At 52.9% G+C, this 120938-nt stretch overlaps 4 protein-coding genes, 1 long non-coding RNA gene and 1 pseudogene across 24 annotated transcripts; all 6 read left to right on the top strand.

Annotated features, from left to right (window-relative positions):
• The first annotated feature begins 2083 nt into the window (after positions 1-2083).
• LOC141570170 (uncharacterized) lies at positions 2084-14692 on the top strand. Its single transcript, XR_012494122.1, has 3 exons — positions 2084-2414; positions 9594-9800; positions 13722-14692. It is a non-coding gene; the product is annotated as an uncharacterized LOC141570170 (long non-coding RNA).
• Positions 14693-24344: 9652 nt separating this feature from the next.
• Positions 24345-39625, top strand: RAC2 (Rac family small GTPase 2). Of its 2 annotated transcripts, XM_019753013.2 has the most exons (7): positions 24350-24519; positions 26680-26751; positions 33037-33154; positions 33931-33993; positions 34467-34626; positions 38158-38290; positions 38871-39625. In XM_019753013.2, the coding sequence occupies exons 1-6, from the start codon at positions 24485-24487 to the stop codon at positions 38286-38288; spliced, it is 579 nt and encodes a 192-aa protein (XP_019608572.1). In that variant the 5' UTR covers positions 24350-24484; the 3' UTR covers positions 38289-38290; positions 38871-39625. The 2 variants fall into 2 exon arrangements, with proteins under 2 accessions (XP_074182462.1, XP_019608572.1); XM_074326361.1 differs by lacking the exon at positions 38871-39625 and having other exon boundaries at positions 24345-24519; positions 34467-34633; positions 38158-38265.
• A 142-nt stretch (positions 39626-39767) lies between these two features.
• Positions 39768-56432, top strand: SSTR3 (somatostatin receptor 3). Of its 9 annotated transcripts, none has more exons than XM_074326358.1 (6): positions 43752-43841; positions 45244-45388; positions 46125-46339; positions 46771-48371; positions 48588-48736; positions 52871-56432. In XM_074326358.1, exon 6 carries the CDS (start codon positions 52907-52909, stop codon positions 54176-54178), a length of 1272 nt encoding a protein of 423 aa, XP_074182459.1. In that variant the 5' UTR covers positions 43752-43841; positions 45244-45388; positions 46125-46339; positions 46771-48371; positions 48588-48736; positions 52871-52906; the 3' UTR covers positions 54179-56432. The 9 variants fall into 9 exon arrangements, with proteins under 9 accessions (XP_074182454.1, XP_074182452.1, XP_074182455.1 ...); XM_074326352.1 differs by having other exon boundaries at positions 46443-48371; XM_074326356.1 differs by having other exon boundaries at positions 46125-46625.
• Positions 56433-56587: 155 nt separating this feature from the next.
• C1QTNF6 (C1q and TNF related 6) lies at positions 56588-72356 on the top strand. Of its 4 annotated transcripts, none has more exons than XM_074326359.1 (5): positions 56588-56819; positions 57258-57318; positions 60694-60962; positions 67345-67603; positions 70057-72356. In XM_074326359.1, the coding sequence occupies exons 4-5, from the start codon at positions 67351-67353 to the stop codon at positions 70602-70604; spliced, it is 801 nt and encodes a 266-aa protein (XP_074182460.1). In that variant the 5' UTR covers positions 56588-56819; positions 57258-57318; positions 60694-60962; positions 67345-67350; the 3' UTR covers positions 70605-72356. The 4 variants fall into 4 exon arrangements, with proteins under 4 accessions (XP_074182460.1, XP_074182461.1, XP_019608566.1 ...); XM_074326360.1 differs by lacking the exon at positions 56588-56819 and adding an exon at positions 56901-57010; XM_019753007.2 differs by lacking the exons at positions 56588-56819; positions 57258-57318 and adding an exon at positions 57542-57983.
• Positions 72357-73145: 789 nt separating this feature from the next.
• LOC109458918 (small ribosomal subunit protein eS6) lies at positions 73146-73903 on the top strand (annotated as a pseudogene).
• A 19150-nt stretch (positions 73904-93053) lies between these two features.
• On the top strand, positions 93054-111312 carry IL2RB (interleukin 2 receptor subunit beta). 8 transcript variants are annotated; one of them, XM_074326346.1, is made up of 11 exons: positions 93054-93269; positions 95674-95733; positions 96378-96498; positions 96943-97057; positions 97852-97951; positions 100631-100736; positions 102220-102368; positions 103513-103678; positions 104238-104355; positions 105718-105802; positions 108780-111312. In XM_074326346.1, exons 3-11 carry the CDS (start codon positions 96411-96413, stop codon positions 109533-109535), a joined length of 1683 nt encoding a protein of 560 aa, XP_074182447.1. In that variant the 5' UTR covers positions 93054-93269; positions 95674-95733; positions 96378-96410; the 3' UTR covers positions 109536-111312. The 8 variants fall into 8 exon arrangements, with proteins under 8 accessions (XP_074182447.1, XP_074182445.1, XP_074182446.1 ...); XM_074326344.1 differs by having other exon boundaries at positions 96940-97057; XM_074326345.1 differs by lacking the exon at positions 95674-95733 and having other exon boundaries at positions 93055-93269.
• The last annotated feature ends 9626 nt before the right edge of the window (positions 111313-120938 follow it).

Raw genomic sequence — 120938 nt, 5'->3', positions numbered from 1 at the left:
CATGTGCCCATCTCTGGACCAATCACTGCCACAGTATGGGAGGAACACCATGATTGGTCAGGCCTGGGTCCCGTGCCCAGCCCCAGTGGTCAGAAGGGAGGTGAGGGATAGACATCCCCACCAGAACCACCAGGAGAAGGGCAGTTCCTTGAAGGAAGAAAAACTGAGCAGATAAAAACAGATGTTCACTCTTATTATTTTGGGGTAAATTTTTGTCTTTTCTATTTCTTTTGTTTTTATTATACAGATGACCCTAGACTATATTGATTGATATGGAAAATTATTCTCAACATCGAACTGAGTGTATGTGTCTATAGCAGAGGGGTCAGAGGCAGACTCTGGAGCCAGATTGCCTGGGTTATAATCCCAACATTGCCACTTATCATGGTCTTGGGCAATTGACATAATCTCCTGGAGCCACAGTTTCCTCATCTGTAAAATGGGCATAATAACAGTGCCTCCCTCATAGTGTTGCTATGAGAATTAAACAAGTTAACCCATATCAAGCATGTTTGAATGGTGTTTGGCATGGAGTGGCTTTTTGATAAATGTTAGCAATTATAGATGCCTACAGCAGAAGTTATCAACCTGAATTCTCACAGGGGTCAGGCAGGTAAGTAAAGGGAAGTGGAGACAAACAGGGAATGGTAGGGACTGTGGCAAAACACAGAGGCTTGTCCCATATGAAGTGGGCAGCTGGTCCTCAGCTTTAGCCGACTATTGCCATGAAGACACAGGAGCCCAGAATGGCCAGATCTCTGTTTTGCAAGAATAGCTGGATTTATCAATTTTTGTATGATATTAATAATCAATTCATTTTCTGTGTTTTTTATTGTAAAATGCTGAGCTGGAGAACAAGGTGAAAGCTAACAAAATGGGTGGATCGGCTTCTGGCTCACCCATTTGATGCTTGGGAGGTAAACACACGATGGAAGAATGGTCACCAACATAACAGACATCGCCCCTGTGTGTGGGATTTAAGGTGACGTGAACTTTCCTTGTATTTGAATGTTTGATTCAACAACATCAACAACAGAAGAGCTGGCAGGAGCTGTAGGAGGCGGGACGACGAGCACGTGGGAAGAGAAGGTAAAGACGATAATGGCCAGATAGGTGTGCTTGGGGCAGCCCAGGAAGGGTCTCTGCCTCCTAATGGGAACCCGCCTTCATCATGACAGTGAAGTGGCGGAGCAGGGGGGGCCCAAAGCTGTACTCTCAATAATGGGGGCCCAGGAAGGTGAACTCTTCTCTTACTTGAGGAGCCCTGGACATGGGCTCAAATCCCAGTCCTACCTGTGTGGCCTGGGACCTGTGACCTTACCCTGTGAATCTGCTTCTTCACCTGCAAAAAGAAGCAAGAATACCTCCTTCTTTCCTCTGTGGCTGAGGTTACCAAAGCACAGCTGTGAGTACCGTAGTCCAGGAGGCCGGATCACAGATGTGCCGCCCACATCTGAGAATGTCTCCCTTCTGAGAATTTGCCCTTTTGTGCTGGAGATATGTGTGCTCTCCAGATCAGGAGTGCTTTTACCTGAGCATGGGACTTGCGTGGTGGGATTTCAAGGGGAGGGGAGATTTTAAGTGAGAGCTGTCATTTCACGCTGAGTGGGCAGGCAGGAGTTCTTGAGTGCAAACTTTGTGCCAAGCCAGGTGCTGGGTGCTGGGGACAGAAAACTGAACAGCCACTGACAACACTCAGTGATAAACCCGAGGGGGCAGAGGGTCTCTTAACCCATTCAGCGAGGGCTTCGCAGAGCAGGGTGACTACCTGGGGTCTTGGATATTTGCACAAGGAAGGAAAGACTCCTGTTGAAGGTCAAGCAAGAGTCTGTGCTTTGGAGAAGGGGAGGGGGAGGGTGTTCCAGGTTCAAGGAACAGCCCAAGCAAAGGCTCAGAGGCTTGAGATGGAATGGCGGCTGGGATTTGGGATGAATCCAGACCTGGATCTAGTTCTCCCTCCTCTGCCCCTCCTCCTCTTCCTGGGTCTCCACCCTGCACTCCGCTGTTCTCTGACTCCCACTTCCCCTTTCCAACCCAGGCGGCAGTAATTTCAGAACAGCAGTTTCTGCTAGGAACAGGAATACACCCTGGCACTTCAAGGGCATGTGTACACATCACATGCACGAGGAGGTGGCCCCAGGCTCTACCTCTCTCCCAAGCTCACTGGAGTAGGGGTCTGGGGGAAGCAGAAGGTCTCCAGGGGGCCCATGTGGCTAAGTCAGGGGGTGGGGCAGGGCTGAGGTCTGAGACAAACCAGAGGCAATGGCTCCCTCGTGGTCACCAGATATCTGCGCAATTCCAGGAGGAGTCTCATACCTACTTGACCACCTACACCTGGATGCAAGGGATCCCGGGAAATGATGCACCTGGTCTTTGCAGCATCTAAGTGGGAGGTGGAATGAAGGAAGCTGCAGGTAGGAACCAAGGCACAGGCCTACGGGGCCCTGAAGGCAGATTCCCCCCCAGGGGCCGAGGGGGAGCAGCCAGAGGTACAGGAGTGGTCAGAGACCCTAGATGAGGGGCCTTCGAGAAGTGGTCAGCGCGTCCCCTCTGTGGGGGAGGCGGAGGTCTCTGAGCATCCCGTGTACTAGCAGCCAGGCGCCTGGGGGTGGGAGTTGGTGAGGCAGGGGTATCAGGCAGGGGGCACTGAGGAGTGGAAGCAATGTGGCAAGGAGAGAGCAGAGCTGGGGTCCACCTGAGTGGAGGGGCAGGCTGAGGAGGGTGTTTTAAAGGAGAGAGTGACTTGTCAAAGCATCAGAGACCCAGGGAATATGTGACTGGAGAGGGTCGCTGGGAGAAGGAGAGGAGGGCCCAGAGTCGAGGGGCAGCCTGGGAGAAAGGCCCAAGGGCATCTCTGCTCCCCACTTCACAGACCAGGAAACCAAGGCCCAGAGGTCTGCGGCCGCTGTTCACAGGGGCTGCCCGCAGGCAGGGATCCGGCCTGGAGCTTGGTTCTGAGTTTCTCGCATTATTGTGGTTAAGGCTGACTCATCTTTCTGGGACATGAGTGCTTGTTATTTTGGAGGCCACTCCTCTAGAGTTTTGTCAGTCCTTCCAAAGACTGTAATCTGACACTTCAGTATTTAAACTTGTGTCAGGTTTGGTCTACTGTGGAATCTCATTTTTCGCTCAAAAGTGTAATTACAGAGTTTGAACAAAATAATCTTTTTCTATGTGTTGTCTTGGATACCTCTGGTCCCTTTTCTGTTATTTTGGTCTCATCTCTTCAGCTCCCATGTCCACATTCATGGGCCCTGCGGTATGTGGGAAGATGAGGGCTACCAGCTGGGGTTGCCATGCCATCCAGGATCACCCCCATCCCAGGGCCATGCTGGGGCTCCCTGGCACTTCCTGTTTTGGAAATCAACTGGTTAGAACCATGTCTGTGGGCTAAGAGGGCAGGGTTGGGCGTTTTTAAATGTTCCCTGAGATTTCGGTTTTATTCAGGTGTGGTGAGGCCAACTGAGAAGATGACTACCATGGAAAGGATAGTTTGTTCCTCACAGTTCCTGAGAGGAGAGGACGTGACAGCCTACACTGGGCCACACAGGAGAGCACTAGGGTCTGTCAAGAGCAGAAGAGTGAGGGGAAAGCGTGGACAAGAACCTTTACTGTGCTTTTGCAGGGAACGAAAAGGCGAGGCAGAGTAAGCAGCTGAGCAGCTTTAGGATTGGCTAGTTGGAATAATTCAAGGTGGGAGCTCTGGGCCATAAGGGTGGTCCCCCGTTGCCTGGTATGTGGCCCTGGGATAACTAGAGCAGAGGAATATTGCCTCCTGGAGTGTAAAGCCAGACAGAGGAGGCAAGATGGGGGTATGGACCCAGAGTCGGTTGGTTTGCATATGAAACGTGTGCTGGCAGGCCAGTCATTGGCGACCTCTAGAAATTAGCTCGCCCTGCGAGGGGCAGCCACTCCCCGGCAGTGAGGCGCCTGATGTCTGAGCATCAAGAATACAGAAAATAAGGAAATATCGTTAATATATAGTTAAATATAGTTAATACGCTGGGTTGGTATGGTTCCCTGTTGTATCCCCGGCAGCTGGAAGAGATTGGCACACAGTAGGTGCTCAATACATGCTTCTTGAAGAAGTAAATATTACACTGTCACATGTGAGACTTGGGCTGTTTGTGAAAGGCTGATGTGTGTCACAGCCAGGGGCACCGGGCTCTTCTTGGTGTCAGCGTGTAGCTCAGTGGATCCTGGTGGGTCACCCTAGCTTTGAACCTCAGTGCCTGCACCTGTGAGCCGTGGCAGCATCCTCCCGGACTCAGCATTCTCATCTGTAAAATGGGATACTGCGATGTGTCTCACCAGCTTGTGAAGATCAGAAGGCGTGGTGATGAAGCCTCAGGCCTGGAGAGGGCCTCAGTGGAGCCAGCCACTGCTCCCCCGTCAGTCCCTCCACTGCTTTTCCAGTTTTCAACGTGCTCCAGGGCCCCGGTGGACAGTAGGGCCTTGCTTTATTGTCTGTTTTCCTGAGGTTTAAGAAAGATGGTCTTAGGCAGGGGGCCCCAAGGCTGGATGTGCACCCCCGTCACCCAGGGTGACTGTTAAGAGACAAACTGTCAGACTGCTGACTCCTGAGTCCGTTCGCTGATGGAGGGGCCTCACATCATTATTTTAAACATGTTCTTAGATGCCTGTGCCCTGAGCAAGGGAGATGTTGTCCTGTTTTCTCCATAAAAATGTCAGGATACGCTCTGGGCTTCAGAGCTCTGGGATCAGCCTTTAGCAAAGAAGTTAGTACAAGAAACAAGGAAACGACATCAGTGCTTGCTTGCTGTTGGAAGCATGAGGTCACTCGAGCACCCCTTACACCAAGGGCACACAGAGCTTTCTTCTAGCTTGGTGGCAGGGAAATCTAACTCACCGGGGAACTGGCAAGGCTCCACTTTCCTAGTAAGGAGAACTGAGTCACTTGCTTTGTTTCTCTTTTTACTTCAGATGCCAGGAAACTTAGGCAAATTTGAAGCTTAATGATTGCAACCCATCATCTGGCATCTTTGCTTTCTTTTCTCCTTGGTCCTGATTTTCTACTTTCAGATTCCCAGCTTTTTGTGTGTATGTGTGCTGATCTGGGAGATATAAATTTCTCAATATAAAAGGAAGGAAGGAAAGAAGGAAGGAAGGAAGGAAGGAAGGAAGGAAGGAAGGAAGGAAGGAAGGAAAAATAAAAATCTGAGGCAAAGTATGAGTGCAGTGGACAGGGGAGACCAGACTTAAAGTTTTGGCCACCAGCCTGCTGTGTGCCCTTGGACCACTCACGCACACTCTCTGATTCCCTCCAACCTCCTGACCACTCCTCGGTCTCCTCTGCAAGCTCCCCTTTCTCTTCCTGCCCTGAAATGTTCATTCAATACATTCTTATGAGTTGCCTTCCTGTTCTGCTGTTCCAAAAACTTCTTAGTGGATTAAACAGCATGTATTTTGCTCACAGATCTGAAATCCAGGCAGGGCTCAGTGGGGACAGCTGGCCTCTGCTCCACTTGGTGTCAACTGGGGTGGCTCAAGGCTGGGCCTGGAATATCTGCAGGCTCACTCCCTCACATGGTTGGTGGCCGGTCTGGGAGGACTCTAACAGCTGGGGCTCCTCAGGCAGCTCTCTCTTGCTCTGTGTGACCTCTCCACCTGGTCCCTTCAGCATGGTGGCTCCAGGGTACCTGCTAGCCTTGGAAGCCAAGGTGCATGTCCTGAGACAGATCCAGGGGGAAACCGTGTCACCTTTTGTGACTTGGCCTCAGAAGTCTCTCAGTGTCACTTCTACCAGAGTCACAGGGTCACACTGTAAGAAGAGCATGTGGGATGGCAGATGTTGATGCTGCCATCTTTGGAAAATACCTCCTGCCTCTGTCCCTCAATGCCAAGGAACTTGCCAGGCCCTGGGGACACGGACATCGTGGTGTGTAGGACGCTGGGGTTCCCCTAGGGGCTATCACGGGACCTCTTTCTTTATCATTCAAGGCCTACATTGCCACACTGATGCCCCCACATCCTTCTTCTGCCCCGTGTTCTCTTCTGACTCCTGACCTACATTTACAGTTTCCTACTGAGAACACGTGAATGTCTCTGTAGCTCTGAGCTCAGTGGGTCCCAAACTGGCCTCTCATTTCTCTCCTGTGTCCTCCAGCTCAGCAAATGCAGCCCTGTCTCCCCAGTCACCCAAGAGGAGCCCCGGGGACTAATGTGGACTCCTCTCTCCTCCCTGCCTAGATAATTACTGTCTCCTAGTGTGTGATGTTTCAAATGACTCTCCAAACCATGGAATCCTCAGGCACCCTTGCTGCCACCTCCCTATTTGGGCCACCATCATCTTTCCTCTTGTGACAGCCCCTGTTGGTCCTTTGACCTCCAGCTTTGCCCCCTTTCCACTCAGACTCTTTCCCCTCATAGTCCAGACAGATTTTTCTAAGACGTGAATCATCACTCTACTCTTCTGCTTAAAAACCTTCAGTGGCTCCCCATTGCCTTCAGGAAGGCATTGAGATTCCATAACATGACTCATGCGGCCCTCGGGAAGCTGACTGCTGCCTGCCGCTCTAGCCCTTTTCTCCCTCCCACTCTATGTTACAGCTCAGTGGGCCGTCTTTCTTTGCGTTGATCAGACCATGTTCTCTCATGCCCCAGGGCCTTTGCACATGCCACGCCTTCTACCTGCAGTGCTCTTTCTCCTTATCATCTCTGGCCAACTCCTGCTCAGGCTTCAGGTCTTGGCTTAATCTGTTTTCTCCGGGCAGTTTTTCCTAACCCACGTACTCCTGGCTCCTGGTATACCTTACCAGAATCCTAGGACGTATCACCTTAATTGCTTATCAAATATTTGTTTTCATTTTTTGGATGATAAACTCTATGAAGGATGGGGCCAGGACTATCTGGTTAGCCTCAGGACATGGTGATGCTAAGTATTTCTTGAATAAATAAATGGCTGGGGTGGGGGACAGGGTTTGACCAAACTGGCTCTGAGGACCTTTTGACCCCTGACTTACTATGCCCTACAACAGTAAAGTTCTGTCTAACCAAAAAGCAGATGACCAGCAGGTTCAGAATTTGGCATCTCTGCCCCACCCAGTAACCAGTTTCGGAGGTGGTAACATTCCCAACCTGGCCTGGGATAAAATGAGAGCTGAGGCCATCAGCCATTGTTACCCATTTTCTAGTGTTAAGCTTGGGTTTCTCACCCTCATTCTGACATTGGTCATCCCCATACACAGAGCACATGGCAACTCTGTTAACCAGAACCTTCAGTTATCCAAAAGCTGGGTTCCTTGGCCAGCCTGGTCCATGGAGTCGTGTCCAGGGATGGCGAAAGAGACCGACTTGTCACTGCAATGAGCTTGCAATCCCTGAACCCTGGAGCATTCTTCTGGAAGGGCTCATAGAGTGTCTGAGATCTCTCCCCTTATGGTTACAGGAGAGAAAACCATGGTGGGATGGGAGGTGTTCCCAAGCACCCCAAGTCCTGGTTTTCATTCTCTCCCTGTCTCTTTTTTTTTTCTTCAAATAAATTTTATTGGGGAATATTGGGGAACAGTGTGTTTCTCCAGGGCCCATCAGCTCCAAGTTGTCCTTCACTCTAGTCGTGGAGGGCGCAGCTCAGCTCCAAGTCCAGTCGCCGTTTTCAATCTTTAGTTGCAGGGGGCACAGCCCACCATCCCATGCGGGAATTGAACCGGCAACCTTGTTGTTGAGAACTTGCGCTCTAACCAGTGGAGCCATCTGGCCGCCCCTCATTCTCTTTTCCTACTGTCCTTTCTATTCTCACTCGCCCTCAGGCTTTGCGATCCTGCCCATACCAGGCTGTCAGCATGCTGGGGAGGAGGCCACATCTGGTTCTCTGCCCAACCCCAGGCCCGCAAAGCCCTGAAATAGACCTGGCACAGACAGGGGTGCAGTTTGCCCTAAGTCAGCATTAGGGGGGAGGGACAAAGGGCTCCTGACTCCCACCTGCTCGAGTTTCCTCTCCAGCCTGACTGAGTCTGTCAGACCAAGGGGCCTCAGGTGGGAGTCACACGGGGTCGGCTAAGGACATGGAAGGTACAGACAGCCTGGGGCTTGGGCTCAGGCAGGCTCCGGCTTCCCCCACTGCCTCTGTCTCTCCCTGCTGTGTGACGGAGCTCAAGTACTCAGCCACTCTGGGCCTTGGTCTCCAACTTTACAAAACGGGACTGGAGGCGCATTTCTTCCTGACACCTGCCCAGAATGCTCTCTGTGAGGCCCAGGGACCATGGAGACAGAAACAGAAGTGCAGAGCTTTAGAGAGGTGCTTCCTCTCGCAGCCAGCTGCTGCCCACAGGGACTTTCCCTTTCTGGGCCTTGGTTTCCTTTTCTGCAAAAAATGGGATAATGACGGATGTGAAGGGTTTCCTGATTGAATCCATGTAAAGCAGCTGGCACAGACCTCGGCCACAGTCAAGGCTCAGAATCCCTCTGGCTGAGTAGGAGGGCTCCATCCGGGAAGACAGGGAGGCCCAGGATGGCCTGGCCCCTTCCCTCACCCCCTTCCAGCGTTTCCACAGAGACCAAAGCAGCCCGCGGGCTCCACCCTGTGGTGGCCTGAGGGGACACCGCTCATAGAAGCCACAACTTAAGGCTCCCCTGTGTACTGGGGTCCTCAGAGGGCCCTTCACCCTGACACCGAGGGATCTGTGGGTGGTGATTGTAGCGGGGGTCAGGGCTGGATGCTGGGAAGAGCTTGGCAGCTCCGTCTCCCTGTCTTGTTTCTTATTCTATCGCATCCTTCCTGACTCTCAGGTTCGGGGTGGGGTGGTGATGAAGTGGTGGGGTGGGGGCGATGAGTGGGTTGGTAGGGAGGTACTGGGGTGGTAGGTGGGGCCTGGACCAGGGTGAAGCGGATGAGATCATGCAAGTGCTGGGTTAGATCTGAGCTTCATTTAAATTTAAATAAGTAAATCTAACTTTATTTTTGATATTTTGTTCATCATGGTGTTTTGCATTAATTTTGATTTATAAAGATATCACATAAAGTATTATTTGTCCTGATTAGTGAAGTTTGGGCCTCCCCTTAGATTCTGTGCCCGAGGCGAGGTGAGTGCTTCACTTGCCTCACCCTAGCCCAGCCCTGTTTGGGGAGTAGGTAGGGAGTAGCTGGGCTACAGCTGGAGTACATGGAAGGCCCCTCAAGGAACCCTCCTGACTCCATCCAGTAACTGTTCATTTGTCCGTCCTCCCAACCTGCCGCCATCTTCCATTCTCCATTCTTCCATCTATCCTCCCTACCACGAGTCCTTCTGCCCATGGCGTTATGGACTTGCATTCTGCACTTGGATGGCCTGAGTTTCCATCCTGGCTGCCCTTCCTGGGTGACCGATGACGTCCACTCAGCATCCATACTTTCCATTTGATACGCTTCCACATTTTAAAGTTATTCATATAATACTTGAACACATTGTTTAGAAAATATTTACTGATCTCTAATCTCCACACATTCAGCGACATACATCTGAAGAACTAAGGCCCAGAGGGTAAAGTGTTTTGTCCAGGGTCCCACGGTCTATGAGTATAGGGATGTGAGGCCTGGTGCGTGTGAGTCACAAGGCCGGCCATGTCCATCTTTCCACATCACTGCCTCTCCACAGGGTGAAGTGACGTTGGCCTGGGCTGCCTCCACCCGACACCTTGCTGAACAAGGCAGCAAACCCCTGCCTGTTGAAGCCCCTGCTGCTGGGTTTCTCGTACCTGCAGTGGAGTGGAGTCCGCTGACACACAGAGCCAGGCAAAGGAGCCCAAAGCAATGCAAGAGGCATGTTTAAGAAGTGCTTGAAAGGGGAGTGAGAGGCCACCAGGTAAGTGATGCGGAGAGGCTGGGAGACTGGGCCTGTGATGGAGCCATGGGTCAGCTCACTTAGCTTCCATTCCATCCGCCCTCTGCTGTGCTTCCTTGGACAGTGGAGCCTGGAAAGCTAAAAATACCGTTTCTCCCAGATCTGGTTCTGGATATAAATTGGATTCTGCCTGTGAGAACTGCTCATGTGAGGTTTGGAAGGTGGCTCTCTTCTTGCTGCTCCGGGTGGGTGTGGGTGTTGAGAGCAGCTAGCCGCAGCAGAGGAAGCAGTGGCTGGACTCTGTGTCATAGCGTCCAGGCACCTGCTTTCTAAGGGGCGAGGGACGGGTGCAGTGGTGGCTGTAGCTTCCTGAGCCCTGGTGGCAGCCACAGAGGTGTGTTTGGGGCTGGCCTCTACATCTTCATTGTCCTGACCGTAGCCTTGGCAGCAGCAACCTTGGTCAGTTCTGTGGCGTTCTGGGGACTCAGTCACTCAGCGTGTACTTCCTAGGATTTTGTAAGCGCCGAGTTCCCCATGTTAAATCCCTTTCTGCTTAAGGTACCTAGAGGGGGTGTTACTTCCTACAGTGAAGCATGCCTGACACAGGATCGAGATGGCCTTTGGATTTGGGGATCTGGAATTCACAAGTGACCTTTGAGAGAGTTGTTTCAGGGGAGTGGTGGGGAGGGCCCATCAATTTTGGAGTCTTACTGGCACCCTCTAAGAACTTGACCTAATTCACTCACAGAAGTGGGCTGAGCCCCAGAACTAGATTATATAGATTTAGCTCCCAAATGTATCCTTAGCTCTCTGGGGTCCCCGGTCCCCAGCCCTTCTTGGATCAGTCCCTGGATGCCCCATCTTTGTGTATTGATGTCTGGCTCTGGTCTTGCCATGAAGGAAACCAGATTGCAGCAGGTGAGGGGTTTCCTGGGAGGCAAGGGTGAGGAGAGGGCACGGGCTGGGAGGGGAGGATGCGTGAGTGGCACTGGGGTAACAGAGAGACCAAGTCCTGGGCTGTTTCTTTGTAAGATGTGCGAGACTCAATGTGGGAAGGAGTCGATGTGAGAAAGAAGATACCTGAGAAAGCAGAACAAAGTGCTAGAGAAGGGGAGCAGGCTAGAAGAGGCAAAGGGAAAAGCCAGCCCCATGACCACAGTAACCCCGACGTGACCGGGTGTTTGCCTCTCTTTGGTCATGTTCTTGGTTCGTTACACGTATCACTCACTTGGCGCTCACCGCTCTCCAGTGAGAAGGTAAAGCTCTTGCTGAGGCCATGCGGCCAGCTAGTGGAGGAGGCGGGGTGTGAGCACACAGTTGACTACAGGATCCACGAGTGGGAGAGGAAGGAAGTTGGAGGAGGACCTGAGCCATCTCTAGACAGGTCTGGGTGGACGGAAGCTGAGGTCACCTCCTGAAGGACAGGGTTAGTGGTTCCAGAATGGCGATGGCAGCGGGGAGGGGAGTGTTGAGAAAGCGCCCTCTAGGGGTCAGCAAGGGGTGGCTGAGAGCTCAGGCCTTGCTGAGCTGAAGGCGGAATTCATAGAAGTAGACAGGGTGGGTCTGGAAGTCTAGGTCCCAAAGAAGAAAGGAATTAAGAGTGCTTTGATTAACCTGTGCAGGAAGAGTGATCTGAGCATGGGCTGCTGGTTGGGGGTGCAGAGGGAGGGAGGGGATGGGGGGCCTGAGCATAGGGCCAAAGCGAGTGCAATGAAGCTGGGTAAGGGGTGGGGCTGAGAGCAGGGCCAAGAAAACCTGGAAAGGGAACGGATATGACCCCAGATATGCGGTAGGAAAGGGTTTCCTTGTCCCCTGTCCCTCCTCCCAGTTCCTGAGGCAGTCCTTCCCCGGTGACCTCCTGCCACTTTAAATCTCATCTACATCTGGACAACTCCATGCTTATGTCTGTACCCTAAGTCCTTCCCTTTCCTCCACACTCACCATCTAACCAAACACTTGACATCCCTATGTCCAAAAGGCTTCTCAATGGAAATGTCCAGAACAGAAGCCTCAGTATCCAACTGTGTAAACCCTCTCCTGCAGTCACCCACTTCCTGCCATCTCCCAAGTTGCTGGGAATGAAACTGGCACTATATTTGACTCCATTAGCAAATCCTACAGACTCTGCAAAGTATATCCTGGATCCAGCCACTTCTCACATCCTCCACCATCACCTCTCTGGTCTAAACCTCTGTCCCTTCTCCCTGGACACCTCAGTGACAGCGGGGTTTCTCAGATTCTGCCTTTGTCCCACTACGGTCTATTATTCCTTGCATGGCCATCAGAGGGCACCTTCTAGATTTGGATCTAGTAGTTTCCCTGCTCACAGATGAATGCAAAGTCCTACTGGTGCCTCCAGGCCCTCCCAGCCGCTCTGCTGTGGGCACATCGTTCAAGCCCCATGGGCCTCTTGCTGCCCCTGAAAGCACTCTGAGCTCCTTCCCACCTTTGCCCTTGGTGGGTCCCTCCACCTGCAGTGCTTTTCTCGTCTTTGCAGAGGCAGTCTGGTTTCTAAATCAACATTCTCCATCATTCTTCATCATTCTCTTGTCCTCAGCCTCCTTTGTTATTTTTTCGTGGCACTTTGCACCCCCTGTATCATCATTCTATTTATTATCTTGTTTATTGTCTGTGTCCCTGTTGAGAAAGATGTGAGCTCTCTGGGGGCAGGACCACCACTTGGTCCACCGCCATTTCCCCAGGGCCGAGCGCCCAGGACCAGCTTATTAAATATGTGTCGAGTGATGAATAGTGCATGCCAGCCTAATATGGCATAGGCGATTTTCAGGTAGGAGGCCATCCTCCCCATGCCACAGCCAAGCCCCTCTGAAGGTGTCTTCCCCTCTCTGCTCAGCATCAGAAGCCCCTGGCCCAGCCAACATTGAAGAAGGCAGAGCCAGAGGATGGACACCCATGGCCAGGGCACAAGGAGAAAGGCAGGAGCGAAGGGGTTAAATGGCCTGGAGTGGGGTGGGGCTATGGAAGAGGGAGGGGATGGTGAGAGTCACAATGCAAGCCCCACCCAGTGGAGGAGATGGGGGAATGCACTGGATGGAGGGGGAAGCTGCCCTGTGCTCCCCGCCTGTCTGGCTAGAGCAAAGGCATGTGCACACCTTGGCTTGTTCTGTCCAGTTTGTGTGCGTGCGTGAAGGCGGACGGGCAGGCTGTGGTGGGATGTCTGCTGCTCCCCTTCCATGATAAGGATAGGGCTGGAATGAGGAGTGGGCAGGTGAGCGGACAGTTCTGGGGCCCCAGGGGGAACACCCAATACTTGGAGGAAAAATGGGATGTGGTCAGGCAGTAAGGGAGGATGGGGATGTCTGTGTTGAGGGAATGGCAGATACAAGGACATACTAAGTGTGGCTTTCGAAGACCTTCCAGGGCTCTGGCCCCGAGCTGGGAGAAGGAAGCAAGAAATGCAGTGGGGAGGGTGGAGAGGGAAGAGCCCTGAATGAGAGGGGCCTTATCCCAGGGTAAACAGGGTCCCACTCACAGCCCTCCTCCCCCGGCACTGACACTTACATACTGTATATTCCTGGGGAGAAGTGGTGAGTTCTGAACCAAAACTGTGAGGTGGAAAGTGAGAGAAGGAGGTAAGCTCAAGAAATAATGAGGGAGAAACCATGGTGCCTGGGGGGCACCTGGGTGCTGGGACTGAAGAGGGAAAATGCCAGGAATGCTGCCCCACCAGGAGTAACTTTTAATACAGCTGTGCATTTAGTATGAAATAAAGGTAGCTTCTCAGCCAGGGGGGAGAGAATACAGTATTAGGGCAAATGGTGTCAGTCGCTGGGTAGCCATTTGGAAAATAATAAAGTAAGACCTGTACCTCACCTTGTGCAAAGGGGTCAGATGAGAGGTATCAAATACCAAATGTAAAAAATTACGCCATAACACTACAAGGAGAAAACATAGAAGAATGCTTTAAAAATGTGATTTCAGAGTGGCGGAGGCCTACGAATCACAAAGAGGCTCGTAGCCGTAAAAGAAAAGACTGATGAACTAAACGACACAAATATGAAGAAGTCTGCATGCCTCAGGCCACTCTGAGTAAAGCCAGTGACAATCTGGGGAAACATGTTTGTAACTTGCGTGATATTCAAAAAGCTTATTTCCCTAATATGGAAATCAATGAACAAGACCAGCGCCAAATAAGAAAATGGGCAAAGGGTGAAAACACAATTCACAGAAAAGGGAAATGCAGATGGCTTTTAGCTCTCTGAAAAAAAGTGCTCACTCATACTAAAAGAAATGCAAATCAAAACTCCATTGCCGTATCATTTTTTTGCTTACTGGAATATAAAAAATAAAAGAGTTGTCTAAAAGACTGTGTTGGTAAAAATGTGGGACATGAGCTTTCATGCATTGTTGGTGGGAGAATAAATGGGTGCAGCTGCCGTGGAGGGTTTTTGGCACAAATGTCTCACCCTATTACCCAGAAACCCTCCCAAAGGGAGGCAGCCTTCAGATACTCACCCCTGGGAAAAACAGTGTGTGTACCCCGTTACTCATGGCTGTGCAGTTGGAGGAGCAAAGGTGGGGAAGCACCTAACCTTCTCTTCAGTAGGAACTAACCAGATGAATTGTCAAAGGCCCACACAATGGAATTCTGCTCAGCAGCAAACATGAATGAGGAACCTCTGTGTGAATGAATAAACTTCAAGGTAAATAGTAAATGAAAACCAGCGCTGGGCAGGACACCTGGCATCGTGTGTTTCCTTTTGGGGTGAGAGAAAGGAAACAAAGAATGCTTTCTTCTGCTGGAATATCCATGGAGGGACACAAGAAACTGGCACAGGAGATGGCCTCGTAGGAGGGGCCTGGGTGGCTGGGAGATGGGCTGGCAGGCGTACTTGTCATGACAGGCTCTTTTGTATGTTTTGAATTTTGGACCATGTGAATGTATTCTTTGTTCCAAGGTAATATGAAAATATTAAAATGTAATAAAAAAACTTTTAAAAAATGTTTGCTGTCTAGATCCCCGTTTAGAGGAGTGGGATGGTTGTATCGTATTAGGATGGGAGGTGGGGAAGACTGTTGATTTCAAGGGGCCAATGGGTGTTCAGGGTGGGGGTGGGGGCATCTCTAGCAGGACTCAGGAATGGCGATGGGAGCCACGGTTGGCTGAGATGGCCCCTGAGGGTGTAAAGGGAAAGGCCAAGACCGTGTCCGAGGAGCAGGTGTATGAAGGAGAGGAAGAGGAAGGTGCGCCTGCGTGGGGACCAGGAGGAGCAGCTCTTGTCAACCTGTCATTCAGAGGGTGGCCTGTGGGGGCTGCAGGGAGAGCTCCCTGGGGTCTGAAAGTGGGAGCCTTGTTGTGCTTGGTTTCTGGGTATGTCTGGGGTACAGAAGCTGACCCAGGGACAGAAGGAGAGCCCCTGTTGAAGACAGGGATGGGCACTCTGCATCCAGGGCTCCCTGGGGATCTCCATGGGGAAAACCCCCTCCCTGAGCCCTGCATTTGCCCCATGGAGCTTTTGGGCCCGAGTTTGCTCCTCTTGCAGGAAGGAGAGAGGTGACTGAAGTGAAGTGTGGCCTGAGGCCATCAGTCCAGGGTAGGGAATAATCATCAGGGGCTGTCTGAATCAGCCCCCCAGGAATTTGTCCCCAGAGCCTAGTCACTCTGGGAAGACCCTGCCAGGCTGGGGACCAGACTGCAGCCACTGAGGAGTGCCTGGAACTGACCACTCCTCTTCTGATACCTCTCTTGGTTGTGACACTGAGCGTGGGACTGACCCAAAGCAGAGGGAACCTCTGCCCAAACTGGCTCCCAATCCACCTTCCCGGGGGCCTGCCAGAGACCCTGAGAGCACCCCCACACCCAGGGACTTTTTTTTTTCTTCAAAAAAGCTCTTGTTTCTATAAAAATTTATTAAGTATCAGCTCTTTGCCAAATCTTAGAATATAGAAAGGCCATAAAAAACGTTGGCTGCTGTTTTAATAAAACGTTAAAATTTTTAGGAAGCTATAATAATTCTAAAGTTGTACCCTTTTAATGATAGAGCTTAAAGATTTATAAAGCAAAAATTAAAAGTGACTGAATTACAAGGAGAATTGACAAATTCACCATCATGATGGGAGAGTTACAAACCTTTCTCAGTAGCTTATAGAGCAAGCGAGACAAATGAAAACCATTTGTAATGATATAAAAGATTTGAGCAGAGTTAACATCTTTGATTTTATTAGACATTTATGGAACACTGGCTATCAACACATTTATGAAAAAATGAACCCCATACTAGGTCATACATAAAACAAGTCTCAACAAATTTAGAGGAATCAGGGCAAGTTTTCTGACCACAATATCATTAAAAAAAAGTAAAAAGATAACAATCCCATTTCCCAACATTTGAAAATTAATAACACACTTTCAAATAACTCATTGATCAAAAAAAAATAATGAAAATTTAAAATACTTAGAATGAAAACATAATAAAATATTGCATATCAAAATTGTAAGTTGTGGTGAATTTTATGTTATGTATATATTTGCCACAATTTTAAAAAAGCTGTAGGTTGCAACTAAAGTAATATTTGAGGAAAATTAATAGTGTTAAAACAAGGTTGAAAATTCATAAAGCTTAAGTATTCAAAACTGAGAAATAAAATAAGAACAATAGAAGAAATCCAAAGGAAAAAGAAAAAAGGAAATAATAAAGATAAGAACAGAATTTAAATAAACGGAAAAAATTGTATAGTAGAAAGGATTAACAAGGCCAAAATTGGTTCTTTGAAAAGATTATTATAATTAACATTTCAAAACAAATGTTGGAGGCAAAAATAATTAATATAGGACGAAAAGGAGGAATATAACAAATTAAAAAAGAAGAAATTAAAAAAGAAGTATGATAATACTATGAATAGTTTTATATCAATGAATTAAAAAACCTAAGCAAAATAGAAAAGAATATAAAATATTTCTAGAAAAATATGGCTAAGAAGTAATAGAAATTCCAGGTTGTTTTATATCCATTAAAGAAGTTGAACTAATAGTTTAAAATCTACCTCTCCCTCCTTTCACATAATTCCAAAACCAGGCCCAGATGGCTTTACAAATGTTATAAAATACTCAAGGAAGAGATAATTCTATATTATCCAAACTTCTCTAAAAAATAGAAAAAGAGATAATATTGCCAAGTCTTTTAATGAAACTAGTATAACCTTGATACCCACCTGCCCTCCAAAAGAAAGAAAAAAAGGAAAGAAAGAAAGGAAAATTACTGACCCTCTCATCAATGACCATGGGAACCCCACCCCTACTCCACCCCCTATTTTGGCAATTCGAAGCCAGCAGTATATGAAAAGCAACCATGATGACTGCATTCATTAGGGCAGAATCTAAGTTGTTATAACAGAAAGACCCCATAACACAGTGCCTTCAAGAAGACAAAGTATATGTCTCTCTACCATCCAGAGGGGAGTGGTCCTGACCTTCCATCCCCCCGACACCCAGGATTTCTATTTCCTGGCCAGTAGGGACAGGGAAGAAAGATGGACAGGCTAAATGGCTTCGCATTCACGGAGATGATATGCTCATATCACTTCCATTCACCCCCTCTCTCCCAAACTTAGTCATACGGCCACACCCTGCTGTAAGGAATACAGAAATGTGGTCCATTAGTTGGAGGAGCTGGCTGGCTACAAGTCTTGGAGCTCTTATTAAAAGAAGCAGAGAATGGCGACAGAGGGTTAGTCAGTAGCATTGCCCGGAGTGACTAAGTTAGGTTTCTGCAGGAATGCACGACATTAGAAAATGTGTTAACCTTATTCACAACATCTCCAGAGATATAGAAAAAAGCACTCAGCATTTTATGAATTTGACTCCAAAGGCAATGGAAGTAAAGCTAAAATAAACGAATGGGACTATATGAAACTTAAAAGCTTCTGCACAGCAAAAGAAACCATCGACAAAATAAAGAGGCAACCAACTGAATGGGAGAAAATTTTTGCAAACAGTGCCACCGATAAGGGGCTAATATCCAAAATATACAAGGAACTCATGAAACTCAACAACAAAAAAACAAACCACCCAATTGAAAAATGGGCAGAGGACCTGAAGAGACATTTCTCCAAAGAGGACATACAAATGGCAAATAGACATATGAAAAAATGCTCAACATCACTAATCATCAGAGAAATGCAAATAAAAACCACAATGAGATATCACCTCACCCTAGTCAGAATGGCTATCATCAACAAGACAAATAGTAACAAGTGTTGGAGAGGCTGTGGAGAAAAAGGAACCCTCATACACCGTTGGTGGGAATGCAGACTGGTGCAGCCGTAATGGAAGGCAGTGTGGAGGTTCCTCAAAGAATTACGAATAGAATTACCATATGACCCAGCAATCCCTCTCCTGGGTATCTCCCCAAAAAATCTGAAAACATTTATACATAAAGACACGTGTGCTCCAATGTTCATTGCAGTTTTGTTTACGGTGGCCAAGATATGGAAACAACCAAAATGTCCTTCGATAGATGAATGGATAAAGAAGTTGCGGTATATATACACAATGGAATACTATTCGGCGGTAAGAAAAGATGATATAGGAACATTTGTGACAACATGGATGGATCCTGAGAGTATATATAATGCTAAGCGAAATAAGTCAGACAGAAAAAGCAGAGAACCATATGATTTCACTGATATGTGGTATATAAACCAAAAACAACAAAAGAACAAGACAAACAAATGAGAAACAGAAACTCATAGACACAGACAATAGTTTAGTGGTAAGGGGGTTGGGGGGTGGGAGATGAGGGTAAGGGGGATCAAATATATGGTGATGGAAGGAGAACTGTCTCTGGGTGGTGAACATACAATGGGATTTATAGATGATGTAATACAGAATTGTACACCTGAAATGTATGTAATTTCACTAACAATTGTCACCCTAATAAATGAAAAAAGAAAAAAGCACTCAATAAAATCAAACACTTATGATAAAAATAAAAGCAAATCTGTGGTTACTAAGAATAGTGGGGAAACTTTTTAACTGATAATAATATCTGCCAAAGCCTACATCATGTTCAATGCTGGAACAGAGGCACACTCTTTTTTATTTATTTTTTTTGAACATTGAAAGCTACGTTTAAAAAATTTTATTGTTTTAGTTTCAGGTGTGCAATGTAATAGTTAGACATTTACACCCCTCACAAAGTGATAACCCCCCCAATCTCCTACCTCTCTGACATCAAATACAGCTGTTACAATTCCATTGACTATATTCCCTATGCTGTACTCCACATCCTGCATTTGACATTCCATGTTATTCAGCTTCAGGTGTGCAGCATAGTGGTCAGGCACCTACACAGTCTATGTATGAAGTGGTCTCCGTAATAAATCCAGTGCCCATCTGGCACCCTACATAGTCTTTACAACATTATTGATTATATTGATTATATTTCCCAAACTGTGTTTCATATCCCTGTGCAGACACACTCTTTTTAAAATCGGTGATAAGACAAAGATGCCCACCATCACTGATTCTATTCAAGTCAGCAGTAAAGGCTCCAGACAACCCAAGGAATTGAAGCTATAAAAATCAGGAAGGAGGAAATAAAACTGTCATTTTCCACAAATGATAAGACTATCGACAAAGACAGTCTCAGACTCGTTAGTAGCAAAATCTCTAGATAAATTATGATAAAAATTTCCACCTGCGTTGCCATATATAGAAGTCCAATATGCAAAATTTGACATTTTTCCCACATGTAAGCAACAAACAGAAAATGCAATTTAAAAAAGCATTTGTTACAATGACACTGAATGTAATATGGTATCGCGCAATAAATCTAATGAAAAAATGTGCATGACCTTCCTGGGGGGAAATTATAAAACTTGATTGAAAGATATAAAGAAGAAATAGAACACATTAATGGGTAGGCAGACTGAATTTACAAAGATGTCAGTTCTCCTCAAATTCCTCTATAAATTGAACAGAATTCTAATCAGAATCCTGGCATCGTTTTTCTTGGAACTTGACAAGCTTATTCTAAAATTTATATGAAAGAGCAAAGGGTCGGCGATAACTATAAGAATTTTGAAAACGTTTGAGAGAGGAGAATTTTCCCTGCTGGATATAAAGACCTGACACAGAATTTAGGTAATTAAGGCAGTATTGTTCTGGCTCCAGGGCAGGCAAATAGACCAATAGTCAGAGAAGCTAAGAATAGACTACACACAGAGACCCTGGCCATGCGACAGGCAGCTCACCCAAGATAGGGCATGCAGAGCTCCTCAATAAATGATGTCACAGCCATTGGTTATGGAGACAATGTCATTAAATCTACATCTCACAGCATTTGAAGAAGTCTGTATCTCACCACACCCTAACATCCAGCCGAAGTATGTTAAGACCTGATTATGAAAAGCAAAACTTGCAAAGCTTTGGAAGAAAATGTAGGAGCACATCTTTATGAAATTGGAAGTAGGAAAGGACTTCTTAGGCAGGACTCACTCCAAAAGCACAAGTCATTAGGGAAGACATTTAAATTAGACATTCAAATAAAAGTGCTGTTTATTAAAAGTCACAGATGATCAAAAGATAGCCCAAAGACTGGAAAAAAGATTTGCAGAGCAGGCACCAATTTAAGTTTGGAAATCAGAATATATAAAGAACTTCCCCAAATAAACATAAAAGAACAGGGAAATGGACAAAAGATATGAAAAGACATTTTATGGAACAGGAAACCCAAATGTCCAATACATACTTGCAAAGACGCTCAGCATCACTAGAAATCAGTCATGTAAATTAAAACCACAATGGGATTCCAATTCACACCCATGAGATTGGCCAAAGTATAAAGTCTCACAAGACCAAGTGTGGGCGAGGGTGTGGACTGGGAGGACCCCGCAAAATGACTTCTCACCCTCTATTGAGGTGACAGATGGGTGTGCCTACGGTTCTTCCAACCCCCTTCTGGAGAAACCTCACACACCAGCTCCAGGATGCCACGAGTGTTCATAGCAGAACTATTTGCAATGCAAAGATGGCCAGCCTCCTACATATCCATTAACAGGAGATTAGATAAATACATTTTGATAACATTCATTTCATGGAATATTATACCCCAGCAAAAATCACTAAACTACTGTATTTCCCCGAAAATAAGACCAAACTGGAAAATAAGCCCTAGCATGATTTTTCAGGATGACAGCCCCTGAACCAATGCATCTTTTGGAGCAAAAATTAATATAAGACCCGGTCTTATTTTCGAGTAGAGATATAAGTTAAACAGTTATCGGCACGTTGCTGGGTGGAGGTTGTGCCTCCCGAATTCTTAGGCCTGAGGTGGGGAGGAAGAAGCCGAGTGGCCCTAGGGCAAGAACTAGGACCTCTGTGGGGACAGTCTAGGGAGGTGGATTTGGGCTGAAATGAAGAAGGGTTTTCTAACAGGCTCACTGTCCAAGGATGGAAGGATCTGGCTCCTAAGGGAATGAGTTCCTCATTATGTAAACAAGGGCTGGGCGGCTACTTCGTGGGCAGTGAACCAAGCATTGGATTCCAGTGGTGCAGGGCAGGCTGGTTCAAGATGGCCTTCACGGTCCCTCTACGCATGCCCAGGAACCCCGTGGTTCTGTGATTCAGTGAGTTTGCCAAGTGTGGTTAAAAGAGGACAGGACTGAGTGAATAACCACGCTGTGACTCATTCCCCTCGATGGATCACAGCTTACTAATGAGAGGGACGCACCTGGCACATGCAACAACATGGATGAATCTCAAACACACATCGAGGGAAAGAAACTACGTGCAAGAAGCCACATACTGTGTGATTCCATTTATATAAAATTCTAGAAAATACGAAGTGATCTATCATGACAGAAAGCAGGTCAGAGCTTCTGTATGTGGTGGGGGTGGGGGAATGGACTGCACGGAATGGGCGGGTGAGAGGAAACTTTCCATGGTGATGGAAATGTCCTGTGATCTTCTGTATCTTGGTTGTGGTTGAGGTTTCATGGGTGTGTATCTCTGTCAAAACGAATGGAATTGTACACTGTTCTGTTCTTCCAGGTTTTGTATCCACTGCAGTACCAAGCCCAGAGCTAGATATTCAGAGTGTCTAATCGATGCATGCAGAATGGAGGGAGTCAGCTGGCCCTACGTCGGGGAGACGACTTCGCTTGGGCTTTTTTTTGGAGAGGTGATTGTCTCAGGATAGAGGGCAGGTGCAATTTTAGGGCTGCTATGGCCAGGTGTGGTGGGGCAGGTTGTTTACTGTATAAGGGAGCCCCACCCTGGGGGCGAATGGGGGTAAAACCCAGCACATACTCCCATTCCAAGTCATGTACTCATTGGCTGTGACTTCCCAAAGAGGTGATCATTCTGTTTTCTTTTCTTAAAAAATAAATAAATAAATAAACGTTTTATTTTGGAATGATTTTAGATTTATAGAAAAGTTGCAAAGATAGTAAGAGAATTCATGTACATTTGTCCCTCAGTTTCCCCTATGTTAACATCTTTCCCGTAACCGTGGTGCATTTGTCAAAACGGAGAAATTCACTTTGGTACAGTGCTGATCATTGAATTTTGATTTGTTTTGGATTTCACTACTTTTTCCACAAATGTTCTTTTTCTACCCCAGGACCCAATCCAGGACAGACGTTGCATTTAGCATACTGTTTTTTTGTTTGTTTGTTTGTTTTTAAGATTAACACAGAGTTTGCCCTACAGGATAGCAGTGGTTGGGAAAAGAATGTGGATATGGGGGAATAGCCAGAATAAAGTCCTCAGGCAGCCTTGGTGGGAGGGAGCCCAGGCTGGGTCCTGCGGGGCACACTGGGCCTTCCTGAGCCAGGCTGGGTGCCATGAAGTGCTTTTCACCCGCTCAGCTTGGCCTGTGCAAAGCACAGAGCAAAGACATTGAAGTTCATTGGCTGGTGTTAATACCATGTTTCCCCGAAAATAAGACCTAGCCAGACAATCAGCTCTAATGCGTCTTTTGGAGCAAAAATTAATATAAGACCGGGTCTATAATATAATATAATATAATATAATATAATATAATATAATATAATATAATACCGGGTCTTATATTAATTTTTGCTCCAAAAGACACATTGGAGCTGATTGTCTGACTAGGTCTTATTTTCGGGGAGACACAGTAAGACACGGTCTTATTTTATATAATATAAGACCGGGTCTTTAATATAATATAATATAATATAATATAATATAATATAATATAATATAATATAATATCATACCGGGTCTTATATTAATTTTTGCTCCAAAAGATGCATTAGAGCTGATCGTCTGGCTAGGTCTTATTTTGGGGGAAACACGGTAACTGACTGACCAAGTGTGGGAGCGGCTGCATTTCCCTTTCTGCAAAAGCCATTTGTGCCAACCCTGTAGCTTGTGTGGACAGTTCTGGAAGGGTTCAGCCTCTGGGTGCCTGGGGGAATCCTCAGCTCTGTCCTCACAGCGGGGAGTAGGAGGGAAGCTGTCGCCCAGCAGAACCCCCGCCCCCCTCAGCTCCACACTCTCCCCCAGTTTCCTGGTTTGTCCCGAGTGAGTCCAGGCTGGATGACCAGTGGCTCTGCCTATCTCCTCCCTACCCCTTGTGCCTGGAGCGGGAAGGTGCTGTGTGTGTGGAGCTGTGGCAATCAATATTATAGTAAGGACTAAGTGAACTTGGAGCCCATTGGGGAGTCCCAGTACTACTCAGATCTGAGTCTTCCACGGCTTAGGGGGAGCACTCCATTCAAGAGCTGCAGGACTCAGCCATTGTCCCCCCAGACAGCAGCTGGGGTGCCAGGAGAGTTTGGAGTCACCTGACTTCTCAGACCCTCTGTTTCTGCATCTTCAATGTGGGCCATGATTCCTAGTTCCAGGGTGCCTGGTCCCACAGGACTGTCCCTCCAGCCTAGGGCCTGGCTGGCGTGGGGCCCTGCCCGTCACTTCCCTCCTATTTCCCCTTATCCATCAGCTGACCCTCGTCTTCCTTCCTTCCTCATCTTCCTCCTCCCATATCTCTCATCCTCCCACCCTCAGGGTTTCCCACTCTGCCCCGTTTGGAGGAGTGTCTATATCGCGCTCACGCAGTCGCTCACCCGGAGTGCCCCCTCTCTGACACCACATTTAAGTGCCAGCTTGAATGCCACCGTACAGGCCCCAGCTCTCCCTCTGTGTAACTCTAGGTCTCCTCCCTGTAGATTCCCTGTGACTCCATCACTTTCTGTCTTGTTTTATGGACAACCGTGATGAGGTCGTATCTTCCCCAGGGCCAAGCTATAGCCCTTGCATCCTGGACTCCCCGGTACCTGCCACTGTGGCTGGCACACAGTAGGTGCTTACTAAATGCTTATTGCTTAGAATTGAGGTGAACCGAATTCTTGGAAACCTCAAGTTCTTGGAGAACAACTCTGGCCATGCCCATGGAAGTGAGTCCCCAGCTGAGAGGGTCCCTAGGTCTCCAGCTGGTGCCCCAGAGCAGGGATGCTCACTGGGGCGGCCAGGACCCAGCCTAGTACCTGAGGCCCCCCCCCCGCCCCCCGCTGGTCTGCTAGACCGCATGCTCCGCCTTCTGCAAACGGCTGTGAGGGCAGCAGCTTAGGCAAGTTCCGCTTCCGCTTCCTCCTGCCTCCTGTCCCCCTGCTGCTGGGCTCTGGGTCCCTCACCAGGCTCTCCACACCCCCGGTGCCCGCAGAAACGCTCCACACCCTGAGCTGTCACCGCCGCCGCTCCCCAGGCCCCAGACACGATGCAGGCCATCAAGTGTGTGGTGGTGGGAGATGGGTAGGTACCTGGCTGAACTTGCTCACAGCCCCCTACCAGGAGCCCTGGTGTCCCTGGGGAAGCCCCCTGCCCCACAGGAGTCCCTGGGAGGCAACCAGGAGGAACTGTCCCTTCTTCTCCCAGGAACCAGAGGTAGCCCCCGGGGGTACTGAGGACAGCTTCACTCTCTCTGCCCACCTCACCCTGGAAACTTCCTGGGTGGAGGGTACAGGACGGTGGGTGGTGATGCCTGGGGTCCCTCACCTGCACTCAGAGAGCTGGGGCAGGTCTCCCATGGGACCTCAGTCTTCAACTCTGTGGATGCAGGTGGGGGTGGGGAGCCAAAAATCTGCCCTTTGTCCCCAGGCTGACCTGGACCCTAGTCACTGGCTTATTCCGCTGTGTGGCCTTGGGCAAGTCACAGCACATCTCTGAACCTCAGCTTGGCCATCTGGGAAAAGGCTCACGTCCTCAGGGTTGATGTGGGGTCACTTCAGGCATTTTCAGGGGCTGTCCTGCACATAGTGTGTGCTCAATAAATGTTAGCGTCCTCACCCCTCCCCCTCACAGCTGCCTGGTTGGGGAGGATGTGGGGGTGTGTGAGTGATGAGCAGAAGTAGAGGACATGAGAGAGAGAGGGAAGGAGGAGGGACGGAGAGATGGGGGTGACTGTGGGGGTCAACGTGGGACCGGCTAGGCTGAGACACCTTCTCAGCTGTCAGATTTAGTGACCTCAGGTTATCCTGTCACCCTGGAGGCCTCAGTTTCCTCATCTGTGAGATAACAGGTCTAAATGCCAATCTCTCATGCCTCCCAGCAACAATACCTCAGGGTCCAGCGCACGGGTCTGTCCTGGGATTTTCCATAGGTGCAAGCCAGGACATCCCAGCATGTTCTAGCTGGGCAGGCCTCTTGTCCACCTTTCCTGTTCTATAGATGGGTAGTCTGAGGCCTCAAGAGACTCAGATCCTTCCTGGCCTGGGTCCCTGTGGCCCCTGCTTACTTTGGCTCTCCTGGGTCGGTGGGGGTGGGCGGCTGATCAGGCCACTCTCAGCTGATGCTGATGCATGGCTGGCTGTTATCTGCCTGCCTGCCCACTTCTGCTTTGTATCTGATCTGAGTTGGGGAGGGCGGAAGCCAAGAAAAACGTTCCAGCATTCAAAGTTACCTTGATGGCAGGCCCTGGGGAGGGCAGGGTGGGGATGAGAGGCAGGCCAACTCCTCAGAACAGGAAGTGACGAAACAGTGGAGCAAGCAGGGAGGGCCAGGGCTGCCCCTTTGGCCTCCACCTGGGCCCCATCCCAGCCCAGCAGGCTGCGGGGAAGAAAGCACGAATAGCATGTGATCACAATTTATTTAGCACTTACTATGTGTCAGGCAATGGGCTTAGCCATCCTCTGTTTTATCCTCCTACCAATTAATACTAGGACCATTTTACAGGTGGGAAAACTGAAGCTCAAAGCAGTTAAGTAATTTAACCCAAGACCTTATGGGCTTTGAACCCCAGTCTCTCAGACTCCAGAGCTCCGAGCTCTTAACTGCTATGCTCTCTGGTGAGGTAGGATGGTAGAGGAGGGACAGGCTTTCCCTGACATCTGCTGGCGGCTATGCTGTGCCCAGTTCTTTTATGGACTTCATCTAATTTACTTCTCAGTACACCTCTCTGAGGATGGACTCACCTTATACCTATCTTCTAGACAGGGAAGTTGAGGCAAAGGGAAGTTAACTGGTTTGCCCCAAATCGTGCCACTGGCAGGTAGATCTGGTGTCTGAAGCTTAGGCCTATGGCGGCAGAGCCCCGGTCAGGCGCCAGGGGCCCTGCAGCATTGGCCAGTCCAGTAGGTCTCCTGGGTACCAACTGCCCTTTACCCTCTGTCCCACATCAGTGGCACCTGGGAAAGTTCTTTCAAAACAGATTTCCAGTTCGCCCCACACCCATGGATCAGCATCTCTGGGGTAGGACCTTAAGTCTGCTCTTTAACAAACACTCCAAATGACTCTATGGCCCTCAGGTTTGAAAACACTGCCACGGGGATCTTCAGATGGGGAAACTGAGGCCAAAAGGGTGGGCCTGGGTCTTCCCTGAGGGCTGGGCTAGGGAATGGGGCAGGTGCTCCGAAACCTTTCCGTATCTCGGACAGGGCCTGTGACAGCTGTCCTTTGGAATGTCTTGTCTTTCAGAGCCGTGGGCAAGACCTGCCTTCTCATCAGCTACACCACCAACGCCTTCCCGGGAGAGTACATCCCCACCGTGTGAGTATCATGGGCAGGTGGGGTGCTCGGAGGATGGCCGACATGCATCACCAAGCCCACCCTCTTTTCAGGCACTTCCTGTGTGGGCACGTGGGGGTCGGGCAACCAGGAGATGCCCCAGCCGGTCTGCCTGGCAGAGCTGCCTGATGATCTGGCCACGGAGGGAGGCCGAGATGAGATGTCAGGCTGAGGCCTGAGGGCTCCCCAAATGGAGAGAGAATGAGTCAGAGTGGGGTGGTGCCGAAGGGGAGCAGGTGGCCTTCAAGAGGGCCACAAGGAAGAGGGAACTGGAGAAGGCTGGCCTGAGCAAGAGGAGCAGGGTGGGAAGAGGGGCTGGGTCAGAGAAGTAGAGGTGGGGGACAGGGTGGGTGGTGGAGGAGGCAATTCAGGCCTGGGTGACAGGAGCAGAGACATCAAGACATATGTGTTGTGGGGGAGACGTCAGTGCCATCTGAGGCCCCGTCCTCTTGTTGGATGTGGAGGCAAGGTTGTCAAACTCAGGAGGGAAGGATAAGGGGAGAAACACCAGCTCCTCCCCCCCCAGCCTCCAGTGACCCCCATCACTCACAGGACAACTCCCTAACTCTGTAGCGTAGCACTCAAGGCTGTACGTGGTCTTCTCTCAACCTTCCCTTTTAGCTTCATGGCCACCTTCTATTCACCAAACATTCCAGGAGCATTTCCAGCTCAGGACCTTTGCTTAAACCGTTCCCTCTGCCTGGAGTGCCTTCCTTTTCCACACCCACAGGTCTAAGACCTCCAGGCCCAGCTCCAGTGCGTCCTCCTCCAGGAAGCCTTCCTGATCTAGCGTGAAGGGGTCTCTCGCTCTCCAGAGTAATGTTATCTAACCTTTGAACATGGGCCTATGGAGGGCAGTGAACCTTATCCTGTTCATTTCAGGTCACTTCCTGGTCTTAGTGCGGTGTCTATGCACAGTTAAATCTACAGGTTGTCTTAGACACAAGATCTAGCATGTGTTTAGAGTTGACCTGCATTGAACTTCCTGGGGAGGTCCTACAAAGATTGATCATAGCTACCATCTTTTGAGGGCTGTGTGCTGGCCCCTGTGTGAAATGTCACGCATCTGTGATCTCACTTGATCCTCACGGGGAGCTGGGGGGCTCACAGCCACTAAAGGTTCTGCCCCCAAGCTCACCGATGCCCTGTGCTACCTCTACTGATTTTATTCCCTGCAACACTGACCTGGCCCAGGCATCCAGGAGAGGGCAGACAAACCTGGGTAGCAAACCTGGAAAACCAATTTCTACCCCGTCTTGGTCCCTAATTTCCCATATAGCTTGGTGTCAATACACACCCCTCTCCAGACCTCCTCTTACCTGCCCGTTTGCCATCAATCATCAAATGTTTATCAGTACTTCCTAGTGCCGAGGGAAGGCTGGCTCTAGATTTGAGCAGTGAGGCGGGTGTGGACTCAGGTGAGATAGCGCCTGCAGAAGACCCTTGGCACCAGGAGTGTGCTGGCCCTGCCTGTGTTCCTGAATCTTCCTGTCCCAGTTGGGCTGGAAGGCCCACTTGCTGAGGGACCTCAGACCAGTCACTGCCTCTCTCTGAGCCTCAGTTTCCCTTTCTATAGGAGGTGGGGGCTGGGTGGGAGATCCCAAGCTCACTGCCTGGGTGCCTCCCCTGTGCAGGAGAGGGTAGGTGTGTTCTCTGGTGCAAGATGGCGGGACCTACAGCCAGTTGTTCTCAGCACTTTGCAGAGACTGGGCCCTGGTAGACTTGGCTATCCTGGACAACCCTGCAGGAGGACAGACAGAATGGACCAGACAAGGTCTGCCTTCCCAGGATGCTCTGAGGAGTTGGATCAGAGACTAAGCTGGCTTCAGGGGTGTGCCGTCTTTGCAGCTGCACAGCGACCCACGCTCAGAAGGGTCCTGGACTTGATTTAATGCTCTCATAGCCCCATCTTGAAATTCTTCATTTTTGAACAAGGGGCCCTGTGTTATTATTTTGCATTGGACCCTGTGAAGTGTGTGGCCAGTCCTGCCTGCCACCCTTGTCTTCTAGTACAAGGCTGCTCAGCTCTGGACAAGCCCCAGAGTGGCTCCTGCTACAATCTCTGCACCTCTGTGACCCGGAGGGGAAGATAAGCTGCACTGAGTCCTTGACATTGGAGGGTGGGGGCAGCTGGGGAGAGTGGAGTTGGGGCAGCCCAGATATCCCAGGAGAGCTTCTGGGGCTGGGGATGATAGGGTTTGCTGGGCCTGGGAGGCACATGCTGCCAGTGCAGGATCAGATAAGCAGAGAGCAGAGCTCTGCTTACTGCCAGCCGATGGGGGTGGGTAAACAGCTCAAGGTCAAATCCCCGTTTCACAGATGGGGAGACCAAAGCCTGCTCTGTGGATGGTTCTATGCTGGGTGTTGCCGATACAAAGACACGGCAGAAAGGCCTTGCCCTCGGGTGCCTGTGGCATAGGGGTCTCCCCCTTCCAACAGTCCTTATAGCCATTTTCAAACGGAAGCCCAGGTGAGCTTTCAAACACGGAAATTAGATGGAGCCACATTGTAACTCAATCCCTTCCCTGGTTCCTCTTCATACTTAAATCCCACCTCCTAGCCTGGCATTTGTTCCAAGCCCTGAATGACATGGTCTCCTCCCCAATCATCCCAGACTCACTAGCTTCCCCCAAGCTTCTGCCCTCCCCCTTCCCCATCATTCAGTTCCCAGCTCAGGTATTATGTCCCTGACCCCCTGTCTAAAGGGTCCCCTCACTCCACCCAGGCCCCCACCATCCCACTACTCTACTTGAGGTAAGGTAGCCTGTCCTGATCTGACTTTCCCTGCCAGGATGGGAGCTCTGGGAGGACAGGACTCTGGTCTGTCCAGTTCACTGCTGTCGCACCAGCTTCTAGAACAGAACTAAGCATATTGCAGGCAAGGGATGCTCTGATCTGCCCCGAGAAGGTGCTAGAACTTGGGCACCCCTTTCACCGGCCCCGATTTTCCTCCTCCACTTTATTCCAGGGTCAGGGCTGGGTTTGCAGCCCTGGGGAATGCAGAAAGAGGCCGCCCAGACTCTGGGTGAAAACACGCCAGCTGTGTGACCTTGGGTCGGTCACTCCTAGTCTCTGATTCTTAGTTTCTTCATGTGTAAAATGGGAACAGTGGTAAAATCTACTTCCTGGGCCCACTGAAATGATCTAAGATTGAAGGACCTGAAATAGCACTTCACACCCCGGGTGCTCAGCAAATGTGAGCCCCCTGCCCTTCCCAGATTTCAGGGTCAGCCCCACACTCCAGCTCAAACTCCACTGAGTCTCCAGCCATGAAATCGTGGTGATGCTTACCACATGGGCTCTGGATTGGGTAACAGGATCTAATCCTGGCCCTGCCACCAACTGACTGTGAGATCTTAGGCAAGTCCCTTCCTGCTTGTGAGCCTCAGTTTCCTCACTTGGAATTTAGAGTGAAGGTGGCCCCCGTGGTAGTGTAAGGTCCTCTGGTCCTGGCTGCCTGTGGGACTCTGAAGAAAGGGAACCCCTGAGAGCTGCAGAGCACTGTGTCTCTACAGCAATCCCTCGGGCTCTGGCAGCTGGTCCTCTGGGGGGGGGGCAGTGTGTGGGGACATCAAACATGAGATCGCTCAGCTTCTCAGCATTTCCCTGTGGGGGTGGCTTGAAAGTCTCTGTCTCTTTGGATCCTACTAGCGGCCCCTACAGATAGGGCTTTTCTTCACAGTGAAGAAAGTGAGGCTCAGGGAAGCTAGGTGACTTACCCAGGGTCACACAGTCAGGACGAGTCTTCACAGGAACTCTCTGTTCCCTCTCAACTCTGGGTGGCTGTCCCCAGGTTCATTTTCCCATTCGCTTGCTCACTAATGGGTGGCATGGAAGAAGCAGGGCTCAAATCCCAGCTCCTCTGCTTATGAGCTGGCTGGTCTTGGAAAAGTTACTTAACCTCTTGGGGCCTTGGTTTCCTCGTCTGTCTAATGGGAGTAACTTAAGGTCCTTTGGCCTGGGTCACATGGGACTTTAAGACCTAACATATGAGGAACCGTAGCCTCTGCCTGGTCCCAGGGTAGATGCTCGGTGCTGCCATAAGTCCCGGGACACAGCTTTTTCCCCATGGCCACAGCCCATAAGGACCTGGGAGTGGCTCAGAGAAGATAGTCACCTTTGGCTCAAGGAATTTTAGAGGATTTTGGCACCAGAGTTTCAGACTGGACATTAGAGGAGAGAGTATTCCAACACCCTAAGGTCATCCGAAAGGAGGGTTTCTGGCCAAAGTCAAAGACAACACAGATCCTTCTTTGCCCATCATGCCCAGTGGTGTCTCCCTGGACCTGAAATCCTACGGTGGTATGCGTGGTGCCCAGGGTAGGTGTACAGAGCACCTACAATATGCCAAATGCAGTGCTGGCCTCAGGGTGCAGTGAAGAACAAGCCAGGCTTGGTGCCTCCCTTTTGGGGTGCTGAATTGACCACAGATCGCTGGGTTGGGAACCCAACCTGGCTGGGCATCAGAGACTAAGCTGGAAAGGCTTCCCAGAGGAGATGACTTTGAGATGGGGCTGGAGGAAGGATTGAGGAAGAGTCAGTCTGGCAGTGGGAGGAACAAGAGTGGGAAGCTAGGGACGGGTGTTTGCAGGAGCCTTCCAGGCAGGAAGGAGCAGGGCCATCTACGGAACAGAGAGGTGACAAAGACACGCTCCAGGGCTGAACAAGAGCAGTGTGTTAAAAAAGTCAGGCTGCAGAGCTGAAGTGGGCACGGCCCTGCCCACATGGCGGGACAGGGGCACACTAAGTGTCTGCTCATGGTGAAGGTACAGCAGTTGCCTGAGGGACGGACTGATGAGCTCTCTCCTGGAGGTGGCCCAGAGGCTTCCCCACAAAGGAGGAACTGTCTGGGCAGGGTTTTGAAGCATCACTAGGGGACAAGTGTGAAAAGAGGAGGGAAGAGTATTCCAGAGAGAGGCACAGATAGGAGACTATGGTGGACCGCATGATCAGGGTGGGTGGGAATATTTGGATAAGGAGAGGTGGGGAGGGAATTCCAGGTGGGGGACACAGCGTGAACAGGTGCAGGGAGGCGGGCAGTGTGCCCAGGAAACGGCCTGGCTGGTGTGTGATGGGGAAGAGTACAGGGAGAAGCTGGAAGAGCCTGAAGTCTCAATGGGCCAGGTCAGGGGATGCAGGCCTAAGTGGGTGACCTCAATGAAGACAGACAAGGTGGTGTCCCTAGCCCCCAGGGACAGGGTGTGGGGGCATCTGAGGAAGCACAGCTATGGCACGGGGCAGTGAACACTCAATGTGGAATCAGATGGAAATGACTTCGCATCTAGTTTGGTCACTCATTGACTGTGTGGCCTTGGGCAAGTCACTATACCTCTCTGATCCCAGTTTTCTCTTCCACAGCATGAGAAACCAGAATCTTGCTCTCAGGGATGTCTGTAGTCAGAAATGCTATTGGCCTGAATTTTTTAAAAATCTGGAAGCTCATTTGATGGCTCTGGAGGCCTCTCTGAGGGCAAGGAGACTTCAGCAGTCACTTAATGTCCCACCCTATTCCTTCCACTTGTGTGTCTCTAGTGTGTGCTGGTGGTATTTCCCGAAGCTCCTGTGACTGACGGCTTTCAGTGTGCACTCGGGGTGGGCTGGAAAACAAGAATTAACACCCAGGACATCCCTCTGCCAGTGGAAGATGGGGAAATAGCCCAGCTTCCTGCCCTCTTTGGGGAGCACCCTGAGCATAGCCCACACTGTCTCTCAGGAGGCCCGCAGGCTGGAGCCCCAGTTGCCCACAGTAGCAAACGCTCACTGGCATGCCTTATGTTGGCTGCTGTCCCCTCTCTCCTCCTGTAGCTGTCAGGGCTCACTTCCCCAATAAACCACTTGTATCACCTCCTAATTGCATGGGGGACCCAACCTAAAACGGGGAGAAACACTTGTTCAGCAAATACTGGGTGACCAGCCTCAGTGTCCTGCACAGGAGGTAGGTACCTCTATTTTGATCAAGCTTTGGAAGGAATGTTACACTGCTTTGGAAAATCACCTCTCCCAAGGCTAGGTGAGGGCTGAAACCTAATCATCGAGGCAATGGTTTCCTTTTTATGCTTACCTGCATTTACAATTTTGTGTGTGGTGAATCAGTAATGAAAAAATAAAATAAAAGGCAACCCAAGTGCATAGTGCTGTGTGACTTTGGTTCCATTGCAGACCCTCTCTGGGTCTCAGCATCTGCCATGAAACAACTCAGGCCTGGCCTGGAAGGGCCCGAGCTCTGGGTCTGGAGACTGACCCTTCCGTCTTGCCTGCTTCCCATAGGTTTGACAACTATTCAGCTAATGTGATGGTGGACAGCAAGCCGGTGAACCTGGGGCTGTGGGACACGGCCGGGCAGGAGGACTACGACCGCCTCCGGCCGCTCTCCTACCCGCAGACGGTGTGCAGCCCCCACCTGCCTTGTGGGCCTGGCCTCTGCTCGCCCTGTTCCCTCTGCGTCGGGTGCCCTTGGACCAGCTTGGCTTGGTGCACCCTGACCCTCTCCTTCCGGTCCAGCTCGAGGACTCTGCCTTATCCTCCCTCCTTGGGCACAGCCAGGGACTCCTCCCGTGCCCGCAGCCCTCCCTCAGGCCCCAGTTATCTCTGCCTGTCTTCACAGGCCCCCACCTCATGGGCTCTGGCACCACCTGGCTCCCTGGGGGTGGGGCAAGGAGACCTGAAGCCTCAATAGGGAGTCCAGGCCAGTGAGCCCCGGGTGTGCTGGGTCAGGGGAGAAGAGATCGGGTAAGCCTGCAGGAGGCACTGGGGCTGTTGGGCACCCCTGGGTCCTTGGCTCACCCTCCAGGGCTGGGGTTGGTAACCAGACATTGGACCAGTGAGTGCCTGGTTAGGAGTATGGATTCTGGAGCTCCAGATGGCAAACCCTTTACCTCTGTAGCCTCAGTCTCCCCATCTGTGGAATGGGGGTGACGGCAGCACTGCTGTAGGGTGCTGTGTGAGGACGAACCACTAAGGACAGGCCCTGGCCTCTGGGAGGTGCTGGATAAACTAACAGCAGCCTGGTGGAAGGGGAAGGCGGGCATCCCTGCTCTGACAGACCCTAACCTCAGCGTCCCCTGGGCTGCCCCACTGCTCAGTGCTGCCTGGTGTGGGAGGGGCCCAGGTGGGACGCCCTTGGGCTTCCCCGATGGGTAACACTTGCCTGCTCTTCCCCAGGATGTCTTCCTCATCTGCTTCTCCCTTGTCAGCCCAGCCTCCTATGAGAACGTCCGTGCCAAGGTGAGCTGGGCAGAGGCAGGCTTGAGGGGCCTGGGGAGTCGGGCGCAGGTGACCCTGAGAAAGGTAGGGAGGGAAGGAAGGACCCATAACTTGAAGCCTATCTCTGGGGGCAGCAGAGGGTGTGAGCAGAGAGGGTCCCCAGTGCCAACTCAGGCTGGGGGGACTCAGGGGATGAGACTCAAGGGAGTCTCAGGGGGGCCTGGGAGTGTCCACTTTACTCTGTGCCCTGTCTAACCTTGTTCTCTCGCCTCCCCGCACAACCTCGTGCCCCTCTTATCTCTGTACAAAATCATGCCTCCTCTTTTCCTGCAACCATGTGCCTTCCCCTCGCTGCACAACCTCATGTCTCTCCTCCTCACACCTTCATGCCCACACCTTATTTTCTCACAACTCGGTGCCCCTCTTCTTCCCCGCTGTCATGCTCCCTCTGCTCCCCTCACAACCTGTCTTCCCCCCACCGCCTACCTGCCCAGTGGTTCCCCGAGGTGCGACACCACTGCCCCAGCACACCCATCATCCTGGTGGGGACAAAGCTGGACCTGCGGGATGACAAGGACACCATCGAGAAGCTGAAGGAGAAGAAACTGGCGCCTATTACCTACCCACAGGGCCTGGCACTGGCCAAGGAGATAGGTACGGGGCTCGGGCTCAGAGAGGGGAGCTGGGTGCGGGGGTGGGGGTGGCGGTGGAGCCCTGACTCAGCCTCATGGTGATTGCAAACACGGGCTCCAGGCCAGGCTGTGCAGTTCAAACCCTGACTGTGTTGTGTACTAGCTCTGTGACCCTAGACCAAGGACTAAGCCTCTCTGTGCCTATGTTTCCTCATCAGTAAAACCTGGCAACAGTAACAGTTCTGGGCAGTTGGGAGAATTAAATGAATTAATACACATGAAGTTCTTAGAGCAGCACCTGGGAAGCAGTCTGTGTTAGTTATTGTTAGTAGTAGTATAATCCATAATCAGATCTTGAAATAAAGTGTTTTGCACAGACAGAAGCGTGGGGTGTGCTGTGGCTGCTTGGAAGGTGAGCAGCCAAGTCAAGTTTAGGTATTCCAGGAAGGCTTCCTAGAGGAGGTGCTTCTGCCTTGAGTTTGAAGGGTGAGGCCTTCACTTCTGTTTTCACCTCCTTCTCCTCACCCCCAAGGCTTCTCAGCCCAACTTCTCTTTGCCTCCTGATCACTGCACCAGAGAAGTAAAGTGACTTCTCAAGGTCACACAGCTAGTAGGTGGCAGAACTGGGATTTGAACACAGAACAGCAAATTGCTGGCTGGGGTCCTCCTCGTGGTGGATCGGGCCTGCCTGCACTAGGGAGGCGATGACTGATGGGTCTGGCCTCTCCCATGGCATTGGGACCTGCTGTCCTTGGTCAGGCCCTGACCTGCTTGCAGCCCACGGATGGCGCACTTGCCCAAGAGCCCGGGACTACCAGCAGGTTTGGCCACTATGAGCAGTGACCCAGCTGCCCATTGTGCTCTGCCTCACTCCAGGGTCCTGCAGGCCCAAAGTTTGGCCCCCGAGTCTGTCGGACCTCCCCATCCTGTCCCTGCCTCAGCCCCACCACTCTTCCTTCCCCCGGAACTGGGAGGGCCCTGGGGACTCACATCTCTTCACAGGAAGAGAAACCGCAGCCACCACCTCCCCCTTCCCGTGACTAGCCTAGTGACAGGGCCATCTTCCCCACGGGACCTCAGGCTGCTGCTTAAGCTGAGAGTCCCATGCCCCATCCTGGGGGCTCAGGCTCACAGGCACACTGGGCTAGCCTCACAAATATCGGGGATTGCACCCCTGCTTTCTCTTCTTTCTCACCAGCCTGTCTCCCTGGACTCCTTCCACCCAACATGGACGCTCCAGCCTGCAGCTGACCCTTTCCCTTTTAAGGCACATATTTTGGGATAAGAAGGGGTCTGAAACTCTGGAGTCTGGTCCTGGCTCCGGCAGTGACTGTCTGTGTGACCTTGAGCCAGTGGCTCCTCTCTGAGTCTTGGTCTCCCTATCCACACAAGCCAGCCTGCACAGTCCCTTACCATCCTTTCTCCTCTATAAGGAGGTGACTTGGGGGTCCTGTCTTGGCCTCTAGCCAATTCCTTCTGAGGCTGATCTCAGGTGGTAGTGGGGGCAGGGGCAGGGGCAGGGGCTTTGAACTTGTCTTGGACCAGCCCAGGTCAAGGGGGAGGAGGCCTGGTGGCCTTAGGCCTGCAGAGCTGATGAAGAAGACAGCAGCTGCTGCTGCCCACCTGAGCCTTTCCCAGCCCTGGGGTGACCAGTTGTGGAGGCAGCTCTGATCCCAGCTGGTAATCCCAGCGGACAGATTGAGTACTTCCTGGGTGCTGGGCCCAGGCATTTTCCCTCTTCATTCTTAGAGCAACTATGAAGGAGGGACTCATTACCCTCACCTTACAGAGGAGGAAACTGAGGCTCAGGGCGTGAAATCACTGGCTCAAGGTCACCCAGCTAGGACATAGCAGAGACCAGATTCTAACATTGGATGCCTGGCTCCCTCGATCATGAAGATTAGGGTCGTCTGCTGTCCCCTGGCCTGTCCCCATGCCCTCTCTGCAGCTCCCCTGCCCCTTACCTCAGCTTGATAAGTTACCACATGTCACCATGTCCTGGACCGGTGGGCGACTGAGGCACAGAGAGGACTGGCAAAAAGTCCTAGACCAGACCAGAGGCAGAGCTGAAGCAAGCCCAGACCCTCCAGCTCAGGATCCTTGCTTTGGATACCACTGAGCCGAGAAGAGCAAGAGGGTGGTGGGTGCCAAGGAGACAGTTGGGTGAAGACGAGGTAGACACTGGCTATGATCCCTGGCAGAGAAACAATAGCCAAATGCCCAGTAACGCGCTTCTAGGCACAGAAGGTTATGGTGACAAGACTCCTGGACCGATCTCAGGGTGCTCCGTTCCTGCCAGCCAGGCCCTGAGACCACTGCCTAGGCTCCCTGGGGGGAGTGTGCTCCCACGTGGGGGGGAAATCAAGTGTGTGACTCTGGGCAAGTGGTATCCTCCCTGAGCCTCAGTTTCTTCACCCCTGCCCCACCCTTTTGTTCTCCCCAGCCTTGGGCATTGGCGGGCTTCCTCTTTCTAGGGGCTGCCCCTCCTGAAATCCTGGCTCCCCTCCCCACTGCTGTATGTTTCTGGGCCTGTGGCTTCCCCTCTCTGGGCCTGTTTCCTCACCTGGAAGTGGGGAATCACAGCAAGTCTTCATAGGGTTTTTGGAAGCGCCTAGCTTGGTGCCTGGCACGGAGCAGGTCGACCATCAGTGTCTGTGTCCTTCCCTCTCCCCAGAAGAGCAGGCTCCCCCAGTGAGGAGGCGAAGTTCCCCCTTCCTGGTCCTCGCCTTCCTCTTGTTTCTGAAATTGACCTCAGGCCTCTCGAAGAAGAGGTTGGCAGTTCCTCCCTTCAGGGCAATAGTGGACACAGGTTCCTTTGGGTTATAGTGGACACAGAACGCACACAGGTTCCTTTCAGAGGTTATAAAACGCTGGCCCTGGGAGTGGGGGCTCGGCCTGCCCTTGTTGTTGTCTGTGCCCCAGGCCCAGCCCTGAGTAGTCACGTGGGAGGAGGCACGGCTCCTTATGAGAGAAAGAGGAGCTTTCCAAGTCCCATTCCTCTTGCTGAGGGCCCCCTGCTGCCCAGAGGTGGAGGACAAAGGTCCAGTGTGTGACCTTGGACAGGTGGCCTCCCCTCTAGGATCCTCAGTTTCCTCATCTCTAAAATGGGGTGATGCTAAGGAATGGTCAGATGACATTTGGAAGGTCCTGGTGAGTGGGCTGTGAGTGCCTCAGGCTCATGGGGGAAGCATGGAGGCAGGTATGTGGCTATTTTCTAGAAGAAACTAAGGTGTGCAGAGATTCGGTCACTAGCTTGAGCCCTTTTCTTCCCAGGAAAGTATAAAACTGCCTGCCTGCCTTCCGCAAATTAAGGGCTTATGTGTCCCAAAACAACAACACAGACTTGCTCTTGTGGGTCTTAACTCCTCCCACTGAATTCAAACTCCCCATTTCAGATATGAGGAAACTGAGGCACAGAGAGGTAAATTCCCTGCTCTGAGTGACAGAGCCCAGGTGGCCCCCACAGCCTGGTGCAGTTGTGTGGTTTTGAAAGGGGTTTTGCCCAGGACCCTCCCCTGACCTAGGCCTCCGCCCTTTTGCTTCCTCACCCCAGACTCAGTGAAATACCTGGAGTGCTCGGCCCTCACCCAGAGAGGCCTCAAAACCGTCTTTGACGAGGCGATCCGGGCCGTCCTGTGTCCTCAGCCCACGCGGCCGCAGAAGCGCCCCTGCAGCATCCTCTAGGGGTAAGAGCCCCTCCCCCATGGCTTTAAGACCCCATCCACCCCACACCACCACCACACTGTAGGCTCCAGCCGGGAGGCGTCATCCAGCCACTGCTCAGTGGCTCTTGGTTTCACTGGGAGTGGCAGTTAGGGCAGGAATGGGAAGTGAAGTGGCCTCAGTTTCCCCATTTGCCTGAGCCAGTCCAGCTCAGTGAGCCCAGTCCCCAGAAGGAAGGTGAAGGTCTGAGAAAACCCCAGGTTACTGAGCTCCTACTCTGCGGGCCCTGCAGGAAGGCGGGAGGAGGAGGGATGGAACGATGCCTCAGTCTCCATCCCTAGGAGGGCCCAGTCCAGCCAGGGAGACCTGACACCCGCATATAGGGGCAGAGGCAGGAAAGACTGAGTTGTGAGACTGTTGGAGCAGAAGGATGGAGAGTACTTGGTGTGGCGAGACTAGCGGGGGGCGGGGGGGGGGGCAGTCCTAGGGGGAGGGACAACCTTGAGCAAAAGCCCGGAGGCGGGAACGAGCCGTCTGCCAGGAAAGCTGGCTAGAGATCTTGCCTTTCCCCAAATTCTCACCCCCTGCCTGTCTGCTTTCCAGGTTGCAACCAGTCCTCCCAGCCAGATGGTTCTGACCCTCCAAGGCCTCCACTCAAAGCCTGGTGGTACCCTGGCTGGCCATGCTGTCCCCTCCCTGTGGCGTTTCTTAGCAAATGGTTGCAGAGCTTGGTTCATCATCTTCTCTGTGCTGGACGCCCCCTTGGGCCCAAAGGTGTGAGTTTGTAGGTGCCGCGTGCCCATCCCCTCATGCTACTGCCTTCCCAGGGGCAGGAGGGGAGCCCCAGGACTCAATAAGCCACCCTTGCATTACTGTGGTCAGTGCCACATGGCAGCGTTTACCCATTTACTCCTGTCTCACCTGACACCTGAATCCCCTGCAGAAACCTTGGTCCAGATGGTTGTTGGCCACCATTTGTATAACTTCAGGAACGGGTCTCACTCCTACTGAGACAGTCTACTCCAATACTGATGGCCCAGCTTGTCTGGACGTTCTCCTACTGAGCTAAAATGAGGGTCTCAGAAGTTTGTCCCTCTGGTCTTAGTTCTTCTTTCGAGACAAGATCAAAACAAACCAGATTTTTCTCAATCTCTGTGGGCATCTGCCCAGCCAGTCAAAAGCCTGGGTCCAGCCTGACTCCTGCCGTCTCTCAAGTCTCTTCTCCACTCACAGGATCCTGAGCTGCATTTACCTGTGAGAGTCTTAAACTTTCAGACCCTGCCAGTCAGGACTTTGGCTACTGCAAACAAAAAACCCAATTCAACCTGCTTAAGCAGAAAATAAATGTATTGATTTAAGTTTGGAAATATCATGACTTTAGGTACAGCATAATCAGGGGGCTCAAATGATGTCAGCAGGGCTCGCTTTCCTGCACCTCTTTATTTTGTCTTCTGCTGTCTGGTTCATTGTCAGGAAGGTGACTCTCAGGACTCCACCCTTCCAGGTTCAAGTTCAACAACAACAAAAAAGAGCAAGTGTTTGCCCAGGCAAAGTTCTAATTAAGGTTTGCTCTGATTGGACCAGCTCAGGGTCTGATCGGACCCTTTCAACCAATCATATTTGGCAGCGAGATGCTGTGCCCTGATTGGCCAGGCGGGGATTACTTGTTAGCTAGAGCAAGGAGTGGGGACAACCCTGACAAATCACATACAGCAGGGTAGAGGCCTTGGTCTCCAAATGGAGACCCAGAGCCATGCTGGAATTTGGGAATATGGATGGTTGGCATCCAGAAATCCCCACCTCTACTCCTGGAGGTCACAGGAGAGTGTCCCAAAAGTGTAAGGAAGCATTGCCAGTTCCAGCAGGTACTAACTAAAGGTGAGTTTCTTTAGATGAAAGATGGGGCCATTGAAAAGATTTAAAAAGTTCATCCATAAAGCACAGTGGTTCCTGGTATGGAGTTGGTCGCCTTAGTGTTTCTCAATTTACCAATGCCAGACTCGCCACTCCAGTGTAGAATTACGCACCTCTTTCTAAATTTCATCCATTTATTCAACACACAATTATTGAGCACCTAGTCTGTGCCAGGTACTGTTCTAGGTGGGGGGTAGGTGGCACCCAGGTGTGGGGATTCAGTTCCTTACCTAGTGTGCTGACACTCTAGAGAGGCTAAAATAAAGGAATAAAAAAAGAGATACAAGACCTTGTCCCTTGTCGCTGACAGCTCAGAAGTGCCCCTATGCCCAGCCAGTGAAATGCTTTGGGTTTCTGTTTTCTGCTCTCCCAGTGTCCCGGCCACCCCCACTGCCCCCAAAGTCCTGAAGTTCTGAGGCAGGACCTTCCAGCTCACTGACTCCCAGGAGCCTCACCCTCTTGAAAGGGCCCGGGTCGGGGGGTGAGGGTGGAACCCTACGGCCTTGATTACTTTTAGCTCAGATGAGTCTGTTATGTTTTAAAAGTTACTTCTATGAAACAAATAAAAAACACATGAAAACCAACACATACATGACATAAACACAGATGTGGTGGGTCAGAGCCCACACCTGAATCCATTCAATGTTTAAAAGCCCTGAGGCGACCCCTCCAGTCAACTAGAGTCCAAGGGGAGTCTCTTTTTGCGCCCTGCTCTTCTTGTGTCCTGTAACCCATGGCCTGAGAAGCCTGGCCACACGCCGCCCCCCTCTCTCCTCCTGCACTCACATCCCCATTGTCAGACTGAACTCTCATTTCCTCAAAGCCACATTCACCCTTCTTGCACTCTGAGGAGTTTGCACAGCTGTTCTGGTCCCCTTTCCTAGAAAAACTTTCTCTGCTCCTCGAACTTCCCTGCACGCCAAGGGTTGGCTTCTTCCCCCGAACCTACCCCAGTGGACACAGTCCTTGTTTTATTTCAATAATAACGTCAGTAAATACATTCTCTCACCATTGTGGGGGGCTCACCTAGCACATATTATCTCATTTAATCCCCCTAGTAGCCTTCCAAGGTAGGTATAAACAGCTCTTTTTTTTCAGAGAAGGAAATGGAGACACAGGAGGGCACAGGAGTTAGAGAGCTCAACCCACTAAGGCAACACTCTGCTTTTCCACCCTCTTCTACTACACCCATCCTCCTTGCTAGTAGACTCCTAGCTTCATGCAAAGCAGCAATGTATCTAGCCCCAGACAAAAATACTTGTTTTCCCAGCCTGCTTTGCAGCTGGGGGTTCTAAGATCGCACAGTTCTAGCCAACAGGACATAAGTGAAAGTCAGCTGGAGAGGTAACATCTGTGAAAGTTTTTGTTTTCTTCCATAAAAAATGATAGACCCAGCTGAACTGCCCTTTGTTTTGTCCCCTTCCCTGTCTGGAATACTGATAAGATGTCTGGAGCTGTAGCAGCCATCTTGCAAACTTGAAGCACAACCATGAAGATACAAGCTAACATGCTAAGAATAGAGGAACAGAAAGATAAAAGGAGCCTGGATCTTTGACAATTTTGGTGTGCAGCTGAACCAAAGCCAATGGCTGCCTTATTATGGGAACAAAATGAAAATGAAACTATTAATACCTATTTGTTTACTCGCTGTTGGTCAGGACTTCTGTTACTGTCAGCTGATGGCATTTGTCACAGGTCTTAGGACTCCTAGCCTTGTGCTCTTTCCAACGTATCACTATGCCCAGCGGTTACTGGTTACGGGGTGAGTCACTTGTTTCTGCTCTACAAATTGGCTGAGGACCAGAGGCTCTTTCGATAGGAAAGAGTAAACTGTTTTGAAACAGGAAGAACTGTTGGTTGTGGGCAGGAGCTGACAACATGGTGATTCGACAGCAACCACTCCCGAGCACCCACCCACCCAGTCCAACGTGGCCCCTTGCCATGCAATCATCACCTGGCAGGCGGGAAGGCACTGGCCAGATAAGACTACTTCATTTAGGGCTCTCCATCACGGAGCCTGGCTTCTCCTTGTTTCTTCTTCCAAAGCAGAGGTCTGGGGGTCCCCCTGGCTCCTCCCATTCCTTCAACCCCACACTCACTGGTCACCAAACGTGGACAAGTCTGCCTCTTCAAATCTGTTAAACGCATCTCCTTATCAGGCCCACCACTGCTGCTGCCTGCTCTAGGCCTTGCATCTCGTCTCTGGACAGTAGTTACAGCCTCCTTTCTGGCCTCCTGCCTCTACTCCCTCTGCTGATACTCCAGCCTCCACTAGGCAACTGGGGGATCTTCCTCATTAACAAACACATTTGCCACTCAGATGCCGCAATGGACTCCTGTTGCCCTCAAAAATGCTTATACAGCATTGATTCATTCGATCATGTAATCATTCAGCAAACAGGTATTGAGACTATGTGCTAAACACAGGGTTTGAGGGTGGGTTAAGCGTGGGTCTGCTCTTAGGAGCTCACAGCCCAATGGGGAGCTGCCAAGTCTTCAGAGAGCCCAGAAAAATGTCCCTTCTGCTTGGATGGCTCACCATGACCCTAGCAAGTACCTGATACATGCTGTATAAATGTTTGTTGTTAATGTAAATAAATAAGCAGATGAAAGGATGGACTTTAATGGAGAGAGAGAACCAACCCTTCCAGTGACCCCGCTGAGCCCAACCTTCCCGCCATCCTTGCCAAGGCACCAGTCGTGGGCATGAGCCATCTTGGATGTGCTAGCCCAGTCGAGTCCGAGAATGAATGCAGCCTCAGCCAACGTCATGTGGAGCTGAAGAGCCACCCAGCTGAGCCCAGCCTCCCACAGTCGTGAGAGATGATAAAATGGTATACCGAAACAATTTTCCAACAACAGTTTTTTTCTGACTTTTGGGGGCCTAAGTTCCTGCTGTCTTTTCCTTTGATCTTTTACCTCTCCTTCTTATCCTCTTCATTCCCACACGGCCCAAGAAATGTTCACCTGTGGGGTCATTTGACTTCAGCCGGGCTTCATTGGTTGTGGGAAGCAGGGCACGGTAGGCTCAGTGGAGGGAGATAGAGATCTAGGATTGTTCTAGAAGACTTCTGAAAGCCTCCAGGGAGGTGACACAATGAGCAGTCATCTGTATAATCTGAAGTTCAACTCAGTTACCATGTACTAACCATGCTCTGTGTCAAACTGTGCCAGCAGCTGGAGGTAAAGAGAGGGGTGAGACCCAGCCCTCTGCTCCCCAGGGGCTCAGAGGCCAGTGGGAGAGACAGACGTGTAAGTCAACACCCGCCATGTGGTGTGATCCACATACCACAGAAGTGTATTCAGTATAGAAAGGAAGAGACTCTGGCCTCACGGTGCCGAGGTAGAGAGGTTTCCGCTCCCTCCACCTTGCTGAAAAGCAGCCACCACGATAAGCAGAACATGAAACAGAAACACAAACTCTCGTCTTTAAAGAAACCAGGCGACACCTGTGAGCCCAAACCACAGCACCCAAGCAGAAGAGCAGATGGAGGTGTGGTAAATGATTTAACAGAGCCTCTGCAAGGCAAACGGAACTGCCTGCTGTTCCGTGACGAGGTGGGTGGGGAGGTTTGGAGATGGAAGAGATGCAAATCAACTGGCCTTGCAGAACCCCAGGGAGTCTCCCGGGTTGGGGACCCAGACACCCCAGGTGCCAAGGTAGGAGGCTGAAAGCAGGGGCTTTGTTTGGAAGGCTGTTTAAGGAGCTGTTAGATTCCAGGTCTTCCCCTCTGCACTTTGAAGCTGTGGGACCATTCCTTTCCAACGCGGGCAGGAAAAATCCAGCCAGAGAGCTCTGGACCCAAGGCCACTGGCTACTGAGTGGGCGGGGGTGAGGCTCTAGACTGATTATTGGGGGTGTCGCAGATTTGATGATGCTTAGCAGGTATTACTCCCTCCCAATAAACACTCACCAGGGGAGGAGCGTACTTCTGTTCTCCAATGATGCTGGCCTTGGTCATGTGACTTGCTTTTGGCCAGTGGGTTGTTAGCATATGTATCACAAGGAGAGACCTGAGTGTGTCTGTGCCCTTGGGCATGCTCTCTTGTGCTGACAAAAGTACATGCCCTGATAAGCCTGCTGGCTCAGAGAGTATAAGAGTAGTACCCCTGGGAACTGCTGCTGTAGAAGGAAATTAACTAATTCCATTCTTGCAGCAACCCTATGTAGTAGGTATTTAAAATGGGGGACTAAGGCTCAGAGAGGTTAAGTCACAGATCCAAGGTCACACAGCAATAAATGGCAAAGCTGAGGTTTAACCCCAGTAGGGACTGACCCAGCAGGGACTGATGAACCAGAGGACACCCTTAAAGGGGACTCCAGTGACAAAGCCCCAGGAGCTGGGCTGAGAACACATTTTGGCTCATCTCATCTTATTTGAGAGGACAGACCACAGCATCTGTAGTGGAGGCCTCCATCCTGCATTGTGGTTGGCTCTGGCCTAAGCACTGCAGGGCAGAGGAGGCTCTGTCCTGGCTTTCAGGGACGGGAGGAGCCTGAGTCCCAGCTCCTGGAAAACCACCTGTCTGATGGTGGAGGCCCACTTTCTGCACTTGGGGTGACTTCCAGTCTGAGGGTGGAGACATGGCCCTAGTTTTGAGGAAGCCAAGGTGTGATGGGAGAGACATAGCATTGTCCTATCTTGGGGAGTCAGGCCAGGCAGCCCCTCCAGGTTACAAGACAGACATGACAACACTGAAGTGCCGGGTTCAGGCCTGAGGTTAGAGGCACTCACACTCCAGGAACTCAATGCCGAGCAGGGCTGGGCCACCCCACGGTTCCCAGACACCCAGCATCCCCTGATCCCCAAAGCTCACAGGTATAAAGTTGCACTTCCTCTTTCTGCCCTGCCACTCCCAGGAGGAGGGGCTGGTCAGGGTCACTTCTGCTCTGGGACGGCCCCTGGCTGGGAGTTGTGTTGGTGTCTAACTCAGGTCACACCTGCTCCCAGCCTGGTGCTCAGAACCCCTCCGGCCCCCAGCAGACGCTCAGTCTCCCCTCCTTTCCACCATCCTGCCCACTAACCATCTATCTCTCTTCTTTTCCTCATTAAACATGCAGCAAATGCCTACTGTGCCAGGCTGATGCCAGGCCTGGGGACAGAGTGAGGAACCACAGTCTTCCCCTCCAGAGCTCACAGACCAGCACAGAGGACGCAGGTCCCTGAGCTGAGTCTTGATGAGCTCAGATCAGAGGCCATATGGGGGTGAGAGCTCTGGGAAGTCTCAGGGAGGGGCCTAGTTAACCCAGGGCAGGGATGGCTCAGGAGGAGGCACCTGAAGAGGACTTGTCTTATATGTGGGGATGAGCTGGTGTGAGACACAGTGTGCGTGGGGGTCAGGTGTGGGGTGTGGAACAGCCTGTGCAAAGGCCCTGAAGAGAACACACACTCACTGGGTCCTGACTGCTGAGCCTTTGAAAAACATGCATCAGGTCACCAACTCCTCTGCTCACACCTTGGGAGGCTCCCAACCCAACCAGACTCAGACAACAGGCCCTACATGGTCTGACATGGTGGCCTCCCCTGCCTCCCTCCTTTCCAGCCATACCAGTCTCCTCCCTATCCTTCAAACACACAAGCTTGTCCCCACCTCCCCTTTCCTCTGCCTGGGGCTCTTCCCCACACATTTGCTCAGTCTCTTTCACTGCTTCAGAACGGCCTTCTGAACTCACCCATCTAATGGCGAATGAAAGACTGAATGACTGACTGAACGAACAAATGAATGAATGAATGAGGCTGGGTGTGCCTGGAGCATAGGTAGGCAAGGGAAATCAGCAGAGGAGGAGACAGGGGCAGGTGGCAAGGCTGGAATGGTATAAAGCCTGGTGGGTGAAGAGAAGCCACAGGAGGCCCTGGGCAGGGAAGGGGCAGTGCCACGGAACCCCTCCCTCACTCCCAGGAGCTGCCTCAGAGCTCTCATACTCCTCATGAACTTATACAGACAGAAGACTGAAGCCTGGAAGAAGAGCCTTGCCCTGGGCCCCCGGGGCGAGTGGAAGGACAGCGTCAAGGGGCTGGGGACTCCAGGCGCAAGCAGATGTGTCCTGGGTCCCATTGTGCGCTGCAGCAGCCAGGATGGCAGGCACTTCTGGAGGAATTGGATTCCTGGTTCTTTGAAGACCTGCTATATATCAGCCCTGGGGACCTAGTGACCAAGTAGGTGCAGCCCTGGTCCTGAGGAATGGGGCCTGGATGGTGCCTGGCACACAGCCGATGCTCAACACAGACTCATTTCCTTCCTCCTGCTCTTCCCTGACAGCTACCCGCTTGCCCTCCTGAGAAGGGGTCAGGCCGCTTGGTGGCAAGGTGCTTGGGAGTACACCTTTGGCACAGGCTGTTGGGTTTCTCCACTCCCTGGCTGTGTGATCTGAGTAAACTGCTCTCCCTCTCTGACCCCAGCTTCCTTATCTGTAAACTGGATGCACTAACTCTGCTTACCACGGTGGGTATGGCTGAGAATGTGCGTGAAGCAGCGGCTATAGTATTAACAAAAATAGCCTTCATTACTGATTGACCGTTAGGGGTTTGTAATGCTCCCATTGAGACAGGATCTTAGGATTGATTTAGTCTAACCTCCCGTGACCCAGATGAGGAAACTGAGACCTAGAGTGGGGACATCATGCCCAACGTCACGTGGCCAGTCAGCACAAGCCGGGTGCAGTGACAGGAGCAGCCAGGCCTGTGCTCAGGCCGCAGGCAGAGCATATTAAACCCAGGGGCCAAACCTGCCTGCCGCTTGTATGCAGCCTGCCAGGTAAGAATGGCTTTTACAGATGACCGCTTGCAACTGATTTGATGAGGGGAAAAACGAACTTTGAACTCCAAGAAAGCCAAATGTTATCCCCTGCAAAAGAATTCTGTTCTTCTCAGCAGTAGACCTGTATTACAAAAGCTTGTTGTTGTCAATTATTATTATTCTATTTTGAATTTTGTCAGTTTACAAAGGATAGACATTTGTTTTCTCCTGTATCACGTCTTTGATTTTGCCTCCTGGACCTCAGAGCCTGCCGTGTTTATTCTTTACCTTGTCATTCCACGCCTCACCCTGCCTGGCGCCTTCCAGACTCAACCAGTCTCACGACTAACGACCCCCACCTGGCCTTCCTCTGTGGCTGGTGTCTAGCTTGTGGCTGCTGAATAGGACTTTGGACTCCCAGTTCAGTGCTCACCCCATACTCCCAGGCCTCTTGGTGACACTGCTCAACCCCACACCCACCTGGCCTCTGGACCCAGCTGTCACCCTGGGGGATGTGTGCCATGGTGGTCTCAGGGGGTTGCGTCTGGCCCCTGGCTCTCAGTCCCTAGCTCCCCTGAGCACCACACTTCTCTCAACCCCCCGTGGGAGCCAAGGCCAGCGTGGGTGGCTGAAATCTCCCCGGTAACAGGGCCTGCCCCCCACCCCCAGCCTCCTCCCCTACCCTGCTGTCCCTCCTCCCTCACCCCAGCACCTGCTCTCCAGCCCCTCAGCCCCTCCTCCCAGCCCCTCCCTCACCCCCATTCCTGCTCCCTCGTTCCCTGGCTCTCCATGTCACCATCTGTGGCACAATCCTTCTCTGTCACTCTCCCTGCCACCCCCTCCTTCTCCTTCCTCGCTCTCTAGTCCTGCCTCTCTCCGCATCTCTCCCTCTCGCCCCTTCTCTCGCTCTCTTTCCTCCTCCTTCTCTTCTCCCTGTCACGCATTTCGCATCACTCCCCCTCATTCTGGCTTTCCACCCACTCACTGTTCTCTCTCTCTCTCTCTCTCTCTTCCTTTTTCTCTCTCTCTCTCCCCACCTCCGACTGACACCCCTTTTCCCTCTATCTCTATTGGCTCCTTAATAGTCCTCTGGTCCCCATTTTTCTTCTTTCCTTGGGAGGCTTCTTCCTCCACCCTGACCCCGGGCTCCTGCTTGCAGAACCCCCATCTGTGCCCCTACCCTCCAGGAGGAGTCCTGGAGATGGGGGGGTGACGCACCAGGCGCTGGTGGGAAGTCACGGCCGGAGACCAGATGGGAGAGGCGCTGTGGGCAGACGTGGCTACCACAGGCCTAGGAGGGGGCCCGGGCCGCAAGCGGTATAGAAGTGGGCATTGTGTGGGGATCCCAGCTACGGGGTGCTCTGGGGGCACCTGGGGACTGGGCAGGGAGACGGGGCAGCAGAATGATAACCAGCTTGGCAGCAAGGAGGGGAGCCCTCACCCCACGGGCAGGTAAGGAGGCTGGGGCCGGGGTGGGGTCCTGGAGGGTGGGGTCCTGGAGTCCCCCCTCTGTCCAGAAAGAACTTGGGAGGTTGGAGCTGGGGGCTGGGAGAGGGTGGGAAGGCTCAGGGTAAAAGGCCCTCCTGTGACCTCTTGGTGGGCTGCAGGGGTTGGGGGGACATCCATCTTGGAATTTGATGCCATGATTCTAGAATCTTGGATTCACAGCACAGCAGTGTCAGAGCTGGAAGAAACCAGAAGCATCATGTTACTTGGCCCCCTTGGCTCACCTGCCAGGCTTCCTGACTGAGCTCCCTGTCTGTGCTGGGCACTGTGCTCAGCACATTCCCGCGTAATCTTTACAGCAAACCTGGGAGGTGGGTATGCTTGTCTTCATTTTAATAGGAGGAAATTTGAGGTCCAGAGGAGAGAAGTGACTTGCCCAAGGTCACACAGCAATTTGGCATGATCGCTCTGTGGCAGAGCCCAAGCCCCCAACCTAGGGCTTGTGGTGTGTCCCTTGGGGTCAGATTCCAGGCCTGGGATGGGAGGGAGGTCGTTGACATTGACTAGCACAATCTGGGCCTCTTGGGGGAAGGCCCAGGGGAGCAGAGGGCCAGCAGAGTGCAGAGTCGGCCAGCAGAGTGCAGAGTCGACCAGCAGCCTGCATTGTCCAGAGCTGCTCCAGTCCCTGATTCCTCTCAGCAGGGTCAGGAGTTACTGATGGTTTAGAAGGAGGCACAACTGGGTTTGAATGCTGGCCTCCCACTCACCAGCTGGGTGACCTTGTGCAACTTACTGAACCTCTCTGAGCTTCAACTTCCTCCTCTTGCAAAACCCTCCCTCGTGGGCTCTGTAAGGATTTCATGATGTGAGTTTGAGGCCTCTACCCAGGAGCAACACCTCAGCTCACTTGGAGCTCTACTCTCTGAACTTCTTGGTCTGTCCATGACTCTCAATGTTCTGGGTATTGAGCTAGGTGCTTGGGTTAAAGAAATAAATAGTTCAGGATCCCTGCACCTGAAGGCTAGCACTCTAGAGGGGCTGGGGGCAGACACAGGGAGAACCACTGGGGTGTCTGGTGTCCCTGAGGTGCCATCCTAAATTGCTGTGGGGCTCAGAGCAGCCACTCACCCTCTCTGGGCCTCCATCCTCTCCCTAACCATTCTCTGAGGAGTCCGCCCCCAGCTTTCAGGCAAGCTTGTGCCAAAGATAAACCAGACAGGGAGGAAGAGTCCTTCCTCCCCCAGGATGAACTAGATCATGCACAGTATGCCAGCTCCTTAAAGACAAGGTGGCACCAAAATTGCAGGTCTGGCTGTCGCCTACAGAAAAATGTCATTTCCCTGTTTTTGGCACCCTGGCCCTTTGAACCTCAACAGGGAAGATGAGCCCAGGTAAGGGTGGGGGCAGGGCATCCGTGGGGGAGTGCCGGGCTCCTGGAGGGGCTGGGACAAAGCCAGGGCCTGGTGGGTCTGCTGTCCCTCCTCCATCAGGGCCATGTGTGCTTGTGTGAGGGGGTACACATGTATGTGCTCGGTGGGAGGGGGGCCGTCCTCAGAGCTCACGTCCAGGCTTCCGTGGGGGAGGGTATCTGTCCCTACCGCCTGGCAATCAGGTTTGCCTGCTCACTGCTCCTCTCTTGGGAACGAGCACTCTCCTTCCTCCTCCAGCGCTGGGTTGGATTTGGCCACCCTGTGGGGATGCTATAAAGAGGATCTGTGCACAGGGAGACAATTGGATGGATGGGTGACTTAGGGCTCCCTGGCCGAGGAAGCCAGGATGCTAAGGTCCCAGAGTCTGCAATCCCAGGTCTCAAAAGGGCTAATTCCAGCATTTTGGAACTCTAATATTCCCTGATTCAAGGACACAGAGTCTAAAGATCTATGACTCTACAACTCAGTTCTAAGAATCTAAAATTCTATTTTTAGGTCTCCAAGTGTCGAGGGATTTGGGTCCATGACTCTAATAGTTCAAGCAAGGAGAGCTCTGAACAGGCTGGTGGGAGAGCTGGATGCCAGCTGGGTGCCCTGAGCAGCAGTGACTCTTAGGCAAGTGCATTCCCAGGCCTGGCCTCGTTCTGCCGGCCTGTGAATTGGAGGTGGATGGGGAGAGGGCCCTCCCAGTGCTGCCCCTTCCTAGCTATTTGACCAGAGCATGTGGCCTCACCTTTGTTCCCTGTATATGCAGTGGCGATGACAGACATTAGTGTCTTCCTCGTAAGACCCCATAAGATGCAGCACGTCACCAGCTTAGTCTGGAACCTGGCAATCTGGATCAGTGACAGGGAGCTGGCGGCACTGTTACAATCCCATGAGCCCACTGATCAGATAGCCTCTCTGTTAGTGCCGCTGTCCCCAGCTCAGGAGAGCTGACGAGGGTCTGAGTGATCAGTGGCTTGAGGACAGTCTGGGGGTCTCCCCCCAGGCTTAGAGTAACAGGAAATAGGGGTGCTCTGAGACCAGCCTGGGGTATCATTAGGATGAGCCACAGCCAAGGGTTTCTTTGCCATTCTTGGCATTGCTTGCCTGGTGCCCCAGGTCATTGGGCAGGGGCACCCAGGCACCCCTGCCCACCCTGAGCTGTTTGCTCTGAGTTAGGGTCCCACCCCTTTCCAGGAGCTTTGCATCTCAAGGTGATGTCCTTATAGGGCAATGCGGTCCCCAGTTCCCTCTGGAGGCATTTCAAGCCCAGTGTTGGGATGGCAGGAAGATATTGGGCCTGGGGGGAGATTATTAGGAAGAAGTGGGAGGTCCAGGAGCAAAGTAGACGCCAGATTTCAGCTCTAGTCTGTCACTGGGCCTCCTGAGAGCCAGGAAGTGCTGCGGAGGGAGGGTAGCAAATCCTGAGGTAGGGGGCCTTTCCCAGCGGGACCTGAATTTCCACTGTCAGCCGTTCATCCCCCTTTTGCATCAAGATTTGTCCACTCTGGTTCCTCTGATTCATTTCACGCCTCCAACACTGATGCGGAGCTTATTCTTGTGTGAAAGGGACAGGAAGGAGCCGGGAAAAGGTTCAAAGCTGAATAAGAGCGTCTCCATACTGCAGGAGAGTCGAGTTTAGCAGGGAAGGCAGGAGTCCTCTCGTGTGTGGGAGGCACGACAGGTGCTAACAAAGTAAGTGGGGATGCAGCTTCCCACGGCGCCATTGAGCAGCTCTTACTCACACTTCAAGACCCATCTGAAATGCCCTCTTCTCAGGGAAGCCTGGCCTGCTGGTGCAGGGGCAAGAGGCTATTCTTGTGCTGACTTCCAGTGTATTGTGAATTTCTCCACCACAAGTTTCCCTCTGTGGGGAGAAAGGGTCCCAGCCACTCAACCCCCAGCAGAGTCACAGCCAATCATCCTGGGCAGGGCCTTTGCGGGCACACATTGGATGGGCCAGACTGAGAAGGTCCCCAAGGGCTTGGACCCCCAGGAGAGAGGGTACCCCTGAACCTGTGGTTCTCAATCTGATGAAAGCTCTGGCCTCAGCCCAGAAAAGACGCGAATACATTAACTTTCATCAGAGTTTTAGGGGGTCACGGATGCTCTGAAGTTCATCTAGAGACCTGGGTTCAAGGTTAAGGACCTGTAATCTGCAGCAGTATTTTCAGATGTGAGGGCTGAGACCTGTTGGTGGGTGTCTTAGTCTGTTCAGGCTGTTATAACAGATTACCACAGACCGGGGGATGTAAGAACAACAGAAATTTATTTCTCACAGTTCTGGAGGCTGGAAGTCCAAGATCAAGGTGCGGGCACATTTGGTGTCTGGTGAGGGCCTACTTCCTGGTTCATAGACGGCCATGTTCTCATTGTGTCCCTACAGGGCAGAAGGGGCAAGGGAGCCCTCGGGGGTCTCCTTTAAAAGGGCACTAATGCCATTCACAAGGGCTCCACCTCATGATCTAATGACCTCCCAAAGTCCTACCTCCTAATACCATCACACTGGGGGTTAGGATTTCAACATGAATTTGGTGGGGGGACACATTCAGTCTATAGCAGTGGGTGATTCAGTTGGGCCTCAGCCAGCTGGGACCATCATATATAAAAAGGGCAAGTGAGATTTTATGAAACACTATGACTTCATTGGGTTGCCATGTAAAATGCACTGGCACCAAAAATATTTGAAAAACATGGGTGTACAGAAAAGGGCCTATGATGTCATCGGCCGACTGAATGATCAACTGATCCCTTTATTGGACATTTGTGGAGTACTCACATTGTGCACAGGCAAAGGGACACAGTGGGGCACAGGCCAGTGCTGGTCCCTGCCCTTTGGAGCCAGACAAGCTTACATCCCACACCACACCCTAGCTGTGTGATACAGGGTGGTCACTCCACCTCTCTGAGACTCAGTTCCCTCATCTGAGAAATGGGGCTACCTTGCCAGCCCGTGCACAGTGAATGAGCTGGTGCATGTCAAACTCTGTCCGGATGCACAATAAGCCACCAAGTTCAGTGTGATGGGGGAGGGGCAGCTGAGGAAAAGCCATCCTTTTTTTTGACCCTGTTGTTTCCTCCCGCCTCCAGGCTAATAGCTGGCTGCTGACTGCCCTCCCTTCAGCCATGGACACAGCCAGCTATCCTTCATTGGTGCCCACAACCTTGGAAACTGGGAATGCCTCTTCCGCCTGGCCCCTGGATGCCCCCTTGGGAAACATGTCTGTGGCCCCAAGTTCGGCTGGGCTGGCCGTCCGTGGTGTCCTGATCCCACTGGTCTACTTGGTGGTGTGCGTGGTGGGTCTGCTGGGCAACTCACTGGTTATCTATGTGGTCCTGCGGCACACAGCCAGCCTGTCAGTCACCAACGTCTACATCCTCAACCTGGCGCTGGCCGATGAGCTCTTCATGCTGGGGCTGCCCTTCCTGGCTGCCCAGAATGCCCTGTCCTACTGGCCCTTTGGCTCCCTCATGTGTCGCCTGGTCATGGCCGTGGACGGCATCAACCAGTTCACCAGCATCTTCTGTCTCACTGTCATGAGTGTGGATCGTTACTTGGCGGTGGTACATCCCACCCGCTCAGCCCGCTGGCGCACGACACCGGTGGCCCGCACCGTCAGCGCGGCTGTCTGGGTGGCCTCAGCAGTGGTGGTACTGCCCGTGGTGGTCTTCTCGGGCGTGCCCCGGGGCATGAGCACCTGCCACATGCAGTGGCCTGAGCCGGCGGCGGCCTGGAGAGCTGGCTTCATCATCTACACGGCTGCGCTGGGTTTCTTTGGGCCACTGCTGGTCATCTGTCTCTGCTACCTGCTCATTGTGGTCAAGGTGCGCTCAGCAGGAAGGCGGGTGTGGGCACCCTCGTGCCAGCGGCGGCGGCGCTCCGAGCGCAGGGTCACGCGCATGGTGGTGGCCGTGGTGGCGCTCTTCGTCCTCTGCTGGATGCCTTTCTATGTGCTCAACATCATCAACGTGGTGTGCCCGCTGCCCGAGGAGCCCGCCTTCTTCGGCCTCTACTTCCTGGTGGTGGCGCTGCCCTATGCCAACAGCTGTGCCAACCCCATCCTGTATGGCTTCCTCTCCTACCGCTTCAAGCAGGGCTTCCGCCGGGTCCTGCTGCGGCCTTCCCGCCGTGTACGCAGCCAGGAGCCCCCGGTGGGGCCTCCAGAGAAGACAGAGGAGGAGGAGGAGGAGGAAGATGGGGAGGAGGGTGGGGAGCAGGGGGCGGGGAAGCAGGGGGAGGGGAAGGAGATGAATGGCTGGGTCAGCCAGATCACACAGCCTGGCACCAGTGGGCAGGAGCGGCCGCCCAGCCGGATGGCTGGCAAGGAGCAGCAGTTCCTACCCCAAGAGACCTCAGCTGGGGAAAAGTCGGGCACACTGCATATCAGCTGTCTGTAGGGGTCTGTGGAGGGCCAGCGTAGCTTGAGGACAGGGCAGAGGCTGTGGGTGCACCTAGGTGCCCCAGGTGCCAGGGGCCCGTGATGGGATGTTCCGATCCCATTGCTACTGAGACTCACCACGTGATCTCGGATAGGCCATTTCCCTTTGCCGTTTCCCTTCTCTGAGCCTCGTGTTCTCCTCTGTGACTCAGGGATGGAAGCAATTGGCCTAGACGAGCTCTGCTGGATGAAAAGACTGGAGGAACGTCATGGCAGGGCTGACCTTCCTGAGCAGGGCCCAGATTAAGGCACAGGTGCAGACTGGCCATCCTCTTCAGCGACAGAGCATCCTCATGGATTGATCTGAATCTTGGCCCTCAGAGCGATAAACCGAGGCTGGGGTGTCCTGGGCTCAGAGTCAGGTTCATAGGAAAGGGACTGGGGCCCGGTTCACAGGGACCTGGACCAGGGCCCCAAATAGATGAAAGTCTTACCCCATGGGGAGGAGGGGTGTGAGATTTCTTAGGCCCCCATCAACTCTCCCCTACTTGCTACAAGGCCTCGAGCCAGCTCTTCTCTCTGGGCCACAGGCCTCACCTGCTGAGCAACCCAATATCCTCCAGGCCCTCTTGGCACAGTCAGGCCAGGACCCCTGTGCTCCTGGACATGAGGTGAGGAGGTGGGTTTTCCAGGAAGCTTATTAAGTCCAGGTGCAGGGTCCCTTACTGCCCTTTCCAAGGCCTGAGTCAAATTTTGTACTTGTAATTTTGTATTGCTTTTCTTAAAGAGGGACCCCAAACTGCATAAGCTTAGGCCACCCCAAGCCTAGCTCAGCCCCTTTGGAAGCCAGCCGACCAAACCCCAAAGCAGCTCACTTTGTGTCCTGTGGCGGGAGTAGGGTGGGGGAGGGGGTGGAGTAGAGGGGAGTGTGTTTCTGGGTCTTTGAGAGCTCTGGAAACCTCCTCAGAGAAGAAATCATCCCGGTTCCTCCCTTCACAGTGACCAGGGCAGGGACCTGGCCCAGGCAGACTGGCCTGGAAAGGCAGAGGGTCTAAACAGTGCGGAGAGGAGAAGGGGGAAGAGGAGAAAGAAGAGATGGAAGGCGGAGGAAGTGGAGGGAGGAGGAGGAAGATGGAAGACAGTTCTGTTCCTTGACATTGAGCTGTCCTTGGCCCCTCTGGGCTGAGCTCAGTTGCTGAATCGACGAAACTGAGTTGCCAATGCCAGGCCCAACCAGTGTCAAGGAAAGGATGACATCAGGGTAGAAAAGCAAATGCTCTAAAAGGTACAGGGCCAGCCCCCTTGAGGGCCTGACAATGTTGGTCAGAAGCGCTTGGCTTTGACGGCAGCCGGAGGGTAGAGCTGAGACACAGGGCCTGACAGGCCCGGAGCAGGCCTCCTGTCTTCTAAGTTCTCCAGGGCTATAGGTTGGGAAGGCCCAGGGAAAACAAGACAAAAGGCGGCTGGAGTGGGACCACAGGCTAGGCCTGGACTAGCCTGGACTCCATCCCAGAGACGAACTCTTAGAGCAACAGTGAGACCGGCCCTAGGGAGAGTGGTACCTCTGGCTAAATCCCCCAACCCTCCACCCCACCAAGGGCAGAGGGTCCTCAGGGAAATCACATGAACCACAACTTGGGAAATCTACATCTTCAACTCACTTCTAGATCTTGGCTAGCCTTGACCTCTCTGGGCCTCAGTTTCCCTCTCATAAAAGGGAGGTGATAGTCCCAGCTTGCTTGCCTCCTGGGACTGAAGAAGGAAAATGGGTCATGCTGGATAAACTGCCGCGCACACTGCAATGGGTGGGGATAGGGTGTATCAGATTACAAAGTAGAGGTGGTCCTCTTGCCAGGCTTGACCTACACCCCCTTCTCCTTCACCAGGGACCTCTTTGTGTCTGGCCCTTGGGGATGAGAACACTTCAGGACATGACAAAGGGGGAGTTGGGGTGTCAGAAGCCAAGGATTAGGGAGGCAGGGCTTAGGAGAGTGTGCGGCCCCCTCAGGGGGAAGTAAGGTCACAAAACCAGATCTTGTGTGGAGGTTGGAGGCTAGAGGCCCAGCCCTCAGTCTGGGATTCCCCTGAGCAGGATCTGCGGGTCTGAGGGAAGAGGGCTCTCTGGCATTCCAGCACTCCCTGGGCAGCCCTGCCTTCCTGATTCCTGGGGCAGGTGAGCTTGTTCTGCAAGGGTGGCTGGGAGGCCCCTAGGGAAATCCTTTGCTGCTTCTACCCCTAGCTCTTGTCAATAAAGACAGTGACACCTGACAATAGCAATGGCCTGGGGCAATTCCTTTGTCAGGTGCTGTGTGTCTAGATCAGGGTGCATGAGTGGGCGTGTGTATGGCTGTCTACCTTTCTCAGGATGCTCCCTCTATCCATCTCTCAGCTCTGTGTGCCCAGGCCTCCCAGAGTCCCAGTCCTCCAGGTGACATGGAAGATACCCCTGACAAGCCTCAGCCTACAATCATAGGTCTTGATCCCAAAGAAGTAGATATACTCTCTTCCCTTGTCCAAACATCAAATTTCATGGAAGAAAGTTGATTGGCTCCAACTAGGTCACATGGTAGCCCCTTGGGTCAATCACCAAAGACAAGGTGATAGAGTGCCATGATTGGCCAGGTTTGAGTCATGTGACCATCCTTCCAGCCAGAGAGAAGGTGAGACACTGATGGACAGTCTGGTCTGACCAGTAGTGTGGGAGGTGGGTGGGGGACAGATGCCAATGGCAAAGGTTGGTGAGAAAGGCAGTAACAACAACAAACTGGAATGGGGGTGGGGTGGATTGTGAACACAGTGCAGGATACCTAGTAGGTACTCAGGACATCTCAAGCCATATCCATGAGCAAGTGTATGTTGGTGCATTAACACCAAGGGCCTGCTGTGCATGTGGCAGGGGTGAATGGGGTGGGAACAGAGGACTGCTGAGGGCTAAGGGCTGCATGGGAGTGTCCTGGGCCAGGGTCCCCCCCCACCCCCGCCCCGCTGATCCCCAGCCCCCAAGCTTCCCCGCCACACTGCACAGGCAGTGTGTCACCGCCTGTGCATGCTCATGTGTATGCACATGTGTGGGGGTCCTGATAGCCTTGTCCCTCCAGGCAGGGCCTGTGCCTGATGCATCTGTTTTTCCAAGGCCTGGCAGCACTACGGGACCTTCATGTGAGTATTTGGAATAAATGAATGAATGAGGAGAATTCTCGGGGGCAATTTGCACACTGTGACTCTAGCTTCCTTTGGATTTGTACAGCGTGGTGACTGCATAAACAGGGGGAAGAGCAAGCGGGATGGAAGGGCATTGGATGGGGGTTTGGGGCTGGAATCTGCGGGTTATGGGAACCTTAGGGGCTGTAGGGCGAGGGGAGGCTCTGGGGTTGTGAGGCTGAGCATGCAGGAAGGGGTGGTGATGACCCTGTCTGCCTGACTCCTCCTCTCCAGACATCCAAGTTGCTCAGACCCAAGACCTTCCCTTGAACTTGTCTCTCAGAGGCAGTTGCTAGGCAACAGCCTATGGCCACCAGGCTCTGGACCAGGACATGCATCAGTGTCAGCATCAGAGAGAGGAGTCAGGAGTCCGCAGGGCCTGGCGTAGGGGTGGCCCACAGTCCAGGTCCTCAAGCCCTCCTCATCTACAAGGAGGCCACTGTCCCACGGGGAAGTGACAGCCTGGTCTCCACAGGACTCCAGACACAGAAGAAAACACTCTAAAGGTGGCGAGCATGCCAGGCTGTGATGTGAGGGGTTCTCCCTGGAGTTATGCAAGACCACTGTCCCTTCAAGTTCTCAGGGTGCTCCCCTGTCACTGGAAGGCCCTGGTGAGACACTTGGTGAGTCCACTGGAAGGCTGTGGGGAACTGCATCTCCTAAAAGTCATGGGACCCAAAGTCAGGAGGCCTGGACCCTAGGCCCACTCTGCCATGAACCTGCTGTGTGGCTTTGAGCCATTTACCTCACCTCTCTGGGCATAGTTTATTAAGTTAATATTTTCCTAAACACTCACTGTATACAAGTCCCTGACACTGAGCTGGAATACAGTGGAGGAAAACAGACATGGGTCCTGTGTTCTTGGCGCTCACAGGTGGCCATACAAGTAAATGTATCACCATCCAGTGGGGAGGGAAATGAAGTTTGTTCTGGGGGAGCATAATTGGGGGGGTCAGTGGAGGGGCTGCACTGGGAGCAGAGGGTGGAGCATGAGCATGCCAGCACAAAGACCTGTGTGTGCTAAGGTCTGGAGGCTGGAGGAATACAGTGAATGAAAACGAGAAAGGCAGAGGTGAAGCCCAATGCAGGGATAGAGATTGGGTCAGACAGGACCTCTAGGAGGTTAATTACTGTTGTGGGTTGACTTGTGTCTCTACACCCCTCTTCACAGTTCATGTGTTGAAGTCCTAACCTCCAGTGCCTTGGAGGAAGTGACTTTATTTTGAAACAGGGTCGTGGCAGATGTAAGTAGTTAAGATGAGATCATACTGGAGTAGGGTGGGCCCCTAATCCAATAGGACCGATGTTCTTAAGAAAAGATTTGGACACAGGTTCACACATAGGGAAAATGCTGGGGCGATGCTTCTACAAGCCAAGGAACACCAAAGATTGCCGCAAACTACCAGAAGCTGGGAGAGAAGCCTGGAACAGATCCCTCTCTCCACTCTCAGGAGGTAGCAACCCTACCTGACACCTTGATCTTGAACTTCCAGCCTCCAGAACTGACAATAAGTTTCTGTTGGTTAAGCCACCCAGTCTGTGGTGCTTTGTTACAGCAGCCTGAGCAAACTCATACTATAAGTTCCCACCTGCAAAACGGAGACAATGGTCCCTCCACTCCTGGTCTCCAGAAGAACGATGGACTAACTCCTCGCTCTTTCATTCAACCAGTATTTATCGGTCAGCTGCCAACCCCACCAAACTGAAGGCAGAGAAGCACACAGCCTGTCTTTCAGGAACCGAGATAGGAGATAATGAGGCAGCGATTAGGCTCTTGGATTCTGGAATTGCCTGGGTTTGAATCCCAGTTCATTCATTCACTGCTTGTTTGATCTTGAGCCAGTTAATTAAATTTTCGATGCCTCAGTTTCCTCCTCTCTAAGATGAGGATAGGAGCAGATGTCTCTATTGTTAGGAGGTTTACATTAGTTAATATTTATAAACAGCTTAGAACAGTGCCCAGTACATTGTAAGTGCCATGTGTTAAATAAATGTGAGAAGTGCTTTAACGATCAAGAACCCATCCACGGGTGGGGGTGGAAGTCTCCACAGGAGGGGTTATAGCCTAGCTGAGTGTAAAGAGGGACTTGAAGTCTGTGCACAGGGAAGGAGGCATGGGAAACCTTCAACGTCCTGAGAATAGCTATGATAGCCATCTTGCAGCTGAAGACAGGGAGGCCTGGGGTAGTCATGTGACTTGCCCAGTGTCACAGCACCAGAGGCAGGACCAAGAACCCTAGTTTCCTAGCCCCCAGTACAGGGTCTGTAGTTTTTCAGAACCACAAAAATGAGGGCTGAGGTGTGAGGAGTGATGCTAGGGGTAGAGCGAACTCTGAGGCCACTGGTGCCAGCTTCTTAGTGGGTACTGGGCAGTGGCAAACAATGCCCTCAAGCAACACCAAACAGGCATGAGGGTCAGCCCATTGGGGACCTTGGTTGCCTCCTAGAGGACCAGCCACCCTCCAGCGCCTTTGGCGGGCCAGGGCAGTGTGCACACAGGGGTGAATGACGGGCACACACCTCATGCGCATGTGTGTGCTTGGAGGGCAAGGTCAGCCTTCATTTTTTCACTGGCTCAAAGAAAGTGCCCAGGCCACACTTGGCATGTTTGAGGGTCCCAGACACCTCAGGACCTAGCTAGCTTGGGCACTTGGGGACACAGCCTGTAGGCAGCCAGGAGCTCATATACTCTAGAGCAGGGGTGTCCAAACTTTTTTCAACGTTTTTCACCAAGGGCCATATGCGGTAAAATACACAAACAGCCAGGCCACTCACTCGAGGTGAAGTACGTACTGCTTCACCTGGTTTATTTAAGTAAACTAAATATATTTTTGGAATTTGCTGCAGGCCAATTAAAAGTGGCCCACAGGCCGCAGTTTGGACACCCCTACTCTAGAGCCATCTTGTTAAAGCGGGGGAAAATTAGGCCTGTGGTCAGACATGGCCTCTCTGACCTGCTATCTGCTTTAATGACCAGGAAATATGTCAATATTTGCACATGAGAACTGCTGTCCCTGCCACACTTGGTCAACACGCCCAGATTCTGTTTGGTTTCTCCCCCTGTAAGAGGAAAGGTTGTCTCTGTGCTCTGGCCTTCTTTCTGCTTGTCAGACAGGGCGAGTCTTTCCTCTCTGGCCATAATAAATGGCAGCAATTAGGAGGAGGACAAAACAAACACAATGCCCACCACAGCGGCAGGAGCTCTTAGCCATACAGTCAGGTTCAAACCCCAGCGCCACCACTTCTAGCTCTGCATGCCTTTGGGCCAGCCTTGGAACCTCTTGGAGCCTGTTTCCTCAACCATAAAATGGGCTCCATACCCCCATGTCACAGGACTACTGCAGGATCAGGAGGCAGCGGATTGGCCACGGAGTGGCTGCGGCCCAGGCCAGCGTGTGCTCCGTGTCCGGCAGGGGGCGCCGGGAACCTCCCCCTCGCCGCGTGGCGCCTGTCTCGCTGCTTCGCTCGGCACTCAGCTCTAATCGGCCCCTTTCGGTCAGACTCGACTATGTTCGTCTGGACACGCTGGGCTCGGCCAGACTCGGCTCTGCTCGGCTCCTCGGCGGCACTCAGCTCTGCTTGGCCAAGATCGGCCTGATCCGGTTAGACTCGCTACGCTCGGCGCTGGACGCGCAAAGGCCCCTCCCCCGCGCCACAGCGGCTTCTCCCTCCCACCCGCTCATTGGGCTTCCGGGACTGAGGACTGGAGGCCGGAGCAGGAGCTGGGTGGGCTTTGTGCCGTAACGCCTGCTAATATTCCCGCAGCGGGGGCCCCGATTGGTGCCGAACGTGGCCACCACCGGTGGCAGTCGTTCCCCAGTAGTTGAGGCCGGAGCGGGTGGGGCTGGAGGGTCTCCCCGGGCCTAGGTGGAGGAGTCACTCCCCTTAATTTTGCCGATTGAGTTGGGGGGAGGAAAGGTTGGCTTTGGCCTCCCACGCGCTTTGGCGACTCCATCATCCTGGCTCTGCCACTAGTTGGCCGTGGGGAGGGAGCCAGTTGCTTCACCTGTTTCCCTGAGCCTCTGTTTCCCCCTGTGTAACAACAGGGTCCAGAGGGCCTGAGACAACACTGACTGTTTCCTTCTCTGGGCCTCTTGGGGCTTCAGTTTCTCCTTGAAGTGGGATAAATCCAACTCAGATTAACACTTTGGGTCATGGTTTGCGGAAAGCACAGGATGGAGAAACTGAGTCCAGGGAGCAAAATCCACCTAGCTAGTCAAAGGAGAGGCCCAGTGCAGCCTGGAAGCCCGAAAGACCGAGCTGCTCACAAGAGGGAGGGTCGGGTTGGATCCTCTGTCCACTTTGTGGAGAGTGAGATTTGGAGGAAGAAGTGAAGGAATTGGTGCCGCTAGGGCGTCTCAGTGGGCTCTTCTTTCTCCTTCCCCCTAGTTTCCTAAGAAGGGGATGGGACGGGTGGGGGCATCACAAACCGTGGGTGGGATGGGGGTGGGTGCTGGCTGGGATGCGGGCATCACAGGCCTCCGGGCACGATCGCTCTTCCCAGTAGGTGGCGCTCACGGGTTCTTTTGTTTAGTTTCTTAATTGTTCTTGGAACAATTGGCTCTGTGACCTGACATTCACAACTCGCATATCTGACTCCAGATATCCGTGTTTTCTGTTCTCTCTCACATTTTGACAGGCACATATTTTATTTTTTAAATACACGCAGGGTTCCCGGGGCTTTGTAAGCACTGACTAAATGTCACTATTTTTATACCTTCTCCAAACTCGGAACTCGAAGGTAGATGTGGCTAGGAGCTGGGTTTCGAGAGCCAGTGAGTTTGTGCCTCATTTTCCTCATCTGTGTGCATGAGGAGAATAGGTTCATGCCCGCCCCGTATTCAGGGTTTAGGCAGGGAGAAGCACTGATGGACGGCCAGCAGAGCGTACTCACCATTGGGTGTTCCACCAGGCTGCTTAGATGGCCTTTGCCTCCAAATGTCTCTCATGCCCAGAGATACCAAGGCTCAGAGGTAGAGACATGCCCAAGGTCACACATTGAGAAGGAGGTGGAGCTGAGACATCACCCAGATTTGTCTGCCCCAGGGCTGGAGTTCTGTCTCCAAGCTACCTGGCCCGCTGGGGAGGTCTCGGAATGGCTGGGAGACCACGGGATCATGCACAAATGGAGGGATTTTAGGCATGTGAAAAGGTGGGAGGAAAAATATTAAAGTACAATACTTCTGAGTCCTGCTCTGTAGTCTGCCCTGCTTCTAGCCAGCTGCCCTGGACCAAGGCGGACAAGGGGCTCTTTTTCTGGATGTCGATGTGTCTGGGGGCCAAAGGAGCTGGCCCTAGAAGCTGGCGAGTCAGGTGCCTTTCCAGGGCTCAGCTTTCTCACCTGTTAAGGGGATGACCAGCCTTCTCTTGCAGAGGGGCTGTTGAATGAGACATGGAACAGAGTGCTGGCCACATAATAGGCCCTGACAAAACCCTTCCTGTGTCCCCACCCTGCTTCTCTCCAAAGGGAAAACCTCTGTCCACTTTCCCTTTCCTCACATGCTAGTCTTTTTAAGCCAGAGAGCTCAGAGACAGCTAGCTGTCTCCCCGCTCCAATGTTGCTGACTAGGCCCTTTTCCTGGTGGCAGCAGAGTCGGGAGGCTGGGAGGGTGGCTCCCCTTGGCTCCTTTCCTCTGCAGTCATGGCTCTGTGCCCTGGGAATGCTGCCTGGGGCAGGGCCACATAGAGGGCACAGCCAGTGTGGATTAATTTTCCAGCAGCCATAGTCCTTCCATCTGCTTTCCTTTGGGCCCCCTTGGGCCCCTAAATAGGCCCGGGGGGCTCCAAGTGGATTTGGGAGGGGGACACAGCACAAAGCTAGAAGTTGGGTGTCTGGCTGTCATCCCAGCTTGGACTCCCATCTGCTGTGTGACCTTGAGCCAAAGACTTGTCCTCCCTGGGTCATAGTATCCTTGTGGGACAGATTAAGGAATTGGATTAGATCATCTCTAAGGGTCCTTCCAGGCCTGGATATTCTGTGCTTTGATTATCCCCCAAGCTAATAGGAAAACAGGCCCAGAGATGAGAGCTGGTCAAGAACACACGGAGGCTGTTTCATCCGCCACACCTCGCCCAGCTGTGAGTGGGGACTGGGTGGGTTTAGTGTCCAAACCCCCAGACTTTAGTAAATTCCCTTAGGTCTCTGTACTCCTGCACCTCCCGAGCGCCATCATGTCACCTCTCTCCAGAGGGCAGACCCTGAACTGCAGCCTTTGCCCACAACCATGCCCATTGTGCCATTGTGGGAAGTCCAGTGGGATGGAGAACATTTCTATCCTGTAGGGCGTGGTTCCTCTTCACTAGCTGTGTGACCTTAGGCAAGTCACATCAGCTCCCTTTCCCAAGGCTGGGGTGGGATTTGTTGAAATAATGGATGTAGAGAGCCTTTGGGTACCAAAAGCCCCTGCAAAGAAGGTCCAGGCAATATGTACTCAACAAATGTAGAATGAGAGCGTGCTGGAGGGCAAGGGACATTTGACAGTCTTTGCACAGGGGCCTCTGGCTGCAGAGAATCAGGGCTACGGCCCTTGCTAAACCTCCCACAGCCCAAACTGAAAGAAGCTGAGGCAGGTCGCTGCCCAGGCCAGGGGCACACTCTACAGGCTGCCCTCCTGTGAACTTCTTGGGGGTCATTTTCATAGGGCAGTTGGCTCTAGAAGACCAGGAGGGTGAATCAATCATGGCAAAATTCCAGGCAGAGGAGGAGGACTTTGGCATCCATTGAGGTGGGGTTTTGACCTGGCTGCCACCCTTACCTGATACGTGAGGAGGTAATACCTTCACTGGACAAGCCTTTACTGAGCCTTCCATGAATGGCAGGAATGGGACTGGAGACTGGAGTTCTACAGATACCTAGGGTGTCACTTAACTGCTGAGTGGCAGTGCCAGGATTTGAACCTGAGGCTGCTAGACTCCTGCCGGTGCCCTCTCCACTCTTCGGCTTAAACTGGAGCCGCACCCCCACTCCACCCAGCAGCAGGATTCCAGCCCAGCCTCTCCCTTCCTGAACAACTTAAGGGGCTCCTGCCCCTCCCCCACCCCACCTCAATTTCCCTGCAAGCATATCAGGGGCCTCGGACCCCTTCAGGCTCTGACTTTATTGGGCCTCTGAATCAAACAAGACCCCACTGGACCACCAAAGAGTTAAGCAAAGAAAATCCAGAGCTCCCTTTATCTCCGGAGAACCTAGCGGCTAGAGGGGAGGGAGCAGGGAGGAGGGGAAGTGGGAAGCCAGCTCAGCCCGCTCCCTCAGCCGGCCCTCCCTCCCACTCGCCCTGCCTCCATCCCTTACTCCCTCCTTCCTCGTCTGGGCCTGGGGGTCTGGACCAGCAACAAGTTATTATTGCAGACATGGGCCAAGGAGCCAGAGGCCGCCCCGAGGCCCCCGGTCCGTGAGCCGCTGTGCGAGGCTGCAGGACGCAGGGTGAGTGATGGGATGTCCTGCAATTCCCATGGCAGGGCGGCAGGGCCGAGGAGGCTGGGGTCAGAGTCTGGAATTCCTCTCCTCCCTCCTCTCTTCCCGGACACGTCGCACATCTCAGGCCCTGCTCTAACCCTTTGGCCCTGGCTAGCTCCTCTAGACTCTCCACGTCCCATTCCCTCCTGTGACTGAGACCTTAGTCCCTGGAGAAGGGCTGCCCTCAGCTGCTCCTGGCTTGTGCCCACCCCTGCTGGGACACAAAGCAACTCAGTGCAGCAGGCCCTGACCCCAAAGAGGTCCCAAATAGAAGCTCCCAAATGGAAGCAGCAGGGACCCCTAAATCACCCCCAGTGACATGGCCCCTCATACTGGATCCCTGCCTGGCACTCTTCCCCCAAGGCCCATGATGATCCTGGCGGTCCTTATTATTACTTTTGTTCAAAGCTGCTTTGCTTCCTGCTTCCTGTCCCTCAGGCACAGTTTATGTCTCAGAGCTTTTGACTCCCAGCTGTCTGGGCCAACAGAAATATCTTTAAAGCGACCCAGTCCTCTGAGAGAAGTTCGGCTCTTCCCATTCCTTGTACTATGCTGGGCAGGCACTGGAAAGAACTTGTGCTGGGTGGAGGAAGCAAGAAACTTTTTATTGAGTTTTTCACAAGACAGGCACCTTCCCTGCATTTAATTATTCCCAAACAACCTGGGAGGGAGGTGGTGGTGTCCTCTCCTTGTAAATGTCTAGGAGCAGAAAGCCCAGAGAGGGTAAGCCACTAGCCCTAGGTCACACAACTTGTAAACTAGTCTAGGATCTCAGGTCTGACTAAGACCTCACCTTTTCCCATGAGGTCACATTCTGACCAGGAAAAAGGGGATTTTTTTTTTTCTTTTCTTTTTTTTTTTTCTTTTCTCAAAACCACTGGGATGTGCAATTTACAAATAAAAGATCAGGGTGATTGATAATCCTGAGCAGAGAGGACTTGGTCTGTGAGGCTTTGACCTGCCTTATTGAGCAGAACCAGGAAACCCGACTAGGGTGGGGAGAGAGGAGCCAGGTAGTAGCCCCAGGGGGAGGGAGGTGTTCAGGGGAGGGCTTCTGGCCCTTTAAAACCTAGCTTTTACCACAGTGCTCAGCAGAGATAGGGTGGCATTTAAAACAGTAATAATTTTACCTTTTCTACATGTATTAACCACAGAAAAATATTTTTGAATTGTACTAAATGTTAAAGGAGAACAAAAGGAAATAAACAAAGAAACGCCAGAAGTGTAAAAACCAGTCTGGTTTCAAAAGCTGAGTTTCTGATCGTGTGATAACTTGGTGCCAGCCCCCAAAGACTGTCACCACTTCAAAGGCTTTTTGCCCAGCTTCCTGCCCACCCAGCCCCCTGGCCTGTCTCCAGCTGCTGGTGTCCAGGCTACTTCCTGCCCCTCTCCAGGAACTCTGGATCCCTTCTTGGCCAAGCCCAAAACACATCCTCACAAACCCTTGGACTTCTCTGATCCTTTTGAATTTTCCAGACTTTCTAGTCCAGCCCCTTAATTCCAATTTACCACCTTGGCAGCTGATTGGCAGGTCTATGATGATTGACACAACCACTGTCCAATGAATGAACTCTCCTGAGCCTTCTCTGCAGGGAGGCTGTGTAAGGTTGAGTTGTGGAGGTTGTTGACTGCACAAAGATGCCTAGAGGGGAGGTGGGCTGACACCAGCCCTTGCCAAGCTCCACACCCTCAGTGGTGCATTCTCTTTTGTTTCTAATTTGCCTGTCCTGAGGGGTGCCTTCTCCTACCCTGCACAAAGGCACTGTATAAGCCAGCAGTCGCTTGTAGCCCACGACTCAGCCTACCTACTCCTGACTTCTCAACAATATAATAACACCAACACCACACAGAACCCCATGTGTTTTCTCAGGTGGAAGTTGCTACCTTCCTGCTAGAATAAATTAATTTTCCTTTTTTTTTTTTTTGTCAGGACCATGGTGCTCACACGTCAGACCATGGGTTCAGTCACGTGTCCCCTCTCCTAAAGAAAAATCCTGCAGAATCCTTTGTGTTTGTCCCAAGGGCTTACTAGCCTTCCTCAGGCTGTACCAGTGGCATGTGCTTGTAGGACATGGTGGAGTCAATGGCAAGAAAACAAACCAGAGGGAGGTGGGGGGAGGGGGAACATTTTACAGTCTCAGTTGTATGACCCAGGGGCAGCTGGGGCATCTTCCTCACCTGCCCCAGCACATGCCTCCCAGGACCCTCCTCTGCTCTTGGCTATGGCTCTCTCAGAAGAACTTCCTCCTTCGGGGTACTTGTGTGACAGAGCCTCCAGGGACTAGGTTTTTTCTGGGAGGTTTTTCTCAGCCTCCAGGCCCTACCCTGCCACAAGTCTCTGTGACCTTGAAGATCTTGCTTCCCTGGGTGGGTCTCAGAGTTCTTGTCTGTTCAACGGGGGCACTGATGCTCTCTCCCCGAGTTATGTGAGGAGCTCACTTGCTATGGGTGGCAGCCTCCACGTTGGGCCTGTGCACAACAGAGATGTGAAGTTAAATGTGATTTCTGCCCCTCCTTCCCTGCTCCAGGTCGCCATGGGGGTAGCTGGCCCAGACCTCTTCTGTGCAGTGCTTCTGCTCCCTCTTCTGGTGTTTGGAGTCCCCACTGAGGAGCCCACCTCTAGGGAAGCGGTGGCCTCCAGTACACCAGGTTACTGCCAACGGTGCTGTGACTCTGAGGATGCCCTGGTCCCTGCTGATGCTGCTGATGTGTCCTCGGCCTCTCCGTCTGCCCTCCCGTACGTGTTGCCTGAGGTCAGGCCCTACATTAACATCACCATCCTGAAGGGTGAGTAACCACATGCAGCTTGGGCTGGACTGGCCTAGTCGGGCACAGGGAGGGCCTGGGGGGGGGGGGGTCTCTTCCTGGGCCAGGGAGGTGAGGTGGAGGAAGCAGAAGAAACCAGAACAGAAAATTGTCCCAGACCCTTTCTTTCATTCAGTCTTTAATTGAGCACCTGCTATGTGCCAGGACGGTTCTAAATTCTAGGGCCTGAGCATGAACAAATCAGACAGACATGCCTACCACCATCAAGCTTCCATTCTAGGGCTGGAGGCAGACAGTGAGCAATACACATATTACCCAAGTCAATGAGACAGAATGTTCAATGGTGATAAATGCCATGGAAATGACAAGGTGGGGCTGGGTAAGGAGCTTTGGGAGTGCAGGTATGGGGGCAGGTTGCCTATCAAATAGGGTGGTCAGTTCTCACCGAGAAGGTGAGGGAGAAGCCATGTGTATCTGGGGAAGAACATTCCAGGCAGAGGGAAAAGCAGGTGCATAGGCCCTGGGGTAGGAAAGGGCCTGGAGTTTTGTGTTTGTTTATTTATTATTGGAGAATATTGGGGAACAGTGTGTTTTCCCAGGGCCCATCAGCTCCAAGTCATTGTTCTTTCAATCTAGCTGTGGAGCGAGCAGCTCAGCTCCAAGTCCAGTTGCGGTTTTCAATCTTATTCGGCAACCTTGTGGTTGAGAACTGGCACTCTAACCAACTGAGCCATCCAGCTGCCCAAGGCCTGGAGTTTTTAAGGAGCAGGGGCAAGGGGAGAAGCTGAGGTTGGAGACAAAACAGGGCCCGGATGAGACTTGGGTTCTCCTCTGAGTGAGATAGAGGCAGGGGAGGGTTTGAGCAGAGGAGGGACCTGATCCAACTTAGGTTTCAAATGGATCCCTCTAATGTCATGTGGTGAATATATGCCAGGGGACAAGGTGGAAGCAGAGAGAACTACGGGAGGCCACTAGGGCCATGCAGGTGAGAGCTGGCTCCCTGTCCTTTACAATCAGACTGAAGAAAACTACTTCTGCTGCTAGGGACTGTGATTGGCTGGGGCTGGGGCCTGGCTCTCGAGATCCTTGACCTCCATCTTTGCTCACAACGACCCCAAAGTTGGTACTTTGTCATTCATCCCACTTTGCAGATGGGGAAACTGAGCCTCTGAGAGGGGAGGAGGTCTCCTGGAGTCACACAGTTGTCGGGGTGGAGCCAGGATCTGTCTCTGTGGTCTCCGCAGGGCCACTCTGTCCCACAGCCAGGGGTGGGCTGGCGTCTGAGACCCTCCCACATTCAGATTTCGTGGGTGAGGATGCCTCCCTTCCTCACCCCTCTTCCCCGACCACCTCACACATCACACCTTCTCCAAGGCCAACGGAGCCCTCTGGGGCAAACCGAGTGCTCTGCAAACTGTAAAGTGTGGTGCACACAATGAGGCAGTTAGTTCTCTAGTGAGGCTGTTGAACCAGATCTCCGAAGAGCTGTGGGCCGCCTCCTCCTCTTCTCTCCAGGCTTCTCCCCCAAGGGCCTGCTTGTGTCTTCCTTTTGGCTCCTTTCTCCACTCTTCCCGTGGCAATAGGGGACCTCCAGAAAACACAGGGCCATGCAGTTCATTCAAAGGGCTCACGGTGCCATTTCAGGCTCCGTGACAGGCAGCAGAGAAATATTTGGGATCAGGTCCCGCAAGACATAGATGTTTACCTGCTTCTCCTTTGTTCAAAGTCAGCCTGGAATAAGGGCTGGGCAGAAGTGTCTGCCTGGGGACTAGGTTAGTTGCTGCCAGGGCAGGTGGGTACTGGCCAAGCAGTGCTGGGTGAGCCATTCTGCTTCATATTTGCAGTTTGCAGAGTGCTTTCCAGTGGGGTACTTTGTTGAGGGCTCATGAACGCCCTTGTGAGGTAGGCATGATCCTTTTCAAGATACATGCCAAATAAAAAACTCAGCCATGAAATGGTCAAGGTCACACAGGGGGGCGTAATGCCAGCCAAGGGCTGCCTGGCTCCTTGCTGGGGCATTTCCTTGGGTAGGGGGAGGGGGTGGCAGAGGTATTTTCCTTGGTTCCTTCTCTGGGTCAGAAATGCAAAGTGCATCCTGCCATGCCCACATCCCCACAGGAGTTTGGCTGGGTGCAGTGACCCCCCCACCCCCCAGGGCCTCACTGAGCCCACAGTAGGAGGGAAACTGCCAAGGAGGGGAACACGTGGGCACGGAGACACTGCAGTTGGAGTCCTGCCTCTTCTGCTCCTGAGCTGTGTGCTCCTGGGCGAGTCACTAATCTCTCCGTGAGTGGAGAGGGTCATGGTGTCTTCTTTAGAGGGGCACTCAGGGGGTATGCCTGACATGCAGGAGTGCTCAATAAATGCTGGCTCCTTCTCCAGGCAGGGGCAGAGCCCTCCACAAACAAGTGTAGATACCCCCTTGGTTCAGGCCCCGGTGCTCCCCCTGACTTCTCCCCTTCTTGCTCCCACAGGTGACAAAGGAGACCGAGGCCAGCTGGGCATGCCAGGGAAGCTGGGCAGGGAGGGCTCCCGGGGAGAGCGCGGTCTGCAGGGCACCAAGGGTGCCAAGGGGCAGGCGGGCAGCCCTGGTGGCCCGTGCCAGATGCGCTTCTCTGCCTTTTCGGTGGGCCGCAAGACGGCCCTGCACAGCAGCGAGGGCTTCCAGCCGCTGCTCTTTGACACGGTCTTCGTCAACCCAGATGGGCACTTTGACCTGGGCGCCGGCCACTTTGTCGCCCCCCTGCGTGGCCTCTACTTCTTCAGCCTCAACGTGCACAGCTGGAACTTCAAGGAGACGTACGTGCACGTGGTGCACAACGAGGAGGCAGCCGTGATCCTGTACGCGCAGCCCAGCGACCGCAGCATCATGCAGAGCCAGAGCGTGATGCTGGCCCTGGCGCCTGGCGACCGCGTCTGGGCGCGGCTTTTCAAGCGCGAGCGTGAGAACGCAGTGTACAGCGATGACGTGGACACCTACATCACCTTCAGTGGCCACCTCATCAAGCCGGAGGACGATTAGTGCCTCCAGCAGGCCGGCTGTGGTGTGGGGTGGCTGTGGGCAGGTCTCCTCCCCGGTGCGGCCTCAGTGTTCACCTCTGTAAAGTGGGCCCACCGGGCCTGGCATTCCAGGTAGCCCTCCTCTCCTTTCCTTCCCTCCCAGCCTGCTCTCCTCTCTCGGACATATTTTAAGAAGCCATGTAACCTAATATTTTAGAACTTTCCCAGTCTTTTCGACCAGTGTGTCTCAAACTTGATTGTGCGTATGAATCACCTGGGGATCGTGCTAAAATGCAGGTTTTGATCCAGCAGGCGTGGAGTGGACCCAGGATTCTGCATTTCTAATGAGTTCCTGGGTGACACCGCTAATGTTGCTGGTCTATGGACCCCACTGGAATAACCAAATTCTAGAACTTTCACAACATTCTAATACTTCCTGAACATTCTGCAATCCTCCAAACATTCTAGAATCTTCCTCACATCCTTAAATTCTCCCATTTCTCTAGGACTTCCCCTCCTTTGTTCTCTTGTCTCTTCCTCCTTCTCTCTTCCTCTCATCTTTACCCCCTCCTGTGCAGCTGATGCTAATTTGTTCTTCATCCAACGCTCACTGAGCGTTCACTCTGTGCCAGGCCTTGGGAAAGCTGGGGTGAGTCATACACAGGCCCTGCTCTTGGTGAGAGTATGCGGTCCAGCTGGGTGGGGAGACACAGAGGATTCTGAGACCTGACCCAGAGAAACGCATGGGGCTCTTATTACATAAGTCTGGGTTCTGAGCGTTCAGAAACTATGGCCCCTCCTTACCCACACTCCCCACGGCTAGTGGGACAGGGTTCTGAGGTGTGGGGGGATGTTTCCTGCCTATTCCTCTCTTGCCTGCCCAATGCCCATCATTACAGCAAACCTCTGAGGGGCCTTGGTCAGGGCAGGGTGGTGTGAGGAGAGGACCCAGGGCCTTGGGGGTATTTGGGGGTGAGAGAGCGAAGGAAGAAGGGAGCAGACCCGTAGCTCCCCACACAGCTGGTCCGATCAGCTGTGAGGACACCGAACCTCCTGACAGCGCCCCTCCCTGCCCTGCTCTCAGGGCTCCGTCAAGGCCTTGCTCATCCTGCCAAAGGTGACTGGGCCTCCGTTCTCCCAGCTTCCCAGCCACTGTCAGACACTGACGTCTGTTCCCAGGTGCTCCCTCATCCCCCTTGGCCCCTCTCGCCAGCCCAGTGCCCTGGCTCTTCAGGCTTTAAGGTGCTGAGGCCCTGGTGGGCAGCTCCTGCCCAGCAGCGTCTCCTCTGGCCTGTGCTGCCTCTAGAAACTCCACTGGGCAATGGGCCAGGACAGAAGGCACCAGGCTTTGGACCCCTCAGCAGGTCTGGGGAACTGAAGTGAGTAACATTTCAGGTTGGTCAGGGGGACCCTCCTCTGAGCCATGATGCCAAGAGAGGTGTTGGGAGAAGCCCAGGCCAAGTAAGGGACCTCAGGCTTTCTGTCCCTTCTTCCACTCCCAGCCTTCCTCTCCCAGGACCCAGGTGGCCTGACCCTCTTCTCAGAGGGAGGCAGCCTCCACCGGTTCTGGTTGGTGCGTATGCAGCCAAACTGGGCAGAAGGGGCCCGGTTTGTGGCCTCTGGTGCTCACTCCTAGCCCAGGCAGCCACGGTGCATGGCTGGGGATGGCAGCAGGGCCTCCCAAGGGCCTGACGAAGGCCGGTGCTATACAACCACTCCCAGTCCCCTGCTCCCTGCCCTGCTTGTCCAGCGTGATTAAAGGTTTTGTGTCTTCTTGGTGACTCAGCCTGGTTTTTTTCTGCTCAATGTTCTTTGCCCACCTTGGGCGGGCAGCTGGTCCTGGTTCCCTTGGGGTCCAGATCCAGAGCTCTGGAAAGACTGAGGCAGCCCCGAGCTCCACTCTACGGGTTCCCCACCCATAAAGAAACCAGCCCCCTGGGTTACTCAGGCAGCCCGTGCATCTTGATGTTAGCCTACTCAGCTCAGCGTCTGCTGTGCGACACCTGGCTGTGACCTCAGGAAAGTCCCTACTCCTCTGAGTGTCAGTTTCCTTGTCTGTAAAATGGGATGACGATAATCTTCCTCACAGGGCGGCTGTCAGGACTAGAAGAGAGGCTGCCTGGTGAGCGCCGTGTTCATCCTTTGAACCACACCTGGTGAGCACCTACTGTGTGCTGTTTCCCACTGGGCATGGAGGCTGCAGTAAGGAGCACAACCCACCGCCTCCCCTTGGAGAACACCCGTGGCGCTTACATCTGGTCAGACACTCAGGCGCTCACCTGGGGATTCTGTCTCATGTTTTGTGTATAATATTTACAAGAAAATCGTTGATATTCAATGGAGGAAAACACACTACGTTGTACAGTGGGCTGACTTTCTAAGCTAGCATGGTGGCTACTCACACACATGTATTTAAAGTAATCCACGTTGACTCCCCTTGATGCAGGAGCACCCCGCATTACCATGTTTGATGGCTTCCTGGGCACCATGTGGAAGGACATTCTGTAAAGAGCAAACCACCACTCTTTTTCATGTCTCTTTGGAGACAGTCGGCTGCTTCAGGATGCAGCCGAGCATCTCTTTCCCAGCCACTGGCTGCCAGAAACTCATTGAAGTGGACGATGAACGGAAACTTCATACCTTGTATGAGAAGTGTGTGGTCACGGAAGTTGCTGTTGACGCTCTGGGTGAAGAATGGAAGGGTTGTGTGGTTTGAATCAGCAGTGGGAACGACAAACAATGTTTCCCCATGAAGCAGCGTGTCTTGACCCATGGCCGTGTCCGCCTGCTCCTGCGTAAGGAACACTCCTGTTACAGAGCAAGGAGGCCTGCAGGAAGAAAGTGCAGATCTGTTGGGGGTTGCATTGTGGATGCCAATCTCAGTGTTCTCAACTTGGTCATTGTATAAAAAGGGGAGAATGGTATTCCTGGTCTCACTGATGCTACTGTGCCTCGTTGCCTGGGGCCCAAAAGAGCTGGCAGAATCCGCAAACTTTTCAATCTCTCTAAAGAAGGTGATGTGTGCCGGTATGTTGTGAGAAAGCCCTAAACAAAGAAGGGGAGAAACCTAGGACCAAAGCACCCAAGATTCAGCGTCTTGTTACTCCACGAGTCCTGCAACATAAACGTCAGTGTATTGCTCTGAAGAAACAGCGTACTAAGAAAAATAAGGAAGAGCCCGCAGAATATGCTAAATATGCTCAACTTTTGGCCAAGACAATGAAGGAGGCTAAAGAAAAATGCCAGGAACAGATGGCCAAGAGACATAGGCTGTCCTCTTTGAGAGTTTCTACCTCTAAATCTGAGTCCTGTCAAAAATGAGATTTTTCTAAGAGTAACAAATAAATAAGATCAGACATAAAAAAAAAAAAAAAAAAAGCACCACTATAACTGCCCGCCGATTCAGTTGTTAAGCCCAATGGCTGGCCCAGGCCGGGGTAGATTTGAGTGTTTCCTTGGAGCCCACCTGGCCACTGCAGGAGGCTGCCCACCAGCCCTGAATGCCTTCCAGCTCTCACCCGAGGAGCCCCTAGTGGGTTAGAGGCTGCCCAGGGGTGAGATCTCCCAGCATGCTTTTGGCCCAGGCCTGATCAGCACCCTGCCCTACCCTGATGGTAAAGGGAAGCCTTTGCTCATGGACATCATGCAGACGGAGGAGGGAGGGAGGGTTTGCTGATTGCTGAGGCAGCAAAGCTTTTGAAGCTTTTTGCCAAGCATCTGCAGGAGGATTGAAGTCTGTCCTTCTCCAAAGGCCTCAGACATTTCCAGGACACATTAGTTCAGGGCTCCGAGACGGGCAGCCCCTCTGTTGTCTGGTCTGACGTGCTGCAAACACTTCTTCCATCCCGGGTTCAGATGCAGCTTCTGGACTGTCTGGGATCCCAGTTCTTGACTTGGTGGCACAGCCTAGATGGGTGGTCAGAGCCATTAGATCTTTGGGATGGAGACTCTCAACAAGCAATGTCTTGGGTGGGGTTGGGGGCGGGCCCTATAAAACGGGAGGCCCTCAAGCCTGCTGCCAGGTGGGGACAACACCCCCATGACAGCTGCATTGCTTAGTCCTGCTGACTCCAGTGAAATGCCCACGTAGCCACATCCCCACGCTGGGGCCATCCTTCAGTTATATAAATGACATTTTCGTGTGTTCTCAGTGGCCAGCACATAGTAGGTGCTCAAAGAGCGTGTCCTGGATGAATGATTTGCACTGAGCTGCAGGGGGAGAGGAGCATCGGAAGGAAGAACCAGGAGTTGGAATCATGCAACTCTCTTTCCTGCTCCCCGTCCTCCTGCCAGCTCCAGGCCCCTCCCAGTAGCCACATACTGCCACGTGTACATCTGGAAGAAGGGAAAAACATAGGCAGAAACTCAACAAGACCCAAAACAGATGGCAAGAACATTATGGGTGGGGCCGAATCTGGGAGAGCTAGGGCCAGCCAGAGAGGAAAGAGGGATTTCCATGACACGAGTCAAGAGTGCACAGGGCCAAGCCGCATGGCTGGGAGCTCCTAGCCTGCAAATTCAGCAGGACTGGAGTCTGGGGTGGCCAGGAACCAGCAGGGTCGTCGGGCAGGGTGAGGAGGGGGTGCATAGTTGCAGCCTAGAAGTGGTAGTGTGAGCAGGAGGAAGTATTAATTGGGCTCCAGGCACAGGGAGGAAACAGGGGACCCTCTTCAGTGCAGCAGCAGGGTGGGGGTTGGGGGTGTGGGTGGCTGACCTTCAATGACCTGACTGCTGTTCATCACTGAAGGGAATGAATTAAAGCCACAAACTGAGATGTGCATGACATACAACTTGCTTTATTTCTCCGCGACGAAACTTAACTTCCATTAGGCACTTCCCTTCTGCTGAAGTCAAAGAAATGGACTTTTGGCCAGCTGGGGCTCCTTTCCCACCACATTTCCCGGGGGCTGCATCTAGGTGCCCCTCCCTGGCAGTGTCCACTGACATCTGCTGACTTTGTCAATGTCCCATCTGCGTCAGACTCCTGGTTCCGCCCACATACCTGCTAAATCATGCTCATTCCTACAAAGCCTCCTGGGTCCTCAACCCTCTTGGGACATCCAGGTCCTCCCTTCACAGGCACTTACCTCACAAGTTCTGTGTCCCTCAGTGGGCTGTCTGAGCCCAACCCCATTTACCTGGATACAGGATGTGGCCATTTTTTCCCCGGGGTCTCAACCGCCTGCCTCCTCAGGGTTCTGCCTGGGGAGAGAGGAACAGCTCCTCTGAATCTCAGATGCCCCAAACCTGTGGTGGGTCTTCGCTGCACCCCCCACCCTTCCAGGCTCAGTTGGGGTGGAGGGGCTGCAACCCCAACATTGACACATTCTTTGCTTTCCCTCAGCTCACCTCTCTCTGGGGGCATCTTGGGTGTTGGGAGAGAGGGGATTATGTGTCTACTTGATTCCATCTCCCAAAGATTTCAGCTAGGCACACAGGCTCTCTCTTTCTTATTTTGAAACTTAAGAACCTGGAAAAGACTTGCTTTCTGCTACATATCCCTTCTGTATTTGTTAGGATGCTTTTGGGTGTAAGGAACACATGTCATCCCCAAGCAGCGTAAAGGAAAAATAACCCAAGGTAGGGCAGCTGTAGGGCTGGTTAATTCAGCAGCTCCACAAAGCATCCAGGTTTGTCCTGTATTTCTACTCAGCACATGATGAAACAGCTTTGCTCTTAGGCCAGTTTCCTTCAGGGCTACAGGACAGCAGCCACAAGATGGTGGCCACAAGATTGCTGTCCCTGTCCAGGTGTCACATCAGGCTTGATGAAGGCCAGTGAAAGAAGAATCAGATTCTGTCATCCAGCAGCTTCCCCTCATTTTTCATTGGCCAGAACTGGTCACATGACCACCCATAACCCAACCTCTGGGAAGGAGAACAGGGTTATGCAAAGCAAGACTTAGCCCTGAACCCCCAGGGTCTGCGCTGAACCTCCAAGCAAGATCAGAGAGATTGTGGGGGGAGAAGTGGTTACCAGTACAGCTGCTTCCTTTTTTTATCAGAGTTCTTTGGCCACATGTTCAGATGTGGGTCTCTGACTCAACCATCATATGTTGGTTCTAGGAAGACTTCCCAAACTTAGAGGGTAACCTTGGCCCCGAGTGTCACCTGATTGTAGTGCTTATCAGTTGTCAGCTCTGCCAATTGGGCTTCAAGCTTCAAGGGTATGGGGGGGGAGGCTAGAGCAGCACCAACCCTCCCCAACCCTCCCAAGCAGAGTTGAGCTTTTCTGTGTTCAACCCAAGCCAAGGGAGGCACTGCTGGGTTTAAATCTAACTAGGTAAATGAGGGCAGATCACCTGGCCTCTCTGTGCCTCAGTTTCCTCACCTGGAAAATGGGGATGATAATAACAGCATCTACTCCATAAGGCTGTTGTGAGGATTAAAGGAGTAAGTATAAAAGACTGGCGCACAGTAGGCTCTCTATAGGTGTTAATATTATCATAAGGTAGATACGTTATTATACTATTTTCCAAAAGAAGAAACTGAACCGCAGAGAGATTGGATAATTTCCTTCACGTATCATTGGTCATTCATTCACCAAGGATGGATGGACTGTCTATTATAGGCTCCGCACTGTGCTGGGCACAGGGGGCAAAGCAGCAAACAACACGTCCACACAGCCCCTGCCCTCATGTGGCCTAGAGCCTAGTGGGGGAAACAGATGTTATGTGCAGGCCATCCACCAGGACCTCAAATTATGGTAAGTGCTCTCAAGGCATCATGGGAGCAGCTAATTTGGAAGGTGGGGGTGGGGGAGGCAGTGAAGGCCTCTCTGAAGAAGACGTGGTTCAGCTGAGACCCAGAGGGTGCTCGGGGGAAACGGGATGGCAGGCAAAGGGATCAGCATAGACAAGACCTGGAGGTAGGAACCTGCTCAGCACTTCCCAGGAACTGAGGGAAGAGCCAGGAGGTGGGAGGAGCCAGGTTTGCATGACCTGGGATTTTGCATCCATCCAGTGGGCAGCAGCTGAAGGAGTTTCAGGTCATTGGATCAGAGGTAGACCCAGGGTTCAAACCCAGGCCTTTCTGACAAGTGTCCGGGACCTGAGCTATTGTTTCTCAGAGGATGGCTGCAGGATGCAACACCTCTTGAAGTTCTTTTGATCGGTCTCGTGATAGGGCAAGACTCTTACAGGAGTCTATGGGGAGTGGGTATCCTTGGAACTCGATCCCCGCAACCAGTGGTGTGCTGGAGCAACTGGCACCAGCTGGCAAGAGCCGATCGCGTGCATCTGTTCCCAACTCTGAGTTCAGAGACATCAGGATGTTAGCTTGAAACTGGCCACGGGGGCGGTACTTACACTGTAGAAATCGGCAAACGTTGCAATTTTAATTTTTACAAAACAAGCCCTTCATTCAAAGTGCAGCCCCTGCTCCCCAATGGTGAAAGGATGTTCCCTGTTGCGTTTATCCCATCATGACAACCATTCCAATGAGGCTGGAGTCCTGGGCCTCTCATAGGTGGGAAAGGTTATGGGTGGGAGCGGGTGGGGGCAGGGCCTTGTGAAGGAGGTACTTTGGGTGTGGTCCCCAGTCTCAGTGACCGCCTCTTTCCCTGGGACCCCTCGCCAACCCTCCACCCTTCACCCTACCCTCCAACTCTCCCAGGGCCCATCTCTCTACTTTACCCTGTCCCCTGGTGGCCAGGGTGGTGGATGGTTCCAAGGCAGACCCCAGACGCAGTAGGGCCAGCCTGAGTCCTACTCCTGTCCTTTGAGAAGCAGAACCACAATATTTGTTGACTGGATGAATCTTAAAATTTGGGGAGGTTAAAGGGGTGCGTGGGGGGGTCTTCTCTTTTGCTCTCGCCAAACAAGGCCCTGTTTTGTTTGTTTGTTTTTGTCCCTTGTGTGTGTTTTGTCGAACTGGGCACACTCTATGTCTCTTACACGCATTACGATCACATTTTCTAAAGACAGATTACCTATATAGTCCGAAAAATTATTTTTTCTGTCTTGTTAATTTATTTAGCTAAAGGCTTAAGAGGGTTAGAATGAAATAACTTGTATTTACTCTAACACTTGATAGCAGGACTGTCCTGACAATGCAGGCCAATGGTCATTGGACTGACATGCTCCCTCAGTTATAATTACTTGCACTTGTCCTGCCCCCTTACTAAGATAAGAGGCCTTGAGTTAGGCAGACTTCAAGTCCCACATGTCCTAGTAACTCCCACAGCACCCAGCCCAGTACTGCCCGGAGGAACTCAGTAAATCCCTGTGGAATTAATGACAGGATGAATGGATACCTCCTCATCCCCACAATAAGACCTTCCTTCCTTCTTGCCATCTTTCCGTCTACCCATCCACCCATCCCTCCATCCTTTCAACAAATACAGTTTGCGTGCCTACCCTGAGCCACACATGGCTTTAGGTGCTGGAGAAGCCATGGGACTCCATGGACTTGACCTGTGACCTCGAGGAGCCATAGTCCAGCCAGGAAGACAGACACCAAGCAAATCCTCCACCAATGCCCAGCCAATTACAAATGAGAGCAAGTGCTGCTGGGGGGAGAAGGGCAGGTACAGGGACCAAACAGTCCCATCTCCGCTTTAGATGTGGAGGGGCTGGCAGGGAAGTCCTCTCTGGGAAAGTGACGACAGGTTTGTGACCATGAGATGGCAGCATGGGTGAAAGCCAAGGTGGGGAGAGCTTTGGAGCCTTACAAGAACTGACAGGCACCCAGGGACTGGGGTGGCGGGGCTGGGTCTTCCAGGGAGAGAAGGAGAGGTTGTATCATGATATTGTGTGATTTTCATTTTAAGAGGCCAGTGCTGGGTGAAACGAGGCAGAGTGATGGACAAACAAGGGGGAGGGGGGGCTGAGAATGTGGGTCAGGGATGGGGGTGCAGGACTGTGAGTCCTTGGCATTCAGCAGCACTTGGGGCTGGGGGTGGGGGTGGATACCCTCATCTGACAGAGCTAAAGAAAAGGAGCTGAGGGCTGGCGCCAGGTGTTGCCTCAGGAGCCCTAATGGTCGGGGCCAGGAGAAGGGGGTAAACCCATTTCTGACCTGCATCAGATAAAGTGAGGAGCCACCTGGGTTAAGTTCCCTGCTCTATTTGGAGGTTAAATGGGATGAAGGGATCTGGGAGGCCGGAGGCCAGAGTTCAAGCCCCCGCCATGCTGTGTGGCCTCAGGCTGAGAGCTGCCCCACTCTGAGCCCAGACTCATCATCTGTGCAGGGAGGGAATGGACCCGAGAGCCTCCAAGATCCCTTGCAGGTCACTGGTCTTGGCTTTCTTCTTCCTTGGGCTCCCCTCGTTCTGTCTTTCTGGAATCCAGGGGCCCTGCTTGCTTCCCCCTCTTGTCTTGCAGGCACCTGGAACTCCCAGTCTGGGCGGCAATCCTTGCCGTGGCCTCCACCCTCCTGCAGAGAGGGCCTGTGTAGAGGCGGTGGAGAAGTAAGCACTGCCCTCTGGTGGCAGCTTATGGGCCCACATGTCACTGTGCTTTGCCGCGTTTTAACTCAAGTATTTTTAAAGCAATGATTGAGCATCTTTTGTGTGCAATGTCCGGGGAAGGCACGTAGGAAGTGGGCAGTGAGGAGAAGGGGGCCTCATCTCTACAGTGAAAATCATGGTAGAGGAGCTCTTATGGCTGCAGTGGGGGTTAACTACCGTGTTTTCCCGAACATAAGACCAGGTCTTATGTTAAGTTTTGCTCCAAAAGACGCATTAGGGCTTATGTTCAGGGGATGTCATCCTGAAAAACCCTGCTCGGGCTTATTTCCCGGTGAGGTCTTATTTTCGGGGAAACACGGTAGGTAGCATCATGCACGGCGTGCATTTCAGCCTTACTCCTGGCCCAGGCTGCATTTATCACACACATGTGCTCAGTGCCTTCCAAGGAGACCACCAACTGGAGGGGCACACCACCCTGTGTGTGGACGCACCAGCGTTGGGATTCCTTCAGGCAGGGCGGGGCTCAGGTGCCAAGGGGCTTTTTCCTGTGCTGTCCTTCAGTGCAGTGGAGGATCCCCCAGCAGCTGCTCCCGGTGGGGAGAGCCAGCAGTGCAGGTCGCCTGCAGATACACTCTGATTCATGTGGCATTCCAAGGGCCTATGTGTGTGCGTGGGAGCCCATCCAGGGCAATGGAGACCTGGGGTATGTGAGCAGTCTCTCACTCTCCAGTTAGCAGCTGGGCAGGCTGGATCAGCATGGCTCAGGTTTGCTTGACAGCGGCCCACAGACACACAAACATACCTGTGTGTATACCAGAGCTGGAACGGGCTCCCTCCTCTTGTAGGGAATGACTTCCTCATCACAGGGGGAATTCAAGGGAGTCTGGGCACTCTGGGTGAGATGCTACAGAGAAGAGTTGGGCATCGGATGAGCAGTGGACTGATGGATGCTTAAAGCTTCAGGCATTTGCTTCGGGCACACAGGCTTCTTTACATCTGTGTCCACAGCTGCCTCTGCCCCTTTGCTCAGACTGGTCTCTGCTCCCTGCTCTGTGTTAGCCATTACCTATCCTTTAAGGCCTGGCTCAAAGCCTCCTTCTTCATGGAGCCTGTGCTGAAGACACACCTGTCCAAGGTCTCTGAACACCTTATGCAAATTCTAGCTATTACTCCAGCAGGCGTACAGACGCCATTACCATTTCCTCCGCTAGGCCCTGGACCCCGTGAAGCTGGGTTGGGTCTTGAGCATCTTTTCTAGCCACCATAACTCGCAGCCCAGAGCTGGATGGTACAGATACCTGACAAATATTCCATGGTGACCACCAGGTGTTCGCTTTCTACATCTGGGAAAAGCATGATTCAGACTGTCCCTGGAGAGGCGGGAGTCAGAGAAATAGGGGGAAGGCCGTAGTTGGTTCTGGAAGGCCAGAGCAGCACAGTCAGCACAGGCCCGGAATGGCCAGCAGTGCCTCCAATTACCATGGCTCTCTCATTCTCAAGGCAGCAACAGCCCAGCACTTAGCAGCATGGCCTCTGGAACCAGACGGCCTGGGTTCAAGTCCCAACTCTGGCACTTACCACCTGTGTGACCTCAGGCAACGTACTTAACCTCTCTGTGCCTTAGTTTCCTTATATGTAAAATAGGATACTCAGAGTACCTACCTGAAAGTATTGTTGCCAGGATTAAATGAATTTTAATACAAGGTTTCTCAAACTTCCATGTGCACACGAATCACCCAGAGATCTGGTTAAAATGCAGATTCTGACTCAGCAGGTCTGGGGGTCCTGCAATACTGCATTTCCAACAAGCTCCTGGGGGACCTCGAATCACACTTGGCATATTCAGGAGTTAATACGTGTAAGGTACATAGAACAGGTCCTTGCACATAATAAGGGCTGGGGGAAGTATTGTTAACTACTATTACCTGGTACCTTTCAAGGAAGGGTATGGCTTCCAGAACTTTCTGCCCCCTCTATCCTTTATGGTGCTCTGTTCTCTGGGGCCTTGGTGATGCTGTAACCTCTAATGTCTGCTATACTGAGGTAGGCTGTTCAGAACCTCTGTTGTCTCTCCTCTGAGCCCCGAGGAACAAGGAACGACAGGTGTTGGGGGCAGGCAGAAGTGATTTGGGGAGAGCTGAGAAAGAAACAGGAAGAGAGCTGTTGGCAAGAGGTGGCTCACAGGCCTCTTCACTCAAGTGTCCGTGCATGCACTGGTGTGAGCTTCACAGCCTAAACCACATACCTCACAGCTTCCCCTGCCCCCTCCGCTCCTGCCGCCCCCTGCTTCCTGCAGGAAAGGCACAGGTGACTTCAGCCAGGGTGCTTTTAGCATTTCTGGCCAGAAACCGCAGGCCAAAGCCATTGGCCACATCCTCCTGATCTAAATGTCCTGACCGCCGCCTCGGCCACCAGTACACTGGTCAGGTCTAGTTTGGTCCCTGAGGCCAGGCGTAAGCAGGGGTGAGGCTGGGGTTCCTAGGTATTTTTGAAGAGGTGAAGGAAGATGGGGGTAGGTGAGTGGAGGGGCTGAGGGCAGGGGGTATGGAGGGAGAATCTTGCTGGGGAAGCTGGAGGGTCGAGTGTCTGTCCTCACCACCTCCCTCTCTCCGAACAACCTCGTCCCATAGTCTTTGTCTCCCACCTCCCCGGGTTGTTTGTACGGGTCCCATGTGGTGACCTGTGAAAAGTGGTCTTGGAACACAAATCACATTCATCCGTTAGGAGTGGGCGAGAACCTTCTGGCAGATGTAGCTGGTTGCTGCCTTAGCTCCATTTAGAGGTCATTTCCCGGAGAGCAGCCCCAGGCTTCCAGGTGTACGCCAGTCATAGTGTTCCTCTGGTCTTGCCCCAAGAGAGGGTGACACAGCCTGGGGCCCTTCACTCTCTGCTGATTTCAGATGGGCTGCTGAGCTCTGGGAGGCTCGTGAGATCAAGGTCACTGGTTCAAGTCCCACCTTGGGGGTAGAAGTGAAATTCCCTTTTTTTCCACTCAGGTGGCAGCACTACCCCTGCCTGGTTCTCTCCTAGACCGAGGCCTCAGGCTGGGAGCTTGAGGCATCCTCATACCAGGAGGCCCTCCCGAGGCCCGAGGGAGGCAAGGTGTCCAGTTCAGATTCCTCCACTCAGAGGATGCTTTTCCTGGAAGAACTTTCAGGCTCATCGACCCGATCCCATCCTTGCAGGGTTGGGGAGGCTGGGCCCAAAGAGGAAGGCCTGGCACCTTCGGCTCTTGCTTGCCCAGAGTCATCTGGTCTTCTGTTTCTGGTGGCAGTACCATTTCCCTTTGGAGATCTACCTTCCTGTAATAGGTGAGGACGTCTTCGTTAAGCTGTCCACCAAACTACTCCATCCTCTCTAGACAAGGGGTGGTCATTTGACCCCATCCCATCTTAGCCAATGAGACTCTTTGTTTTCTAGTGGGATAAAGCCAAGAAATACCCAGACATACCTGCCTTGAGGGGATCTTGGCAGTTAGGCCCTTGCAACTGGTCTGGAGTCTGTGCCCCCTGAGGTCTGGGTCTTTATCTGTCTCCAGAACCGGTGAACTATTCAAGATCCTTCTAGCAAGTTCTGTTGGACTCAAGTTAGCTACAGCCCGTGTCTGTGGTCTCTAGACCCAGAACAGCGATTACTGCAGGGAGGGACATGAGAACATGAAACTAGTAAGCTGGTGGCACTGCTGGAACTCAAACCCAGGTTTCTAGACTCCCAACCTGTGCCCATGTCCCCTGGGAGGAATCTCTGGCCTGAAAGGAGCAGTGGGACTGAAATAAAGTAGAATCGAAGAGAAGAAATGAGTGTGCTTGTCTATGGCAGGTGTTGGGTGGGAGCTGTTGGTGGTTTGACTGCTGGGCAGAGTGTGAAGAGGCACATAGAAGCCGGGCAGGCGGGGGGTGGGGGTGGGAAGGGGTCACCAGCCAGGCCCCCTGTGGCCTTCACACGTGCCCTAGCCCCTGTCCAGCTCTCCTGATATGTGGTAGGAAATCAGCACTGGGGTGGGGGTTGAGGGGTGAGGGCGGGGTGTGGGGCAGGGAACACAGATTTGGTAAACAACGTGCATGCGGAGCTGGTTCAGACAAGCCATAGTGGGAATGTGACTGCAGTGGGAGGACTCGCGATGGGGCCATATCTAACTCACTCTGAAAGTGAAACCAGCCACCCACCAAACACGGGGCCTCTGCTAGTTCTGAAAGTTCTGGCAGCCTGTCTCTTTATTAATCGTCACCAAAATGGAAACCAGTCAGCAAGACAGATTCAAGGTCAGCCAGCCAACTGGGATGTATATGGGCCTCACCAGGCCTTTGGAAGTCAGGCATTCAATGTTGTGGCCGACCAGGAAGACACCTGGCTGTGACTCCTTTTTCAGAGTACACTAGGCAGCCGGAGGTTTCTGTCTTAGAGCGTCCTGTGTTGGCCCCTAAGATCCAGGGCTCACACCTGGCTATGTGACAACCTATTCTGAGGGCGTCAGCAGAGAGAAAACCGGGGGCACGTACACTTCTCTTGCTGCCCTCTCATTCAGTTCCCACCTCACCATCACCCAGGCTGGTCAGCCATCCTTGAAGGGCAGGGAGGGGCGGGGGGGAGGGGGGGAGGGCTGGTAATTAAAGACGACTTTAAGCCTTAATCTGTGTGTTAGGTGCCTCTTCCTCCATGCTGGGCAAAGACATCTGTGTTTGCCAAGAATCTCAGTTGCTAACCATAGAACCCAACCTGGTTACTTTCATTAGAAAAGGAATTTATTCAGGATATTTTGAACCGCAGGAATCTTCGGCAGGATTGGCAAACCAGGCTTGGAGGGGTGCAGTATCTGAGATGTGATGTTCTGATGCCACCTTCACCAGCCTCCTAGATTCCTCTGCCTCCTTATCCACATCAAGCTCGCGCATACTGAGGTCTGCAGCATAGACTTCTGATTGGGGAAGCCTGGTCACGTGCTCACTGCCTCAGCTCCTAGGGAGTCTGGAAAAGTAGACTTTTGGCTTATTGCTTGGGGCTCCTAAAGAAACAAACAATACAAAAAACACAGGAAAGGTTTGCAAAGCTATGTGACCACAATGTAAGATAAATATCTGGCCAGCACTTGAGAAGAAACATTCCTGACAGAGGGTCCTGTGTCTGCTTTAGCCCTCAGCACTACCCTCTCTCCAAAAGTGGTCCGTTCTGGCACCTCACTGGGCCAGCAGGCCTGGTGGTGGTGTTTTGTTAGTTTCAATTAGAATGAATGACCAATATTTTAAATAAGAGAATTTCATGTGTGTGTTTTTCTTTTTTAATCTCATTTTTTTGCTCTTGAAAATTCAGAATTTTCTGGCAGTATTGAGTCAATATTCCCATTTGCCGTCTCCCCTGGAGATGGAGTCTCCAGTTTGCCCTGTGGGCATCTTAGTGGGGGACTCCCACCCAAACCCACCCTGAGGGAGAGACTGGGCCTCTTCCCTCCATGGAAGCCATTGATGTTGACAGGCCAAGAGAGTAAGGTATATTTTAGCTAATTGCTGATTGTCCAAAAACACCATTTGGCTCATGGTGTCTTCAAAGTGCAGTTGGGGTGGCCCTTGGGGTGTCTCTTCAAACCTGAAAACATAGAAACAATGTCAAGAAAATCCTGTTTTAAAGTTGGTGGTGCACGTGCGTGAGCACACAGGTGGAACAGGCTTTGGGCTGCAAATTTAAGGTGCCATGGGAATGATGACCAGGGGCCCACACCACCATGCATCTCTGAGTGCTGTCCAGAGGGGCCCTTGTCCACAAATCCTTGTCGCTGGACATTCTGAAGCTTTGCACTTGGCTGGAACTCCCCTTCCTCTGGCTCATGTTGGTCCCTTTATTCTGGGGAGGAAACCCATGGTCTTTTCTGTATCCTCACTGTGTGTGGCCTGTTTTAGGATCCGCCAAAATATAGTTGTGTGTCTTCTCTTGGTCCCACCTTATTTAGATTCTTGAGGTGGCAACGAGACTGATGTGCCATGGTGCCAAGAGTCAGGGTCCAAGGGAAGATTTTATGGTTTCAGGAACCACTGTCTGAAGCTGGCATTTTCACCAACCAGGGAGTTCAGGGTCCCCTGTCCCTAGAGTCAGGCTGGACTGAAGGTGTCATTCTAGAGCTGGGGTAGATGTCTGACCCCATGAACTGCTTTCCTCCAAGCAGACACTGTCGGCAGTGGTGACAGCCAGAGGGACATTTAAATTTTTTTCCGATTTTTAAATAAAAACACTAAGAAAAAAATGCAAGCAAGCATAACTTCTAGTTAGAGAGGAACTTCTCACAGACACTTGGCAAACATCACACGTCGTCTTTCCTTGCTGCAAAACCTAGATAGTCTTCTGAGAAAGATCACAGGTCTTGGTGAAACCTGCTAAGAATAAGAAAAAACAAAAAGATTCTTTTCTACATGATTCCCACGGGAAAGAAGGAAACAGTTGCAGGTGCTGTCAGAGGGTCTTTGGAGATTTCCTGAGTGTCCCTACGACAAGACTCTGGATTGGCAGTCAGGAAACAGGAGGGAATTAGGAGTCGGTGTGACTGTGACAAATGCTTCCAGCCCTGGGTCCATCGGCACAGGGAGGTGGTCCCACAGGCCTGGTGACTCAGGACACTTTCAGGTTCCCCGGGAGAAGTTAGAGGTAATGAGGGGGGCTGGTGTTTGGGTAGCACCGAGGGGCACTCCATTTCCCACAAAGGGTCCCACACTTTTGATTATGATTTTGGCTCCAATTTTATTTATTTTCTTAAGTAGGCATTATGTTCCCATGAAACAAAGCTCAAATGGTACAAAAGTTTATTCAGGAGAGTTCCGCTCCTCTGCCGGCCACGTCTCCCAGCATCCTTCCCTAAAGGAAAACGCTGCTACCAGTCTCTAGGCATTCCTTCCAGAGCTACTCACTGCACATACACGCTAGTTCATGGACACACACATACACACACACATGTACACATGCACACTCACCCCTGCGCATGCACATGCAGCTCACATACTTATGCCCACCTTTGCAAACTCACATACCTAGATTCTCCCTCACACATGCACCCACAGTCACACATGGAAGGCTCACCTTCACACCCTTACATATATCCTTACAAATGCACACACTCAGGCTCACTCTCTCACACCGTCACACACACCCCTTCACATTTACACACAGTTGTCCCTGCTATACAAGTGATAGCACACTACACACTTTGTTCTGAACTTGGTTCTTTGACACTCTGCTAGACAACTTGGGGATGGTTCCATGTCAGGAACAGAGAGCTGTGCCTTCCTTTTGTGTCAAGGCTTGTCATGCAGGGTCTCTGGCCTAGCTCGCAGGACACGGTGAGGCCAAAAAGGAACATCCACGGAGCCATAGGTAGGGGAGTCACACCACTATATTCTCGCTGGCGGCTGGGTTGGAGACACAGGAAGCAAGAGACACATGATCCGCAAACTGCCGTCCACTTCTCTGCCAACCAACCCTACCTGCTAGCTGCAACCCGCCGTGCTAATTACAATCCGCTCTTGCTAGCTCAGCCACCATCGTCTTGCTAGCCCCCATTTTTCTGCTAGCATAGCCACGGCAGTTATAGTAGTGGCCAATGGCTCACTGGTTACAGCTGACGGCCAACTAGCCACAGCTGATGGCCATCCAATCACAGTTGATGGCCATTTACTACCCGAGTGAGCACCTTTCCATGTGAGGGCGAGAGCCTGGAAACTGCACTCCTGGCTCTGTCCCCACAAGGCTACAGATGTTCCCTAACTTAATTTACTTCCCAGCGGTCCTCTGTTGGTGCACATTTAGGCTGCCTCCAGTCTTGCCACCGCGTGAGTCCCTTGGCACACACATTTCTTACACAGCGCACATCTCTCTATAGCAGGGGTGGCCAAACTTTTTTCAACGTTTTTCACCAAGGGCCATATGCGGTAAAATACACAAACAGCCGGGCCACTCACTTGAGGTGAAGTACGTATTGCCTCACCTGGCTTATTTAAGTAAACTAAATATATTTTTGGAATTTGCTGCAGGCCAATTACAATGGATTGCGGGCCGCAGTGTGGACACCCCTGCTCTATAGGATGAGTTTGAGCCTGTGCCGGAGATGTGACTGGTGTTATCAAATCGTCTGCCTGAGAAGTGGCACCACTTTGAATGCACGTCAGCAAGGTGACCCACCCTTTTAGACCATTCTTGGTGACAAACCTTTTGAAACTTCAAATACATTGTTCCCAGTGTTGTTTTCAACTTGTATTTTCTAGAATCTTTAGGGAACTAGAGCTTTAGCACCTCTGATTCTTTCTTGTTTCCTTTATTCCTTCCATCCTTGCATCTGAACACCTTCTGTATATCAGGTAATTTTCTAGGCTCTGGAGATGTCTGGATGGATCGCACACAGGTGCTGTTCTTAGGGAACTCCTAGTGTAGGCATGTGAACAGAAGGTCATGGCTAGATGCAAGAACAGGCGTGTGCATGAATCTGACCTGGCTGGAGGGGGAGATCAGGGAAAGACTGGTTTTAAATCGGGGAGCTGAGTTAGTTTGAAAAGAGTAGGGTGGGCATGGGCTGACCAACTTTGTTCCAGTTTTGGCACCAATAGTCCCGTGCCTTGGAAACCCCTTCAGGCCCAGGCAAAGCATGACAGCTGGTCTTCCTGGAGCAGTCCTGGCAAGGTGCCAAAAGGAAGAGTGATTTCTACACGAAAAGCATGGTTTGCACGAGACATGAGCTGCTGGAGAGGCTGAGTAGGACTCATATCTGGTTGCCAGTAAAGCCTGGTGCTATGGAGGCAGGATTTTCTCCAGGTGAGGCCTCAGCTACCTGCTGACTTTCAAAAAGTCAGTCATAACCCCTGGGAGGGGTAGGGAGCAAAGACTTGAGGGTGGGTGTGAGAGTGTCTTCTGGATGAGCAACTGTGCCATCCAGGCTGAGCAAGGGAGGGAGGCCAGGAGGGGTGGGTGGCCTGGGAGATGCTGGAGGTCTTTGCGATGGCAACAAGAGCTAATAGTCCCTTCAAACCTCGCTCCTCTGCCTGTGTGCTCTTTACTTATAGCTAGGCCCATTGCCCAGCCTCCTTTGCAGCTAAGCTGCTCATGTGACTCAGTTATAGCTAATGGGATGTAAGTTAGAAGAGGCAAGGGCAACTTTGGGGAAGGGTCCTTAAGAGGAAAAGGCGTGCCTTTTTTTCTCCCTTCCTCCACCTTCCAGCTGCAGGAATGCAGGTATGATGGATGGAGCTTGAATAGGTCTCTTGGTCTATGAGAAAGCAGAAAGAGACTGAAGATGCCCCAGTAGCAAGACAGATTTAGTTCAGCATCCTGGTGACATCATAAAGGGCCTCCTCCAAGCCCTGGACTGCCAGCCTCTGGAGTCCTTTTATGTAAGAGAGAAATAAAGTCCTCTCTGATTTTAGACCACTGTTACCCTCTTCTATTCTCTTTGGACACACACAGTTGGACTTCACCCTAACTGGGACACTGTTGTAGGTGGAAGAGGGTGGCAGCAGCAAGGGGGTGAGGTGGCAGTTTGAGGGTCCTGGGTTGGCACAAGTCAGAGTGATGACAAGGTCCCAGTGTGGGCTCGGCCTGGGCACTGATGTGGACTCAGACAGAAGACCCCTGGGGAGACGATGGTGCAGGAATCTAGAGGCTGCAACATGGACCCTGAGGTCTCCTGGGAGTTGGAGTGGAGCAAAAGGGGGAGTGGAGAGGGAGGGAGTGTTTTGTAGGTGTCAGTGCTGAGGAGGGCATGGGGGTCTGGCGGCCTGACTTGACCCCCAAAAGAGGCAGCCCTGTGATGGGGAAGTGGAAAAGTCATGGTCAGGCAGGGACATGGAGCCAGAAGATTCTGAGCTATGCTTGTCCTATGGGACCTATGAAAGTGGGGTCCTTGAGCTGGGCTGGGTTCAGTGGTGGTTGAGCTCCTGGGGCTGTGTCCACAGAGCTGAGGTTGCAGGGAAGTTGGTCCACAAAGGGGCCCTGTGAGGATGCAGTGGGGAGGGATGGGGGATGGAGGGGGCAGCAGGGGCAGTTAAAGAAAGGAGGGTTTGATGCACTTGGTCGCTTGGGTCCTGGGGGGCGGGGGCTGCTGGAGGAGGCTGGTTCTGATCCAGAACTCCTGTGTCAAAGGTCTGGGCAGGCCTGAGTAGACACTGCAGGCCCCTGCCTTCAGAGAAGCTTCTGGATTCCTCTTCAGGTTACCTCAGAGAGGGTCTGATGTGCTCTGTCAGACAGACCCCGGTTCTGATCCTGGCTCTGTCACATTCTGGTTGGATGACCTGTGAGCCTCAGTTTCCTTGCCTGAGGAAGGAAGGGACTGCTCTGTAGAGAGCAGTCTGGGCAGGAATCAGCGTGTGCAAAGTCCCCGGGGCATGGAGCGCTTGGCGTGTTTGCTGAACTGCAGTGAAGCTTGAGCTGGTGGAAAGTTCAGAGATGACGGCAGGGCCAGCTCCTGCGGAACTTTGAAGCCAAGATGACATATCTAGATTTTATTATAAATGCACTGGGAACTCCTGGAAGGTTTTAAAGGGGGTGGTGCTGTGAAATGACCTGATTTGGGTTTGGGAAAGGTTGTTCTGGCTGTTGAGTGAGGAATAGACTGGAGGGGGTCAGGTGTGGAAGCAGGGAGGCCAGTCAGGGGCCCCTGTGGACCTGGCTGCGGGGAGACGCTGGCAGCTGGGACAGGGGTGGTGGCCGCATAAAGTGCTTGCGCTGCAGGGTGCACCTGTCACCACCCCAGCCTTGGGGCCTGAACCTGGCATACCCTTCTCACCCCCCTTACCTGGGGCACCTTCTCTATTAATCAGGGTAGTGCCCACTAACTGCCGAAACAAGAACCTCCAAGTCTCAGAGGCTCAGCACCATGTAAGTATATTTCTTGATCACATCTCAGTCAAGTGTGGATTGTCCAGCCTTCACATTATTGCTCCAGTGGATTCTTGTTGGAGTGGGGAGAGGAGGCAGAGGAAGGGAAGGCGGTGGAGGAGAGAGAGAAGAAGGAGAGGAGGAGAGAGAGACACAGGGGAGCATCAAAGGGTTTTCAGGCCTGGAAGTAGACTCGATCACTTCCACCCACATCAAACTGGCCAGACTCAGTTCATGGCCCCATCTAACAGCAAGGGAGGCTGGGATGTGGAGTCTGGCAGATGCCCAGTGGGGCGGGGGCACAATAGCCTTCTCTCTGCGCCATGATGCACGCCCCCATGTGCCCCACAGCTGAGGTTTAGGTGGATGATGTGAAGATTGTGCAGTGCTGAGGTTCTCCTGGCTCGGCATAGGCCACCCTCTGCTTTTCCACCTGAGGTGTCCTGCCTTGGGACCCTTGGCAAAAGCAAGTCCCACCTGGCCTGGGGTGGGGAATGCTGAGTGTGGGGACTGTCTCCTTCCCTGCTTTCCTTTCCTTGTTCAAGAAGCCTCAGCTGGTGCAGGCTACACTTGTACCCCCTCCCCCAGGATATCTGGCTGGTTACAGCTGCCTCTTCTCTCTCCCCTGGTCCTACCGTGGCCTGTGTCACTAATCAAGGCAGGGCCTGTGCCAGCCACCTCAGGCTTCTCTGCACCTGGCCTGGCCACTGGGACATCTTGGGTGCTCAGCAAATGTGTGCTGAACGAATAAAAGAAGGAAAGAGGGATGGAGGAGGGAGCCCCCCAGGAGTACACGCAGGGCAGGCCAACGGCATGCTAGGGCAATACTCTTGGGAGAGGCTGCTTATTACAAGCTGAGTTTGTGATTTCTGGCTTTGCCTGAGGATGTATTTTTTTTCTTTACTTGTGTTTTTAAGTTTTAACTGAATTCATATATGTTGGGGCAGGAAATATATTCATGCGGTACAAAAGGGTCTACAGTGAAAAAAGTCCTTCCTAGCCCCCTTGCTTGCCTGGCTTTCTTTCCCGGGAGAACCAGTGTTCCTGGTTTCTTGAGAAGCTTCCAGAAATATTCCAGGCTTAATACATATTGGCTAGTATTCTCATCTTTGTGGTGGTTGCGTTAGTACCCTTTCCTGCAGCCAGAAAGTCTTGCTTGAGGGGGGAGGGGAGGTCAGGTAGGGGAGGAACTGGCCTTCAGTGCAGCCTGCTCTCTGGTCCGGCCACTGTTCAGTCCTCTGGACACACCGGGTGGAAACTGCTTCCCCCCGCCACACTCCATAGGTGTGGACATTGAAGCAGAGGGAGGCAGGGTCCCTGAGCTTCAAAGAAGCCTTGAATCTGGTCTTTTCCACAACATGGACAGCCCGAGTGCTCCTTCCCACTCAGAGGGATGTTGGCCTGAGTCTCTTTTCAGGGTCTTCAATTCTGCTTTCTCACTTCTATGCAGATGGGGGTTCTGCAGACCTGCCCTTCCCACTTCCCCTCCTGCTTGTCCTTATTCCCGTTTTCGAAAGGGATGGCAGCTTCCAAGACCTCCCCCTCGCCCCCAAGCAGGGCCATTAAATCAGGGGAAACAGAGAGAGACTGGGTGGAACTTCACAGGGTCGCTGGGCCTGTGACCCTGCACATAAATAGATGTGCACTTTTCTAAAGAGGGTCCATAACTTTTCATCACTAAAAAAGCCCTGAGCTCACCTCCTCCCCACCGACCAAAGAAAGAGGGGAGAGAGGATTAGGAACTATGACTTGAGAGGAACAGGGAGGTTCTAGAATGTTCAATAAGTGGCCATCAAATTGTTTGCAAAGCCCCAAGAAATGATTTCCTTTGAATGCTAAACTGAGTAAGGGGCTTCCTGGATGGCTGGGGTGAAGAGGGAGGTCTCAGAAAGATGAGTGCAGTGAGAGTGAGAAGAGCTGGGGGACACCTAAAAGGCCATGTTTGTGTGAGGCTTGGGTGTTAGTGGGTGTGTGTGTGACCAGATGAAGGTGACAAGTCTTGAGGTGGCCTGTGTGAGATGGGGTGGGGGTGATGTAGGAGGGAAAAGAAGGGGCTTCACCCCCTTGGGCTCCTGTGTGCAGCAAGGAGTCTATTTGTGTGTGTGTGTGTGTGTGTGTGTGACTGTGAGCGCGTGTGCGCCTGTGCTGCCCACCCCCCCACCCGCCCCCAGAGGAGTAGAGAGATCTTATCTGGCCCCTAGATGCTTCAGGAGTTTCAGAGTTTCTCAGCAAGGCAGATCTTTCCCGTCCCCCAACCCAGGCCTTGCCCTCTCCAGCCTCTGCAGGAAGTGGGCTGGCCCTGGGGTTTACTCTTTGCTGTCCCCATCAGTCTGCTACCTGGGCCACCAGAGCAGGAGCAGGGCCCTGGGGAGATGGCTGTGGTCCCAGCAGCGGAGAGAACTGGAGAGAACCTGCCGCAGCCCTATGTCCCAGCCAGGTGATACCCGCCTTGCCCTCACCCTGCCCCTGCTGAGTCCCTGGGTACCAGTAGCTCCCTCATGGCCCCTGCCACCAGCCCCTAGGGGAGGGTGGGTTGGTAGTAAAGGTCACGGGGATGACTTTCAGCTCTGAGTGAGAACCCCCCAGCAGTTTCTACTTAAACTTTCATCTCCCAGCCCTCCCCTCCAGCCTGATCTTAGACTCCCCCAAGAATTGGGCAGGCCCTGCTCTTGTGACTCTTGGCTTGAGAAAAAGTGGGTCCCCAGTCTAAGTTTGCTTCTTCTTCCCAGCCCACCCGGGGTAGGGGGAGAGGCTGGGGGCTGCTGTGGGATGTGGGGCCTCCCTTGGTCCTGTGCTGGCCCCCCAACCCAGAGGGGTGGAGAAGGGGCTAGGAGGACTGGGAGAGGAAGGCCACCTGAGCCTCAGGTGGGCTGGGTACTCAGAGATGGCACTGAATGGGGTGGGAGAGACGCGAGCCGCCTCCCGACAGCTGCGGCATGGGGCCACTGGGGAGGCCCCCCGGTAAAGTGCTCCACGGAAGGCGTGTGGCGAGGGAGGAGACCTGGATGCGAAGTGGGGGTGGAGGCTGGGAGGTCTCGGGGTTCAAGTCCAGATGTGCCCCTTACTTGGCTGTGTGACTGGGGGGCGGGGATGGGACTCCCTCTCTGGGGCTGTCTGGTGGGCACCCCCTCTCTCCTCTCCTGGGGGCTGAGTCCTCCCATCCTTAACTGTGTTTAGAGCACCGTGGGAATGGGGCTGCTGGGGGGTCCCCTCCCTTCCCACACATCAAGGACCCCACACCTGCTGGGAAGATGCCCCACAGTGAAACAGCAAGAGGGAGCCCTGTGTGTGTGTGTGTTTGTGCTCGTGTGCGTGTGTATGTGTGTGCTGGGGTGTGTGGGGGGGGGTCGAGGGTTAGAGGACGAGGGGAGATGGGGTCCGTCAAGTTCAGAGGGCAGGTGAGACACATTTCTGGCTCTGAACTCCTGCTTCAGATCCGCCCCCAGCCCCCACAAAGGCCCACATTCCGCAGCAGCCGCCCCGTGGGGCCTCAGACTGCATCTGACTGGGTTCAAACCCCAGCTCCACCCGCCTCTAGCCTGGGCAAGAGGCTACGTGATGTGTGGCTCGGGCTCCTCATCTGAGAAAAGGAGTCATAACTGTACCTACTCAGAGGGTTGCTGAGTCCTAACAGTACCAGGCACCGAGTAGAAGCTGAGTGTTAGTCACCACCACCACCATCATCATCATTGTCATCGTCATCATCAATATCGTCATTATTGTCACCATCTTCTACCTTGAAATCAGATGACCTGGTTTCAGTCTAGCCCCTTGCGTGGCTACGCGTGTCTATCTATCAAAAAGAGGACAATGACCCCCACCTCCCAGGGTTGTGGTGGGGACCTAATGAGTCAGTCAGTGAGAACAGCTCTGCAGTCATGAAGGGCACCTGGGGATGTGTGTGAGAACCCAGGACAGAAGTGCTGGGAACTCAGAGGTCTGACTTGCCCTCCCTGAAGCTGGGGTTCTTCCTAGCTCTGTGACCTTGAGCAGGTTTTGTACACTCCCTGAGACTCAGTTTCCTCCTGTGCATGAGGGTGCAGCCTCAGAGACTGCCAGGGCCCCCTCAGCTTGCACCCTTCTGGCACATGCCATACTCTCCTGCTCTGTCCTGTTGTCTGTCCATCCTCATTCTCTCCTGCGTACTTTGGTCTCTTGGTGTACGTTGCTGCACCTTTTTCCCCACCAGGCTCCCCGCTGCAGGGGCTGTGCTTTGTCTCTGACCTTCGTGCAATCTTGCATGCCTTTGCCACCCCCTCCTCTCACCCTGGGATTTTGTGCCAGGTCCTGTCCTGGGCATGGGGTTGCCTGTTGACTGGGGCCTGGCCCTGGGTGACACCCTCCAGAGGATGGACAGTGCCTATGCCCCAGGTTTGTGATGGAGTGACTAAGGGGAACAGGGGTGTTTGCTGGGAGCCTTTTGGCTGGACTCTGCACCCTTTGGGGTCCCAACCCTGTGTTATTTGGGGGGTCCAAGAAAGAGGCAACCAGCTCCATCCTGGGGAGCTCACCCTCCTGTGGGGCTGGTGGGCCGGCAAGGAGGAGCCCGCGGGTACCTGTCTGGGCTCCTTCCCACACCCAGGCCAGATGCCGCCAGTTCGCCTGTGCCCATGTGGGCCCCGACTTCCCAGGGCAAGGACGTTGTTGGCTTTACCTCTGGCACCAGTGCCTGGGATGGGATGGGCAAGGTGGATTGGCGTGAGAGAATGGGCCTTGGAACGGAGCCCGGGCAGTGGATCCCAGCTCTGCTTCTGCGCATGTGACCTTGGGCAAGTTATGACTTGTAGCCTTGGTTTCCTCATTTGTGTAAGGGGATAATACAAGTACTTCCCCACCCCCAGGGTACGCAAAGTGCTTGGCAAGAGTGAGGGCTCAGCCCACAGCACGAGTATTGTTCTGAGGTAATCAGTATGTGTTTTTTGATCACGTGAACTCTCTCAGTGGGTGGGAAGACACAGCCAGAGAAGTTACAGGAGGGAGCCCTGCCTGGTCTCCGGGCAGGCTGCCCTGGCTCAGACCCACATCTGCCTCTTACCAGCTGTGTGGCCTTGGGTAACTTGCTTCACCTCTCTGTGCCTGAAAATGGGGATAATAAGAGCATCTCTAATGCATGCTCTTATTTCTGCATTGAACGAGTTTAAAACAGAGCCTGACATACAGGACGTGTGGTTTTGGTGTGGTTAAGGGGGCAGCGGGGTGAGAGGAGGCTGGGATAAGGCTCTAATCCCAGCTCTGTGCTGGCCCCCTCAGGTGGATGTAAGTGCATCTTTCCCCTTCCTGAGCCTGTTTTGCCAATTTTGAACCAGGGAATGGGCTTACTCAGAGAGCCCTTTCAGCAATCACCACCTGTGGGTCTCTGAAGGCAGGGAGTGAGCATGTGTGGGGCAGTGGGACCAGCAGGAGCAAGGGCCCTGAGGCTGGACGGTGTCGCGTGGTGGAGAGCGGACCTGCGCACCCTGCGAGGGGCAGGGCCAGCCTGCCGCCGGGGTGGTGAGGGGCGTGATGGGTGTTCATCTGTGCCCTCTCCCCTTCTTCCTTCCTCCAGGGCTCCTTTCCCCAGCCCCTACCTGTGGATGTGATGGCAGCTCCTGCTCTGTCCTGGTGTCTGTCCCTCCTCATCTTCCTCCTGTCCCTGGACATCCCTCAGGTGTCCACAGCAGTGAATGGTGAGGACCCTGGCATCTGCACAATGTGCTTTCCCTCAGGCAGGAGGCCAAGGCCTTTCTACAGCCCTCCTGGGACCCCTGCTTCTTGGCAGGAGGTACATCATCTGGGGCAAGAGGCAGGAAGGAGAAAGGCCGGGGCAATGGGACGGGAGATCAGGTATCCACCTCCCCACTTCGCCCTCCATCCTGCCCCCACTGTATCCACATGCCTCCCCAAGCCACGGGAAGATGCTGGCTTCTCATCACTACCCTGCTTCAGCCTGCCTGTGGGGACCTTGCAGGCTATGGGGCTCAGTTTTGTTCTTTGAAATGGGCCCACTAACCCCTTCGCTGCCCACCAGGATTGCCTACCTCCTCATCTGGTAGGCGCAGGGCACTGGGAACAGGGGTGCTGGGCAAGCCCCTGGGCACCCTGCAGCCACTTATGCCTTGTCTTGCCAGCAGAGACTTCCAAGCTCACATGCTTTTACGACTCGAAAGCCAACATCTCCTGTGTGTGGAGCCAGGATGGGGGCCTGCAGAACACACCCTGCCAGATCTGTGCCCAGTCGTATCAACGGTGAGTGTGGGGTTGACCGGCAAAACTGCCCAATCTCAGGACGGTGGCATCTTACAATCACTGACATTTAGATTCTTGAAATCCTAACTCTCAGAATCTTGGACTAATAGGGTGCACACACTCTTCGTATCACAGAAGTCTGGAAAATTTGGGAGTCAGCTATTTAGGCTGTTGGAACCTGGGTGGCAGTGGGGTGTGGGGGTCTAGGCTACAGACGAGCTGGACACGGCAGACTGGGGACATGGGGCTTCAAGCCTATTGTTCTGAGGCTGGACGTGACTTTAGAGGCAAGAGGGGTGGGGAAGAAAGGGGCCTCCTCAAGCTTTGTGAGGAACTTGGGATTTTGAGAGACCCCTGGGGCAGCTGTGGGAACAGGGGACTGGGAAGTGGTTGGGGCGCTTGGGGGGTGGTAGGTGGGAGTTGATGTGAAGGGATCGCTGTGATACAAACATCCTGCAGGGAGCAGCGAAGGTGGCTTTGGGTTTGGCCCTGAGTCCTGTGGGTGGTGATTCCACAGGGGCTCCCAAGGCCCAGTCAAGCCTCATGGGAAGACTGCAGGGCTTTAGGTGTGGAAGCTGGGTGTCCTGAACTGGTTTGTTTCTAGAAGATCACTCTGGCTGCTGTGGGCCAGGCTGGGGTGGGGAGGGCAGAAAAAGATTCTTGTGAGGGGAGGTGGAGCAGGTGGGGGAATTGGCACCCCTGTGAGGTTGGCATGGTCGACCTGTGCAGACTGGCCTTGCTGCATGGCGGACCATCCCAAGGGCCCATTCTGGGGTCTCTCCTTTTCTTCTAAGGAAGTTATTTTGCTTTGAAAGTTCCAAGAATGTATCCTGTGAGCTGAGCTCAGTGGGGCCGGCATCCTGGGCCTGCAACTTGCTCTTTGGACACCCAAATGTGAGTATCTGTAGCTGAGGAGGCCCAGGGGGCGGGTGGGTGTCAAGGGGTATCCTCCCAGGAGAGGAGCTGGGGCCCCATAAGCCCAATGGCCAGCAAGCTGTGGTCGTGTGGGCTGCCAGGGGCTGGGAGGCGGAAGGAAGGAGGGCAGCGTCCAAAGGCCAGGAATCAGACCTGACCCGGGGGTGACAGATCCATGGGGCGTGAGGCTCACCTTCTGCCCCTGCATCCTCTGTCCCCCACCCCATGCTGGGGGGTCCCGTGACATTGCTGCACTCCTTGTCAGCGGGGAGAGCTCCCCTCTGATAATAATAACCACGCGTCTGACTCTTCCCGAGGTCTTAGCAAGTGCAGGGTGGTGGGGCTCAGGAGTGGATTCCAGAGCTTGACAGTCTGGGTGAGGGTTTCCGGGCAGGATTCCCGCCCGTTCTCGGGAAGTTTTTTTGCTTTTTCATTCCCAAATCCCGAGAAAAGTTGGTTGGGAAATAGGGAAAATTGGCTCCTTGAACCCAGGTTGGTAGTATCGGCTGTTACTTTGTGGAAACGAGTCATCATGGAGAACAGAAAACAGTTTATATCTCGGGATTCAGAAACAGGAAAGTGAAGAAATTCCTGAGAATGGGCGGGAATTCCCGCCTGGAAACCCTAGTCTGGGTTCTAGCCCTGGCTTCACTGTACACCAGCTGGGTGACGATAGATGGCTTCTGTGTCTTAATCTCCCCTCCATTCAAGTGGGAATGATAATGGCGCCTCCCCGTTGGGTGGATCTGAGCGTGAAAGCACTTGGAACACCACCCAGAATAGAGCATAGAGCATGCACATGATGGTCAGTGGATGGTCACAGAGGTGACTCTGGGTGGTCCCCAGCATTGTCTCCTTAACTGATGAGGAAATTGAAGCTCAGAGAGGCGTGGTCCCTGCCCAAGGTCACACAGCCAGGGAGTAGCAGAGCTGGGATTGAACCCAGGTCTGTGAAACCCCCAGCCCGGCCCTTTCACCATGGCCCCAGGCTGCCTCTCAAAGGGCATGTGGCCGTGTCCCCGTGGCTGTGCATCAGATGATTGTCCATCAAACCTCCTTGGCTGCGGTGGGCACCAGGGATGCCCAGACCACATTTTCCACCCATCATCAGGTCATATGCATTCTCAGGGGGCAGGAGGGAGTAGAGATAGGCTTACGTGTAGCTGTAAAAGGCACAGATTGCATGCCTTTCTCTGTGAGCTCTGCAGGTGGTCTCGCTTCAGATCCTGGTCCCACCTAGCTGTGTGACTTTCCTAACTGTGTGACCTTAGGCAAGTCCCTAAGCCTCTCTGTGCTGCAGCAGGATGAGAATAGTAACGCCTGTCTGATAGGGTGCTGAGAGAATTAAATGAGATAATATATGTAAAGTGCTTAGAAGAGTGCCTGCCAGACTAAGTGCTCAACAGAATGTACTATTGGCATCTTTACAACAATAATAACAGTAATAGTAATAATGATAATACTATTATTATCTAGGAAAATCTGGCCCCCATAGAAGCTGGAATAAGGCTGGGGCAAGGTCCTTGGGGTACAGAGGGAGGAATTGTTTCTAGCTCTGGGAACTGCTGTGTTTCCCCAAAAATAAGACTGGGTCTTATATTAAGTTTTGCTCGAAAAGACGCATTAGGGCTTATGTTCAGGGGATGTCATCCTGAAAAATCATGCTAGGGCTTGTTTTCCAGTTAGGTTTTCTTTTCGGGGAAACACGGTGATAACCAGGTTCAAGGCTGGTCATAGTGGGCCCTGCAGCAGGTCAGAAGGGCTGCACTCTGGGTGCTGGACCTGAAAACAGCACCCTAGGCTCGAGCTCAGATCCTCACTGGGCCTGCACTAGACCTTCCTTCTGCAGGCCTGCAGGGCTGCCCTCTGCACAGGCAGAAGGCCACCATCAGTTGCTCACTCGGCAGCCCTCGGTCAGCCGTGATGGGCCAGGGCTGCAGTCGCTGTGGGATTGTGGGCGCAGAGCATGGGTTTGAATCTGAGTTCCCCTGATGACCAGATGAGTGATCTTGGGCAAGTCCCTTAACCAACCTGAGCCTCAGGTTTCTTACGTGCAGTGTGGGGGTGAACTGCCGTGAGAATCAGCCAGAGAACGGTTAACGCTGCTGAGCAGTGCCTGCCTAGATGCTCAATACCCGGACATTTCCTTCCAGAAAAGTCAGGGTGTGGGGAGAAATGAGATAGGGGAGGCTTTCACACTCAAAGCTATTACACAGGTACAGTTATAGCCCTACACCTTTTTGGGGGCTCACCCCATTTGCATACCTCTCATAAAAGGGAACTCCCTTCCTCCCAAGCCAGCTCACTTCACTTTAGATAAGGGGTTGACAACCTGTGGCCCACGGGCCAAATGCAACCTGCTGTCTGTTTTGTCAATACATTTTTATTGGCCCATAGCCACTCTCTCTCTTACATGCCATCTACTGCCGAGTTGAGCAGTTGTAACAGAGACCATGTGACCTGCGAAGCCAAAGAGATTTACTACTTGACCCTTTACAGAATAAGTTTGCAGACCCCTACCTTAGACAATGTGGGTACGTGGTGGGGCTCCTCCCGTGTTGCAGTCTGGGTCTTCTTCCTGTCCCTCCCCTGTCCTCATCTCGATGGCTTTCCCCCGCCAGCTGCTGCTGGCAACATCGCTATCCCCTTCACTTGCAGTCTCAGAAACTGACCGCAGCGGACATCGTCAACATAAGTGTGACATGCCTCGAAGGAAAGAAGTGGAAGATGGTAATGACCCAGGACTTCAAACCCTTTAATAACCGTGAGTGAGGATCCCTGGTGGGGCTGGGGTGGGGGGGAGGCACCTCCTTCCCTATCTTTTTTCTGGGATCAAACTGTTCTAGTCTCTCGCCATTAGCTTCCACACCCACATCTGACCAGTTCACTGCCCGCTGCACTCAGAGTGTAGTCTTTGCTCCTTACCCTGGCGTGCAAGGCTGCTCGGGATCCCACCTGGCTTTCCTCTCCAGCATCCTCCTCTTGTGGCCTATATTTCTGCCACACAAAGGCCAGTTCTCCAAACTCAACTTGCCTATCCATGCCCCTGAACCCTTGCAACGTGCTAGTCACACTGCCTGGAAGGCTCTTTTTACATGGAAAATTCCCATTCACCCTTCAAGGCTCAGTGAAATCACCTCCTCCAGGAGGCTTTCCTAGATTCTCCCAGCCCTTTGTACCTCTTCTTTAAGGGTGTTTATGACCTAGGTCATCACTGCCTGATTATAGGTGTATCTCCCTCACTGAGCTGTGAGCTCCCTGAGAGCAGAGTTTCTGCTATCCCTATGTCTCCATTCTGAGTACTCAGTACCAGGTCTGATCTGGGCGGTGCTCTGGGAAGGTTTGTTGTATGACTGAGTGCCTGACCCCAACCCCAACCCTTCCCACCTCCCCCAGAACTTGGGGTCCATCTCTAGGAAAGAGGTGCCACAGAGGGTGAGACCCAGGTAGGGTGCTAAATGCAGTCCTGCCTTAACCAGGTATGATCTGACTGGCAGGTCATTTAACATGTCAGCCTCGGTTTCCTCATCTGTAAAATGGGGGATAATCAGTTACCTGCTGTACACGGTTGCTGCAAGGAGTCTATGAGACAAGACTCAGAAACTGCTTAGCACATGCTCAATAAACACTCGCTTATTGTTATTCATGGAGTTCTACAGAGTCTCAGAATTATAAACACTTAGATGACTTAACTTCAGAATCATAAAATCTTATATATAAGATTAGTGAGATTAAATTAAATGAAAGAGATGATCCATGTCAAACTCTTAGATCATTTCTGAATGCAGAGAAAGGCTGCCCTGATTCATTCATTCAGCAGATATTTAATTAAGCGCTTAGTACATGGCTGGCAATGTTCCAGGCACCAAGCGCTTATCACTACCTGACATATTAAATACCCACTCAGGAGAGAACAAAAGTCCCTGCCCTCAGCGAGCTCACAGTCTGGTGGGGGAAACAGTGAATAAAGAACCAAGAGTAGGTATTTAATATGTCAGGTCGTGAGAAGCGCTAGGAAGAAAAATCAGTCAGGTGAGGCAGGTCGAGAGTGGCAGGGGGCTGGGGACGGCTTCTCTCAATCGGTGATATTAGAGCAGTGACGTGTGGCTCTCTGGGGGAAGGGCACACCAGGAGGGAGAAGCAGCAGGTGCAAAGGTGGAGGCTGGAGCATGTCTCATCTTGACCATCTCAGCATCACGAGCCAGCATCCCCAAAGCTTGCTCTCCTGTCTTCTCTCCCGCCTCCAGTTCGCCTGATGGCCCCTGACTCCCTCCAAGTCGCCCACATAGGGGCCGACAGATGCAACATAACCTGGAACGTCTCCCGGTCCTCCCACTACATTGAAAGATCCCTGGAGTTTGAGGCCCGGACCAGGTCTTCAGGCCGTACCTGGGAGGTGGGTACATGGCTCAGTCTGACCTGTGCTGATTCCTCCTTCCTGTCCTGGTCACCGTGTCCATCTTTCATCCCCACAACGCCACAGCAGTCCCCAGGCAACCTCTGCTGCTCCTCTGTACTGCCTGCTCCCGCCGCCCCCTCCCTTCACATGCCCTCTGATAACCCAGGGGTTCCAGGGGCAGAGTTATAGCTAAGAGGCAGGTGACTGACTTCTCTGTGAGATTTCAGAGGCCCTAGGATGCCACCTCTCCACTCTTCAAATCCAGTGTGGTCCAGGTACACAGGGGTCTGTCCTTATTCATTTACTCATGCCTTTATTCACTCGCTCAGTCATTCATCAAACATTTACTGAATGCCTACTATGTGCTGGACACTAGGGAGAGAGTGGAGGGCAAGACTGACAGGCTTTCTGCTCTCAGGAAACTCACCTGGGGTGCGGGGGGCAGATGGTTGACAAGCACAGAAACAGGAGACTGTGGCATATTGATAAACACTATCAAGAAAACGAAACGGGATAACGCATCTGAGAGGGACTGAGACAGCCTTCTTCAGACTCAGGTGACCAGGGAAGGCTGCTCCCAGATCTGAAGGTCAAGGAGGAGCTGACCCTGCAAAGATCTGGGGCGGGTTTTTCAAACAGAGGAAACAGCTACTGCAAAAGCAAGACACTGTCTGGGTGTGTGGGGAACCAGAAAAAGGCAAAAAGAGGGATGCAGAGGTGGGAGTGGGCTGTGGAAAAAATCTCTCTTTCTGGTTGTGTGGAGAACGGACGGTAGAGAACGTGGTGGAAGCAGGGAGACCAGCCTGCCTGAGAGGAGGTGGGAGCTCAGACCTGGAGCAGGGAGGAGAGGAGAGAAGGAAGGGTCTAGAATAGGCTCTGGAGGTGGAAACAGCTGGCAGATGGCTTTGGATGGAGAGGATGAGTGAGAGGGAGGGGTCCAGGATGACCCTGGGGTTTGGGTCCCAGCAACTGGGGAGTCAGGGAACCTTTTGGGAGCAGGGGATAGGTGTGGACGAGGAAGGGGGAGTGGCTGGAGGGGAGAAAGGAAGGTGCTGCTTTGCTCAGCCTTCCAGCCAGCCCTGCCATGGGAGGTGAGGTGGGTGGTGGGGCCCCTCTGCTCTGACAGCCCTGTCTGTCCCAGGAGGCCCCTCTGCTGATCCTTAAGCAGAACCAGCAATGGATCTGCCTGGAGAACCTCCATCCAAATACCCCGTATGAGCTTCAAGTGCGGGTCAGGCCTCAGCAAGACAACCCTGCGACTTGGAGCCCCTGGAGCCAGGCCCTGGCCTTCAAGACGAGGCCTGCAGGTACTGGTGGGCAGCAGCGGTGGGGATGGAGCTTGGACAGGAGGGTGTGGCCGGGCTGTGGCTCTGGGGGCAGCTGGTGGGGGAGGCTTGGGGCTGGGGCTACAGTGCTCATCTGTTGTCATCAGCTCACTTGATGTTACCCTGCAGGAGGGGCATAATCACACCCACGGGAACAGGGACTCAGGGAGGGGATGGGACTTGCCCACGGCCTTGTGAGTTAGTGGGGAGGCCAGCGAGGCTCTTTCTCCACCCTGAAACCTCAACTCCTGGTTTCTGCCAGGGTCGGGGGTAGACTTTCACCTCTCAGCCTCAGTTTCCTCATCTGAAAAGTGGGTACCATGATACTGAGGCAGGGTGGCTGTGATGAAGGCATGTGATGGCCCATGTCAGCCTGGCACACAGCAGGTCTGCTGGACCAGCTGGGACACTGTAATGTCTTGGGTCAGAGGTCAGCCTCGCCCTCAGCACCAGGGCGGGGATAGCGGGATGCTGGAGTGATCTGGGTGAGTTGGGGTACTTCTCTAACCCCTCTCCCTGCTTCTCTTCCCATCGTGGGCAGCCTGGGGGAAGAACCTGGCCTACCCTTCGTTGGATCACATCATGGTGGGTCTGGGTGGTGCCTTTGGCTTCATCTTCTTAGTCTACCTGCTGGCCAACTGCCGGTACCTCGGGCCATGGTAAGAGTGCTCCCATCTGTCCTGCGTGCTCCCATCTCTCTCTGACACACACTCCTTGCCAGTCAGGTTCTGGGCTGAATCCCCTGCTCAGACACATCAGTGCTTCCTCTGCCCTCCCAGGAATCTTCCCTGCCTAACATCTAGCCTTTCCCTATGACCCGTCCCCAAAGATGGAACCCCATGGAAGCAGCCCGAGGGGAGCAGGGGAGGGAGAGCCCTAGGGGGGCCCTGCCCAGAGCATTACTTTCAGGAGTTGAGTGTGTGTGCACACACTAGCTGTCTGTGTGGGAGGGTCCTCGTGGGTCTATCTGGGTCTGGGCCATCATTCATTTATTCTTTTATTTACTGAGCCCTGCTCAGTGGCAGGCACAGCTCTGAGGGCTGGGAATGCAAAGGCTAGCCATATGCACATGGTCCCCTCTTCCTGGAGCTCACATTCCCATGGGGGAAGGCAGGTGTTCACTAGTCATACACATATAATGACACGCCAGGATTAGGATGGTGACGGAAGGCACTGCATGTATCGGAAGTAGACAACAGGGAGAGGAACCTCGGCTGAGGGGTGGCCGGGGAAAACTTCCCTGAGGAACTGATGATTCTCTTGAATTTGGAAGGAGGAGCTAATCAGGCAGGATGGGGGTGGGGAGTGCATCACAGGCAGAGTAAACAGCATGTGCAAAGGCCCTGGGTGGGAAGGAAGGACAAGCCTTCCAGAAACTGAGAGTGCAGGGAGAAGGGTGTGGTCAGAGAACATAAGGTGGGGTTGGGGGTGGGATGAGGGCTGACCTGAGCCTGGGCAGGTCATGGGGGCAGCAGCCAGGCTTTCTGGGGCCTAGAGGCTGGGGCACTTAACTTGATAAGCAGAACATGGGTTGAAATTCAGCCCCCAATCATCAGCTTCCAAATCAGGTGCTCTTGGGCAGTGCACAACCTGAACCACCATACATGACAGCCCTGCCTGGGAGGCACATAATCTGGCCTCTTTCTGAACCTCCTTCCTCCTGGTTCACTCTGCTCCAGTCATCCCTGACCTGACCGTTCTGATTCATGCAGTCGCCCACCCCCACCTCCGTCTCTTCCATAACATTCTGTTCTTTGCAGAATGAATGGTAATGTTGAACACTTGGCTCTGTCTCCCCATTAGAATATCAGCTCCTTGAGAGCAGGGACCTTCTCTGTTGGCCATTCTTGTGTCCCCAGCACCCCGCACAGTGCCCTCCCTTACTGGATATTCAATCAGTATTGACTGAATACATGAACGATTGTGGAGTGGGTCCATGCCCTGCCCTCGGAGCTGTGAGCTGATGGCAGGACACTGTGTTCCCCTTCCCTTCTCACCCTCCTTCCCTCTCCCCTGTTAAGGTTGAAGAAGATTCTGAAGTGTCACATCCCAGACCCCTCAGAGTTCTTTTCCAAGCTGAGCTCAGAGCATGGAGGAGATTTCCAGGTAGGAGTCTGGAAGTAGAGGACGGAAGTGAGAAGCTGACGTGGGCCAGCCAGAGCGTGGCAGTGGTGCCAGTGGGCGGGGAGGTGGTGCAGGAGGAGTGGGTTTTGCAGTGTGAGAGAGCAGACAAATGCTGAAAGGAGCAGCCTCTGGGGTGGGTATGGGCCCCTTTCCCCAGCTCTGGCACCAGCGTTCTCAGGCTAAATGGCACCTCCTGTGTGAGCCAGACTGCTGGGTTGAAATCCCGGCTCCACCACTTCCTGGCGGTGTGACCTGCGGCAAGTTACAGAGCCTCTGTGTGCCACAGTTTCCTCACCTGTAAAATGAGGAGGAGCACAGTGTTACTATGGGTATGGCCCCGAGAACGCTGCCGCACACACAGTCAGTGCACAAGGGGCCCCGCTAGAATTCCGGTCACCAGTCTGTTGCCAGAGCAGGTCTTGCCAGGAGCACGTTGTCCCCCCACCACAGAGCGCAGACTTTCTCTGTGGGGTAGCGCTCCCTCTGCCTCTGTAAAGAATCTCTGGGCAGGTTCCAGAACTGATCACAGATGCTAACAAGTCCTCTAGTCACTTCTAGCCACAAAACACAGATTCATTTTAAAAGTGCGGCCACACACGTTAGTAACACCCTGAACGTCATTGCAAGTTCAGTTGTCTCCCCTCCCCCAACCCACACCCACTTCAGGAAGGAAGTTTCAAGGGGGCAAGGGGATGTGGTGGGCTGCTGTTACCACCCTCCCACCCCCTCGCCTGCCCTAGGCTCCTAGATTTGGGGGGGAGGGGCTGAGGTGGGGGTGGAGGGAGGTGGGGAGGAGTGTTGAGGGGCTGGCAAGCCATCTGGACCAGAGCTGTCAGGAGCTGGCTTTGGGGTTCTCTGTCAGGACTGGTCAAGGCCCCTTCTGGAATTCATTGGAAAACTTCCAAAGACTGGGGATATCTTATCTGCAGTATTCTCGACGCAGGGACATGTAGCTCCTTAAAATTCCTCCTTCAGCCCTAAAGGTAGTGAGTTCCCCATCAACAGGTATACAAGCAAGCCTTGGCCGATTACATGTCAGAAACGTAGCTGAAGGGATTCCTACATTGGAACTGGTTGGAGGCTGGACGAGAGGTATTCTCAGTCCTCTTCCAGCTTAAAGGCTTTCTGTTTTTATGGGCCTGGGACATTTTGGGGCAGAAGTCGGCTCTTTCCTAGACAGCGGCAAACCACTCCCTCTTCCCATGAGGTCATCCTCAGGTGTAGATGCCTGCGCCAGGCTCAGGTGTGGAGGAGGCCCTGGGGTCACAACACGTGGCTGGGGCTTGGGACGAGCCAAGAGGGATCCCCCACCCTCTGCCTCTGTGTGGGAGGCCTGCTTCTCTCTCTCTCTACCCCAGGGCCCCGGCTGCAAGGCTACAGGGCCCACTGCCCTGTCCATGGGACCTGGGAGTGAGTGCGAATGTGTGTGTGCATGAAACGAGCATGAGTTTCCCTTTGTGCCTCCACACCCCACGCAGGGCATCGTGGATGGAGGCCTAGGAAATGGAGGACCACACATACCCCCGAGGTGTGTGGCCGAAGGCTCCAGGCCACTGCCAGGCCCTGCCCTCCAGTGCCTCTTCTGGTGTCTGGGCCCCACCCCACCCGACCTGCGCTCTTCCCCTCTCTCCTAGCCGGCAGCCCTTCCTCGCCCACCTCAGTTTGCCCTAGTCTCTCTCTCTCTCTCTCTCTCTCTCTCTCAGCTTTTTCTCCTGTAACACAAACTCCTAGTTTGGGGAAAGGGGCTAGATTTCTGCTGAGTGGTGTCTGTGTGCACATGTGTATACATGTGTGGGGTGTGTGTGCACTCGTGTGTGTGCGTGTGTCTGTATAACAGCTAGCTCAGCCCCGAGAACTCACTCTGGGGAGGGAGACCAGGATGTTTCTCTGCTGGTCCATTAATTCATCTGAAATAGATGGATTGGCTCCTTGGCCCTGTGCTGGGCACAGGAGTATAGAGGGGACCCCCTCAGGTCTGGTCCCTGGACTCTGGGGACCACAGTTCAGCTGCTGAAGGCTCCCAGGACAGAGAGCTGTTGGGGTTCTCAAATGCACCCACCTCAGGGATCTACCACCCCCCACACCTTTGCTGTGTAATCTGCACTGTACCCCTGGCCAGCTGTTTCCACCTTCATGCTCTTACTTGGCAGTTCCCTGCCGGCCTACAGTGAGGGAGCAGGGAAGGGGCAGCTAACTGCTGTGGAACTGAGGCTCAGAGAGGTGCGGGGACCTGCCCAGGGTCATACAGCTAGTGAGAGCCAGGGCTAGAACCCAGGCTCACCACTCCTGGCCAGGGCGCTCTGGACTCTGGAGCAACGGAGCAGTGCTCTGATGGGTGCTTCCCTCTGTCTGTGGAGGGAGGGTGTGGGAGGCAGAGGGCCGCAGGGGCCTGGGAGGGAGAGGCCAGCTGGGGGCACATTAGCTCCCCACCAGAGATGTCTCCATGGCAGTGTGAGCGGGAAGGCTGAGTCCCAGCTCTGCCACCAGCTGGCTGTGTGATTAGGGCCAGGGCACACCCTCTCTGGGCATCTGTAAAGTGAACAAGACGTGCTCTCACGCCCTTTCTGCTTTGGCATTGGTTGTTTGGGGACACACTCGCACCAGTCCCCACCAGACACTGCCATTCTACCCTTTGCTGTGTCCCTGGTACCTAGCACAGCGCCAGGCTTGTAGCAGGCGCTCAGTAAGCTGTCACTCATGGAGTCAATGCATTGCCTGAGCACCTGCGCTGAGCCAGGAAGCCCGCTCTGGGGCTGGGAAGAAAGCACCTCCTGGGGCTGACCCAAAGGTTTCCCCAAGCCAGTGGGCACATGGGGGGGTGCGTGTGGGGAACAGTCAGGGGGGCTTGTCCTATGGGGCAGTCCTGATGGCCTGTTGGAGGAGGAGGAGGAGTTAGGAGCTGTTGCTGAGAATCTGGAGGAGGCGTCCCCCTCACCGTCGCTGGTCTGTCTCCTGGCAGAAGTGGCTGTCCTCGCCCTTCCCCTCATCCTCCTTCAGCCCCAGTGGCCCGGCACCTGAGATCTCCCCGCTGGAGGTGCTGGACAGGGACGCCAAGGCCCTGCAGCTGCTCCTGCTGCAGCAGGACAAGGAGCCCTCACTCTCCCTCGAGACGAGCGGCCACTCACTGACCAGCTGCTTCACCAACCAAGGCTACTTCTTCTTCCACCTCCCGGATGCTCTGGAGATCGAGTCCTGCCAGGTGTACTTCACCTATGACCCCTGCACTGAGGAGCCTGAGGAGGGTGGGCCTGGGGCACCCGAGGGGTCTCTCCTCCCACCCCTGCCACCTCCGCCAGGAGAGGAGCATGCCTACTGCACCTTCCCCCCCGGGGAAGACCTGTTGCTCTTCTCCCCCAGTCTCCTCGTTGGCCCGAGCCCCCCAAACACTGCCCTGGGGGGCACTGCGGCCAGTGAAGAAAGACTGGCCCCCTCCCTGCAGGAGGGAGTCCCCAGAGACTGGGCCTCCCAGCTCCTGGGGCCTTCTACTCCGGGAGCCCCTGACCTGGTGGATTTCCAGTCACCCCTGGAGAATGCATTGGGAGAAGCAGGAGAGGACGTCCCTGCCCCCGGCCCTAGGGAGGGGGCCAGCTTCCCCTGGGCCCGTCCTCCTGGGCAAGGCCAGGTCAGGGCCCCCACCTCTTGCCTGACCCTGAACACTGATGCCTACTTGTCCCTCCAAGAGCTCCAGGATCAGGACCCAGCTCACTCTGTGTAGACAGACGGCCCGGGGTGGGAGGCAGGTGACCATCCACTGTTGCTCCAGACCCACTTGAGGATTCTGTCCTCAACGCTTGTCCACAGCTGTGACACTTGGTGTTCAGCTGCCCCGTGGATATCTCCACCAGATGGCCCCCAACTGGCCCTGCACCCTTGGCAGTTCACTTCCAAACCTCCATCGCTGCTCCCTGGTCCTACTGCCCAAGTCAGAAACTGCAGGCGTGGGCACTTTGACTCCCCCCATCAATCATGGGGTCCCCTGGGTTTTGCCTCTGAAACATGTCTCCTCTCCAGCCTGCAGCTGCTCCTCAGGGAGAGTTCCCGAGGTTCTCCAGGGATCTGCACCCCAGCCTCCTCCCTGGGTGTCCTGCCCAGAATCACCCCCTCTCACCACCCCCCGACAGTGCAGCCAGAGTGCTGGTTCCAAACCTCAGTTATGCTGCCCTTGTTTAAAACCCTGCCGAGACTCTCCACTGCCCTCACCCCACTTCTTGGCCTGAACCTCACCCGTCTAGCATCACGCTGGGTCATTCCCTTCTGGAACCCTATCCAAAGTCCTCCTGGGCCCCCTGGAGCCCCCTCATGCTCCCATACCTTTGCACATGCCATTCTCTGTGCCTACGGTGCCCTCTCCTTTCTCATCTAGGTGATAAATTCCCCTTAACCTTCTGTCAGTTCAGCTTCCCCTGGAGGGAACACTGCTTCCCTTCATGTGCCCAGGCCTTGAGATTCAGTGCTGGAGGGATACGCTCTCAGGGTCACAGGGCAGCTGGACAAAGTGGCCCTGTCACTACCCCTTGGCATCTCTCATGACCTCTGAATGCTTGGTCACCACATCTTGAGTGCTGTGGTCCAGGTATGGACAAGAATCCCCCAATAAAGTGGATCCTTCCACACGGCTTCACTGTCATAGGTATGCCGATGGAAAGAAACCCTTCTGGTGGCAGGTCCTAATGCTGTCGCAGGGAGCCCCTCCTGGGCTCCTTCTACTCTACCCTCCCCTGCAGGGGTCTCTTCCATAGCCCAGGGGCTGGCACACCTCCTCCAGAAGGGAGCTCACTGCACTTTGACAAAGTGTACTTGGCATCCCATCATGTTTCCCCGGATGATTAATAAACTCTCTGGCACCACCTTGCCTGGGCTCCTTGTGCCCAGCTTCTTTCTCTCAGGGGGCACCATGCACCTCACAGGAGCACCCTGGACTCCTTGACCCTTCTGAGGTCAAGGCTCACGCCCACTAGGTTACAGCACACAGGCTCATGCAAGAGACTCATCCCCTCACATGGCAGTCCTCCCTCTCCCACCCCTGCTCGGGGCTCCCCAGCACCCCTCCACCTCTTTTCCCTCTATCCCTAGCACTGATCACACACACCTGTGATGTCTGCCACAACTTAGCTCCTTAACTAGGAGTCTTTAAAAAGCTCTGACCTCACTCTTTACAACTAACAGCCAAAAGTGTGCAGTCCCTGAATTTATAGGCCCTGCTCTCAGCTGCTCTCAAGCCCACCCGCAGGCTGACCCGCAAACTATGAGGTGGCTTAGAACAGAAGCTCTGTCCAATCAGGGAAGCTGGGCCTGAGCTGACCAATCAGATTTCCCTCAGGGGAGGGAGGCCCCGGGGAGCAGGCGCAAGTGGAGATGGCAAGGGGGAAACCTTCGAGAGGGTTTGAGCCCCTGCTCCTGTTACAGAGGTTGCTGGTGCCGAGGGGGCTACTGGCGGTTCACTCAGGATTCCTGTTTCCCTTATGTCCAAAATAAACTCCCTTTTACTGAGATGGCCTGAGTCTTGGATACCAACCACGGAATCGCTTAATTACCCAGAGGTCTCACTTTCCACGTCCTGCCATACATGACCTCTGTTCTGGCTGCAAGTCTAGTCAGTCCTGGCTTGAGCCTTAGACCCCAGACCTTCGTTGTGTGTCGTGGGGTAAACTAGGCCACCTCTTTGCAAGTGAATTCCACTTTGCAGAGTTCTTGGAAAGGTTTGCATTACTCAAGCCCTCGCCATTTGTGTCATATATACATAAATGATTCGTATGCATCATCTTTGTTTTGTGTACTTAATATTTTTCTTTAAGTTGTCACTTTTTTGTTGAAAAAATTTAATTTAAAGAAAAATCTTTATATTGCTTCTGTAAATGGAAAGACTGATATTCACTATAAATAAAAGGTAACTATAAAAAAAGTAAATACGATACAAAGAAATGTTTCAGTTCATTGCCTGCTGGAAATCTGCTTTGTCTCTTAATTTAGAGGGGAGATTAGCAAGTGTAGGGACCAGACGGAGACTTCCTCCTTGAGGAAGAGCGAAAGGATTGTAAAGGGAATCTCTTTTTCACTGACAGGAGTCAGATTTATCCTACGTCTAGGCATCATCTGACATGTCTCATGGGAAAATATTGCACTTGATTTTTATATATATTAAAATTTTATTTTTAAAAAATGTTTTCAGTGCCCTTGACTCTGAAAAGTTGAGCCATGCCATGAATGGCAATATTTGGCATTCACAAAACTGCATTCATGGCAGCCATTGCTAATTGATCATAGCCCTCCTTCCTCTGGAGCTTGGATGCAGCATTAGATTCTGTAGTCAGATCCCGATTGATCATTGCTGGCATTTGGCGACATCATGACCAGATAACCCCTCAGGTTCCTTTCACAACAGCACCTCAGATTTTCTCGGCAGGAAAAACAGAAGGAGATGATGAAGGCTGGAAAGCTGAGGGGGGCCTATGAGCAGGCACTCCCAGGGAATCCAGCTGTCCCCACCATGTCTGATGAGAGACCTGAGCTGGTGGTGAGCGGAGTAAGGGGCCACCTTACACCAGGTGGCGATGGACTGATGGGTCAGAGTGGATTAGAATATGTGCCCTGGGAGATAGAGCAAGGAGAGAGCAGCTGGCAGGGGTGGAAGGAGTAAAGGAGGGACAGGCCTGTCTGGGTCAGATTGCAGGGGAGACGAGCAGCACCAGGTGGGGACCAGGAAGCCCAGGGCCCAGAACGTCAGGTGCAGAGCAGGAAGCAGAACGCAGCCGGTGCAGATTGGGGGATAAGAGAAAAGGGAGGAGAGGCGGGAGGGCCTTTCAGCCTCTCAGGTCTCCAATTTCTTGATCTGTATTTGTTCCCTCACCTCCCCAACCCCCCAGTGTCTTGCTCTCCCCTTGCTCCAACTCCCAGCTCTCACTCCCAGCAACTCCCAGTGCCCACAGTTACCAACATAACTATGGTGGAAACAGACCATGACTAGGGTGAATAACCACCGCAGTCCTCCTAATTATTGACCTTCTGGAGACCTCCAAAAATAGTTGAGAAGCACATTAAAAAGGGATAAGAAAACTAATATTTATGTGCCGGGCTCTTCCCAAGCATCATCTCCATCATCTGAAAAGGACCCTGTGAGGCATGTGTTATGTTCCTCCTTTTGCAGATTAGGAAACTGAGGCCCAGGGAGGTTAAGAAACGTAGCAGCTGATGGTTGATTCTACTAATATTCAAACTCAAGTACATGTGGCTCCAGAACTTTTGGTCCTTTGTGGATACAACGCTGCGTGGGAGACAAGTACATTAATGGAGGGGGAACCTATATAAAAACTCTTTTGGTGGTCGGCCCAGTGGCTCAGGCGGTTAGAGCTCCATACTCCTAGCTCCAAAGGCTGCCGGTTCGATTCCCACATGGGCCAGTGGGCTCTCAACCACAGCGTTGCCGGTTCAACTCCTCGAGTCCCGCAAGGGATGGTGGGCTCCGCCCCCTGCAACTAAGATTGAACACGGCACCTTGAGCTGAGCTGCCACTGAGCTCCCGGATGGCCCAGTTGGTTGGAGCACATCCTCTCAACCACAAGGTTGCCGGTTGGACTCTCGCAAGGGATGGTGGGCTGCGCCCCCTGCAACTAGAAACGGCAACTGGACCTGGAGCTGAGCTGCGCCCTCCACAACTAAGACTGAAAGGACAACTTGAAGCTGAACAGTACCCTCCACAACTAAGATTGAAAGGACAACAACTTCACTTGGAAAAAAAAGAAAGTCCTGGACGTACACACTGTTCCCCAATAAAGTCCTGTTCCCCTTAAAAAAAAAAAAGCTCACATTCCATGACTGTGGTTGTGGTTGAGACCATCCCCACTCCTGTGACCTGGTAGCCTCACTTCTCCGTCAGATCCCTGTTCAGCCTCCTCCTTGGTGCCCCCCACCCCCCACCACCTACCCCCTAACCCTTCCACCTCTGAGCCCTGCCAGGATGGTCTTGCTCAGGGTCACATCTGGCCATGCCACAGCCCTGCTTAACTGCCCAGTGACTCCCTATTGTTCTCAGGTCAATGGCTGAGCCTCTTCATGTGATAGTCCATGCCTTGGGGTCCCTCAGGCAGGTCCCATGTGCTCTTGTGCCTCAGTCGCCCCATCGGTGAATGGGGTAGTCAGATTGGGTGATTTCTAAGTGCTGCCTCAGCCCTAATATTCTGTGATTTCAGGTGCCACACGGAATGTGGCTTGTGGCCGGGACTACATTCTGTCACTTCAAGAGTGGGAGGCTAGGGAGGAGGGCAAGGACCACTGCTGACTCATCTGCTTTGGCATCTGCTGGTCCCTGGGTTTGAAGACACCCAAACAATATACACCCAGACTCTTACACATCCCACTCAGACATCGCCACTTCTGGGAGGCCCTTTGATTCTTCCCAAGTAGTGTTGGTTACTGCCTCTGCGGCCCCTTTCTGAGTTCCCTCTGCTAAAACCATCTGTTGTGCTGTGAGCCAGATCCTGTACTGGATTCTGGGAATATAAGGATGATAAAAATAGCTGTAGAAGAAAATCAACCAGTCCCCATTAGCACAAGACTTTATTCAGCAATACCAGGCCTGCGAAGGCTGTGCAGGAGCCTGCCACCTTGGGGGAGGAAGGTGGATGGAATGTGGTACAGGACACTTATAAGAAGGACCCAACCAGAAACATTCTAGGCTTAATACGTCTTCAGCTAGTTTTGGGAGCAGCTGGTCGAGGATGGCTCTTGGAAGAGGGAGGAATTGTTCTTACAGACTAGCAGCCATGGTTTGGCAACTTGAATTTTATCAACATGCAGTGGGGGAGGGACAGGTCGGGACAAGGACCTGGCAGGGCCACAGTGGAATGTCCTTAGTCCTCCGGACTCTCTTTAAGAGCTGCATTCACAGAGCACTGAGGGCCTCGGGCTCTGTTCTAAGCACACTGTGTTATAAACTCACTTGATCTTTACAACAATGTCAGGAGGGAGAAGACTAAGGCACAGTGTGGCTAATGACTTGCCCAAGACCACACGGCTAGAACACAAAGAAGTCCTGGAAGTACACACTCTTCCCCAATAAAGTCCTGTTCCCCTTAAAAAAAAAAAAAGCTCACATTCCATGACTGTGGTTGTGGTTGAGGGAAAGGATTTGAACCCAGGTGGTCATTAGCACTCACATGGCAAGCTCTTTATAGCCTTTAAAGTGCATGCATGTCTCGAGTCTCCTAAAATCTCTCAGTAACCTAGAAACACAAGAATGATTGAAACTCTGAGTCCTACATCACAGATGAGGACAAGAGGCCCTGAGAAGTGCTGTGTCGCAGGCTACACTGTGAATTTAGGGGGGCAGGAAAGGTGGACTGGAACCCTGGGCTTTCACCCCTACATCCTACTGTCTCGTGGCCACTGTCGTTGGAGACGAAGGGCGGTGTTGGGTTGTTGATTAAAGTTGAGCTCAGTACCAGCGGCCCCAGCCTGGCTTATGTGACAGCCCTGGGACATCCCCTTGCTGGCTTGCTCAGAGACATTTTCCACCACCACAGGTATGACACACTCGATGGTCCCATCACAGCGCTGGGGAAGTGCGGTGGTGCTCAGGGCTGTGGGAAAGCAAGACAGGAAGTGCTGAGTGGGGAGAGAGAGGCAGGTGGGGGGAGAGAGGTACCCTGTGTACAATTCCAGGAAGGCAGGACGCAGAGGGGAGGGAGGAGCTGGAAGGAGATGCATCGTTTTCCATTCCTCCGTGCCCCTGGCCGCGTGCCGGGCACTGGCCACAGAGAGGAGGCTGGTGACGGCCCTATCTGTTCAGTCCCCAGCCTTGTGGGGGAGGGAGTGACCATAGAGGGCACAAATAAGCAAACTGACAGTCACTCCCTGCTGCTTGGAAGAAAATCAGCCAGAGCCTGTATTGGAAATGTCTGGCTTGGGAAAGCTCCCAACTTGAGGAGGCAGAGTGGAATGCTGCACGGGGCTTTAGTAAGGGGGCTCAGCCTCAGTTCAGCTAGTTCGGGATATAGTTGGTTGAGGATGTCTTTTGCAAGAGGGAGGAATTTTTCTTAGAGATATTCATTCATTCATTCATTCATTCATTCATTCATTCACTCAATGTACATTTACTAAGGGCCTGTTAAGTTCAGGGCATGGTGCTAGGTGTGGGATCCAGTAGTGGACAAAACACCCTCCATCCTACCCTGAGACCCCTGCAGCCCCTTTAGGGTAGCTGGTATGGTGGTTAAGGCCCTAAAACTGGACCTGTGCAGCCTGGATTAAATCCTGGTTCCACTGACTACAAGCTGTGACCTTGAGCAAATGCCTAAACTTCTCTGTGCCTCAGTTTTCTCATCTGGAAGAGAGGGGAAGTACTAAGATGGTTGTAAGGATAAAAGACATGAGTGTATGCAAAATACTTGAAAGAAGGGACTGGCAGGGACAAGGCTGTGACCAGGGGAAGTCCAGCGCTGCAGATGTGGAGATAGCTGGCTTGCTAGCTTGCCACTCAGATGCTCTCCACGGTCTTGGTGATGCTGTTTGGGTGGGGCTGACCTGGACGCAATCGCAGGTGGGGGTCCTATTGCCCTTCCCCCACCTCCTTGCCCTTTCCAACCTCTTGCTCCTCACTGCCTGTCTCCCCCAAGCCCCTAGGTAGGCCTCAGGGTTTATAGGTTTAAGGTGTGACCTTCCCTCCAAATACCCAAAGGGATGATTCTCTGGTGAGGGGATTCCAGGAGATGTGACAAAGGTGAAAGGAAAGCAATTGGGTCTTCCGCCCACCTCTCAACTCCAGTTATGTTAGCTGCCACCAGCCCAGTCCAGGGCCAAGGGCACTGAGTCCCTCCTAGTTCTGTCCCACTTGTCCCCTTTGAGCCTCAGTCTCTTCATCTATAAATTGGGTGAAGGGTGCGGGGGAGAGGAATCTGTCTTACCTGGACAGATTCTGGCTGAACCAGTCTGTTCCATGGCCTCTGGAAGGATGGGGAGGGTGTCTTCACTCACATTGATAAAATGACCCAGCAAATTTGCTATTGCAGTCCTCTTCTCCCGTCTCTGTTTTAAATACCTGAAGGAGTTACTGATTAAAAAGGCCTCATGTGATATGCTCGGTAGCCCATCCTGCAGCAGGCAACCCATTCCTCACTCATTTTAATCCATTTATTGAGTTCCTACTACGTGCACTGCACTGTTCAAAGTGGACATTTAGATTGGAGGGAGTTGGGATTGCACAGGACAGGGCTTGGCGTTGGTCACCCCCAGGGTTTGGGTGGGTGTCCCCAGCCAAGGGTCCAGTGACTCTTGTAACAGCAAGTGTAGGACAGGCCCCCTGCAGCGTTGGTCAGAGCTACCAGCCGGGGACTGAATAAGTCAGCAAGAGAATTCTGTTGCTGTGATTTATGCAAATGTGAAACTAACAAGGAAAGCCTTACTGCTGGGGTCCCAAACTCAGATGACATGCGGTGGGGAAGGTGGGGGGTGGGCAAATACTAGCAACAGTGTTGAAAATGATGACAGTGATGTGTAGTGAGCACTTAGTAGGTATAAACACTTATAAGTTTCTCACAGGGTTTATCCCTTTTTATTTTCAGAACACCACTTACAAGTATTGTCTCATTTTCTGTATGGGCAAACAGCGGCACAATAAGATCAAATAACTTATAGCCCAAGGTCATGTGGCTTGTAAGTGTCGGAGCCAGGACTTGAATCCAGGCTGCTGACTTCGGTACCTGTGTTTTTAACCTGTACAGTGTAGGGACAGTTGGGAGTGGTGGGGTCTGTGTCACACTGGAATTGCTCAGGGCAGCCACCGTTGATTATTACCATGTTGGCAGGCAAGCTGGATCTTCTAAATTTTTAGGAGAAGCTGAAAATTCAGCTTTTTATGATGTGTGCTGGTTTTTAAATATTGGCCACTAATTTTTTTAAAATGTCAAACTCAAGTAGGCCAAGTAAAAAGTGTCTGCACATTAGACAGGGAGGAAGAAAGGAAACCCACCCTATGGGATTTATTATAAAGGTCAATTCTTCCTGACTCGACCGGGCTGGGTGCTCTATCCTCCCACCCCCAGGCTCTCTGAGCCCAGTGTGACCCTTCCTCGGCCCTGACACTGAATGTCCCATCCATCACTGCACCCTGGCGCCTGCCACAGGATGAAGGAATGTGTAGATTGATGAATGGGTGAGGGAGGGAGGAAAGAAGAAAGGAAGGGAAGGGACAGTTACAGAGGTTCCAAGAATCTGGATTTGCATAACTGGATGGCAGAAGGGATCAAGGCCTCCAAAAGCCTCCAAACACACATTGCAGAACAAGCCCACAGACATTAGGACCTCTTGTGGCCCCATGAGGATGAACAGCTGCCCTGATGACAAGTTACCAAGAAGAGAGGCCCTCGCTCAGACAGGCCTGAGCAGGGCTGTGTGCTTCCTCTGAAGGGCACCAGGAAAGAGGCTCCTTGGAGACCCTTCTGTGCCGCCAATCCAGGACCAGGCTCCTTTGGAGGGCAAGAGCCAGACCCTCAAACTGAACTACCTGGGGAAGGAGCTCTGGCTGCAACATTTTGAGGCAAAAAAAAGAAAAGTTATATATATGTTGAAAATTGGCATTCTGTGTGCTTTGGAAATTTTTATTATCTCTTTGCTGAAGGACTTGCATGTAAAGTAATGATATTGCCCTGTTATTTCATGTTTCAATTTTTGTTTTTGGATAGACTACTGGAAAGAGCACTAGACTGGGAACCAGGTAACTGGGTTCCAATTAGAACCCTGCCTTGCCGTGTGACCTTGGGTGGGTCCCCCAAACCCCTGCTGTGTCTCAGTCTCCAGATGTGTTCTGGGAGCCCCACCTGCTAGGACCCCACAGTGGAGGAGGCCAGGCTGAGTGACATATGCTGAGTTTCCATTCTGTGTCTCCGATATGACTTGAGACAGCACCTTTCAAACCCCAAACCCTTGATCAGAAACCACCCCCTGACCACCCGGCTGGGAAAGCAGAGAGGGTCAGGCCAAGGGCCTGATACGTTCTCCCCCAGTGTCACCATCAGACAGGGGCCAGAGACCAAGGCCCAGGACACAAGGGGTGAGGGGCCCAGGGGTAGTGGAGTGGCAAGGAGGCACAGGAAGGGGTGATGTCAGGGGCATTCTGAAATCAGGGGGTCCTGGGTTTGAATCTCACTTCCTGGCTGTTTGACCACAGCAAATTACATCTACTCTCTGAGACTCTACTTTCTTACCTGTAAAATGGTAAAATGGCCATTTTTCTAATTATGGGATGAAACCTGTCCTGTGTCTGGTTAGCTGTATGATAGTCAGTCTTAGGGCCTCCATACGGGTCCTAGGGGCCCTTAAGGACCTTGAATCCCTCTATACATGAGAGAAGACAGGCCACCAAGGCAGTGACTCTCTTGAGGTCTCACACCTGAATCAATGACAGGCCATCCTGATGGCTTCCCATTCCTGGAAACACTGAGAAGAACCCCTAAGTACTGCTAAGGGCCCGCCCTGTCAGGTGCTGCAAGAACAGAGCATCTGCCACCTGTCCCACTATCCGTCTTTCCCCAGCCTGGCTGTATCCTTCAAGGACAGGGATTCAGCATTATTTCTTTCCATGGTTTGGGGCCCAGCATAGGCTGGCACTGTGGTGGTGCCCAGCGCCTGTTTAACGAATGGGTGAGTGACTCAACGTAGGCAAAACGAGTGCTGCAAAGGTGACAGAGGTGACCTCAGGGGACGCTTGCCTGGGAAGCCCTGAAGGCTTGGTTAAGGCAGTGGGAGAAGCGTGTGCTGTTCATGGAAGTTCCTTTCCTTCCAGCCATGGGCCGGCTCCCATAGAGGCTGCAGGAGGGAGAAGGGGGCAGGTTACACCTGTGTTTGTGTGGGAGGAGAGTGAGGGAGAGAGCATACGCTTCAGAAGTGACTTGAGGACCCAGGGCTCCATGGACCTTTGAAAGAGCAGTCCACGGCATTGTCAATAACCAGCCTGCTTCCGTCCCCCTCGCCACCTAGAATAAACGAACTGTGTCCCCCCAAATACACGTTCAAATCCTAACCCCCTGTACCTGTGAATGTGGCCTTATTTGGAAATAGGGGTCTTTGCAGATGTAAATAAGATGAGGTCATTAGGATGGACCCTGATCCAATAGGACCTATGACCCATGTCTTTGTACAAAGAGAGGGGACACTGGGAAAGACACACAGGGAGATGGCCATGTGCCCACAGAGGCAGTGATCGCAGTTAAACGGTCACAAACTGAGGACCACCAAGGATTGCCAGCCACCAGCACAGCTAAGAAGAGGCAGGAAGAATCCTCCCCTGGAGACTTCCAAGAGAACACGGCCCTGCTGACACCTTGGTCTTGGATTTCCAGCCTCCAGAACTGGGAGACAACAATTTCTGCTGTTTTAAGCCACCCTGTTGGTGGCACTTTGCTAGGACAGTCCTAGGACACTAATACACCACCTTGGAGCCTAGCGAGGAGCTCAGCCCCCCAGACACCTATCTAGACAGCATCTGGCTGGGGCATACGGAGCCCCTCTCCCCCTCAAGTCCCCTCACCGCAGCCCCAGGGACTATGAGTCCCACACTTTCCCAGAAGATTTCAGGGAGAGACACGGCCAGCAGAGAATGTTCTCCATGGTGGGCAGGACTCCCAACTCACCTTTCCCCAACAATGGCCTCCTTGAACTCTGAGGCTTGGCTGACTCACAGGACAGGCTGCCTAGGAGAGGTGGCTCCCCTGCTGTCTCCTCTCAAAACCTCAGTCTCTTCTTCTGTTGAGTGGGGTCATGTAACTCCCAAGCCTGGACTTGAGACATCTCTGTTAAGGGGCCAGCGTGGGGCTCAGAATTTAAAAGCCATACTGTATTATCATCGAAGGAATTGACAGTAACTTACTCATTCAGTCAACCAACGTTTGCTTGTCCTTGTGCTAGGTACTGCTCTAGGCTGAGAGCCAGCAGGGGACTCACAGTCTAGGGATGGAGAGGGAGAGATGACCAGGAACTGCTTAAGACAAGGCGCTGCCTGAAGGCCTGATAAAAATGCAGCTGTCTCGGTCCTTCAGCCTCTTCGGTGGACAGTGGTGCGTACCTGCTGTGTGTAGGGCCCCGGGAGGAGGCGGAACACACAAACAGGCGTTGCCATGGCATTTACCTG

The sequence above is a fragment of the Rhinolophus sinicus genome, linkage group LG02, assembly GCF_036562045.2.
Source record: "Rhinolophus sinicus isolate RSC01 linkage group LG02, ASM3656204v1, whole genome shotgun sequence".
NCBI classification, from domain to species: domain Eukaryota; kingdom Metazoa; phylum Chordata; class Mammalia; order Chiroptera; family Rhinolophidae; genus Rhinolophus; species Rhinolophus sinicus.
This window is presented reverse-complemented; position numbering and strand designations above follow the sequence as displayed.

Coding starts and splice junctions, on each gene's coding strand:
- IL2RB (XM_074326344.1), top strand. CDS start 96,411: ATGGCAGCTCCTGCTCTGTCCTGGTGTCTGTCCCTCCTCATCTTCCTC. Junction 96,499..96,939: donor GGTGTCCACAGCAGTGAATG/GTGAGGACCCTG, acceptor TTGTCTTGCCAG/CAGAGACTTCCAAGCTCACA. Junction 102,369..103,512: donor CTTCAGGCCGTACCTGGGAG/GTGGGTACATGG, acceptor TGTCTGTCCCAG/GAGGCCCCTCTGCTGATCCT.
- C1QTNF6 (XM_074326359.1), top strand. CDS start 67,351: ATGGGGGTAGCTGGCCCAGACCTCTTCTGTGCAGTGCTTCTGCTCCCT. Junction 67,604..70,056: donor TAACATCACCATCCTGAAGG/GTGAGTAACCAC, acceptor TTGCTCCCACAG/GTGACAAAGGAGACCGAGGC.
- RAC2 (XM_019753013.2), top strand. CDS start 24,485: ATGCAGGCCATCAAGTGTGTGGTGGTGGGAGATGG. Junction 26,752..33,036: donor GGAGAGTACATCCCCACCGT/GTGAGTATCATG, acceptor TGCTTCCCATAG/GTTTGACAACTATTCAGCTA. Junction 33,994..34,466: donor ATGAGAACGTCCGTGCCAAG/GTGAGCTGGGCA, acceptor CTACCTGCCCAG/TGGTTCCCCGAGGTGCGACA.
- SSTR3 (XM_074326353.1), top strand. CDS start 52,907: ATGGACACAGCCAGCTATCCTTCATTGGTGCCCACAACCTTGGAAACT.